Here is a 144,179-nt window from a genome sequence, read left to right on the forward strand (position 1 = left end):
AAATGCTGTATATATAACGTACTGAGAATACAGGGGGGTGTACTTACTTATGCTGAACGCTGTATATATAATGTACTGAGAATACAGGGGGGTGTACTTACTTATGCTGAGCGCTGTATATATAATGTACTGAGAATACAGGGGGGTGTACTTACTTATGCTGAGCACTGTATATATAACGTACTGAGAGTACAGGGGGTGTACTTACTTATGCTGAACGCTGTATGTATAACGTTCTGTGAATACAGGGGGTGTACTGACTTATGCTGAGCGCTGTATGTATAACGTACTGAGAATACAGGGGGGGTGTACTGACTTATGCTGAACGCTGTATGTATAATGTTCTGAGAGTACAGGGGGGTGTACTTACTTATGCTGAACGCTGTATATGCAATGTACTGAGAGTACAGGGGGTGTACTTACTTATGCTGAACGCTGTATATATAACGTACTGAGAATACAGGGGGGTGTACTTACTTATGCTGAACGCTGTATATATAACGTACTGAGAATACAGGGGGGTGTACTTACTTATGCTGAACGCTGTATATATAAGGCACTGAGAATACAGGGGGGTGTACTTACTTATGCTGAACGCTGTATATACAATGTACTGAGAGTACAGGGGGTGTACTTACTTATGCTGAACGCTGTATATACAATGTACTGAGAGTACAGGGGGGTGTACTTACTTATGCTGAACGCTGTATACACAATGTACTGAGAGTACAGGGGGATGTACTTACTTATGCTGAATGCTGTATATATAACGTACTGAGAATACAGGGGGGTGTACTTACTTATGCTGAACGCTGTATATATAACGTACTGAGAGTACAGGGGGGTGTACTTACTTATGCTGAACGCTGTATATATAATGTACTGAGAGTACAGGGGGGTGTACTTATGCTGAACGCTGTATATACAATGTACTGAGAGTACAGGGGGGTGTACTTACTTATGCTAAATGCTGTATATATAACGTACTGAGAATACAGGGGGGTGTACTTACTTATGCTGAACGCTGTATATATAATGTACTGAGAATACAGGGGGGTGTACTTACTTATGCTGAGCGCTGTATATATAATGTACTGAGAATACAGGGGGGTGTACTTACTTATGCTGAGCACTGTATATATAACGTACTGAGAGTACAGGGGGTGTACTTACTTATGCTGAACGCTGTATGTATAACGTTCTGTGAATACAGGGGGTGTACTGACTTATGCTGAGCGCTGTATGTATAACGTACTGAGAATACAGGGGGGGTGTACTGACTTATGCTGAACGCTGTATGTATAATGTACTGAGAGTACAGGGGGCTGTACTTACTTATGCTGAACGCTGTATATATAACGTACTGAGAATACAGGGGGGTGTACTTACTTATGCTGAACGCTGTATATATAACGTACTGAGAATACAGGGGGGGTGTACTGACTTATGCTGAACGCTGTATGTATAATGTACTGAGAATACAGGGGGGTGTACTTACTTATGCTGAGCGCTGTATATATAACGTACTGAGAATACAGGGGGGTGTACTTACTTATGCTGAACGCTGTATATATAACGTACTGAGAATACAGGGGGTGTACTTACTTATGCTGAACGCTGTATGTATAACGTCCTGTGAATACAGGGGGTGTACTGACTTATGCTGAACTCTGTATGTAAAATGTAATGTGAATACAGGGGTTGTACTTAGTTATGCTGAATGCTGTATATATAACGTACTGTGAATACAGGGGGTGTACTTACTTATGCTGAACGCTGTATATATAACGTACTGTGAATACAGGGGGTGTACTTACTTATGCTGAACGCTGTATATATAACGTACTGAGAATACAGGGGGGTGTACTTACTTATGCTGAACGCTGTATATACAATGTACTGTGAATACAGGGGTGTACTTACTTATGCTGAACGCTGTATATATAACGTACTGTGAATACAGGGGGTGTACTTACTTATGCTGAACGCTGTATATATAACGTACTGTGAATACAGGGGGGTGTACTTACTTATGCTGAACGCTGTATATATAACGTACTGTGAATACAGGGGAGTGTACTTACTTATGCTGAACGCTGTATATATAACGTACTGTGGATACAGGGGGTGTACTTACTTATGCTGAACGCTGTATGTATAACGTTCTGTGAATACAGGGGGTGTACTGACTTATGCTGAGCGCTGTATGTATAACGTACTGAGAATACAGGGGGGTGTACTGACTTATGCTGAACGCTGTATGTATAATGTTCTGAGAGTACAGGGGGGTGTACTTACTTATGCTGAACGCTGTATATGCAATGTACTGAGAGTACAGGGGGTGTACTTACTTATGCTGAACGCTGTATATATAACGTACTGAGAATACAGGGGGGTGTACTTACTTATGCTGAACGCTGTATATATAACGTACTGAGAATACAGGGGGGTGTACTTACTTATGCTAAACGCTGTATATATAACGCACTGAGAATACAGGGGGGTGTACTTACTTATGCTGAACGCTGTATATGCAATGTACTGAGAGTACAGGGGGTGTACTTACTTATGCTGAACGCTGTATATACAATGTACTGAGAGTACAGGGGGGTGTACTTACTTATGCTGAACGCTGTATATACAATGTACTGAGAGTATAGGGGGATGTACTTACTTATGCTGAACGCTGTATATATAACGTACTGAGAATACAGGGGGGTGTACGTACTTATGCTGAACGCTGTATATATAACGTACTGAGAGTACAGGGGGGTGTACTTACTTATGATGAACGCTGTATATATAATGTACTGAGAGTACAGGGGGGTGTACTTATGCTGAACGCTGTATATACAATGTACTGAGAGTACAGGGGGGTGTACTTATGCTAAATGCTGTATATATAACGTACTGAGAATACAGGGGGGTGTACTTACTTATGCTGAACGCTGTATATATAATGTACTGAGAATACAGGGGGGTGTACTTACTTATGCTGAGCGCTGTATATATAATGTACTGAGAATACAGGGGGGTGTACTTACTTATGCTGAGCACTGTATATATAACGTACTGAGAGTACAGGGGGTGTACTTACTTATGCTGAACGCTGTATGTATAACGTTCTGTGAATACAGGGGGTGTACTGACTTATGCTGAGCGCTGTATGTATAACGTACTGAGAATACAGGGGGGGTGTACTGACTTATGCTGAACGCTGTATGTATAATGTTCTGAGAGTACAGGGGGGTGTACTTACTTATGCTGAACGCTGTATATGCAATGTACTGAGAGTACAGGGGGTGTACTTACTTATGCTGAACGCTGTATATATAACGTACTGAGAATACAGGGGGGTGTACTTACTTATGCTGAACGCTGTATATATAACGTACTGAGAATACAGGGGGGTGTACTTACTTATGCTGAACGCTGTATATGCAATGTACTGAGAGTACAGGGGGTGTACTTACTTATGCTGAACGCTGTATATATAACGTACTGAGAATACAGGGGGGTGTACTTACTTATGCTGAACGCTGTATATATAACGTACTGAGAATACAGGGGGGTGTACTTACTTATGCTGAACGCTGTATATATAAGGCACTGAGAATACAGGGGGGTGTACTTACTTATGCTGAACGCTGTATATACAATGTACTGAGAGTACAGGGGGTGTACTTACTTATGCTGAACGCTGTATATACAATGTACTGAGAGTACAGGGGGGTGTACTTACTTATGCTGAACGCTGTATACACAATGTACTGAGAGTACAGGGGGATGTACTTATGCTGAACGCTGTATATATAACGTACTGAGAATACAGGGGGGTGTACTTACTTATGCTGAACGCTGTATATATAACGTACTGAGAGTACAGGGGGGTGTACTTACTTATGCTGAACGCTGTATATATAATGTACTGAGAGTACAGGGGGGTGTACTTATGCTGAACGCTGTATATACAATGTACTGAGAGTACAGGGGGGTGTACTTACTTATGCTAAATGCTGTATATATAACGTACTGAGAATACAGGGGGGTGTACTTACTTATGCTGAACGCTGTATATATAATGTACTGAGAATACAGGGGGGTGTACTTACTTATGCTGAGCGCTGTATATATAATGTACTGAGAATACAGGGGGGTGTACTTACTTATGCTGAGCACTGTATATATAACGTACTGAGAGTACAGGGGGTGTACTTACTTATGCTGAACGCTGTATGTATAACGTTCTGTGAATACAGGGGGTGTACTGACTTATGCTGAGCGCTGTATGTATAACGTACTGAGAATACAGGGGGGGTGTACTGACTTATGCTGAACGCTGTATGTATAATGTACTGAGAGTACAGGGGGGTGTACTTACTTATGCTGAACGCTGTATATATAACGTACTGAGAATACAGGGGGGTGTACTTACTTATGCTGAACGCTGTATATATAACGTACTGAGAATACAGGGGGTGTACTTACTTATGCTGAACGCTGTATGTATAACGTCCTGTGAATACAGGGGGTGTACTGACTTATGCTGAACTCTGTATGTAAAATGTAATGTGAATACAGGGGGTGTACTTAGTTATGCTGAATGCTGTATATATAACGTACTGTGAATACAGGGGGTGTACTTACTTATGCTGAACGCTGTATATATAACGTACTGTGAATACAGGGGGTGTACTTACTTATGCTGAACGCTGTATATATAACGTACTGAGAATACAGGGGGGTGTACTTACTTATGCTGAACGGTGTATATATAACGTACTAAGAATACAGGGGGGTGTACTTACTTATGCTGAACGCTGTATATACAATGTACTGTGAATACAGGGGTGTACTTACTTATGCTGAACGCTGTATATATAACGTACTGTGAATACAGGGGGTGTACTTACTTATGCTGAACGCTGTATATATAACGTACTGTGAATACAGGGGGGTGTACTTACTTATGCTGAACACTGTATATATAACGTTCTGTGAATACAGGGGGGTGTACTTATGCTGAACGCTGTATATATAACGTACTGTGAATACAGGGGGTGTACTTACTTATGCTGAACGCTGTATATATAACGTACTGTGAATACAGGGGGGTGTACTTACTTATGCTGAACACTGTATATATAACGTTCTGTGAATACAGGGGGGTGTACTTATGCTGAACGCTGTATATATAACGTACTGTGAATACAGGGGGTGTACTTACTGATGCTGAACGCTGTATGTATAACGTTCTGTGAATACAGGGGGTGTACTGACTTATGCTGAACGCTGTATGTATAACGTACTGAGAATACAGGGGGGTGTACTGACTTATGCTGAGCGCTGTATGTATAACGTACTGAGAATACAGGGGGGTGTACTGACTTATGCTGAACGCTGTATGTATAATGTACTGAGAGTACAGGGGGGTGTACATACTTATGCTGAACGCTGTATATATAACGTACTGAGAATACAGGGGGGTGTACTTACTTATGCTGAACGCTGTATATATAACGCACTGAGAATACAGGTGGGTGTACTTACTTATGCTGAACGCTGTATATACAATGTACTGAGAGTACAGGGGGGTGTACTTACTTATGCTGAGCACTGTATATATAACGTACTGAGAGTACAGGGGGTGTACTTACTTATGCTGAACGCTGTATGTATAACGTTCTGTGAATACAGGGGGTGTACTGACTTATGCTGAGCGCTGTATGTATAACGTACTGAGAATACAGGGGGGGTGTACTGACTTATGCTGAACGCTGTATGTATAATGTTCTGAGAGTACAGGGGGGTGTACTTACTTATGCTGAACGATGTATATGCAATGTACTGAGAGTACAGGGGGTGTACTTACTTATGCTGAACGCTGTATATATAACGTACTGAGAATACAGGGGGGTGTACTTACTTATGCTGAACGCTGTATATATAACGTACTGAGAATACAGGGGGGTGTACTTACTTATGCTGAACGCTGTATATATAACGCACTGAGAATACAGGGGGGTGTACTTACTTATGCTGAACGCTGTATATACAATGTACTGAGAGTACAGGGGGTGTACTTACTTATGCTGAACGCTGTATATACAATGTACTGAGAGTACAGGGGGGTGTACTTACTTATGCTGAACGCTGTATATACAATGTACTGAGAGTACAGGGGGATGTACTTACTTATGCTGAACGCTGTATATATAACGTACTGAGAATACAGGGGGGTGTACTTACTTATGCTGAACGCTGTATATATAACGTACTCAGAGTACAGGGGGGTGTACTTACTTATGATGAACGCTGTATATATAATGTACTGAGAGTACAGGGGGGTGTACTTATGCTGAACGCTGTATATACAATGTACTGAGAGTACAGGGGGGTGTACTTACTTATGCTAAATGCTGTATATATAACGTACTGAGAATACAGGGGGGTGTACTTACTTATGCTGAACGCTGTATATATAATGTACTGAGAATACAGGGGGGTGTACTTACTTATGCTGAGCGCTGTATATATAATGTACTGAGAATACAGGGGGGTGTACTTACTTATGCTGAGCACTGTATATATAACGTACTGAGAGTACAGGGGGTGTACTTACTTATGCTGAACGCTGTATGTATAGCGTTCTGTGAATACAGGGGGTGTACTGACTTATGCTGAGCGCTGTATGTATAACGTACTGAGAGTACAGGGGGGGTGTACTGACTTATGCTGAACGCTGTATATATAACGTACTGAGAATACAGGGGGGTGTACTTACTTATGCTGAACGCTGTATATATAACGTACTGAGAATACAGGGGGGTGTACTTACTTATGCTGAACGCTGTATATATAACGCACTGAGAATACAGGGGGGTGTACTTACTTATGCTGAACGCTGTATATACAATGTACTGAGAGTACAGGGGGTGTACTGACTTATGCTGAACTCTGTATGTAAAATGTAATGTGAATACAGGGGGTGTACTTAGTTATGCTGAATGCTGTATATATAACGTACTGTGAATACAGGGGGTGTACTTACTTATGCTGAACGCTGTATATATAACGTACTGTGAATACAGGGGGTGTACTTACTTATGCTGAACGCTGTATATATAACGTACTGAGAATACAGGGGGGTGTACTTACTTATGCTGAACGCTGTATATATAACGTACTAAGAATACAGGGGGGTGTACTTACTTATGCTGAACGCTGTATATACAATGTACTGTGAATACAGGGGTGTACTTACTTATACTGAACGCTGTATATATAACGTACTGTGAATACAGGGGGTGTACTTACTTATGCTGAACGCTGTATATATAACATACTGTGAATACAGGGGGTGTACTTACTTATGCTGAACGCTGTATATATAACGTACTGTGAATACAGGGGGGTGTACTTACTTATGCTGAACACTGTATATATAACGTTCTGTGAATACAGGGGGGTGTACTTATGCTGAACGCTGTATATATAACGTACTGTGAATACAGGGGGTGTACTTACTTATGCTGAACGCTTTATGTATAACGTTCTGTGAATACAGGGGGTGTACTGACATGCTGAACGCTGTATGTATAACGTACTGAGAATACAGGGGGGTGTACTGACTTATGCTGAGCGCTGTATGTATAACGTACTGAGAATACAGGGGGGTGTACTGACTTATGCTGAACGCTGTATGTATAATGTACTGAGAGTACAGGGGGGTGTACATACTTATGCTGGACGCTGTATATATAACGTACTGAGAATACAGGGGGGTGTACTTACTTATGCTGAACGCTGTATATATAACGCACTGAGAATACAGGGGGGTGTACTTACTTATGCTGAACGCTGTATATACAATGTACTGAGAGTAAAGGGGGGTGTACTTACTTATGCTGAGCACTGTATATATAACGTACTGAGAGTACAGGGGGTGTACTTACTTATGCTGAACGCTGTATGTATAACGTTCTGTGAATACAGGGGGTGTACTGACTTATGCTGAGCGCTGTATGTATAACGTACTGAGAATACAGGGGGGGTGTACTGACTTATGCTGAACGCTGTATTTATAATGTACTGAGAGTACAGGGGGGTGTACTTACTTATGCTGAACGCTGTATATATAACGTACTGAGAATACAGGGGGGTGTACTTACTTATGCTGAACGCTGTATATATAACGTACTGAGAATACAGGGGGTGTACTTACTTATGCTGAACGCTGTATGTATAACGTCCTGTGAATACAGGGGGTGTACTGACTTATGCTGAACTCTGTATGTAAAATGTAATGTGAATACAGGGGGTGTACTTAGTTATGCTGAATGCTGTATATATAACGTACTGTGAATACAGGGGGTGTACTTACTTATGCTGAACGCTGTATATATAACGTACTGTGAATACAGGGGGTGTACTTACTTATGCTGAACGCTGTATATATAACGTACTGAGAATACAGGGGGGTGTACTTACTTATGCTGAACGCTGTATATATAACGTACTAAGAATACAGGGGGGTGTACTTACTTATGCTGAACGCTGTATATACAATGTACTGTGAATACAGGGGTGTACTTACTTATGCTGAACGCTGTATATATAACGTACTGTGAATACAGGGGGTGTACTTACTTATGCTGAACGCTGTATATATAACATACTGTGAATACAGGGGGTGTACTTACTTATGCTGAACGCTGTATATATAACGTACTGTGAATACAGGGGGGTGTACTTACTTATGCTGAACACTGTATATATAACGTTCTGTGAATACAGGGGGGTGTACTTATGCTGAACGCTGTATATATAACGTACTGTGAATACAGGGGGTGTACTTACTTATGCTGAACGCTGTATGTATAACGTTCTGTGAATACAGGGGGTGTACTGACTTATGCTGAACGCTGTATGTATAACGTACTGAGAATACAGGGGGGTACTGACTTATGCTGAGCGCTGTATGTATAACGTACTGAGAATACAGGGGGGTGTACTGACTTATGCTGAACGCTGTATGTATAATGTACTGAGAGTACAGGGGGGTGTACTTACTTATGCTGAACGCTGTATATATAACGCACTGAGAATACAGGGGGGTGTACTTACTTATGCTGAACGCTGTATATACAATGTACTGAGAGTACAGGGGGGTGTACTTACTTATGCTGAACGCTGTATATACAATGTACTGAGAGTACAGGGGGGTGTACTTACTTATGCTGAACGCTGTATATACAATGTACTGAGAGTACAGGGGGTGTACTTACTTATGCTGAACGCTGTATATACAATGTACTGAGAGTACAGGGGGTGTACTTACTTATGCTGAACGCTGTATATATAACGTACTGAGAATACAGGGGGGTGTACTTACTTATGCTGAACGCTGTATATATAACGTACTGAGAGTACAGGGGGGTGTACTTACTTATGCTGAACGCTGTATATATAATGTACTGAGAGTACAGGGGGGTGTACTTACTTATGCTGAACGCTGTATATACAATGTACTGAGAGTACAGGGGGGTGTACTTACTTATGCTAAATGCTGTATATATAACGTACTGAGAATACAGGGGGGTGTACTTACTTATGCTGAACGCTGTATATATAATGTACTGAGAATACAGGGGGGTGTACTTACTTATGCTGAGCGCTGTATATATAATGTGCTGAGAATACAGGGGGGTGTACTTACTTATGCTGAGCGCTGTATATATAACGTACTGAGAGTACAGGGGGGTGTACTTACTTATGCTGAACGCTGTATGTATAACGTACTGAGAGTACAGGGGGTGTACTTACTTATGCTGAACTCTGTATGTATAATGTACTGAGAATACAGGGGGGTGTACTTACTTATGCTAAATGCTGCATATATAACGTACTGAGAATACAGGGGGGTGTACTTACTTATGCTGAGCGCTGTATATATAACGTACTGAGAGTACAGGGGGGTGTACTTATGCTGAACGCTGTATATATAACGTACTGAGAATACAGGGGGGTGTACTTACTTATGCTGAACGCTGTATATATAACGTACTGAGAGTACAGGGGGTGTACTTACTTATGCTGAACGCTATATGTATAATGTACTGAGAATACAGGGGGTGTACTTACTTATGGTGAACGCTGTATGTATAATGTACTGTGAATACAGGGGGTGTACTTAGTTATGCTGAACGCTGTATATATAACGTACTGTGAATACAGGGGGTGTACTTACTTATGCTGAACGCTGTATATATAACGTACTGAGAGTACAGGTGGGTTTACTTACTTATGCTGAACGTTGTATATATAACGTACTGTGAATACAGGGGGTGTACTTATGCTGAACGCTGTATATATAACGTACTGTGAATACAGGGGGGTGTACTTACTTATGCTGAACGCTGTATATATAACGTACTAAGAATACAGGGGGGTGTACTTACTTATGCTGAACGCTGTATATACAATGTACTGTGAATACAGGGGGTGTACTTACTTATGCTGAACGCTGTATATATAACGTACTGTGAATACAGGGGGTTTACTTACTTATGCTGAACGCTATATATATAACGTACTGTGAATACAGGGGGTGTACTTACTTATGCTGAACGCTGTATGTATAACGTACTGTGAATACAGGGGGTGTACTTACTTATGCTGAACGCTGTATATATAACGTACTGTGAATACAGGGGGTGTACTTACTTATGCTGAACGCTGTATATATAACGTACTGTGAATACAGGGGGTGTACTGACTTATGCTGAACTCTGTATGTAAAATGTAATGTGAATACAGGGGGTGTACTTAGTTATGCTGAATGCTGTATATATAACGTACTGTGAATACAGGGGGTGTACTTACTTATGCTGAACGCTGTATATATAACGTACTGTGAATACAGGGGGTGTACTTACTTATGCTGAACGCTGTATATATAACGTACTGAGAATACAGGGGGGTGTACTTACTTATGCTGAACGCTGTATATATAACGTACTAAGAATACAGGGGGGTGTACTTACTTATGCTGAACGCTGTATATACAATGTACTGTGAATACAGGGGTGTACTTACTTATGCTGAACGTTGTATATATAACGTACTGTGAATACAGGGGGTGTACTTACTTATGCTGAACGCTGTATATATAACATACTGTGAATACAGGGGGTGTACTTACTTATGCTGAACGCTGTATATATAACGTACTGTGAATACAGGGGGGTGTACTTACTTATCCTGAACACTGTATATATAACGTTCTGTGAATACAGGGGGGTGTACTTATGCTGAACGCTGTATATATAACGTACTGTGAATACAGGGGGTGTACTTACTTATGCTGAACGCTGTATGTATAACGTTCTGTGAATACAGGGGGTGTACTGACTTATGCTGAACGCTGTATGTATAACGTACTGAGAATACAGGGGGGTGTACTGACTTATGCTGAACGCTGTATGTATAATGTACTGAGAGTACAGGGGGGTGTACATACTTATGCTGAACGCTGTATATACAATGTACTGAGAGTACAGGGGGTGTACTTATGCTGAACGCTGTATATATAACGTACTGAGAATACAGGGGGGTGTACTTACTTATGCTGAACGCTGTATATATAACGTACTGAGAGTACAGGAGGGTGTACTTACTTATGCTGAACGCTGTATATATAATGTACTGAGAGTACAGGGGGGTGTACTTACTTATGCTGAACGCTGTATATACAATGTACTGAGAGTACAGGGGGGTGTACTTACTTATGCTAAATGCTGTATATATAACGTACTGAGAATACAGGGGGGTGTACTTACTTATGCTGAACGCTGTATATATAATGTACTGAGAATACAGGGGGGTGTACTTACTTATGCTGAGCGCTGTATATATAATGTGCTGAGAATACAGGGGGGTGTACTTACTTATGCTGAGCGCTGTATATATAACGTACTGAGAGTACAGGGGGGTGTACTTACTTATGCTGAACGCTGTATGTATAACGTACTGAGAGTACAGGGGGTGTACTTACTTATGCTGAACTCTGTATGTATAATGTACTGAGAATACAGGGGGGTGTACTTACTTATGCTAAATGCTGCATATATAACGTACTGAGAATACAGGGGGGTGTACTTACTTATGCTGAGCGCTGTATATATAACGTACTGAGAGTACAGGGGGGTGTACTTATGCTGAACGCTGTATATATAACGTACTGAGAATACAGGGGGGTGTACTTACTTATGCTGAACGCTGTATATATAACGTACTGTGAATACAGGGGGTGTACTTACTTATGCTGAACGCTATATGTATAATGTACTGAGAATACAGGGGGTGTACTTACTTATGGTGAACGCTGTATGTATAATGTACTGTGAATACAGGGGGTGTACTTAGTTATGCTGAACGCTGTATATATAACGTACTGTGAATACAGGGGGTGTACTTACTTATGCTGAACACTGTATATATAACGTACTGAGAGTACAGGTGGGTGTACTTACTTATGCTGAATGTTGTATATATAACGTACTGTGAATACAGGGGGTGTACTTATGCTGAACGCTGTATATATAACGTACTGTGAATACAGGGGGGTGTACTTATGCTGAACGCTGTATATATAACGTACTAAGAATACAGGGGGGTGTACTTACTTATGCTGAACGCTGTATATACAATGTACTGTGAATACAGGGGGTGTACTTACTTATGCTGAACGCTGTATATATAACGTACTGTGAATACAGGGGGTTTACTTACTTATGCTGAACGCTGTATATATAACGTACTGTGAATACAGGGGGTGTACTTATGCTGAACGCTGTATGTATAACGTACTGTGAATACAGGGGGTGTACTTATGCTGAACGCTGCATATATAACGTACTGTGAATACAGGGGGTGTACTTACTTATGCTGAACGCTGCATATATAACGTACTGTGAATACAGGGGGTGTACTTACTTATGCTGAACGCTGTATATATAACGTACTGAGAATACAGGGGGGTGTACTTACTTATGCTGAACGCTGTATATATAACGTACTGTGAATACAGGGGGGTGTACTTACTTATGCTGAACGCTGTATATATAACGTACTGTGAATACAGGGGGTGTACTTATGCTGAACGCTGTATGTATAACGTTCTGTGAATACAGGGGGTGTACTGACTTATGCTGAGCGCTGTATGTATAACGTACTGAGAATACAGGGGGGTGTACTGACTTATGCTGAACGCTGTATGTATAATGTACTGAGAGTACAGGGGGGTGTACTTACTTATGCTGAACGCTGTATATATAATGTACTGAGAATACAGGGGGGTGTACTTACTTATGCTGAACGCTGTATATATAACGTACTGAGAATACAGGGGGGTGTACTTACTTATGCTGAACGCTGTATGTATAACGTTCTGTGAATACAGGGGGTGTACTGACTTATGCTGAACGCTGTATATATAATGTACTGAGAATACAGGGGGGTGTACTTACTTATGCTGAGCGCTGTATATATAACGTACTGAGAATACAGGGGGGTGTACTTACTTATGCTGAACGCTGTATATATAACGTACTGAGAATACAGGGGGGTGTACTTATGCTGAACGCTGTATATATAACGTACTGAGAATACAGGGGGTGTACTTACTTATGCTGAACGCTGTATGTATAACGTCCTGTGAATACAGGGGGTGTACTGACTTATGCTGAACTCTGTATGTATAATGTACTGTGAATACAGGGGGTGTACTTAGTTATGCTGAACGCTGTATATATAACGTACTGTGAAAACAGGGGGTGTACTTACTTATGCTGAGCGCTGTATATATAACGTACTGAGAATACAGGGGGGTGTACTTACTTATGCTGAACGCTGTATATATAACGTACTAAGAATACAGGGGGGTGTACTTATGCTGAACGCTGTATATATAACGTACTGAGAATACAGGGGGTGTACTTACTTATGCTGAACGCTGTATGTATAACGTCCTGTGAATACAGGGGGTGTACTGACTTATGCTGAACTCTGTATGTATAATGTACTGTGAATACAGGGGGTGTACTTAGTTATGCTGAACGCTGTATATATAACGTACTGTGAATACAGGGGGTGTACTTACTTATGCTGAACGCTGTATATATAACGTACTGTGAATACAGGGGGTGTACTTACTTATGCTGAGCGCTGTATGTATAACGTACTGAGAATACAGGGGGGTGTACTGACTTATGCTGAACGCTGTATATATAACGCACTGAGAATACAGGGGGGTGTGCTTACTTATGCTGAACGCTGTATATATAACGTACTGTGAGTACAGGGGGTGTACTTACTTATGCTGAACGCTGTATGTATAACGTACTGTGAATACAGGGGGTGTACTTATGCTGAACGCTGCATATATAACGTACTGTGAATACAGGGGGTGTACTTACTTATGCTGAACGCTGCATATATAACGTACTGTGAATACAGGGGGTGTACTTACTTATGCTGAACGCTGTATATATAACGTACTGAGAATACAGGGGGGGTGTACTTACTTATGCTGAACGCTGTATATATAACGTACTGTGAATACAGGGGGGTGTACTTACTTATGCTGAACGCTGTATATATAACGTACTGTGAATACAGGGGGTGTACTTATGCTGAACGCTGTATGTATAACGTTCTGTGAATACAGGGGGTGTACTGACTTATGCTGAGCGCTGTATGTATAACGTACTGAGAATACAGGGGGGTGTACTGACTTATGCTGAACGCTGTATGTATAATGTACTGAGAGTACAGGGGGGTGTACTTACTTATGCTGAACGCTGTATATATAATGTACTGAGAATACAGGGGGGTGTACTTACTTATGCTGAACGCTGTATATATAACGTACTGAGAATACAGGGGGGTGTACTTACTTATGCTGAACGCTGTATGTATAACGTTCTGTGAATACAGGGGGTGTACTGACTTATGCTGAACGCTGTATATATAACGTACTGAGAATACAGGGGGGTGTACTTACTTATGCTGAACGCTGTATATATAACGTACTGAGAATACAGGGGGGTGTACTTATGCTGAACGCTGTATATATAACGTACTGAGAATACAGGGGGTGTACTTACTTATGCTGAACGCTGTATGTATAACGTCCTGTGAATACAGGGGGTGTACTGACTTATGCTGAACTCTGTATGTATAATGTACTGTGAATACAGGGGGTGTACTTAGTTATGCTGAACGCTGTATATACAATGTACTGTGAATACAGGGGGTGTACTTACTTATGCTGAACGCTGTATATATAACGTACTGTGAATACAGGGGGTTTACTTACTTATGCTGAACGCTGTATATATAACGTACTGTGAATACAGGGGGTGTACTTACTTATGCTGAACGCTGTATGTATAACGTACTGTGAATACAGGGGGTGTACTTATGCTGAACGCTGCATATATAACGTACTGTGAATACAGGGGGTGTACTTACTTATGCTGAACGCTGCATATATAACGTACTGTGAATACAGGGGGTGTACTTACTTATGCTGAACGCTGTATATATAACGTACTGAGAATACAGGGGGGTGTACTTACTTATGCTGAACGCTGTATATATAACGTACTGTGAATACAGGGGGGTGTACTTACTTATGCTGAACGCTGTATATATAACGTACTGTGAATACAGGGGGTGTACTTATGCTGAACGCTGTATGTATAACGTTCTGTGAATACAGGGGGTGTACTGACTTATGCTGAGCGCTGTATGTATAACGTACTGAGAATACAGGGGGGTGTACTGACTTATGCTGAACGCTGTATGTATAATGTACTGAGAGTACAGGGGGGTGTACTTACTTATGCTGAACGCTGTATATATAATGTACTGAGAATACAGGGGGGTGTACTTACTTATGCTGAACGCTGTATATATAACGTACTGAGAATACAGGGGGGTGTACTTACTTATGCTGAACGCTGTATGTATAACGTTCTGTGAATACAGGGGGTGTACTGACTTATGCTGAACGCTGTATATATAACGTACTGAGAATACAGGGGGGTGTACTTACTTATGCTGAGCGCTGTATATATAACGTACTGAGAATACAGGGGGGTGTACTTACTTATGCTGAACGCTGTATATATAACGTACTGAGAATACAGGGGGGTGTACTTATGCTGAACGCTGTATATATAACGTACTGAGAATACAGGGGGTGTACTTACTTATGCTGAACGCTGTATGTATAACGTCCTGTGAATACAGGGGGTGTACTGACTTATGCTGAACTCTGTATGTATAATGTACTGTGAATACAGGGGGTGTACTTAGTTATGCTGAACGCTGTATATATAACGTACTGTGAATACAGGGGGTGTACTTACTTATGCTGAGCGCTGTATATATAACGTACTGAGAATACAGGGGGGTGTACTTACTTATGCTGAACGCTGTATATATAACGTACTAAGAATACAGGGGGGTGTACTTATGCTGAACGCTGTATATATAACGTACTGAGAATACAGGGGGTGTACTTACTTATGCTGAACGCTGTATGTATAACGTCCTGTGAATACAGGGGGTGTACTGACTTATGCTGAACTCTGTATGTATAATGTACTGTGAATACAGGGGGTGTACTTAGTTATGCTGAACGCTGTATATATAACGTACTGTGAATACAGGGGGTGTACTTACTTATGCTGAACGCTGTATATATAACGTACTGTGAATACAGGGGGTGTACTTACTTATGCTGAACGCTGTATATATAACGTACTGTGAATACAGGGGGTGTACTTACTCATGCTGAACGCTGTATATATAACGTACTGTGAATACAGGGGGGTGTACTTACTTATGCTGAACGCTGTATATATAACGTACTAAGAATACAGGGGGGTGTACTTACTTATGCTGAACGCTGTATATACAATGTACTGTGAATACAGGGGGTGTACTTACTTATGCTGAACGCTGTATATATAACGTACTGTGAATACAGGGGGTATACTTACTTATGCTGAACGCTGTATATATAACGTACTGTGAATACAGGGGGTGTACTTACTTATGCTGAACGCTGTATATATAACGTACTGTGAATACAGGGGGGTGTACTTAATTATGCTGAACGCTGTATATATAACGTACTGTGAATACAGGGGGGTGTACTTACTTATGCTGAACGCTGTATATATAACGTACTGTGAATACAGGGGGTGTACTTACTTATGCTGAACGCTGTATGTATAGCGTTCTGTGAATACAGGGGGTGTACTGACTTATGCTGAGCGCTGTATGTATAACGTACTGAGAATACAGGGGGGTGTACTGACTTATGCTGAACGCTGTATATATAACGCACTGAGAATACAGGGGGGTGTGCTTACTTATGCTGAACGCTGTATATACAATGTACTGAGAGTACAGGGGGGTGTACTTACTTATGCTGAACGCTGTATATATAACATACTGAGAGTACAGGGGGGTGTACTTACTTATGCTGAACGCTGTATATATAACATACTGAGAATACAGGGGGGTGTACTTACTTATGCTGAACACTGTATATATAACGTACTGAGAGTACAGGGGGGTGTACTTACTTATGCTGAACGCTGTATATATAATGTACTGAGAGTACACGGGGGTGTACTTACTTATGCTGAACGCTGTATATACAATGTACTGAGAGTACAGGGGGGTGTACTTACTTATGCTAAATGCTGTATATATAACGTACTGAGAATACAGGGGGGTGTACTTACTTATGCTGAACGCTGTATATATAATGTATTGAGAATACAGGGGGGTGTACTTACTTATGCTGAGCGCTGTATATATAATGTACTGAGAATACAGGGGGGTGTACTTACTTATGCTGAGCGCTGTATATATAACGTACTGAGAGTACAGGGGGGTGTACTTATGCTGAACGCTGTATATATAACATACTGAGAATACAGGGGGGTGTACTTACTTATGCTGAACACTGTATATATAACGTACTGAGAGTACAGGGGGGTGTACTTACTTATGCTGAACGCTGTATATATAATGTACTGAGAGTACACGGGGGTGTACTTATGCTGAACGCTGGATATACAATGTACTGAGAGTACAGGGGGGTGTACTTACTTATGCTAAATGCTGTATATATAACGTACTGAGAATACAGGGGGGTGTACTTACTTATGCTGAACGCTGTATATACAATGTACTGTGAATACAGGGGGTGTACTTACTTATGCTGAATGCTGTATATATAACGTACTGTGAATACAGGGGGTGTACTTACTTATGCTGAACGCTGTATATATAACGTACTGTGAATACAGGGGGTGTACTTACTCATGCTGAACGCTGTATATATAACGTACTGAGAATACAGGGGGGTGTACTTACTTATGCTGAACGCTGTATATATAACGTACTGTGAATACAGGGGGGTGTACTTACTTATGCTGAACGCTGTATATATAACGTACTGTGAATACAGGGGGTGTACTTACTTATGCTAAACGCTGTACAGGGGGTGTACTGACTTATGCTGAGCGCTGTATGTATAACGTACTGAGAATACAGGGGGGTGTACTGACTTATGCTGAACGCTGTATGTATAATGTACTGGGAATACAGGGGGGTGTACTTACTTATGCTGAACGCTGTATATATAACGTACTGAGAATACAGGGGGGTGTACTTACTTATGCTGAACGCTGTATATATAACGCACTGAGAATACAGGGGGGTGTACTTACTTATGCTGAAGGCTGTATATACAATGTACTGAGAGTACAGGGGGTGTACTTACTTATGCTGAACGCTGTATATATAACGTACTGAGAATACAGGGGGTGTACTTATGCTGAACGCTGTATATATAACGTACTGAGAATACAGGGGGGTGTACTTACTTATGCTGAACGCTGTATGTATAACGTTCTGTGAATACAGGGGGTGTACTGACTTATGCTGAGCGCTGTATGTATAACGTACTGAGAATACAGGGGGGTGTACTGACTTATGCTGAACGCTGTATGTATAATGTACTGAGAGTACAGGGGGGTGTACTTACTTATGCTGAACGTTGTATATATAACGTACTGAGAATACAGGGGGGTGTACTTACTTATGCTGAACGCTGTATATATAACGCACTGAGAATACAGGGGGGTGTACTTACTTATGCTGAACGCTGTATATACAATGTACTGAGAGTACAGGGGGTGTACTTACTTATGCTGAACGCTGTATATATAACGTACTGAGAATACAGGGGGTGTACTTATGCTGAACGCTGTATATATAACGTACTGAGAATACAGGGGGGTGTACTTACTTATGCTGAACGCTGTATGTATAACGTTCTGTGAATACAGGGGGTGTACTGACTTATGCTGAGCGCTGTATGTATAACGTACTGAGAATACAGGGGGGTGTACTGACTTATGCTGAACGCTGTATGTATAATGTACTGAGAGTACAGGGGGGTGTACTTACTTATGCTGAACGTTGTATATATAACGTACTGAGAATACAGGGGGGTGTACTTACTTATGCTGAACGCTGTATATATAACGCACTGAGAATACAGGGGGGTGTACTTACTTATGCTGAACGCTGTATATACAATGTACTGGGAGTACAGGGGGGTGTACTTACTTATGCTGAACGCTGTATATACAATGTACTGAGAGTACAGGGGGGTGTACTTAGTTATGCTGAACGCTGTATATATAACGTACTGAGAGTACAGGGGGGTGTACTTATGCTGAACGCTGTATATATAACGTACTGAGAGTACAGGGGGGTGTACTTACTTATGCTGAACGCTGTATATATAACGTACTGAGAGTACAGGGGGGTGTACTTACTTATGCTGAACGCTGTATATATAATGTACTGAGAGTACAGGGGGGTGTACTTACTTATGCTGAACGCTGTATATACAATGTACTGAGAGTACAGGGGGGTGTACTTACTTATGCTAAATGCTGTATATATAACGTACTGAGAATACAGGGGGGTGTACTTACTTATGCTGAACGCTCTATATATAACGTACTGAGAGTACAGGGGGGTGTACTTACTTATGCTGAACGCTATATATATAACGTACTGAGAGTACAGGGGGGTGTACTTACTTATGCTAAATGCTGTATATATAACGTACTGAGAATACAGGGGGGTGTACTTACTTATGCTGAACGCTGTATATATAATGTACTGAGAATACAGGGGGGTGTACTTACTTATGCTGAGCGCTGTATATATAATGTACTGAGAATACAGGGGGGTGTACTTACTTATGCTGAGCGCTGTATATATAATGTACTGAGAATACAGGGGGGTGTACTTACTTATGCTGAGCGCTGTATATATAACGTACTGAGAGTACAGGGGGGTGTACTTACTTATGCTGAGCGCTGTATATATAACGTACTGAGAGTACAGGGGGGTGTACTTACTTATGCTGAACGCTGTATGTATAACGTACTGAGAGTACAGGGGGTGTACTTACTTATGCTGAACTCTGTATGTATAATGTACTGAGAATACAGAGGGTGTACTTACTTATGGTGAACGCTGTATGTATAATGTACTGTGAATACAGGGGGTGTACTTAGTTATGCTGAACGCTGTATATATAACGTACTGTGAATACAGGGGGTGTACTTACTTATGCTGAACGCTGTATATATAACGTACTGAGAGTACAGGGGGGTGTACTTATGCTGAACGCTGTATATATAACGTACTGTGAATACAGGGGGTGTACTTATGCTGAACGCTGTATATATAACGTACTGTGAATACAGGGGGGTGTACTTACTTATGCTGAACGCTGTATATATAACGTACTAAGAATACAGGGGGGTGTACTTACTTATGCTGAACGCTGTATATACAATGTACTGTGAATACAGGGGGTGTACTTACTTATGTTGAACGCTGTATATATAACGTACTGTGAATACAGGGGGTTTACTTACTTATGCTGAACGCTGTATATATAATGTACTGTGAATACAGGGGGTGTACTTACTTATGCTGAACGCTGTATGTATAACGTACTGTGAATACAGGGGGTGTACTTACTTATGCTGAACGCTGTATATATAACGTACTGTGAATACAGGGGGTGTACTTACCTATGCTGAACGCTGTATATATAACGTACTGTGAATACAGGGGGTGTACTTACTTATGCTGAACTCTGTATATATAACGTACTGAGAATACAGGGGAGTGTACTTACTTATGCTGAACGCTGTATATATAACGTACTGTGAATACAGGGGGGTGTACTTACTTATGCTGAACGCTGTATATATAACGTACTGTGAATACAGGGGGTGTACTTATGCTGAACGCTGTATGTGTAACGTTCTGTGAATACAAGGGGTGTACTGACTTATGCTGAGCGCTGTATGTATAACGTACTGAGAGTACAGGGGGGTGTACTTACTTATGCTGAACGCTGTATATATAACGTACTGAGAATACAGGGGGGTGTACTTACTTATGCTGAACGCTGTATATATAACGTACTGAGAATACAAGGGGGTGTACTTACTTATGCTGAACGCTGTATGTATAACGTTCTGTGAATACAGGGGGTGTACTGACTTATGCTGAACGCTGTATATATAACGTACTGAGAATACAGGGGGGTGTACTTACTTATACTGAGCGCTGTATATATAACGTACTGAGAATACAGGGGGGTGTACTTACTTATGCTGAACGCTGTATATATAACGTACTGAGAATACAGGGGGGTGTACTTACTTATGCTGAACGCTGTATATATAACGTACTGAGAATACAGGGGGTGTACTTACTTATGCTGAACGCTGTATGTATAACGTCCTGTGAATACAGGGTGTGTACTTAGTTATGCTGAACGCTGTATATATAACGTACTGAGAGTACAGGGGGGTGTACTTAGTTATGCTGAACGCTGTATGTTTAACGTCCTGTGAATACAGGGGGTGTACTGACTTATGCTGAACGCTGTATGTATAATGTACTGAGAGTACAGGGGGGTGTACTTAGTTATGCTGAACGCTGTATATATAACGTACTGTGAATACAGGGGGTGTACTTACTTATGCTGAACGCTGTATATATAACGTACTGTGAATACAGGGGGTGTACTTACTTATGCTGAACGCTGTATATATAACGTACTGTGAATACAGGGGGGTGTACTTACTTATGCTGAACGCTGTATATATAACGTACTTTGAATACAGGGGGTGTACTTACTTATGCTGAACGCTGTATATATAACGTACTGTGAATACAGGGGGGTGTACTTACTTATGCTGAACGCTGTATATATAACGTACTGTGAATACAGGGGGGTGTACTTACTTATGCTGAACGCTGTATATATAACGTACTGTGAATACAGGGGGTGTACTTACTTATGCTGAACGCTGTATGTATAACGTTCTGTGAATACAGGGGGGTGTACTGACTTATGCTGAACGCTGTATATATAACGCACTGAGAATACAGGGGGGTGTACTTACTTATCCTGAACGCTGTATATACAATGTACTGAGAGTACAGGGGGGTGTACTTACTTATGCTGAACGCTGTATATACAATGTACTGAGAGTACAGGGGGGTGTACTGACTTATGCTGAGCGCTGTATGTATAACGTACTGAGAATACAGGGGGGTGTACTGACTTATGCTGAACGCTGTATATATAACGCACTGAGAATACAGGGGGGTGTACTTACTTATCCTGAACGCTGTATATACAATGTACTGAGAGTACAGGGGGGTGTACTTACTTATGCTGAACGCTGTATATACAATGTACTGAGAGTACAGGGGGTGTACTTATGCTGAACGCTGTATATACAACGCACTGAGAATACAGGGGGGTGTACTTACTTATGCTGAACGCTGTATATACAATGTACTGAGAGTACAGGGGGGTGTACTTACTTATGCTGAACGCTGTATATACAATGTACTGAGAGTACAGGGGGGTGTACTTACTTATGCTGAACGCTGTATATAGAACGTACTGAGAATACAGGGGGGTGTACTTACTTATGCTGAACGCTGTATATATAACGTACTGAGAGTACAGGGGGTTGTACTTACTTATGCTGAACGCTGTATATATAATGTACTGCCTTGTACCATCAGTAAAGACCCTGAACTGCACCTCCCGTCTCTGTGATTCCTTGCCGCTCCTGCACCATTAGCACTGGGACCCTCACACCATCACTCCCATCATCTTCCACATTAGCTGCCCTGAGGCAATACTTCTCCCGTGGGGAGTTATCCCATACTCAGCTGCGCAAACAACATCAGCCTCAGCGGTCTGCAGCGCAGCGGCGGTCCCCACTGACCGCAATCCACGGGTGGCGTAGTCGGACACTTATTACAATACAAATAGACTGCCACTGGTTTGACCACCCTGGGCACGGACCGGGTCACCGCCACGGAGAACTACAACCCCCAGCGATCCGGCTCCGGGTATTCCCCCTGCACAGCAGCAGCAGCGCAGGCCCAGGGGGCGCGTCAACTTTGGCGTAGTCGGCAGGATTTCGTGCCCGCAACCACCGGGTACTGCGTGCCTGAAAAAGACTTTTTGAACTTACCTGTGGTGAAGTTTCCCGCCGTCCGGAGTCGTTTCCCGCCATCAGACGCCATCTTGGACCGTTTCCCGCCGTCTTCTGCCTTCTTCCCGCCATCCGCAGCTGCTTCCCGCCATCGGACGCCATCTTCGGGACGCCGCACAGGAAGAAGAGGGGCGTGGACGCCAAAAGCGTGCGAGATCCGAAGCTCCGCCCCACGCTGACGCCGCGCAAGGTCCTGGAAGGAAGGAAGAGCGACGCTGACGTCATCGGAGTGCGACGCCAGGTCCTCAACCCCGACGATTGACTGCGGAGCCGCGGCCTACGGAAGAAGAGCATCGCAAGGTAGGCCACGGTCCACTAGGGGGAAGGAGGATGTCGGACACCGAGGGGAGCTCCACTGCCACAGCCACCGCCAGCGCAACCGCTGCAGCAGTCATGCCATTCACCATGCCCTATATCCCGGGGGCAGCCTGGCTACCCCAGTACTCAGGGGAGTCACATACCCTAAATGACTTTAGAGAAAGACTGGATAGCCTCTTCCAGGTGTACCCCCTCACAGAAGAGCAAAAAGTGAGCATCCTGGTGGCCCAATTAATCGGGGCAGCCCAAAGGGAGGTAAAGTCCTGGCCACCTGGGAGGAAGAGGACTGTCAGAGACATACTAACCCGGCTGAAAGACACATTTGACACCCGCACCTCAGCCGAAATAAAACTAAGATTTTATGGGTGCAAACAACGGGCACATGAGAGTATAAGAGACTATGCTTTAAACCTACAAGAGGCCCTGAGAGCCATTAAGCAGGCAGACCCTGACAGCGTGGGAAATGAAGATAAGCTGTTGACTGAACAATTTATTGAGGGTCTACTGTGCAATGCCCACCGAACCCAGTTGCGGGCAATGGCCTTACAGGACCCTGACCTGGACTTTGCACAGTTCAAGGACAGAGCCATCCGGGTGCTCCGAGAACTGGCACCAGGTGGCGCTGTGACCCACAGGCGCCCTGCTATCACTTACCACCAGGAGACGGCGCCCTTGTCTGCAGGGCCTGTGGGAGCTGATGCGCAGGCTTTAAACAGTGACCCAGCTACAGACCTGCACCATCAGGTCCAAGAGCTGACTAAGAGCGTTGCCGCGCTAACCAGAACTGTGCAGTCTTTACAGGTCTCTTCTCCAGGAAAGATCCAGCTGGCATCCGGACCGGAGGACGTCCCGTGGCGCCGACTGAGGAGGACCCCACCGGCCAGAGGAAGACCCAGTGACAGATACAACGAGGACGGACGACCCATCTGCCGCCGCTGCAATCAACCCGGACATGTGGCAAGGTACTGTCATTTAAACGGGCACAACCTGGGGTAGAGGGCCAACCCCCAGGCATAAGACTATCAGGCCCATCGAACTGGCGTGATAAATACGTAGGGGGACGTCCGGTCTTGCCTGTGGTGCTGGATGGCATTCCTATGAGTGCCCTACTAGACACCGGGTCACAGGTCACCACCATCCCGTACGTGCTCTTCAAACAGTACTGGAATGACTCGGACATAACCCGCTACCCAGATGACGACCTGAGTATCATCGCCAGCAATGGTCAGCCCGTGCCGCAGGTGGGATTCAAAGAGGTGACCATTAAGATCGGTAAAGTCGAACTGGCGGCACAAGGACTGATTATAGTGGACATAGACCGTCATGAGAGTCACCCTAGAATAACCTTGGGAACTAATGTGATTGAAAATTGTCTTGCAGAGGTGATTCTCATTTTACAGCAGGTTGCCAAGAACGCCAGTTCCGGTCAGCAGCGTGTGCTCCAAAAAGAGATCCGGGCACTGATGAAGCGGCAACAGGTGGAACTATCTGGTGGTGAGATAGGTAGCGTGAGAATGTGTGACCCGTTCCCTATTGCCATGCCCCCAAAAAGTGAGATGATGATTTGGTGTCGGGCAGCTATTGGTCTAAGAGGTATAAACTACCAAGCAATGGTAGAACCCGTCTACTCAGACAGTAGGCCCACCATTTTGACAGCACGGGGGGTGGTCGATGTACGCCATGGGAGGGTGCCCGTTCGCATCATAAATATCGGGGAGAGAGAAGTACACCTGCCCCGGTATGCCACGCTAGCCAAATTGTTCACCATAAACCAGAATTCTGTACAGGCCGTGGAACCCTTGCCTCCATCTCAACCAGAGGAAGGTAACGGCTCTAAGAAACCAATGGAGGACTGGTGTCAGCAACTACATTTGGGTACTGACTCCACTCCCTCACACCAGAAACAGGGAGTCTATCGGGTGGTTCGAGAGTACGAGAGAGTGTTTAGTAAACACCCGCTAGACTTCGGGCGAGTAAAGGGGGTAGAACACCACATCCCCACGGGAGACCATCCTCCCATAAAGGAGAGATACCGACCTGTACCCCCTGCACACTACCAACACGCCAAGGGGATGCTTAGAGACATGAAGTAGGCTGGGGTAATCAGGGACAGCTGTAGCCCCTGGGCAGCTCCACTAGTCTTAGTGAAAAAGAAAGACAACACCATGAGAATGTGTGTAGACTACAGGAAGGTCAACCGTATCACACACAAAGATGCGTACCCGTTACCAAGGATAGAAGAGTCCTTAGCTGCATTAAAATCTGCTAACTTCTTCTCTACTTTGGACCTCACTAGCGGGTACTGGCAGGTTCCTGTAGCAGAGGCGGACCGGGAGAAGACCGCATTCACCACCCCGATGGGTCTCAGCGAATTTAACTGTATGCCGTTCGGGCTCTGCAACGCACCAGGAACCTTCCAACGGTTGATGGAATGCTGTCTAGGACACCAGAACTTCGAGACGGTCCTGTTATACCTGGACGATGTCATCGTCTATTCCAAGACCTACGAGGACCACCTGAAACACCTGGCAGAAGTGTTCGAAGCTCTGGCAAACTACGGCCTAAAGGTGAAACCCTCCAAGTGTCACCTCCTGAAACCAAAGGTGCAGTACCTGGGACACGTGGTGAGTGCTGACGGAGTGGCTCCCGACCCTGATAAGATCACTGTGATTAAGGACTGGCCAAGACCCTCCAGCATAAAGGAAGTGCGGCAGTTCCTCGGGTTGGTAGGCTACTACCGAAGATTCATTCCCGGTTTCACCAAAATGGCAGCCCTTCAGGTGGGAAAAGCTGGAAGAGGAGTCCTTTTGCCAGCTGAAGATGGCCCTCACGGGGGATGAAATCCTGGCATATCCAGACTACAGCCAGCCCTTTATCCTCCACACGGACGCAAGCAACATCGGGCTAGGAGCCGTACTGTCCCAGATCCAGCAAGGGAAAGAACGGGTAATCGCTTACGCCAGCCGAAAGCTACGGCCCACTGAGAGGAACCCTGAGAATTATAGCTCATTCAAGCTGGAGTTCCTGGCAGTAGTGTGGGCAGTGACCAAACGTTTCAAGCATTACCTTGCCTCCTCCAAATTCACCGTGTACACGGATAACAACCCGTTGACACACCTGGACACTGCAAGGCTCGGTGCCCTGGAACAGAGATGGATGGCCCGCCTGTCCAACTTTGAATTCACCATCAAATACCGGGCAGGACGCTCAAATGCCAACGCGGATGCCCTGTCTAGAATGCCGAACTTACCGGACGTAGGGGAAGATCCAGAAGATCTGGAAGAAGTCGAGCTCCCTGCATTCCACCGTCATGGGATTACCCTGTATTCCCACCGTGTGAAGGACAGGCGCTCTGTGACGTTCAATCCCTTGCCCCACTACAACTGGGCAGAAACGCAAGACAGTGATCCCGCAGTCCGTCTGGTGAAGGAAATGCTGACCCAAGCCGATGCCAGTCTTGACCCAGACGCTCCGGAGGAGACCAAGCAACTGTGGAAGGAGAAAAGTAAGCTGTTCCTCTACAGGGAGAAGCTGTGCCGGAGAATGGTTAACTCTCGAACACATGAGTTGACCTGGCAGGTAGTGGTCCCAAGACGAGACGCGGCTATGATTCTGGAGGCATACCACAACGGAGCGGGGCATTTCGGATGGAAGAAGCTGGAGTTCTTGTTGCGTGAACGGTTCTACTGGGTAGGCATGAGAGGAGCCATCGAGAGGTGGTGCAGAGACTGTGGCCCGTGCCACCTGAGAAGAAAGGACCGTGCCAGCCAGAAGACTCCCTTGCAGCCCATCATCACCAGACAGCCACTGGAACTGGTAGCCCTGGACCATGTGAAACTGGCTCCAAGCAGATTTGGGTATGTCTACGCCCTCACAATCGTAGATCATTACTCCCGGTTCCTGGTGGTGGTCCCGGTCAAGGACTTAACGGCTCAAACAGCAGCTAGAGCCTTCCAGCAGCACTTCTGCCGTCCACACGGGTACCCGGACCAAGTGTTGACAGACCAAGGACCAGCCTTCGAAGCGGAGGTCTTCCAGGAGTTCTGCAACCTGTATGGCTGCAAGAAGATAAGAACAACGCCCTATCACCCTCAAACCAATGGACTCTGCGAGAAGATGAACCAGGTGGTGATAGATCTGCTAAAAACACTGCCCCTGGAAGAACGCAGTCTGTGGCCTGAGAAACTGCCCGATCTGGTGGACCTGTATAACCACATCCCTGTAGGTTCCACCAACTGTACCCCGGCTTACCTAATGAGAGCAAGACCTGGTAAGCTGCCTATTGACCTGGATATGGGAGTCCTGACGCCTGAGGACACCTCGCCAGAGGCAGACTGGGATACAGAACGGCAGCAGCAGTATCGGAAAGTACAGGAGAGCGTCGAGCGAAGTCTGTCTCAAGCTAGAGAAAGGCAAGAGAAGGCTTATAACCAGTATGCTCCCGCTGTTCCCCTGGTACCTGGAGAGCAGGTCTTGAAGAGGAAGAGGCGGCTCCACAAGTTGGACGACCAGTGGGAGAAGGACCCGCACACCGTACTGCCATCAAGCCATGAGAACCCAAAAATCTGCGTAATCAGTAAGGATGGAGGAGAAACCACAGCCATTGTCTCCAGAGACCACCTGAAGAAGTGTCCCGAGCAGCTGCAAAGCCCTGAAGAAGATCAAGAAAACCCTCAACCCACAGAGGAAAGGGAAGAAATGATCAGTACCGTACTCGGAGACTTCCCCCGGTCTTGGACACAAGTAAACGGCGCTGTCGTGGTACCCGTCCTCACCTTTCTCCAGCCAGCCCCGCAAGTGCCTACAGAGGAACCGGTAGAGCTGGAAGAGCAGCCGGCCCAAGAGGCAGAAGAGTCCACACCAGCAGTACAGGAGGATCAACCCTCTGCTAGTAGTGAGCCTGCTGTGCCCCTAGTGAGCCAAAGAGTGCGCAGAAAGCTGCCCAGCTTGCCCATAACACCTCCTACACCCTGTAGTGCAGAACCAGTTAGTGAGCTCCGTAGGTCCACTAGAGTCACTAGAGGTCAGATGCCCGCTCGCTGGAGAATCTAAACCAATGCACTGTAAAGTTGACTGTTTATTGAAAAATGTTTATGGTTTATGTTTGTTGCCTGTTACTAATTATGTTTCTCAGTTACCCTGCAGATTTATTTGGACTAACAGGTTATGGACACTGGATAACCGGAACAGTTTTGTAGATAGTTGCACCTTGGTGCCTCTTGCGAAGACGGTCGCAGAAGAGAAAACCTGTCTGGCGTGGCCTACTTGCGGCCCAAAGTAGCTAGCTCTAGCCTTGCAGCCACGCCCAAGGACAACGCAAGGGGTTTGCTTTGGACAGGTCCCCTATTCTGTGCCAAGACTTCGCCTTGTTGGGTGACATGGCACCCCCTTTGTTTCATAAACTTCACCTTGGGTGATATGGACACCCGGTCACGGAAACGCCGTGACCTCTACAGACTAAAGCTTCTTGTAAATATGTTGTCTTGTTATTGTTATACCTTGTATTTATGTTTCTTCAAAAATGTGTTTAGTCCCGGAGTGCTAAAATTTACTAGGGGGTAATGCGACACCCCAGGGGTCTGGTTGCCGCAGTAATAGAGATATTATGTCTGAGAGCAAGTGGGAGGTTTCTCTGGTCAGGATCCCTAAGCATGCAACACGGTCCGCCCAGACCTGGGAGGGGAGGAATCTGCCCTTTTAAACTGGGTCTGGGGCGGGATTAGAGTAGTCAGAGTCTGGAGAGGGAAAGTGAGATCAGGAGCTCTGGAGGAGCAGTAGCTGAAGTCCAGGGGCTGGAGCTGAGCAAAGTTCGCCCTGGACGAAGACACTAAAACCGGACACAGGAGTCCGAGGCTGTGGGGACTGATATACACCCAGCAGCAGAAACCAACCGGCAGGGGATTCCAGGTCCTCTGGCCATAGAAACCCGGAGGCTCAGTCACAAAGAAGGGACCAGCGCCGCCATCCAGGAGCGGAGGCTAACAGAAGGCCCCAAGTCACCAGCCATACGGGTGAGCACCACACGGTATACTCAGGGACGTGGGCTACTTGTAACCGCTGACAGCAAGGTAGCCAGGAAGAGTGCAGATAAACGGGGAGGCCTACAACTCCACCTGGCCAGGGGAACTCCTGCTTGCTCGCAGACTGACCAGGCCCCTTATACTAGCCAGTACTCCCGGGAGGGTCTGCCTTGTACCATCAGTAAAGACCCTGAACTGCACCTCCCGTCTCTGTGATTCCTTGCCGCTCCTGCACCATTAGCACTGGGACCCTCACACCATCACTCCCATCATCTTCCACATTAGCTGCCCTGAGGCAATACTTCTCCCGTGGGCAGTCATCCCATACTCAGCTGCGCAAACAACATCAGCCTCAGCGGTCTGCAGCGCAGCGGCGGTCCCCACTGACCGCAATCCACGGGTGGCGTAGTCGGACACTTATTACAATACAAATAGACTGCCACTGGTTTGACCACCCTGGGCACGCACCGGCTCACCGCCACGGAGAACTACAACCCCCAGCGATCCGGCTCCGGGTATTCCCCCTGCACAGCAGCAGCAGCGCAGGCCCAGGGGGCGCGTCATACTTACTTATGCTGAACGCTGTATATATAATGTACTGAGAATACAGGGGGGTGTACTTACTTATGCTGAGCGCTGTATATATAATGTACTGAGAATACAGGGGGGTGTACTTACTTATGCTGAGCGCTGTATATATAACGTACTGAGAGTACAGGGGGTGTACTGACTTATGCTGAACGCTGTATGTATAACGTACTGAGAGTACAGGGGGTGTACTTATGCTGAACTCTGTATGTATAATGTACTGAGAATACAGGGGGGTGTACTTACTTATGCTAAATGCTGCATATATAACGTACTGAGATTACAGTGGGGTGTACTTACTTATGCTGAGCGCTGTATATATAACGTACTGAGAGTACAGGGGGGTGTACTTACTTATGCTGAACGCTGTATATATAACGTACTGAGAATACAGGGGGTGTACTTACTTATGCTGAACGCTGTATATATAACATACTGAGAATACAGGGGGGTGTACTTACTTATGCTGAACGCTGTATATATAACGTACTGTGAATGCAGGGGGGTGTACTTACTTATGCTGAACGCTGTATATATAACGTACTGTGAATACAGGGGGTGTACTTACTTATGCTGAACGCTGTATATACAATGTACTGTGAATACAGGGGGTGTACTTACTTATGCTGAACGCTGTATATATAACGTACTGTGAATACAGGGGGTGTACTTAGTTATGCTGAACGCTGTATATATAACATACTGTAAATACAGGGGGTGTACTTACTTATGCTGAACGCCGTATATATAACGTACTGAGAATACAGGGGGTGTACTTACTTATGTTGAACGCTGTATATATAACGTACTGAGAATACAGGGGGGTGTACTTACTTATGCTGAACGCTGTATATATAACGTACTGTGAATACAGGGGGGTGTACTTACTTATGCTGAACGCTGTATATATAACGTACTGTGAATACAGGGGGTGTACTTACTTATGCTGAACGCTGTATATACAATGTACTGTGAATACAGGGGGTGTACTTACTTATGCTGAACGCTGTATATATAACGTACTGTGAATACAGGGGGTGTACTTACTTATGCTAAACGCTGTATGTATAACGTTCTGTGAATACAGGGGGTGTACTGACTTATGCTGAACGCTGTATATATAACGTACTGAGAATACAGGGGGGTGTACTTACTTATGCTGAGCGCTGTATATATAACGTACTGAGAATACAGGGGGGTGTACTTACTTATGCTGAACGCTGTATATATAACGTACTGAGAATACAGGGGGGTGTACTTACTTATGCTGAACGCTGTATATATAACGTACTGAGAATACAGGGGGTGTACTTACTTATGCTGAACGCTGTATGTATAACGTCCTGTGAATACAGGGGGTGTACTTACTTATGCTGAACGCTGTATATATAACGTACTGTGAATACAGGGGGGTGTACTTACTTATGCTGAACGCTGTATGTATAACGTTCTGTGAATACAGGGGGTGTACTTACTTATGCTGAACGCTGTATGTATAACGTTCTGTGAATACAGGGGGGTGTACTTACTTATGCTGAACGCTGTATGTATAACGTTCTGTGAATACAGGGGGGTGTACTTACTTATGCTGAGCGCTGTTTATATAACGTACTGTGAATACAGGGGGTGTACTTACTTATGCTGAGCGCTGTATATATAACGTACTGAGAATACAGGGGGGTGTACTGACTTATGCTGAACGCTGTATGTATAACGTACTGTGAATACAGGGGGTGTACTGACTTATGCTGAGCGCTGTATGTATAACGTCCTGTGAATACAGGGGGTGTACTGACTTATGATGAGCGCTGTATGTATAACGTTCTGTGAATACAGGGGTTGTACTGACTTATGCTGAACGCTGTATATATAACCTACTGAGAGTACAGGGGTGTGTACTTACTTATGCTGAACGCTGTATATATAACGTACTGAGAATACAGGGGGGTGTACTGACTTATGCTGAACGCTGTATATATAACGTGCTGAGAATACAGGGGGGTGTACTTACTTATGCTGAACGCTGTATATATAATGTACTGAGAGTACAGGGGGGTGTACTTACTTATGCTGAGCGCTGTATGTATAACGTACTGTGAATACAGGGGGTGTACTTACTTATGCTGAGCGCTGTATATACAATGTACTGAGAGTACAGGGGGGTGTACTTACTTATGCTGAACGCTGTATATATAACGTACTGTGAATACAGGGGGTGTACTGACTTATGCTGAGCGCTGTATGTATAACGTCCTGTGAATACAGGGGGTGTACTGACTTATGCTGAGCGCTGTATGTATAACGTACTGAGAATACAGGGGGGTGTACTGACTTATGCTGAACGCTGTATGTATAACGTACTGTGAATACAGGGGGTGTACTGACTTATGCTGAGAGCTGTATGTATAACGTCCTGTGAATACAGGGGGTGTACTGACTTATGCTGAGCGCTGTATGTATAACGTACTGAGAATACAGGGGGGTGTACTGACTTATGCTGAACGCTGTATGTATAACGTACTGTGAATACAGGGGGTGTACTGACTTATGCTGAACGCTGTATGTATAACGTACTGTGAATACAGGGGGTGTACTGACTTATGCTGAGCGCTGTATGTATAACGTCCTGTGAATACAGGGGGTGTACTGACTTATGCTGAACGCTGTATGTATAACGTACTGTGAATACAGGGGGTGTACTGACTTATGCTAAGCGCTGTATGTATAACGTCCTGTGAATACAGGGGGTGTACTGACTTATGCTGAGCGCTGTATGTATAACGTACTGAGAATACAGGGGGGTGTACTGACTTATGCTGAACGCTGTATGTATAACGTACTGTGAATACAGGGGGTGTACTGACTTATGCTGAGCGCTGTATGTATAACGTCCTGTGAATACAGGGGGTGTACTGACTTATGCTGAGCGCTGTATGTATAACGTACTGAGAATACAGGGGGGTGTACTGACTTATGCTGAACGCTGTATGTATAACGTACTGTGAATACAGGGGGTGTACTGACTTATGCTGAACGCTGTATGTATAACGTACTGTGAATACAGGGGGTGTACTGACTTATGCTGAGCGCTGTATGTATAACGTCCTGTGAATACAGGGGGTGTACTGACTTATGCTGAGCGCTGTATGTATAACGTCCTGTGAATACAGGGGGTGTACTGACTTATGCTGAACGCTGTATGTATAACGTCCTGTGAATACAGGGGGTGTACTGACTTATGCTGAACGCTGTATGTATAACGTCCTGTGAATACAGGGGGTGTACTGACTTATGCTGAACGCTGTATGTATAACGTCCTGTGAATACAGGGGGTGTACTGACTTATGCTGAGCGCTGTATGTATAACGTACTGTGAATACAGGGGGTGTACTTACTTATGCTGAGCGCTGTATATATAACGTACTGAGAATACAGGGGGGTGTACTGACATGCTGAACGCTGTATGTATAACGTACTGTGAATACAGGGGGTGTACTGACTTATGCTGAGCGCTGTATGTATAACGTCCTGTGAATACAGGGGGTGTACTGACTTATGCTGAGCGCTGTATGTATAACGTACTGAGAATACAGGGGGGTGTACTGACTTATGCTGAACGCTGTATGTATAACGTACTGTGAATACAGGGGGTGTACTGACTTATGCTGAGCGCTGTATGTATAACGTCCTGTGAATACAGGGGGTGTACTGACTTATGCTGAGCGCTGTATGTTTAACGTCCTGTGAATACAGGGGGTGTACTGACTTATGCTGAACGCTGTATGTATAACGTCCTGTGAATACAGGGGGTGTACTGACTTATGCTGAGCGCTGTATGTATAACGTCCTGTGAATACAGGGGGTGTACTGACTTATGCTGAACGCTGTATGTATAACGTCCTGTGAATACAGGGGGTGTACTGACTTATGCTGAACGCTGTATGTATAACGTCCTGTGAATACAGGGAGTGTACTGACTTATGCTGAGCGCTGTATGTATAACGTACTGTGAATACAGGGGGTGTACTTACTTATGCTGAACGCTGTATGTATAACGTACTGTGAATACAGGGGGTGTACTGACTTATGCTGAGCGCTGTATGTATAACGTCCTGTGAATACAGGGGGTGTACTGACTTATGCTGAGCGCTGTATGTATAACGTACTGAGAATACAGGGGGGTGTACTTACTTATGCTGAACGCTGTATATATAACGTACTGAGAATACAGGGGGGTGTACTTACTTATGCTGAACGCTGTATATATAACGTACTGAGAATACAGGGGGTGTACTTACTTATGCTGAACGCTGTATGTATAACGTCCTGTGAATACAGGGGGTGTACTTACTTATGCTGAACGCTGTATATATAACGTACTGTGAATACAGGGGGGTGTACTTACTTATGCTGAACGCTGTATGTATAACGTTCTGTGAATACAGGGGGTGTACTTACTTATGCTGAACGCTGTATGTATAACGTTCTGTGAATACAGGGGGGTGTACTTACTTATGCTGAACGCTGTATGTATAACGTTCTGTGAATACAGGGGGGTGTACTGACTTATGCTGAACGCTGTATGTATAACGTCCTGTGAATACAGGGGGTGTACTGACTTATGCTGAGCGCTGTTTATATAACGTACTGTGAATACAGGGGGTGTACTTACTTATGCTGAGCGCTGTATATATAACGTACTGAGAATACAGGGGGGTGTACTGACTTATGCTGAACGCTGTATGTATAACGTACTGTGAATACAGGGGGTGTACTGACTTATGCTGAGCGCTGTATGTATAACGTCCTGTGAATACAGGGGGTGTACTGACTTATGATGAGCGCTGTATGTATAACGTTCTGTGAATACAGGGGTTGTACTGACTTATGCTGAACGCTGTATATATAACCTACTGAGAGTACAGGGGGGTGTACTTACTTATGCTGAACGCTGTATATATAACGTACTGAGAATACAGGGGGGTGTACTGACTTATGCTGAACGCTGTATATATAACGTGCTGAGAATACAGGGGGGTGTACTTACTTATGCTGAACGCTGTATATATAATGTACTGAGAGTACAGGGGGGTGTACTTACTTATGCTGAGCGCTGTATGTATAACGTACTGTGAATACAGGGGGTGTACTTACTTATGCTGAGCGCTGTATATACAATGTACTGAGAGTACAGGGGGGTGTACTTACTTATGCTGAACGCTGTATATATAACGTACTGTGAATACAGGGGGTGTACTGACTTATGCTGAGCGCTGTATGTATAACGTCCTGTGAATACAGGGGGTGTACTGACTTATGCTGAGCGCTGTATGTATAACGTACTGAGAATACAGGGGGGTGTACTGACTTATGCTGAACGCTGTATGTATAACGTACTGTGAATACAGGGGGTGTACTGACTTATGCTGAGCGCTGTATGTATAACGTCCTGTGAATACAGGGGGTGTACTGACTTATGCTGAGCGCTGTATGTATAACGTACTGAGAATACAGGGGGGTGTACTGACTTATGCTGAACGCTGTATGTATAACGTACTGTGAATACAGGGGGTGTACTGACTTATGCTGAACGCTGTATGTATAACGTACTGTGAATACAGGGGGTGTACTGACTTATGCTGAGCGCTGTATGTATAACGTCCTGTGAATACAGGGGGTGTACTGACTTATGCTGAGCGCTGTATGTATAACGTACTGAGAATACAGGGGGGTGTACTGACTTATGCTGAACGCTGTATGTATAACGTACTGTGAATACAGGGGGTGTACTGACTTATGCTGAGCGCTGTATGTATAACGTCCTGTGAATACAGGGGGTGTACTGACTTATGCTGAGCGCTGTATGTATAACGTACTGAGAATACAGGGGGGTGTACTGACTTATGCTGAACGCTGTATGTATAACGTACTGTGAATACAGGGGGTGTACTGACTTATGCTGAACGCTGTATGTATAACGTACTGTGAATACAGGGGGTGTACTGACTTATGCTGAGCGCTGTATGTATAACGTCCTGTGAATACAGGGGGTGTACTGACTTATGCTGAACGCTGTATGTATAACGTCCTGTGAATACAGGGGGTGTACTGACTTATGCTGAGCGCTGTATGTATAACGTCCTGTGAATACAGGGGGTGTACTGACTTATGCTGAACGCTGTATGTATAACGTCCTGTGAATACAGGGGGTGTACTGACTTATGCTGAACGCTGTATGTATAACGTCCTGTGAATACAGGGGGTGTACTGACTTATGCTGAACGCTGTATGTATAACGTCCTGTGAATACAGGGGGTGTACTGACTTATGCTGAGCGCTGTATGTATAACGTACTGTGAATACAGGGGGTGTACTTACTTATGCTGAGCGCTGTATATATAACGTACTGAGAATACAGGGGGGTGTACTGATATGCTGAACGCTGTATGTATAACGTACTGTGAATACAGGGGGTGTACTGACTTATGCTGAGCGCTGTATGTATAACGTCCTGTGAATACAGGGGGTGTACTGACTTATGCTGAGCGCTGTATGTATAACGTACTGAGAATACAGGGGGGTGTACTGACTTATGCTGAACGCTGTATGTATAACGTACTGTGAATACAGGGGGTGTACTGACTTATGCTGAGCGCTGTATGTATAACGTCCTGTGAATACAGGGGGTGTACTGACTTATGCTGAGCGCTGTATGTATAACGTCCTGTGAATACAGGGGGTGTACTGACTTATGCTGAACGCTGTATGTATAACGTCCTGTGAATACAGGGGGTGTACTGACTTATGCTGAGCGCTGTATGTATAACGTCCTGTGAATACAGGGGGTGTACTGACTTATGCTGAACGCTGTATGTATAACGTACTGTGAATACAGGGGGTGTACTGACTTATGCTGAACGCTGTATGTATAACGTCCTGTGAATACAGGGGGTGTACTGACTTATGCTGAGCGCTGTATGTATAACGTACTGTGAATACAGGGGGTGTACTTACTGATGCTGAACGCTGTATGTATAACGTACTGTGAATACAGGGGGTGTACTGACTTATGCTGAGCGCTGTATGTATAACGTCCTGTGAATACAGGGGGTGTACTGACTTATGCTGAGCGCTGTATGTATAACGTCCTGTGAATACAGGGGGTGTACTGACTTATGCTGAACGCTGTATGTATAACGTCCTGTGAATACAGGGGGTGTACTGACTTATGCTGAACGCTGTATGTATAACGTCCTGTGAATACAGGGGGTGTACTGACTTATGCTGAACGCTGTATGTATAACGTCCTGTGAATACAGGGGGTGTACTGACTTATGCTGAACGCTGTATGTATAACGTCCTGTGAATACAGGGGGTGTACTGACTTATGCTGAGCGCTGTATGTATAACGTACTGTGAATACAGGGGGTGTACTTACTTATGCTGAACGCTGTATGTATAACGTACTGTGAATACAGGGGGTGTACTGACTTATGCTGAGCGCTGTATGTATAACGTCCTGTGAATACAGGGGGTGTACTGACTTATGCTGAGCGCTGTATGTATAACGTACTGAGAATACAGGGGGGTGTACTGACTTATGCTGAACGCTGTATGTATAACGTACTGTGAATACAGGGGGTGTACTGACTTATGCTGAGCTCTGTATGTATAACGTCCTGTGAATACAGGGGGTGTACTGACTTATGCTGAGCGCTGTATGTATAACGTACTGAGAATACAGGGGGGTGTACTGACTTATGCTGAACGCTGTATGTATAACGTACTGTGAATACAGGGGGTGTACTGACTTATGCTGAGCGCTGTATGTATAACGTCCTGTGAATACAGGGGGTGTACTGACTTATGCTGAACGCTGTATGTATAACGTCCTGTGAATACAGGGGGTGTACTGACTTATGCTGAGCGCTGTATGTATAACGTCCTGTGAATACAGGGGGTGTACTGACTTATGCTGAACGCTGTATGTATAACGTCCCGTGAATACAGGGGGTGTACTGACTTATGCTGAGCGCTGTATGTATAACGTCCTGTGAATACAGGGGGTGTACTGACTTATGCTGAACGCTGTATGTATAACGTCCTGTGAATACAGGGGGTGTACTGACTTATGCTGAGCGCTGTATGTATAACGTCCTGTGAATACAGGGGGTGTACTGACTTATGCTGAACGCTGTATGTATAACGTCCTGTGAATACAGGGGGTGTACTGACTTATGCTGAACGCTGTATGTATAACGTCCTGTGAATACAGGGGGTGTACTGACTTATGCTGAGCGCTGTATGTATAACGTCCTGTGAATACAGGGGGTGTACTGACTTATGCTGAGCGCTGTATGTATAACGTACTGAGAATACAGGGGGTGTACTGACTTATGCTGAGCGCTGTATGTATAACGTACTGAGAATACAGGGGGGTGTACTGACTTATGCTGAACGCTGTATGTATAATGTCCTGTGAATACAGGGGGTGTACTGACTTATGCTGAGCGCTGTCTGTATAACGTACTGTGAATACAGGGGGTGTACTTACTTATGCCGAGCGCTGTATATATAACGTACTGAGAATACAGGGGGGTGTACTGACTTATGCTGAACGCTGTATGTATAACGTACTGTGAATACAGGGGGTGTACTGACTTATGCTGAGCGCTGTATGTATAACGTCCTGTGAATACAGGGGGTGTACTGACTTATGCTGAACGCTGTATGTATAACGTACTGTGAATACAGGGGGTGTACTGACTTATGCTGAGCGCTGTATGTATAACGTCCTGTGAATACAGGGGGTGTACTGACTTATGCTGAGCGCTGTATGTATAACGTCCTGTGAATACAGGGGGTGTACTGACTTATCCTGAGCGCTGTATGTATAACGTACTGAGAATACAGGGGGTGTACTGACTTATGCTGAGCGCTGTATGTATAACGTCCTGTGAATACAGGGGGTGTACTGACTTATGCTGAACGCTGTATGTATAACGTCCTGTGAATACAGGGGGTGTACTGACTTATGCTGAACGCTGTATGTATAACGTCCTGTGAATACAGGGGGTGTACTGACTTATGCTGAGCGCTGTATGTATAACGTCCTGTGAATACAGGGGGTGTACTGACTTATGCTGAACGCTGTATGTATAACGTCCTGTGAATACAGGGGGTGTACTGACTTATGCTGAACGCTGTATGTATAACGTCCTGTGAATACAGGGGGTGTACTGACTTATGCTGAACGCTGTATGTATAACGTCCTGTGAATACAGGGGGTGTACTGACTTATGCTGAGCGCTGTATGTATAACGTACTGTGAATACAGGGGGTGTACTTACTTATGCTGAGCGCTGTATATATAACGTACTGAGAATACAGGGGGGTGTACTGACTTATGCTGAACGCTGTATGTATAACGTACTATGAATACAGGGGGTGTACTGACTTATGCTGAGCGCTGTATGTATAACGTCCTGTGAATACAGGGGGTGTACTGACTTATGCTGAGCGCTGTATGTATAACGTACTGAGAATACAGGGGGGTGTACTGACTTATGCTGAACGCTGTATGTATAACGTACTGTGAATACAGGGGGTGTACTGACTTATGCTGAGCGCTGTATGTATAACGTCCTGTGAATACAGGGGGTGTACTGACTTATGCTGAGCGCTGTATGTATAACGTCCTGTGAATACAGGGGGTGTACTGACTTATGCTGAGCGCTGTATGTATAACGTCCTGTGAATACAGGGGGTGTACTGACTTATGCTGAACGCTGTATGTATAACGTCCTGTGAATACAGGGGGTGTACTGACTTATGCTGAGCGCTGTATGTATAACGTCCTGTGAATACAGGGGGTGTACTGACTTATGCTGAACGCTGTATGTATAACGTCCTGTGAATACAGGGGGTGTACTGACTTATGCTGAACGCTGTATGTATAACGTCCTGTGAATACAGGGGGTGTAGTGACTTATGCTGAGCGCTGTATGTATAACGTCCTGAGAATACAGGGGGTGTACTGACTTATGCTGAACGCTGTATGTATAACGTCCTGTGAATACAGGGGGTGTACTGACTTATGCTGAACGCTGTATGTATAACGTCCTGTGAATACAGGGGGTGTACTGACTTATGCTGAGCGCTGTATGTATAACGTACTGTGAATACAGGGGGTGTACTTACTTATGCTGAGCGCTGTATATATAACGTACTGAGAATACAGGGGGGTGTACTGACTTATGCTGAACGCTGTATGTATAACGTACTGTGAATACAGGGGGTGTACTGACTTATGCTGAGCGCTGTATGTATAACGTCCTGTGAATACAGGGGGTGTACTGACTTATGCTGAGCGCTGTATGTATAACGTACTGAGAATACAGGGGGGTGTACTGACTTATGCTGAACGCTGTATGTATAACGTACTGTGAATACAGGGGGTGTACTGACTTATGCTGAGCGCTGTATGTATAACGTCCTGTGAATACAGGGGGTGTACTGACTTATGCTGAGCGCTGTATGTATAACGTCCTGTGAATACAGGGGGTGTACTGACTTATGCTGAACGCTGTATGTATAACGTCCTGTGAATACAGGGGGTGTACTGACTTATGCTGAGCGCTGTATGTATAACGTCCTGTGAATACAGGGGGTGTACTGACTTATGCTGAACGCTGTATGTATAACGTCCTGTGAATACAGGGGGTGTACTGACTTATGCTGAACGCTGTATGTATAACGTCCTGTGAATACAGGGGGTGTACTGACTTATGCTGAGCGCTGTATGTATAACGTACTGTGAATACAGGGGGTGTACTTACTTATGCTGAACGCTGTATGTATAACGTACTGTGAATACAGGGGGTGTACTGACTTATGCTGAGCGCTGTATGTATAACGTCCTGTGAATACAGGGGGTGTACTGACTTATGCTGAGCGCTGTATGTATAACGTACTGAGAATACAGGGGGGTGTACTGACTTATGCTGAACGCTGTATGTATAACGTACTGTGAATACAGGGGGTGTACTGACTTATGCTGAGCGCTGTATGTATAACGTCCTGTGAATACAGGGGGTGTACTGACTTATGCTGAGCGCTGTATGTATAACGTACTGAGAATACAGGGGGGTGTACTGACTTATGCTGAACGCTGTATGTATAACGTACTGTGAATACAGGGGGTGTACTGACTTATGCCGAGCGCTGTATGTATAACGTCCTGTGAATACAGGGGGTGTACTGACTTATGCTGAACGCTGTATGTATAACGTCCTGTGAATACAGGGGGTGTACTGACTTATGCTGAGCGCTGTATGTATAACGTCCTGTGAATACAGGGGGTGTACTGACTTATGCTGAACGCTGTATGTATAACGTCCTGTGAATACAGGGGGTGTACTGACTTATGCTGAGCGCTGTATGTATAACGTCCTGTGAATACAGGGGGTGTACTGACTTATGCTGAACGCTGTATGTATAACGTCCTGTGAATACAGGGGGTGTACTGACTTATGCCGAGCGCTGTATATATAACGTACTGAGAATACAGGGGGGTGTACTGACTTATGCTGAACGCTGTATGTATAACGTACTGTGAATACAGGGGGTGTACTGACTTATGCTGAGCGCTGTATGTATAACGTCCTGTGAATACAGGGGGTGTACTGACTCATGATGAGCGCTGTATGTATAACTTTCTGTGAATACAGGGGGTGTACTGACTTATGCTGAACGCTGTATATATAACGTACTGAGAGTACAGGGGGGTGTACTTACTTATGCTGACCGCTGTATATATAACGTACTGAGAATACAGGGGGGGTGTACTGACTTATGCTGAACGCTGTATATATAACGTGCTGAGAATACAGGGGGGTGTACTTACTTATGCTGAACGCTGTATATATAATGTACTGAGAGTACAGGGGGGTGTACTGACTTATGCTGAGCGCTGTATGTATAACGTACTGTGAATACAGGGGGTGTACTTACTTATGCTGAGCGCTGTATATACAATGTACTGAGAGTACAGGGGGGTGTACTTACTTATGCTGAACGCTGTATATATAACGTACTGAGAATACAGGGGGGTGTACTTACTTATGCTGAACGCTGTATATATAACGTGCTGAGAATACAGGGGGGTGTACTTACTTATGCTGAACGCTGTATATATAATGTACTGAGAGTACAGGGGGGTGTACTGACTTATGCTGAGCGCTGTATGTATAACGTACTGTGAATACAGGGGGTGTACTTATGCTGAGCGCTGTATATATAACGTACTGAGAATACAGGGGGGTGTACTGACTTATGCTGAACGCTGTATGTATAACGTACTGTGAATACAGGGGGTGTACTTACTTATGCTGAGCGCTGTATGTATAACGTCCTGTGAATACAGGGGGTGTACTGACTTATGCTGAACGCTGTATGTATAACGTCCTGTGAATACAGGGGGTGTACTGACTTATGCTGAGCGCTGTATGTATAACGTCCTGTGAATACAGGGGGTGTACTGACTTATGCTGAACGCTGTATGTATAACGTCCTGTGAATACAGGGGGTGTACTGACTTATGCTGAACGCTGTATGTATAACGTACTGAGAGTACAGGGGGTGTACTTATGCTGAACTCTGTATGTATAATGTACTGAGAATACAGGGGGGTGTACTTACTTATGCTAAATGCTGCATATATAACGTACTGAGATTACAGTGGGGTGTACTTACTTATGCTGAGCGCTGTATATATAACGTACTGAGAGTACAGGGGGGTGTACTTACTTATGCTGAACGCTGTATATATAACGTACTGAGAATACAGGGGGTGTACTTACTTATGGTGAACGCTATATGTATAATGTACTGAGAATACAGGGGGTGTACTTACTTATGGTGAACGCTATATGTATAATGTACTGAGAATACAGGGGGTGTACTTACTTATGCTGAACGCTGTATGTATAATGTACTGTGAATACAGGGGGTGTACTTAGTTATGCTGAACGCTGTATATATAACGTACTGTGAATACAGGGGGGTGTACTTACTTATGCTGAACGCAGTATATATAACGTACTAAGAATACAGGGGGGTGTACTTACTTATGCTGAACGCTGTATATACAATGTACTGTGAATACAGGGGGTGTACTTACTTATGCTGAACGCTGTATATATAACGTATTGTGAATACAGGGGGTGTACTTACTTATGCTGAACGCTGTATATATAACGTACTGTGAATACAGGGGGTGTAGTTACTTATGCTGAACGCCGTATATATAACGTACTGAGAATACAGGGGGTGTACTTACTTATGCTGAACGCTGTATATATAACATACTGAGAATACAGGGGGGTGTACTTACTTATGCTGAACGCTGTATATATAATGTACTGTGAATACAGGGGGGTGTACTTACTTATGCTGAACGCTGTATATATAACGTACTGTGAATACAGGGGGTGTACTTACTTATGCTGAACGCTGTATATACAATGTACTGTGAATACAGGGGGTGTACTTACTTATGCTGAACGCTGTATATATAACGTACTGTAAATACAGGGGGTGTACTTACTTATGCTGAACGCCGTATATATAACGTACTGAGAATACAGGGGGTGTACTTACTTATGCTGAACGCCGTATATATAACGTACTGAGAATACAGGGGGTGTACTTACTTATGCTGAACGCTGTATATATAACGTACTGAGAATACAGGGGGGTGTACTTACTTATGCTGAACGCTGTATATATAACGTACTGAGAATACAGGGGGTGTACTGACTTATGCTGAGCGCTGTATGTATAACGTCCTGTGAATACAGGGGGTGTACTGACTTATGATGAACGCTGTATGTATAACGTCCTGTGAATACAGGGGGTGTACTGACTTATGCTGAGCGCTGTATGTATAACGTCCTGTGAATACAGGGGGTGTACTGACTTATGCTGAACGCTGTATGTATAACGTACTGAGAGTACAGGGGGTGTACTTATGCTGAACTCTGTATGTATAATGTACTGAGAATACAGGGGGGTGTACTTACTTATGCTAAATGCTGCATATATAACGTAGTGAGATTACAGTGGGGTGTACTTACTTATGCTGAGCGCTGTATATATAACGTACTGAGAGTACAGGGGGGTGTACTTACTTATGCTGAACGCTGTATATATAACGTACTGAGAATACAGGGGGTGTACTTACTTATGGTGAACGCTATATGTATAATGTACTGAGAATACAGGGGGTGTACTTACTTATGGTGAACGCTATATGTATAATGTACTGAGAATACAGGGGGTGTACTTACTTATGCTGAACGCTGTATGTATAATGTACTGTGAATACAGGGGGTGTACTTAGTTATGCTGAACGCTGTATATATAACGTACTGTGAATACAGGGGGGTGTACTTACTTATGCTGAACGCAGTATATATAACGTACTAAGAATACAGGGGGGTGTACTTACTTATGCTGAACGCTGTATATACAATGTACTGTGAATACAGGGGGTGTACTTACTTATGCTGAACGCTGTATATATAACGTATTGTGAATACAGGGGGTGTACTTACTTATGCTGAACGCTGTATATATAACGTACTGTGAATACAGGGGGTGTAGTTACTTATGCTGAACGCCGTATATATAACGTACTGAGAATACAGGGGGTGTACTTACTTATGCTGAACGCTGTATATATAACATACTGAGAATACAGGGGGTGTACTTACTTATGCTGAACGCTGTATATATAATGTCCTGTGAATACAGGGGGGTGTACTTACTTATGCTGAACGCTGTATATATAACGTACTGTGAATACAGGGGGTGTACTTACTTATGCTGAACGCTGTATATACAATGTACTGTGAATACAGGGGGTGTACTTACTTATGCTGAACGCTGTATATATAACGTACTGTAAATACAGGGGGTGTACTTACTTATGCTGAACGCCGTATATATAACGTACTGAGAATACAGGTGGTGTACTTACTTATGCTGAACGCCGTATATATAACGTACTGAGAATACAGGGGGTGTACTTACTTATGCTGAACGCTGTATATATAACGTACTGAGAATACAGGGGGGTGTACTTACTTATGCTGAACGCTGTATATATAACGTACTGTGAATACAGGGGGGTGTACTTACTTATGCTGAACGCTGTATATATAACGTACTGTGAATACAGGGGGGTGTACTTACTTATGCTGAACGCTGTATATATAACGTGCTGAGAATACAGGGGGGTGTACTTACTTATGCTGAACGCTGTATATATAATGTACTGAGAGTACAGGGGGGTGTACTGACTTATGCTGAGCGCTGTATGTATAACGTACTGTGAATACAGGGGGTGTACTTACTTATGCTGAGCGCTGTATATACAATGTACTGAGAGTACAGGGGGGTGTACTTACTTATGCTGAACGCTGTATATATAACGTGCTGAGAATACAGGGGGGTGTACTTACTTATGCTGAACGCTGTATATATAATGTACTGAGAGTACAGGGGGGTGTACTGACTTATCCTGAGCGCTGTATGTATAACGTACTGTGAATACAGGGGGTGTACTTACTTATGCTGAGCGCTGTATATATAACGTACTGAGAATACAGGGGGGTGTACTGACTTATGCTGAACGCTGTATGTATAACGTACTGTGAATACAGGGGGTGTACTGACTTATGCTGAGCGCTGTATGTATAACGTCCTGTGAATACAGGGGGTGTACTGACTTATGCTGAGCGCTGTATGTATAACGTTCTGAGAATACAGGGGGGTGTACTGACTTATGCTGAACGCTGTATGTATAACGTACTGTGAATACAGGGGGTGTACTGACTTATGCTGAGCGCTGTATGTATAACGTCCTGTGAATACAGGGGGTGTACTGACTTATGCTGAGCGCTGTATGTATAACGTACTGAGAATACAGGGGGGTGTACTGACTTATGCTGAACGCTGTATGTATAACGTACTGTGAATACAGGGGGTGTACTGACTTATGCTGAACGCTGTATGTATAACGTACTGTGAATACAGGGGGTGTACTGACTTATGCTGAGCGCTGTATGTATAACGTCCTGTGAATACAGGGGGTGTACTGACTTATGCTGAACGCTGTATGTATAACGTCCTGTGAATACAGGGGGTGTACTGACTTATGCTGAGCGCTGTATGTATAACGTCCTGTGAATACAGGGGGTGTACTGACTTATGCTGAACGCTGTATGTATAACGTCCTGTGAATACAGGGGGTGTACTGACTTATGCTGAGCGCTGTATGTATAACGTCCTGTGAATACAGGGGGTGTACTGACTTATGCTGAACGCTGTATGTATAACGTCCTGTGAATACAGGGGGTGTACTGACTTATGCTCAGCGCTGTATGTATAACGTCCTGTGAATACAGGGGGTGTACTGACTTATGCTGAACGCTGTATGTATAACGTCCTGTGAATACAGGGGGTGTACTGACTTATGCTGAACGCTGTATGTATAACGTCCTGTGAATACAGGGGGTGTACTGACTTATGCTGAGCGCTGTATGTATAACGTACTGTGAATACAGGGGGTGTACTTACTTATGCTGAGCGCTGTATATATAACGTACTGTGAATACAGGGGGTGTACTTACTTATGCTGAGCGCTGTATATATAATGTACTGAGAGTACAGGGGGGTGTACTGACTTATGCTGAGCGCTGTATGTATAACGTACTGTGAATACAGGGGGTGTACTTACTTATGCTGAGCGCTGTATATACAATGTACTGAGAGTACAGGGGGGTGTACTTACTTATGCTGAACGCTGTATATATAACGTACTGAGAATACAGGGGGGTGTACTTACTTATGCTGAACGCTGTATATATAACGTGCTGAGAATACAGGGGGGTGTACTTACTTATGCTGAACGCTGTATATATAATGTACTGAGAGTACAGGGGGGTGTACTGACTTATGCTGAGCGCTGTATGTATAACGTACTGTGAATACAGGGGGTGTACTTATGCTGAGCGCTGTATATATAACGTACTGAGAATACAGGGGGGTGTACTGACTTATGCTGAACGCTGTATGTATAACGTACTGTGAATACAGGGGGTGTACTTACTTATGCTGAGCGCTGTATGTATAGCGTCCTGTGAATACAGGGGGTGTACTGACTTATGATGAGCGCTGTATGTATAACGTTCTGTGAATACAGGGGGTGTACTGACTTATGCTGAACGCTGTATGTATAACGTCCTGTGAATACAGGGGGTGTACTGACTTATGCTGAACGCTGTATGTATAACGTCCTGTGAATACAGGGGGTGTACTGACTTATGCTGAGCGCTGTATGTATAACGTACTGTGAATACAGGGGGTGTACTTACTTATGCTGAGCGCTGTATATATAACGTACTGAGAATACAGGGGGGTGTACTGACTTATGCTGAACGCTGTATGTATAACGTACTGTGAATACAGGGGGTGTACTGACTTAAGCAGAGCGCTGTATGTATAACGTCCTGTGAATACAGGGGGTGTACTGACTTATGCTGAGCGCTGTATGTATAACGTACTGAGAATACAGGGGGGTGTACTGACTTATGCTGAACGCTGTATGTATAACGTACTGTGAATACAGGGGGTGTACTGACTTATGCTGAGCGCTGTATGTATAACGTCCTGTGAATACAGGGGGTGTACTGACTTATGCTGAGCGCTGTATGTATAACGTACTGAGAATACAGGGGGGTGTACTGACTTATGCTGAACGCTGTATGTATAACGTACTGTGAATACAGGGGGTGTACTGACTTATGCTGAACGCTGTATGTATAACGTACTGTGAATACAGGGGGTGTACTGACTTATGCTGAGCGCTGTATGTATAACGTCCTGTGAATACAGGGGGTGTACTGACTTATGCTGAACGCTGTATGTATAACGTCCTGTGAATACAGGGGGTGTACTGACTTTTATGCTGAGCGCTGTATGTATAACGTCCTGTGAATACAGGGGGTGTACTGACTTATGCTGAACGCTGTATGTATAACGTCCTGTGAATACAGGGGGTGTACTGACTTATGCTGAGCGCTGTATGTATAACGTCCTGTGAATACAGGGGGTGTACTGACTTATGCTGAACGCTGTATGTATAACGTCCTGTGAATACAGGGGGTGTACTGACTTATGCTTAACGCTGTATGTATAACGTACTGTGAATACAGGGGGTGTACTGACTTATGCTGAGCGCTGTATGTATAACGTCCTGTGAATACAGGGGGTGTACTGACTTATGCTGAACGCTGTATGTATAACGTCCTGTGAATACAGGGGGTGTACTGACTTATGCTGAGCGCTGTATGTATAACGTCCTGTGAATACAGGGGGTGTACTGACTTATGCTGAACGCTGTATGTATAACGTCCTGTGAATACAGGGGGTGTACTGACTTATGCTGAGCGCTGTATGTATAACGTCCTGTGAATACAGGGGGTGTACTGACTTATGCTGAACGCTGTATGTATAACGTCCTGTGAATACAGGGGGTGTACTGACTTATGCTCAGCGCTGTATGTATAACGTCCTGTGAATACAGGGGGTGTACTGACTTATGCTGAACGCTGTATGTATAACGTCCTGTGAATACAGGGGGTGTACTGACTTATGCTGAACGCTGTATGTATAACGTCCTGTGAATACAGGGGGTGTACTGACTTATGCTGAGCGCTGTATGTATAACGTACTGTGAATACAGGGGGTGTACTTACTTATGCTGAGCGCTGTATATATAACGTACTGTGAATACAGGGGGTGTACTTACTTATGCTGAGCGCTGTATATATAATGTACTGAGAGTACAGGGGGGTGTACTGACTTATGCTGAGCGCTGTATGTATAACGTACTGTGAATACAGGGGGTGTACTTACTTATGCTGAGCGCTGTATATACAATGTACTGAGAGTACAGGGGGGTGTACTTACTTATGCTGAACGCTGTATATATAACGTACTGAGAATACAGGGGGGTGTACTTACTTATGCTGAACGCTGTATATATAACGTGCTGAGAATACAGGGGGGTGTACTTACTTATGCTGAACGCTGTATATATAATGTACTGAGAGTACAGGGGGGTGTACTGACTTATGCTGAGCGCTGTATGTATAACGTACTGTGAATACAGGGGGTGTACTTATGCTGAGCGCTGTATATATAACGTACTGAGAATACAGGGGGGTGTACTGACTTATGCTGAACGCTGTATGTATAACGTACTGTGAATACAGGGGGTGTACTTACTTATGCTGAGCGCTGTATGTATAGCGTCCTGTGAATACAGGGGGTGTACTGACTTATGATGAGCGCTGTATGTATAACGTTCTGTGAATACAGGGGGTGTACTGACTTATGCTGAACGCTGTATGTATAACGTCCTGTGAATACAGGGGGTGTACTGACTTATGCTGAACGCTGTATGTATAACGTCCTGTGAATACAGGGGGTGTACTGACTTATGCTGAGCGCTGTATGTATAACGTACTGTGAATACAGGGGGTGTACTTACTTATGCTGAGCGCTGTATATATAACGTACTGAGAATACAGGGGGGTGTACTGACTTATGCTGAACGCTGTATGTATAACGTACTGTGAATACAGGGGGTGTACTGACTTAAGCAGAGCGCTGTATGTATAACGTCCTGTGAATACAGGGGGTGTACTGACTTATGCTGAGCGCTGTATGTATAACGTACTGAGAATACAGGGGGGTGTACTGACTTATGCTGAACGCTGTATGTATAACGTACTGTGAATACAGGGGGTGTACTGACTTATGCTGAGCGCTGTATGTATAACGTCCTGTGAATACAGGGGGTGTACTGACTTATGCTGAGCGCTGTATGTATAACGTACTGAGAATACAGGGGGGTGTACTGACTTATGCTGAACGCTGTATGTATAACGTACTGTGAATACAGGGGGTGTACTGACTTATGCTGAACGCTGTATGTATAACGTACTGTGAATACAGGGGGTGTACTGACTTATGCTGAGCGCTGTATGTATAACGTCCTGTGAATACAGGGGGTGTACTGACTTATGCTGAACGCTGTATGTATAACGTCCTGTGAATACAGGGGGTGTACTGACTTTTATGCTGAGCGCTGTATGTATAACGTCCTGTGAATACAGGGGGTGTACTGACTTATGCTGAACGCTGTATGTATAACGTCCTGTGAATACAGGGGGTGTACTGACTTATGCTGAGCGCTGTATGTATAACGTCCTGTGAATACAGGGGGTGTACTGACTTATGCTGAACGCTGTATGTATAACGTCCTGTGAATACAGGGGGTGTACTGACTTATGCTGAGCGCTGTATGTATAACGTCCTGTGAATACAGGGGGTGTACTGACTTATGCTGAACGCTGTATGTATAACGTCCTGTGAATACAGGGGGTGTACTGACTTATGCTGAACGCTGTATGTATAACGTCCTGTGAATACAGGGGGTGTACTGACTTATGCTGAGCGCTGTATGTATAACGTACTGTGAATACAGGGGGTGTACTTACTTATGCTGAGCGCTGTATATATAACGTACTGAGAATACAGGGGGGTGTACTGACTTATGCTGAACGCTGTATGTATAACGTCCTGTGAATACAGGGGGTGTACTGACTTATGCTGAGCGCTGTATGTATAACGTACTGAGAATACAGGGGGGTGTACTGACTTATGCTGAACGCTGTATGTATAACGTACTGTGAATACAGGGGGTGTACTGACTTATGCTGAACGCTGTATGTATAACGTACTGTGAATACAGGGGGTGTACTTATGCTGAACGCTGTATGTATAACGTACTGTGAATACAGGGGGTGTACTTATGCTGAACGCTGTATGTATAACGTTCTGTGAATACAGGGGGTGTACTGACTTATGCTGAACGCTGTATGTATAACGTACTGAGAATACAGGGGGTGTACTGACTTATGCTGAACGCTGTATGTATAACGTCCTGTGAATACAGGGGGTGTACTGACTTATGCTGAGCGCTGTATGTATAACGTCCTGTGAATACAGGGGGTGTACTGACTTATGCTGAACGCTGTATGTATAACGTTCTGTGAATACAGGGGGTGTACTGACTTATGCTGAAAGCTGTATGTATAACGTACTGAGAATACAGGGGGTGTACTGACTTATGCTGAACTCTGTATGTATAACGTCCTGTGAATACAGGGGGTGTACTGACTTATGCTGAACGCTGTATGTATAACGTACTGAGAATACAGGGGGTGTAGTGACTTATGCTGAGCGCTGTATGTATAACGTACTGAGAATACAGGGGGGTGTACTGACTTATGCTGAGCGCTGTATGTATAACGTACTGAGAATACAGGGGGGTGTACTGACTTATGCTGAACGCTGTATGTATAACGTACTGTGAATACAGGGGGTGTACTGACTTATGCTGAACGCTGTATGTATAACGTACTGTGAATACAGGGGGTGTACTTATGCTGAACGCTGTATGTATAACGTACTGTGAATACAGGGGGTGTACTGACTTATGCTGAACGCTGTATGTATAACGTACTGAGAATACAGGGGGTGTACTGACTTATGCTGAACGCTGTATGTATAACGTCCTGTGAATACAGGGGGTGTACTGGCTTATGCTGAACGCTGTATGTATAACGTTCTGTGAATACAGGGGGTGTACTGACTTATGCTGAACGCTGTATGTATAACGTACTGAGAATACAGGGGGTGTACTGACTTATGCTGAACGCTGTATGTATAACGTCCTGTGAATACAGGGGGTGTACTGACTTATGCTGAGCGCTGTATGTATAACGTCCTGTGAATACAGGGGGTGTACTGACTTATGCTGAACGCTGTATGTATAACGTCCTGTGAATACAGGGGGTGTACTGACTTATGCTGAACGCTGTATGTATAACGTCCTGTGAATACAGGGGGTGTACTGACTTATGCTGAGCGCTGTATGTATAACGTACTGTGAATACAGGGGGTGTACTGACTTATGCTGAGCGCTGTATGTATAACGTACTGTGAATACAGGGGGTGTACGGACTTATGCTGAGCGCTGTATGTATAACGTCCTGTGAATACAGGGGGTGTACTGACTTATGCTGAACGCTGTATGTATAACGTCCTGTGAATACAGGGGGTGTACTGACTTATGCTGAACGCTGTATGTATAACGTCCTGTGAATACAGGGGGTGTACTGACTTATGCTGAACGCTGTATGTATAACGTCCTGTGAATACAGGGGGTGTACTGACTTATGCTGAGCGCTGTATGTATAACGTACTGTGAATACAGGGGGTGTACTGACTTATGCTGAGCGCTGTATGTATAACGTACTGTGAATACAGGGGGTGTACTGACTTATGCTGAGCGCTGTATGTATAACGTCCTGTGAATACAGGGGGTATACTTATGCTGAGCGCTGTATGTATAACGTCCTGTGAATACAGGGGGTGTACTGACTTATGCTGAGCGCTGTATGTATAACGTCCTGTGAATACAGGGGGTGTACTGACTTATGCTGAGCGCTGTATGTATAACGTACTGTGAATACAGCGGGTGTACTGACTTATGCTGAGCGCTGTATTTATAACGTCCTGTGAATACAGGGGGTGTACTGACTTATGCTGAACGCTGTATGTATAACGTCCTGTGAATACAGGGGGTGTACTTATGCTGAACGCTGTATTTATAACGTCCTGTGAATACAGGGGGTGTACTGACTTATGCTGAACGCTGTATGTATAACGTCCTGTGAATACAGGGGGTATACTTATGCTGAACGCTGTATGTATAACGTCCTGTGAATACTGGGGGTGTACTGACTTATGCTGAGCGCTGTATGTATAATGTACTGATAATATAGGAGTGTACTAGTGAATGTGTCTCTCTCTTGCTCTCTCTCTTGTCCTGGACATCTTGTCGTCATGGCGCCACACTGAGCATGCTCAGTCTATCGAGGCTTCGGACCGAAACACACATCCCTTGGTTATATTATTATTTCATTTGGTGTCATAACATTAGTACATTTCTAGAAACAATTATTCCTTAATAATGTTTGCAGCCGCCCAGATCGTCTTCGAGATATAGCTGATCGATTTGGTGTGGATCATGATGCAATGCTCGACAATGTGTTATATGCCCGAGCTTATACAAGTAAGAGACAAAACATGTTTAACCCCTTCACCCCCCAACCCAGTTTTCACCTTCATGACCAGGCCAAATTTTATAATTCTGACCAGTGTCACTTTATATGGTAATAACTCTGGAACGCTTCAATATATCACAGTGATTCTGATATACACTGCTCAAAAAAATAAAGGGAGCACTCAAATAACACATCCTAGATCTGAATGAATGAAATATTCTCATTGAATACTTTGTTCTGTACAAAGTTGAATGTGCTGACAACAAAATCACACAAAAATCATCAATGGAAATCAAATGTATTAACCAATGGAGGCCTGGGTTTGGAGTCACCCCCAAAATAAATTAAAGTGGAAAAACACACTACAGGCTGATCCAACTTTGATGTAATGTCCTTAAAACCAGTCAAAATGAGGCTCAGTATTGTGTGCAGTCTCCACGTGCCTGTATGACCTCCCTACAACTCCTGGGCATGCTCCTGATGAGGTTGCGGATGGTCTCCTGTGGGATCTCCTCCAAACCTGGACTAAAGCATCCGCCAACTCCTAGACAGTCTGTGGTGCAACGTGACGTTGGTGGATGGAGTGAGACATGATGTCCCAGATGTGCTCAATCGGATTCAGGTCTGGGGAACGGGCGGGCCAGTCCATAGCTTCAATGCCTTCATCTTGCAGGACCTGCTGACACACTCCAGCCTCATGAGGTCTGGCATTGTCCTGCATTAGGAGGAACCCAGGGCCAACCGCACCAGCATATGGTCTCACAAGGGGTCTGAGGATCTCAACTCAGTACCTAATGGCAGTCAGGCTTCCTCTGGCGAGCACATGGATGGCTGTCATGTCTGTCACATGTGCTCAGTGTAAACCTGCTTTCATCTGTGAAGAGCACAGGGCGCCAGTGGCGACTTTGCCCATCCTGGTGTTCTGTGGCAAATGCAAAGCGTCCTGCACGGTGTTGGGCTGTGAGCACAACCCCCATCTGTGGACGTCAGGCCCTCATACCACCCTCATGGAGTCGGTTTTTAACAGTTTGTGCAGACACATGCACATTTCTGGCCTGCTGGAGGTCATTTTGCTGGGCTCTGGCAGTGCTCCTCCTGTTCCTCCTTGCACAAAGGCAGAGGTAGCGGTCCTGCTGCTGGGTTTTTGCCCTCCTACGGCCCCCTCCACGTCTCCTGGTGTACTAGCCTGTCTCCTGGTAGCGCCTCCAGCCTCTGGACACTACGCTGACAGACACAGCAAACCTTCTTGCCACAGCTCGCATTGATGTGCCATCCTGGATGAGCTGAACTACCTGAGCAACTTCTGTGGGTTGTTGAGTCTGTCTCATGCTACCATAGGTGTGAAAGCTCATCCAACATTCAAAGGTGACCAAAACATCAGCCAGAAAGCATTGGTACTGAGATGTGGTCTGTGGTCCCCACCTGCAGAACCACTCCTTTATTGAGGAGTGGTTCTGCAGGTGATAATTGCCAATAATTTCCATCTATTGTCTATTCCATTTGCACAACAGCATGTGAAATTGATTGTCAATCAGTTTTGCTTCCTAAGTGGACAGTTTGATTTCACAGAAGTTTGATTTACTTGGAGTTATATTCTGTTGTTTAAGTGTTCCCTTTATTTTTTTGAGCGGTGTATATGCTAGTTTTCTCGTGACAGTGTACTTCGTGATAGTGGTAAAATTTGTTCGATATGACTTGCGTTTATTTTTGAAAATATTGGAAATTTGGCGAAAATGCTGAAAATGTAGCAATTTTCAAACTTTTAATTCTTATGCCCTTAAACCAGAGTTATGTCACACAAAATAGTTAATAAATAACATTTACTACATGTCTACTTTACGTATGCATCATTTTTTAAACATAATTTTTTTGTTAAGAAGTTAGAAGGGTTAAAAGTTGATCTGCAATTTCTCATTTTTCCAACAAAATTTACAAAACCATTTTTTAGGGACCACATTTGAAGTGACATTAGGGGGCCTATATGACAGAAAATATCCAAAAGTGACACTATTCTAAAAACGGCAACCCTCAAAGTCCTCAAACCACATTCAAGAAGTTTATTAACCCTACAGGTGCTTCACAGGAATTAATGCAACGTGGAAGGAAAAAAAAAATGAACATTTTACTTTTTTTTCACAAAAATTTTCCTTTATCCTCATTTTTTTTATTTTCACAATGGTAGTAGGAGAAAGTGAACTCCAAAATTTGTTCAATTTCTCCTGAGTACGCATATACCCCATATGGGGAGGAAAACTACTGTTTGGACGCATGGCAGGGCTCAGAAGGGGAGGAGTTCCGTTTGACTTTTTGAATGCAAAAATGGCTGGTATCAGCAGTGGACGCCATCTTGCGTTTGGAGAGCCCCCAATGTGCCTAAACAGTGGAAACCTTTCACAAGTGACCCCATTTAGGAAACTAGACCCCTCAGGGAAGTTATCTAGATGGGCAGTGAGTGCCATGAACCCCGAGGTGCTTCACAAAAGTTTATAACGTTGAGCCGAGAAAATGAAAACTCATATTTTTCCCACAAAAACTTTTTTTAGCCTCAATTTTTTGATTTTCGCAAGGGTAATAGGAGAAATTGCACCAATTTGTTGAACAATTTCTCCTGAGTACGTTGATACCCCATATGTGTTGGAAAATTACTGTTTGGGTGCACGGCAGGGCTCGGAAGGGAAGGAGCACTGTTTAACTGTCACGCCAGGTATGAGTGCAACACAGAATCACTCCAGGTGTGAGTGCAACACAAGGGCGAAAGGGAGCCCAAACACTAGGGAAAGGGAGAAGTGGTGACCTCCTAAACTGTACTAGCGTCACCCTGACTTCCCCTAATGTCCCTATATAGCCTCTTTAGCTGTCGCCGATCACGTGCCTTGCCCTACTATCTCTGGCGTAAGGCTATAGCTGGAGAAGGAAGGAGATGAGCACTAGTCAACCTCTGCTAGCACTCTAAAGACAAAAGGGGAAGACAACACAGGGGAATTACAATAGCTTTAGAAGAAACTCCAACAGGGCACACGGCCTCAAGACTCCAAAGAGGACGTGATGCTACTTCAGCCAAGTTTCAAGTAGGAATGAGTATAACTGCCCACCTGGAGAGACCAGATATATATATATATATATATATATACACACCCAGGCCAGAGGGAGGTAGTCGCTGGGTCTGCAATGCAAAACGTGGAGACCTCCTACAAGCCACTTCAGGACGACTGTCTATCACCTCTGACACACCCGTGACAGTACCCCCCCATCTACGTGTGGCTTCTGGACACTCAGGTTCGGGGTTCCCAGGAAAAGAGGTGTGAAAAGAGCAAACCAATTTGGGAGCGTTCACCTCTGAAGCTGAAACCCACGTCCTCTCCACTAGACCATAGCCTTTTCAGTGCACCAAGTATTGCAGAGAACGATGTTGGAGACGAGAATCTGCTATCCTTAATCTCGAACTCCAAATTACCATCAACCATTACTGGGGGCGGTGATAGAGGTGAGGGCTCAAGGGGCTCTACGTACCTTTTGAGTAAGGACCTGTCGAACACATTGTGAATCTTAAAGGCCCGAGGAAGTTCAAGACGAAAAGCTGCTGGGTTAATGACGGCGGTAATTTTATAGTGACCAATAAACCTAGGTCCCAGCTTCCAGGAAGGAACTTTCAATCTTATATTCTACACAAAGTCATTCCATTTGGAATCCATTGCCCATCTACAGAATTCCGAACTGTATGTTTCCAATGACCGAATCCCCTGCTGAAGGCGACGTAGCTTAGACTCAGCCAAGGCGACTCGGTCAGGGTCATCAGAGATAAGGGCAAGAGCTCCAAAAAAAACCTCCACAGATTGGAGACAAACTGTCCTGCGGTAATGAAAACGCCCATGACTGAGAATCGCCCTGCAGTAGAGAGATCACAATACCAACCCGTTGCTCCTCATTACCGGAGGAGTAGGGACGAAGTTTTAAGTACAATTTGCATGCCTCCTTAAACACAAAAAAATTGTCTCTACCTCCTGAAAATCTGTCCGGGAGGGCAATCTTGGTTTCAGACTGGACAGGTCTACCAGCAGAAACCCCTACATTGGCGGCCTGTAACCGGTGATACTGCTGCTGAACCTCATGTGCAGCAGGCCTTCATGGTGGTAAAATAGCTGCTAAGAAACCACTGCTAAGGACAGGCAACAAGCAGAAGAGACTTGTTTGGGCTAAAGAACACAAGGAATGGACATTAGACCAGTGGAAATCTGTGCTTTGGTCTGATGAGTCCAAATTTGAGATCTTTGGTTCCAACCACCGTGTCTATTTGCGACGCAGAAAAGGTGAACGGATGGACTCTACATGCCTGGTTCCCACCGTGAAGCATGGAGGAGGAGGTGTGATGGTGTGGGGGTGCTTTGCTGGTGACACTGTTGGGGATTTATTCAAAATTGAAGGCATACTGAACCCGCATGGTTACCACAGCATCTTGCAGCGGCATGCTATTGCATCCGGTTGGCATTTAGTTGGACCATCATTTATTTTTCAACAGGACAATGACCCCAAACACACCTCCAGGCTGTGTAAGGGCTATTTGACCAAGAAGGAGTGGTTTGGGGTGAGCTGGACCGCAGAATGAAGGCAAAGGGTATTGGCACTGTTTGAAAAATCATGTGATGCTTTTCTAATTCGTGTAATTAACAGCACCTGTAACTTACCTGTGGCACCTAACAGGTGTTGGCAATAATTAAATCACACTTGTATTCCAGTTAACATGGATTAAAGTTGACTCAACCTCTGTCCTGTGTCATTGTGTGTACCACATTGAGCATGGAGAAAATAAAGAAGACCAAAGAACTGTCTGATGACTTGAGAAACCAAATTGTGAGGAAGCATGAGCAATCTCAAGGCTACAAGTCCATCTCCAAAGACCTGAATGTTCCTGTGTCTTCCATGCGCAGTGTCATCAAGAAGTTTAAAGCCCATGGCACTGTGGCTAACCTCCCTAGACGTTGAGGTAAAAGAAAAATTTACGAGAGATTTCAACGTAAGATTGTGCGGATGGTGGATAAAGAACCTCGACTAACATCCAAACAAGTTCAAGCTGCCCTGCAGTCCGAGGGTACAACAGTGTCAACCCGTACTATCCGTCAGCGTCTGAATGAAAAGGGACTGTATGGTAGGATACCCAGGAAGACCTCACTTCTTACCCTGAGAAATAAAAAAGCCAGGCTGGAGTTTGCCAAAACTTACCTGAGAAAGCCTAAAACGTTTTGGAAGAATGTTCTCTGGTCAGATGAAACAAAAGTAGAACTTTTTGGCAAAAAGCATCAACATAGAGTGTACAGGAAAAAAAAAGAGGCATTCAAAGAAAAAAACACGGTCCCTACAGTCAAACATGGTGGAGGTTCCCTGATGTTTTGGGGTTGCTTTGCTGCCTCTGGCACTGGACTGCTTGGCCGTGTGCATGGCATTATGAAGTCTGAAGACCACCAACAAATTTTGCAGCATAATGTAGGGCCCAGTGTGAGAAAGCTGGGTCTCCCTCAGAGGTCATAGGTCTTCCAGCAGGACAATGACCCAAAACACACTTCCAAAAGCACTATAAAATGGTTTGAGAGAAAGCACTGGAGACTTCTAAGGTGGCCAGCAATGAGTCCAGACCTGAATCCCATAGAACACCTGTGGAGAGATCTCAAAATGGCAGTTTGGAGAAGGCACCCTTCAAATATCAGGGACCTGGAGCAGTTTGCCAAAGAAGAATGGTCTACAATTCCAGCAGAGCATTGTAAGAAACTCATTGATGGTTACCGGAAGCGGTTGTTCGCAGTTATTTTGGCTAAAGGTTGCGCAACCAAGTATTAGGCTGAGGGTGCCAATACTTTTGTCTGGCCCATTTTTGGAGTTTTGTGTGAAATGATCAATGATTTGATTTTTGATTCATTCTCTTTTGTGTTTTTTCCTTGCAAGCAAATTAAATGAAGATAATAATACCAAAGAATTTGTGATTGCAATCATTTTCAGGAAGAAACGGAGTATTATTTGACAGAATTGCAGGGGTGCCAATACTTTTGGCCACCACTGTAAGACATATTTTCAGTTGTTTCACACTTTTTTGTTAAGTATATAATTCCACATGTGTTAATTCATAGTTTTGATGCCTTCAGTGTGAATGTACAATTTTCATAGTCAAGAAAATACAGAAAAATCTTTAAATGAGAAGGTGTGTCCAAATTTTTGGTCTGTACTGTATATAAAAAAAATGAAAAAGTAATCCAATAAAATAAAAATACTGTACCCATAAATAAATATTATGAAAAAAAAAACAAAACAATAAAAGTACACATATTTGGTATCACCACGTCCATAACGACCTGACCTATAAAACTGTCCCACTAGTTAACCTATTTAGTGAACATGGTAAAGAAAAAAGGAAGCAAAAAACGATGCTTTATCATACCGCCAAACAAAAAATGGAATAAAATGTAATCAAAAATACGAATGTAAATAAAAATGGTACCGCTGAAAACGTCATCTTATCCCGCAAAAAACAAGCTGCCATATAGCTCCATCAGCCAAAAAATAAAAGTTATAGCTCTCAGAATAAAGCAATGCAAAAAAATATTTTTTCTATAATATAGTTTTTATTGTATAAAAGCGTCAAAACATAAAAAACTATATAAATATGGTACCACTGTAAACTTACTGACCCGAAGAATAATGCTGCCTCATCAATTTTACCACACACGGAACGGCATCACGGTTGTGCTAGGGTTAGGGTTGTGCTAGGGTTAGGGTTGTGCTAAGGTTGTGTTGGGGTTAGGATTTTTTCAAATGTAAAGAAAAAAATGACAATATGGCGACTAGTGTTGAGTGCAAGTGCTCACTACTTGAGTTTGCATCGGGTGCTCGGGTATGCACTGAGTATCGCAGATGCTCGAGTGACATGCTCGAGTCTCCGCCCCATATGTTTCGTGGCTGTTATACAACCATAAAAAGACGCGGGGATTGCCTGCCATGCATGGGAAATCCCCGCATGTTGTTTTTTTTTGGGTGTCTAACAACCGTGAAACATGCAGGGCGGGGACTCGAGCATGTCACTCGAGCACCCGCAATACTTGGTGCATACCCGAGTACCCGATGCAAGCTCAAGTAGCGAGTATTTGCTTTCATTCATTTTATTCAATATGATGACCTAATGTTATCAAATTCTGTGTCGTACCTCTGGGTTTAAAATGTTCATTATACCCCTTGATAAAATCCTTGAATGGTCTAGTTTCCAAAATGGGGTCACTTGTGGGGGGTTTGCACTGTTTAGGCGCATCGGGGGCTCTCCAGATGCAACGTGTCGTCCGCTCTCAATTCCAGCCAATTTTGTGTTCAAAAAGTCAGTGCTCCTTCCCTTCTGAACCCTGCCGTGCGCTTAAACAATAGTTTTTCCCCACATATTGGGTATTGGCGTACTCGGGAGAAATTGCACAATAAATTATATGGTGCAATTTCTCCTGTTACCCCTATGAAAATGCAAAATTGGGGACTGAAAAACATTTTTGTGGGAAAAATGTGAAAATTTTATTTTTACGGCTGAATGTGAAGCACCTGGGGGTTCAAGGAGCTCACTACCATCTAGATAAGTTCTCTGAGGGGTCTAGTTTCCAAAATGGTGTCACTTGTGTGGGGTTTCCACTGTTTAAGCACATCAGGTGCTCCCCAAACGCGACTTGGCGTCCACTAATTATTCAATCAAATTTTACATTCAAAAAGTCAAATGGCGCTCTTTCCGAACTCTGCCGTGCGCCCAAACAGTGGTTTTCTTCCACATGTGGGGTATCGGCTTCCTCAGGAGATATTGCTCAACAAATTTTGGGGTCCATTTTTTTCCTGTTACCCTTGCAAAAGTAAAAAAATTGGGTCAAAAATAACATTTTTTTGTGAAAATTTTTTCTCCTTCCCCCATGATGGCACCATGGAGAGAAAGGGAATCCGCCCTTAAAGAACAGGAAACCTACAGATAAAAAGGGCGGTACCTCTCTCCCTCATCAGTTGGTTTCCTGTCCTTGACGGGGACCTACAGCGTTCTAAGAAGAAAGAAGAAGCATGGAATGACATACCAGCCCCGGCCAGTCTGGCTCAGGCAGTGGGGGTTCCCTGCCTCAGCTGGCACGGTGTCCTGAAGCGCCACCACTGAGGTCAGTGGGCCTCCTGGGTGGCAGGGAGACGCGGCGCAGAAGAAGGCTGAAGCCGCTGCGTTCTCTGGTGGTGTTGGGTGCCCAGGGCGGTGAGTAGGCCTGGGACTTCTGGGTCCCATTACGCAGAAGCGCGCTCGCCGAGCGCCTCCCCGTGACGCGTGCCCTGATGCACCACTGGGGAGTTGGCGTGACTGGGCGCGCGCTTGCCGGTCGCCTCACCCTGACACTAGCCGCAAGGCTGGGTGCGCACACCGGACGTGCCGCGTGCCGCGGTGCATCTCTGGGAGCGGCGCATCTGAACGCAGGCACGGGATCCCTGGACACATTGCACCCACCGCCCAACCTGGAGAATAGCAGCAGGGGGGCGTCCCCCACACTGTAGAGGTGCGCGCCCATATCCCCCAGGGGGAGGGTGCAGCACACAAAGGCCCCACGGCTGACTGATGGGAAATTCAAGCCAGGTGAGGAGGGGTGGAGCCCTATAGGGGTTTAAATACTGGGGTTAAGCACTGGGAAAGATCTTCCTTAGCACACTCTGGCACTAGCTATGAGCGAGCAGGAGCTAGAGGAGGTGCAGTCCCTGCACCCCCACTCACCTCCACCACCGCAACAAGGGAAGCGTGCCAAAGGAACCCCCAGTGACCCTTCACTCCAGCACGGCCAAGGTAACAGCGGAAGCGGGCGTACCGGCAGGTCTTCGCAACGCGGCAAGGACTCCAGTGGGGCATCAACCTCAAGGAAAAACCCATCTACAGGAACGAGTTCCTCTCCAAATCCGGCACTCCCTCTTACAGCAGGATGGTAAGTGATCTTTGTGAAAGCTCACTTTACAATTTGGGCCCCTTCTTTTTCCTCTCTCATCAGGGCAGGAAGAGTACGGGCAAGTCCAAACACACATGGGAGAAGAGACTATACAGCTCTTGTATTGAACAGACAATTTGCGAGGAGACCCCTAAGTTTGCCTCAGAGCTCAGATCCTTGATTAAATCCCAGGTAGAAAATACTTTCAAGTCCCTGCAGAAGGGGGGGGGGTGGGAAACGGGAGAAAACCCGCAATCTGTCCCCGGTATCAGGATCTAGCAGTTTGGATGGAGAGGGGGTAGACACAGATTCGTCCTTCTTATCTTTATCCTCATCATCTTCCGGGGGTGGAGGGGGACGTAGCTGTTTTCCTATAGAGGCTACAGACAATTTAATTAAAGCAGTTAGGTCCACCATGGGGTTGGTAGATCCTCGCCCCAAGAGATCGGTCCAGGACATGATGTTCAGTGGCCTTGAACAAAAGAAAAGAAGATCTTTCCCTCTCAATGATAAAGTCCACTCCCTGATTAAAAGAGAATGGAAAAAGACGGAAAGAAAGGGCCTGTTGTCCCCAAAGAGGAAATACCCCTTTGAGGACCCGGTATGTTCATTCTGGGGAAAAGCAGCAAAATTAGATGTGGCAAAAGCTAAAGCCTCTAAAAAATTTTCCCTGCCGTTTGAGGACATGGAGGTACTAAAAGACCCAATGGATAAGGAGGCCGCAGGGGGAGGGTTAAAACCCGCAGTTGCAGACACATATACAGCCAGATCATTAATGGTCTGGCTAGACCAACTAGAGGCACAACTTAAAAACAAAACATCCAGGGATAACTTATTAGGCTCCATCCCAGTAATGAAGGGCGCAGCAGCATTTTTGGCTGATGCGTCAGCTGACTCTTTTAGGCTGGCAGCCAGAGCAGCGGGCTTCTCTAATGCAGCCAGATGGGCCCGATGGCTTAAATGCCACCAAACAAAATTAAAGCTGTGTTCCATTCCTTGCGAGGGTGAGTTCCTATTTGGACCTACTCCCTACTCTTGATGATATTCTCAACAAGGCTGGGGATAACAAGAAACGTTTCCCTGTCCTCTCCAGTACTTCATACAGGGAAGCCCTTTCGGAGCAGAAAATTTATACGCTGGAAACCCCCCAAAGACCAGGATAGGTAGGAGGATAGGAAGAAAAAAACTAAAGGATTTATGTTTAACAGACCCCCCCCCCCCCAGTGACAACAGAAAACCCACCCAATAAGGGTCAGACTTCTTCTTTTCCTCCCAGCCTGGGAAAAGATATCAAACAGCTCTTGGATTTTAGACCTGATAAAAACAGGTCTAAAATTTCAGTTTCACTCCATTCCCAGACCAAACTTTGTCATAACCCCCAAGAGGTCATCAGAAGTAGAAAAATCAGCACTAGAACAAGAAATCCTAGGTCTAATAGAAAGAGCCGTCCTTCAAGAAGTCTCTGCCCAGGAGAAAGACGAAGAATTCTACTCCCCTCTGTTCCTAAGGAAAAAACTGGACGGGACTTTCAGAACAATTGTAAACCTGAAGAAATTGAACACATTTCTGAAGGTTCAAACCTTCAAGATGGAGTCAAAATCGTCAGTAAAACTGTTATTCCCAGGCTGTTTTATGGCTATACTGGATCTGAAGGACGCCTATTATCACGTCCCCATACACAGAAATTACCTGAAATTCCTAAGGGTAGCAATATCGATAAAGGGAATAGTCAAACACTACCAGTATACGGCCCTCCCATTCGGTCTAGCTATAGCCCCAAGGGTTTTCACAAAAATAGTGGCGGAGGTAATGGCCCATCTAAGGGAGCAAAACATTCTGATTACCCCTTACCTGGATGATTTGCTGAGGCAACTCTTTCAATCATTGCAAGGACCAACTGGCAAGGGTCATAGATTCCTTGACGAATTTAGGCTGGCTTCTCAACCTAAAAAAGTCCAAGTTGGAGCTGGACCAAGTACAAGAGTATCTAGGCATTTTATTAGATTCGAGGAATCAGGAGTGACGTCTCCCGGCAGGGAATATTCAGAAAATGATAGCTCGGATATCTCAAGTAAAGGACCACCCCTCTATGACTCTGCGAAAAGCAATGTCCCTTCTAGGTTCCATGACAGCCTGTATTCCGGGGGTCCGTTGGGCCCAGGTACCTACCAGGGACTTACAGTGGGAAATCTTGGGGGCAGAGAAATCGCTAAAAGGGCACTTAGAAGGTCAGCTAACTTTGTCATCAATAACCTTAGTCTCCCTAAGATGGTGGGTGGAGGTGGACAATTTAACCCAAGGCGTTCCATGGACAATCTCAGTCTCGCAGGTTCTGACTACAGATGCAAGCCCCAGGGGGTGGGGGGCTCACCTAAACGACCAGATAGCTCAAGGGGTCAGGACAAAGGGCTTAAAAGGTGTATCCTCCAACATGAAGGAACTTCTAGCAGTAAAATTCACCCTCTCAAAATTTCTAAACACTCTACAGGGACACCATGTAAGAGTGTTCTCGGACAACAGGGTAGTAGTAGTAGTAAATCACCAGGAGGGGACCCAGTCCCATTCTCTACTACAAGTAACAAAATCCATCCTCCAGTTAGCCGAGAACAATTTGGGGTCTCTGTCAGCACTCCACATAAAAGGAACAGAAAATCTCACAGCAGACTTCCTGAGCCGAACCCAGCTGAAACAGGGCAAATGGGAGCTGAATCAGTTAGTGTTCAACTAACTCACGAAAATGTGTGGATACCCTTTCATAGACCTATTCGCCAACTGGCAGAACAAAAAAGTAGACCTATTCTGCTCAATAAACACCAAGGGGAACCCAGCAGCACTAGATGCATTTACAATCCCATGGAAGCACCAGCTAGCCTATGCCTTTCCCCTGATCGCACTTATTCCGGAAGTTCTGAGGAAAGTCAGGGAAGACAGGGAAAACGTAATTTTGATAGCCCCCTTCTGGCCAAAGAGGCCCTGGTTTTCCTGGCTGAGGATAATGTCCACCTCCGACCACTGGGTTCTTCCGGAAATCCCGGATCTCCTTTTCCAGGGACCGGTCCTCTATCCTCAGGTAGCAAATCTACACATGACAGCCTGGATTTTGAGAGGGCGCTCTTAAGGGATAGAGGTTTTTCCCCAAATTTGATCTCCACTCTACCACAGAGTAGGAAACCCGTAACTACCAGACTTTACGGTAAAACCAGGAAAAAATTCCTCTTATATTCAGGTTCTAAGGTACAAGGAGAAGTCCCCATTGCTTCCATCTTAGAGTTCCTACAAAGGGGGTTAGAACGGGGTCTGGTCACAAGCACACTCAAAGTTCAAGTTGCGGAATTAGGAGCCCTATACAACTGCGACCTGGCCAGAAATAGGTGGATATCTAGATTCATCAAGGCATCATCCAGTTCTAGGCCCATCCCCTCCCGGAATACTCCTCCTTGGGACTTAAACTTAGTCCTTACAACCCTAACGAAACATCCCTTCAAACCTTTAGCGGATGCATCTCTAAAAACCCTATCTCTTAAGACGTCACTCTTAGTAGCTTTCACATCGGCACGAAGAGTTAGCGACATACAAGTTCATCAGCATGGCTCCCCTTCATGCAAATCCCAGAGGACAGGGTGACACTTAGGACTGACCCAGCATACCTTCCTAAGGTGGAATCACACTTTCATAGATCGCACGGGAGAGTAGGAAGGATAAGGCTCTCTTTTGTGTGCTTCCAGGGACCTCTGAAGGGGCAAAAAGCTTCCAAGGGCACACTGGCAAGATGGATAAGAGACGCCATCTCCCTGGCATACTCGTCAAGCGGGGAAACCGGGCCGGAGAATCTAAAAGCTCACTCGACAAGGGCAGTAGCAGCCTCCTGGGTGGGAAAAGCCGGTGCTTCAATAGAACAGATATGTAGAGCTGCAACCTGGTCTTCCCCCTCTACATTCTTCCAAAGGCGGTGAAGGTAGAGATATACGTCCACGCCGCTGAAAAATCCTCAAATCAGGAACATATAATAAAATCCTTGTTTATTGGTAAATGCCTACGCGTTTCTGGGTGTTCCACACCCCTTCATCAGGGCACCAACAGATATATCAATGCATGCACTGAAACACTCCATTTATATACAGACATAAAGTGAAAAAAAAAAAAAGTTGTGTTCAAAAAGGAAGAGCAGAAAAAAAACAAAAAAAAAACAACATAACCTTTGCACCTGAGGCCGTGTGCAAAAACCTTCAACAAAACTTTATCAATGAGTGTCACCAATATAAAAAGTGAGTATAAAAAACATGTATTAAGACACGTATTACAAATAATGTAGTGTAGAGATGTATAAATAATCAATATACAGAATAGTCAAATGTATCAGTCAAATGGAGTAAATACATGAAAGGAATATTACTTACTAATAAGTAAGCGTTCACATTAGGTAAGAACAATATAAATATATATATAACATTAAAATCTCTAATGAGAATACGCCCATCAGCTGTCGTTCCATAAAGGGAGATGGAAAACGAAGGAACAAAATAAAAATAAATATAAAAAGTACCCCCATGTAGAAAATAGCCCGTAATAACCTCTGTCAACGGAGGTAGTGAATCACCTGACGTGCGGTGGCGTAGAAGGAGTGAGGTGTGTCTACCTGTTTGTGTATCTCCTTTATCTGTGCCACAGCCTGTGCACTACATCGAGGTGTTTTCTTTAGGTCCTATTACTACACATTAGTCTCTATGTCACTACATGATATATGTCAGATAACCTGTTCCTTGTACCATTCCTCCGTTGATAGAGGTTATTACGGGCTATTTTCTACATGGGGGTACTATTTATTTTTATTTTGTTCCTTCGTTTTCCATCTCCCTTTATGGAACGACAGCTGGATTGCGGTCACGGTGTACCGCCGCTGCGAGGCAGACCGCTGAGGCTGGTGTTGTGTGCGCAGCAGAGAATGGGACAACTCCCCACGGAAGGAGTATAGCCTCAGCGCAGTGAGTGTGGATGATGGGAGTGATGGTGCACGGGTGTAGCGTCTGTCTGCACTCTTCCTGGCTACCTTGCTGTAAGCGAGTGGAAGTAGCCCACGTCCCTGAGCGTACCGTGTAGTGCTCACCCGTATGGCTGGTGACTTGGGGCCTTCTGATAGCCTCTGCTCCTCGATGGCGGTGCTGGTCCCATGCTCGTGACTGAGCCTCCGGGCTTCTATGGCCAGAGGACCTGGAATCCCCTGCCGGCTGGTTTCTGCTGCTGGACTTAGAGATCCTCACAGCCTCGGACTCCGTTGTCCGGTAGTAGTGTCTTCAGCCAGGACGAGCTATATCTGCTTCCAGTCCCTGGCACTCAGCACCTGCTCCTACAGAGTTCCTAGCTGTTGCTTTCCCTGTGTCTGCAACTTCACTCTCTACTCTCTCTGGAGCTTCACTTTCTCCTCTAACCCCGCCCGAGATCCAGTTTATATAGGGCAGGTTCCTCCCCTATCTGGTCTGGGACAGGAGGTGTTGCATGTTCAAGGGCTCCTGACCAGGGAACCTCCCACTTGCTCTCAGACGTGATATTTCTATCACTGTGGCAACCAGACCCCTCTGGTGCCACATTCCCCCCTAGTGAAATTTAGTACTCCGGGACTAAACACATTTTTGAAACATAATATAACAGGGTATAAACAATAATACAACAACATATGTACAAGAAGTTTAGTCTTTAGAGGCCACGGCGCGTCCGTGACCGGGTGTCCATGTCACCCAACGAGGTGAAGTCTTGAACGGTGTGGGGACCTGTCCAAAGCAAACCCAAAATGTTGGCCCTGGGCGTGGCTGCAAGGTGAAGCGAACTACTTTGGACCACATGGGGCCACGCCAGACAGGTTTTTCTTCCGTGGCCGTCTTCGCAAGAGGCACCAAGTGCAACTATTTACAATGTAGTTCCGGTTATTCAGCGTCCATAACCTGACAGTCCAAATAAACCTGCAGGGTAACTAGAGGAACATAATTAATAAACAGGCAACGAAAACATAAACCATTTTCAGCATTTGCAATTTACAGGTTAATCCACATTCTAGATTCTCCAGCGAGCGGGCATCTGTCCTCTAGTGCTCCTGGTGGAACTACGTAACCCACTATCTGGCTCTGCACTACAGGGTGTAGGAAGTGTTGCGGGTAGGCCTGGCAGCTTCCTGCGTACTCTTTGGCTTACTAAGATTCTCCTGAGCTGCTGGTATGGATTCTTCTGCCTCCTGGGCCGGCTGCTCTTCCGACACTCCCTGTTCTTCTGTAGGCCCTTGAGGGGCTGGCTGGAGAAAGGTGAGGACAGGTACCACGACTGCGCTGTTGATCTGAATCCAGGACCGGGCAAAGTCTCCGAGTACGGTACTGATCATTTCTTCCCTTTCCTCTGCGGGTTGAGAGTTCTCTTGATCTTCGTCAGTGCTTTGCAACTGCTCGGGACACTTTTTCAGGTGGTCTCTGGAGACAATGGCCGTGGTTTCTCCTCCATCCTTACTGATTATACAGATTTTTGGATTCTCATGGCGTGAAGGCAGTACGGTGTACGGTTCTTTCTCCCACTAATCATCCAACTTATGGAGCCGCCTCTTTCTCTTCAAGACCTGCTCTCCAGGTACCAGGGGAACAGCGGAAGCATGCTGGTTATAAGTCTTCTCTTGCCTTTCTCTTGCTTGAGACAGACTTCGCTCGACGCTCTCTTGAACTTTCCGGTACTACTGCTGCCGTTCTGTATCCCAGTCTGCCTCTGGCGAGGTGTCCTCTGGTGTCAGGACTCCCATATCCAGGTCAATAGGCAGCTTACCAGGTCTTGCTCTCATTAGGTAAGCCAGGGTACAGTTGGTGGAACTTACTGGGATGTGGTTATACAGGTCCACCAGATCAGGCAGTTTCCCAGGCCACAGATTACGTTCTTCCAGGGGCAACGTTTTTAGCAAGTCTATCACCACCTGGTTCATTTTTTCACATAGTCCGTTGGTCTGAGGGTGATAGGGCGTTGTTCTTATCTTCCTGCAGCCATACAGGTTGCAGAACTCCTGGAAGACCTCCGCTTCGAAGGCTGGTCCTTGGTCCGTCAACACTTGCTCCGGATACCCGTGTGGATGGCAGAAGTGCAGCTGGAAGACTCTGGCTGCTGTTTGAGCTGTCAAGTCTTTGACAGGGACCACCACCAGGAACCGGGAGTAGTGATCTACGATGGTGAGGGCGTAGATGTACCCAGATCTGCTCGGAGCCAGTTTCACATGGTCCAGAGCTACCAGCTCCAGTGGCTGCCTGGTGATGTTGGGCTGCAGAGGAGTCTTCTGGCTGGCACGGTCCTTCCTTGTTAGGTTGCATGGGCCACAGTCTCTGCACCATCTCTCGATGGCTCCTCTCATGCCTACCTAGAAGAACCGTCCACGCAACAGGAACTCCAGCTTCTTCCATCCGAAGTGCCCTGCCCCGTCGTGGTATGCCTCCAGAACCATAGCCGCGTCTCGTCGGACAACTACCTGCTAGGTCAGCTCATGTGTTCGGGAGTTGACCACTCTCCGGCACAGCTTCTCTTTGTAAAGAAACAGCTTACTTTTCTCTTTCCACAGTTGCTTGGTCTCCTCCGGAGCGTCTGGGTCAAGGCGGGCATCAGCCTGTGTCAGCATTTCCTTCACCAGACGGACTGCGATGTCACTGTCTTGCGTTTCCGCCCAGCCGTAGTGGGGTAAGGGATTGAACGTAGCAGAGCGCCTGTCCCTTACACGGTGGGAATACTGGGTAATCCCATGATGGTGGAACGCCGGGAGTTCGATCTCTTCTAGTTCTTCTGGATCTTCTCCTCTGTCCAGTAAGTTTGGCATCCTGGACAGGGCATCCGCGTTGGCATTTGAGCGTCCCGCCCGGTATTTGATGTTGAATTCATAGTTGGACAGGCGGGCCATCTATCTCTGCTCCAGGGCACCAAGTTTTGCAGTGTCCAGGTGTGTCAACGGGTTGTTATCCGTGTACACGGTGAACTTGGAAGAGGCAAGGTAATGCTTGAAACGTTCGGTCACTGCCCACACCACTGCCAGGAACTCTAGCTTGAAGGAGCTATAATTCTCAGGGTTCCTTTCTGTGGGCCTTAGTTTCCGTCTGGCGTAAGCGATTACCCGTTCTCTCCCCTGCTGAATCTGGGACAGTATGGCTCCTAGCCCGATGTTGCTTGCCTCCGTGTGGAGGATAAAGGGCTGGCCGTAGTCAGGGTATGCCAGGACTTCATCCCCCATGAGGGCCATCTTCAGCTGGCGGAAGGACTCCTCTTCCAGCTTTTCCTACCTGAAGGGTGGCTTCTGGGTTTTGGCCTTCCTGGACTGGCCTATCAGGAGGTCCTGCATAGGAGCTGCCATTCTGGTGAAACCGGGAATGAATCTTCGGTAGTAGCCTACCAACCCGAGGAACTGCCGCACTTCCTTTACGCTGGAGGGTCTTGGCCAGTCCTTAATCACGGTGATCTTATCGGGGTCGGGAGCCACTCCGTCAGCACTCACCACGTGTCCCAGATACTGTACTTTTGGTTTCAGTAGATGGGACTTGTAGGGTTTCACCTTTAGGCCGTAGCTTGCCAGGACGTCAAACACTTCTGCCAGGTGTTTCAGATGGTCCTCGTAGGTCTTGCAATAAACGATGACATCGTCCAGGTATAACAGGACCGTCTCGAAATTCCGGTGTCCCAGACAGCATTCCATCAACCTCTGGAAGGTCCCCGGTGCGTTGCAGAGCCCGAACGGCATACAGTTGAATTCACTGAGACCCATCGGGGTGGTAAACGCGGTCTTCTCCTTGTCCGCCTCTGCTACAGGAACCTGCCAGTACCCGCTAGTAAGATCCAAAGTGGAGAAGAAGTTAGCAGATTTTAATGCAGCTAAAGATTCTTCTATCCTAGGTAACGGGTACGCATCTTTGTGTGTGATTCGGTTGACCTTTCTGTAGTCTACACACATTCTCATGGTGTTGTCTTTCTTTTTCACTAGAACTAGTGGAGCTGCCCAGGGGCTACAGCTGTCCCGGATTACCCCAGCCTCCTTCATGTCTCGCAACATCCCCTTTGCATGCTGATAGCGTGCAGGGGGTACAGGTCGGTATCTTTCTTTTATGGGTGGATGGTCTCCTGTGGGGATGTGATGTTCTACCCCCTTTACTCGCCCGAAGTCTAGCGGGTGTTTACTAAAGACTCTTTCGTACTCCTGAACCACCCGGTAGACTCCCTGTTTTTGGTGTGAGGGAGTGGAGTCAGTACCCAAATGCAGCTGCTGACACCAGTCCTCCATATGTTTCTTAGAGCCGTTACCTTCCTCTGATTGAGACGGAAGCAAGAGTTCTACGGCCTTTACAGAATTTTGGTTTATGGTGAACAATTTGGCTAGCGTGGCATACCGGGGCAGGTATACTTCTCTCTCCCCGATATTTAAGATGCGGACAGGCACCCTCCCATGGCGTACATTGACCACCCCCCGTGCTGTCAAAATGGTGGGCCTACTGTCCGAGTAGACGGGTTCGACCATTGCTTGGTAGTCTCTACCTCTTAGACCAATAGCTGCCCGCCACGATATCATCATCTCACTTTTCGGGGGCATGGCAATAGGGAACGGGTCACACATTCTCATGCTACCAATCTCACCACCAGATAGTTCCACCTGTTGCCGTTTCATCAACGCCCGGATCTCCTTTTGTAGGACACGCTGCTGGCTGGAACTGGCGTTCATGGCAACCTGCTGTAAAATGAGAATTATCTCTGCAAGACAATTTTCAATCACGTTAGTACCCAAGGTTATTTTAGGGTGACTCTCACGACGGTCAATGTCCACAATAATCAGTCCTTGTGCCGCCAGTTCAACTTTACCGATTTTAATGGTCACCTCTTTGAATCCCACCTGCGGCATGGGCTGACCATTGCTGGCGATGATACTCAGGTCGTCATCTGGGTAGCGGGTTATGCCCGAGTCATTCCAGTACCGCTTAAAGAGCACATAAGGGATGGTAGTCACCTGTGACCCGGTGTCTAGTAGGGCAATCATAAGAATGCCATCCAGTACCACAGGCAAGACTGGACGTCCCCCTACGTATTTATCACGCCAGTTCGATGGGCCTGATGATCTTATACCTGGGGGTTGGCCCTCTGCCCCAGGTTGTGCCCATTTAAATGACAGTACCTTGCCATATGTCCTGGTTCATTGCAGCGGGGGCTGATGGGTTGCCCGTCCTCGTTGTATTGGTCGCTGGGTCTTCCTCTGGACGATGGGATCCTCCTCTGTCGGCGCCACGGGACGTCCTCCGGTCCGGATGCCAGCTGAATCTTTCCTGGAGGAGAGACCTGTAAAGACTGCACAGTTCTGGTTAGCGCGGCAACGCTTTTGGTTAGCTCTTGGACCTGATGGTGCAGGTCTGTAGCCGGGTTGTTGTCCAAAGCCTGCGCATCAGCTCCCACAGGCCCTGCAGACAAGGGCGCTGCCTCCTTGGGATAAGTGATAGCGGGGCGCCTTTGGGTTACAGTGCCACCCGGTGCCGGTTCTCGGAGCACCCGGATGGCTCTGTCCTTGAACTGTGCAAAATCTAAATCAGGGTCCTGTAGGGCCATTGCCTGCAACTGGGTTTGGTGGACATTGGACAGTAGACCCTCTATGAATTGTTCAGTCAACAGCTTATGTTCATTCCGCACGCTGTCAGGGTCTGCCTGCTTAATGGCTCTCAGGGCCTCCTGCAAGTTCAAAGCATAGTCCCTTATACTTTCTTGTGCCCGTTGCTTGCACCCGTAAAATCTTAGTTTAAACTCTGCTGAGGTGCGGGTATCAAAAGTGTCCTTTAGACGGGCCAGTATTTCTCTGACAGTCCCCTTCTCCCGTGGTGGCCAGGACTTAACCTCCCTTTGGGCTGCTCCGATTAACTGGCCCACCAAGATGCTCACTTTTTGCTCTTCTGTTAGGGGGTATACTTGGAAGAGGCTTTCCTTAAAGTCACTTAGGGTGTGTGACTCCCCTGAGTACTGGGGTAGCCATGCCGCTCCGGAGATATATGGCATCGTGAACGGCATCACTGCGGCAGCAGCCGCGCTGGCGGTGGGAGCTCCCTCCATTCCTGGTATCTTCCGCCCCCCTAGTTAACCGTGGCCTACCTCTTGTTGCTCTTCCTCCGTCGGCCGCGGCTCCGCAAGTGATCGTCGGGGTTGAGGACCTTGCGTCGCGTGCTGATGACGTCGGCGTCCGCTGTGCTCCTTCCAGGACCTTGTGCAGCGTCCGTGCGTAAGGCGGGGCTTCAGCTCTCGCGCGCTTTCGTTGTCCACGCCCCTCTTCTTCCCGCGCGGCATCCCGAAGATGGCGCCTAATGGCGGGAAAACGGCTGCGGATGGCGGGAAACTTCACCACGGCAGGTATGACAGTCTTTTGAAGGCACGCAGTACCCGGTGGTTGCGGGCACAAAATCCTGCCGACTACGCCAAAGTTGATGCGCCCCCTGGGCCGTGTGTGCACGCATGGGGGTTACCCGGAGCTGGGTCTCTAGGGTTTGTAGTCTCCGTGGCGGCGACCCGGTCCCGTGGCTCAGCGTGGTCAAACCAGTGGCAGTCTTTTATATGTTTTAGGTTAATGTCCGACTACGCCACCCGTGGATTGCGGTCAGAGTGTACCGCCGCTGCGAGGCAGACCGCTGAGGCTGGTGTTGTGTGTGCAGCAGAGAATGGGACAACTCCCCACGGGAGGAGTATAGCCTCAGGGCAGTGAGTGTGGATGACGGGAGTGATGGTGCACGGGTGTAGCTGGAACGACTCAGAGTCTTTGCAGTGCAGTACAGGGTCTTTACTGATGATGATAAGGCGTACCCTCCCGGGAGTACTGGCTAGCATAAGAGGCCGGGTCAGTCTGTGAACAAACAGGAGTTCCCCTGGCCAGGTGGAGTTGTAGGCCTCCCCGTCTGTCTGCACTCTTCCTGCCTACCTTGCTGTAAGCGAGTGGAAGTAGCCCACGTCCCTGAGCGTACCGTGTAGTGCTCACCCGTATGGCTGGTGACTTGGGGCCTTCTGATATCCTCCGCTCCTCGATGGCGGTGCTGGTCCCTTGCTCGTGACTGAGCCTCCGGGCTTCTATGGCCAGAGGACCTGGAATCCCCTGCCAGCTGGTTTCTGCTGCTGGACTTAGAGATCCTCACAGCCTCGGACTCCGTTGTCCGGTAGTTGTGTCTTCAGCCAGGACGAGCTATATCTGCTTCCAGTCCCTGGCACTCAGTTCCTGCTCCTACAGAGTTCCTAGCTGTTGCTTTCCCTGTGTCTGCAACTTCACTCTCTACTCTCTCTGGAGCTTCACTTTCTCCTCTAACCCCGCCCCAGATCCAGTTTATATATGGCAGATTCCTCCCCTATCTGGTCTGGGACAGGAGGTGTTGCATGTTCAAGGGCTCCTGACCAGGGAACCTCCCACTTGCTCTCAGACGTGATATTTTTATCACTGTGGCAACCAGACCCCTGGGGTGCCACAGAAGATGGAGAACAAAATTTCTCCATCCTCTCCATTATCAGTGCTCGGAAATCGGACTGCATCCATAACAAGGAAAGGTAGAGGGCACCACCATAAATAAAGTCGGGATCTACTTATCACATACCCAGTGCAGAACATGGAAAAAGCTAAGAAAAAGAAGGTATGCAAAGACAAGGATCACCTGACTAAAATATATATTTATTTATTAAATGACACCCAAGGCCAAAACAAAGACATATTAAAAAACACTTAAAAAGTAAAAATGGCCATAACAGTATAACAAAGCAAAAAACAACACCTGTTCACACCTATTTCTTGTTTTGGAAGTGCCGTCAGTTTTTTCTGTTTCTATGTATAAACTTTGACTGAGCACTCCGCTTCTATGTCACAGGCGATTTTAATTGCAGCAGGATGTTATTATCCCGCACACAAGCAGACATAGTCACTTAGAGATGAGTTTACATTGATAGGGTCCTGGTATTTTTGAGAAACGCCTTACCGTGGCTACCAGGTACACATGAATTGGCCAATTTATGCACTAAGATTTCTCACTTATTTCTATTTTCCCAAAGCAGTAATGCTATTCATATTTCTTATATTTCATGTTTGTATACTTAGCTTCCCAGTGTGCTGCTTTGTTTGTTAATTAATAACAGTATAACGGACCACAACACTATAGTGTTGAAGTCTAATCCACCCGTCTGTAAGATGGTACATAAGGTACCAATGATCAGTAAGCCAAATGTTATGGCCATTTGTGCTTTTTTTTAAGTATTTTTAATATGTCTTTGTTCTGGCTTGTGTGTCATTTAATAAATAAATATATATTTTAGTCAGGTTATCCTTGTCTTTGTACACCTTCTTTTTGCTTGTTTTTTCCATAATCGGACTGCATCCGAATCAGATATCATTTCAGTGTAGTCTGATGGTTTCCATGCACTCATTGCCTTGCAGCGCCAAGTGTGATCCAAATATCGCTTCAAACTTGGACAAGCTGCAATTTTTTTCCTCGGACCAAGCAAAAAATTGGACCTGTGTGCGGCCTCATAGACTAACATTGGTCCGAGTGCAACCTGATGTTTTGTTGGATCGCGCTCAGACAGTGGTGTCAGCGATCCCTAAGCCATTCATGCAGAGATTAAAGTATGCTGTTGGTTGAACTGTTGTTTAACAAACTGTTGTAATACCAACAGTGCCATATACATCTTAGTCCATATTGCCCATTCAACTTGGCCATATATATATATGTTCAGTGACAATGGGCACAAAACAAAAATTATTAATGAAAATATTCTTTCAACAAAAGGTCTTTTATGAATGATTGATCTTTCATTGAACAAAAGATCTTCTTCCAACTTTCAGCCTAAGGCTATTTGGTCAGTATTCGGTCAGTATGTTTTGTCAGGAGTGGGAGCCAAAACCAGGAGTGGGTGATAAATGCGGAATTGGTGACTTGTTTCTGTCATACCTTTTCTCTGATTGTTCTTCACCTGGTTTTGGCTCCCACTCCTGAGAAAAAATACTGACCAATTACTGATAGTGGGGCCATGGGCTAATAAACAGAACTGACTTCATTTCAAATGATGATACTCTTTGTTTGTTTGGTTAAAACAATAGTTCGTTCTTCCGTATTTTCCTGAGGAATGTCCGTTTTGGTTGAAAGAATTAATTTTCATTGACTTTAAAGCGAATATGTCACCAGATTTTTGACACCACACCTGAGAGCAGCAAAATGTACAATAGAGCGAGCCAAAGACCGTTTCCAGCGATGTGTCCCTTACATGGCTGCTTGCCGTAGTTTTGATAATCTTCTACAGATAACAGTGATTTTATCACTAGAGGACTAGTAAACTTGCTGTCATGTAGTCCGCCATATTCAGGATCTCTGTATAACCCCGCCCTACCACTGATTGCTAGCTTTCTGCCTATGCACAGTTTACACGGAAAGCTGCCAATCAGTGGTGTGAGCGGATTATACAGAGCTCAGCATTCAGGTAACTGGTAGATCTGCAGCAGATAAAACTGTGATTTTAGCAAAATTGCACCATGCAATCCAATAAGTGACGCATCGTTACAATCAGGGTCTCTGCCTCTACATCATGCTGCTCTGACAGATTCCCGTTAAAGCGAATATGGCAGCAGGATTTACCCCTATTTACTGATTACAGAGCTGCATTTGTCATTTCACACTAATTTCTAGCGACCCCAATGTTTAGGCAAGTTCTTAGCACAATCAGAAAATCACTTTATTATTATTGTGGTGCTAGATATTATAATTAGCTGGACTAGTCTAAGAGGCATGCACTTAGGCCCCTATTCATCATTGTTAAAGGGAATCTGTCACCCCCTGGGACCTATCGGACCTCTAATATGGGCATACAGGTGATAGAAATGTAAATCTATTGTCACGCCAGGTGTGGGAAAGACTTAGTGCAACACTGAGGGAAGAGGGAAAGGGAGCCCAGACACTAGGGAAAGGGGGAAGTGGAGACCTCCTAGTCTAGTCTAGTGTCACCTTGTCTCAACTACCATCCCTATATTGCCTCTACAGCAATTGCTGCACACATGCCTCGCCCTGTCTTTCCCTGGCTTATGGCTAAGGTTAGGGATGGGAGGAGATGAGCACTAGTCGATCTCAGCTAAACACTATAGAAAACAAGGGTAGACAAACAGTGGGGATTGCTTAGCTTTATACGACTCCAAATGTGCACACGGACTCAAGCTTCAGAGAGGACGAAGCACTGCTCCTGCCAAAACCTCACAAGTAGAAATGAATATAGCCGACACCTCCCTCTCAGACACACCAGGTATATATACACCCAGGCCAGGAGCTAATTAGCAAGAGGGAGGTACTGCAACTGCAGGGCGACTGTCTGTCACTTCTGATACACCCGTGACATCTATACATACCTGTATGGCCCATATTAGAGGTCTGCTTGTTTTGAAATATCTTTTTATGAAATTTGTTTTCCTATGCTTGGCATCCGGGGGACGCCAAGAATTCCCTGCATACTTACTTGGAGACGCCAAGAAATCCCCACCTACCTACTTAATTTACATATTCCCCCCTCCTCTGCCATCCCGTGCATGTCACAGGGCCCTGTGATGTGCAGTCTAAGTCTGCATATCCCCCGCATGCGCAATGCGCCTATAACGTAAGGCGTATTTTTTTTTCTCTCGGCCCTATTTTACACTGCTGGGTTCTAGTGCACAGTTTACTTACAATGGTAAAGTATACACTAAAAAGGTAAAAGACAGAATTTAACTGAATCCTTCAACAGATTGAATGCTCATAATGCAAAATAAATGGCAACGAATTTTCAACCATGTCAGACTATTAAGCAATTTCTATATCCACCGCTCACATTTTCACCATTTTTCTGTTACAATATATATTAATTTGAGACCATGCATTGCCATTTTTTACAGTATGCATTTTTTTTTTGACACTTCACAGACTGTAGAAGTGAAATCCTATGTTTTGAATATTTAACTTCTAGTTTTTGAAAATAAAAAGAAGTTATTTTTAACTTATTTAAAGGCTATGCTAACTTTGTCAGTAATGTTCAGGCTATGATCAATTTCTGATCTTGATTTCAGATTATTGATTCAATAATGGCTCTCTTCCGAGTGGATTTTAGTGGGCGTGGAGAGTTGGCTGAAGACAGCAGAAACTAGCTCAGATGCTGTCTAGGCTTCAGAAAATTTCAGAAGGTGAGTTTCCTAAATTAATAACATTTTGTTATTTTAAAAGACAGCAATCACTTCAACAAGCACCTTGCCAAATACTGTCTGCTTTTGTATACAGGATTTATAAGCAAATACTCATACATATGGTGGTATCATGTCACAAGGCAAAATTGATAACTATGTGGCTTGGTGAACAAAACATTGAAATTTTGGATAATTGACCAGGAAACTTCCCAGATCTCAATCACGTTGAGTTGGACTGTGGTCAAGCAAAAAATGGGTGGACAAACAAAAACACCAAAATCGTGATAAAGCACTGATTAGACAAAAATGGGCTGTCATCAGTCAGGATTTGGCCCAGAAAATGATATCCAGCTACCAGAGTGAAGGGCAGATATCTTTAAAAATAACGATCAACCCTGTAAATTTTATGCGTTTGCATAAACTTGATGTATTTGTCAATAAAAGTTAAAAATGTATAAAATGCTGATAATTGTACGTCAGTAACCATAGAAATATCCAACTAAAAGATCTAAAAACACCAGAATTTGTCAGTCTTAAACATTTGGCCGCAACTTTATTTTCATGTGGCACCTGTAACAGCTTATTCTGCAGCCCATTCTTTAAAGCGATTCTGTCAGCACCGAATGACTGTTCAAACCAAGTACAGGCTCTCAGTGCTTCACGGCGGGGCCAATCATTTAAATACACCTTCTCACCTGTTTGGTTTTCATCTATAGGCTGGTCTTCTTTGGCTCTATGAAGGCTGAGCTGTCAATCAAAGAAGAGGGGGACATACAGGGGCAGATACAGGGAAAAACAAGCAGATGGAAGGTGTACAAGTATTTAAATGATTAGCCCCGCCGTAATGCACCGAGCGGCGGGACTTAGTTTGAACAGTCATTCTGTGCTGTCCGTTCAAGGTCTCATGCAGACAAGAATATTATATAAACATGTGCTATCCAAGCTAAAATTGGCACACGTACATAAAAAACGGACACAGAGAGGGCATATGGATGACAATATGGATGAAAATTGGACGATTTTTCCTATGCTTTTTTAAACTCTGGTTAAGGGCTCGCTCACATGAACGTATAACACGGCCGAGTGCTAGCCGATGTTTTATTACTTGGACCAATGTTATACTGTGGGGCAGTGCACTCAGATGTCATCCGAGTACAGTCCTACATCCGTGGCCACAAACAATGGAGAGGATGGAGAAATTACGTTCTCCATCTTCTCCACCCCTGTGATCCGATTCTCGCATGGGAGATAATCGCATTACACTTAGATTACACTCTCCTGAGTACACCGATACCTCATATGTGGAGGAAAACTACTTTTGAGGCACAGTGCAAAGCCCAGAAGGGAAGAAGCGCCATGTTGGAGTTCAGATTTTGCTGGAATGGTTTGAGGGTGCCATGTCACATTGACTGAGCCCCTGAGGTGTCAGAACAGCGGAAACACTCCATAATTGATGTCATTTTACAAACTACATCTCTCAATGAATTCATCTAGGGGGTGCAGTGAGCATGTTGACACCACATGTGCCTCACAGAAATTTATATCATTGGGTGGTGAAGGATGAAAAATTACATTTTTACCGCTGAACTGTTTTAGCCCCAAATTTTTAATTTTTATAAGGGCTAATAGGAAAAAATGGACATCTCAGTTTGTTGTGCAATTTCTCCTGAGTATGCGAATACCTTACATGTAATCGGGAATTTGAGGCACAGTACAAAACGAAGAAGGGAATGAGTGCCATAATTTAGTGCAGATTTTACTGCCATGATTTTTAGGTGCCATGACCCACTGGGAAAGTGGACTTTGAGGGGGCCTACATATTGGAAATTCCCCAAAAGTGATACCATTTTAAAAACCGCACCCCTCAAATACTTTAAAACTGTTGTCAGGAAATTTTTTAACCCTTCAGTTGCTACACAGAAATTAATGCAAAGTGAAAAAAAAAATTCAATTAAATTTTACCACTAAAATCTTGCTTTAGCCCCAAATTTCTCACTTTTGCAAGAGGTAACACCAAAAAGTAGACCCTACAGTTTGTTACCCACTTTCTTACGAATGCGTCGATTCCACACATGTAGTCAAAAAGTTCTGTTTGGACAAACGGCAGAGCTCGGAGTGGAAGGAGCAATATTTGAATTTTGGAACACAAATTTGGCTGAAAGTGATGGTGGGCACCATGTCGAATTTGCAGGGCTCCTAAGGTGCCTAAACAGCAGAAATCCCCAGATAACTGATCCCATTTTGGAAACTACACCCTCAAGCATTTTATCTAGGGGTATAGTGAGAATTTTTAACCTACAGGTACGACACAGAATTTGATAACATTAGGTGATCATATTGAAAAAGTTAATTTTTTTCACAACAATCTTGCTTTAGCCCAAAATTTCTCACTTTTGCAAGAGGTAACACCAAAAAATGGACCCTACAGTTAGTTACCCATTTTCTTATGAGCGTGGCGATACCCCATATGTACAGGTGCATCTCACTAAATTAGAATATCGTCAAAAAGTTAATTTATTTCAGTTCTTCAATACAAAAAGTGAAACTCATATTATATAGTCATTACAAACAGAGTGATCTATTTCAAGTGTTCATTTGTATTAATGTTGATGATTATGGCTTACAGCCAATGAAAACACAAAAGTCATTATCTCAGTAAATTAGAATACTTTATAACAGTTTGAAAAATGTTTTTAAAATCCAAAATGTTGGCCTACTGAAATGTATGTTCAGTAAATGCACTCAATACTTGGTCAGGGCTCCTTTTGCATCAATTACTGTATCAATGCGGCGTGGCATGGAGGGGATCAGCCTGTGGCACTGCTGAGGTGTTATGGAAGCCCGGGTTGCTTTCATAGCAGCCTTCAGCTCGTCTGCATTGTTGGGTCTGGTGTCTCTCATCTTCTTCTTGACAATACCCCATAGACTCTCTATGGGGTTAAGGTCAGGCAAGTTTGCTGGCCAATCAAGCACAGTGATACTGTTGTTTTTAAACCAGGTATTGGTACTTTTGGCAGTGTGGACAGGTGCCAAGTCTTGCTGGAGAATGACATTTCCATCTCCAAAAGCTTGTCGGCAGGGAGAAGCATGAAGTGCTCTAAAATTTCCTGGTAGACGGCTGCACCGACTCTGGTCTTGATAAAACACAGTGGACCTACACCAGCAGATGACATGGCTCCCCAAAACATCACTGATTGTGGAAACTTCACACTAGACCTCAAGCAGCTTTGATTGTGGCCTCTCCACTCTTCCTCCAGACTCTGGGACCTTGATTTCCAAATGAAATGCAAAATTTACTTTGCATTTACTTAGTGTCAATGACTGCCTTCTGGACATCTGTCAAGTCAGCAGTCTTCTCCATGATTGTGGAGCCTATTGAAACAGACTAAGGGACCTTTTTAAATGCTTAGGAAGCCTTTGCAGGTGTTTTTTGTTAATCTAATTTACTGAGTTAATGACTTTTGTGTTTTCATTGGCTGTAAGCCATAATCATCAACATTAACACAAATGAACACTTGAAATAGATCACTCTGTTTGTAATAACTCTATATAATATATGAGTTTCACTTTTTGTATTGAAGAACTGAAATAAATTAACTTTTTGATGATGTTCTAATTTAGTGAGATGCACCTGCAGTCAAAAAGTTCTGTTTAGACAAACAGTAGGGCTCAGATCGGAAGGAGCAATATTTGAATTTTGGAGCACAAATTAGCTGAAATAAATTGCGGGTGACATGTCACATTTGCAGGGCCTCTGAGGTGCCCAAACAGCAGAAGCCTCCCACAATTGACCCTATTTTGGAAACTGCACCCACAAGGATAGGGTCCATCACAGTGATCAAATGGAACCAATAGGAAAAATTCCTCCTGTTGCCATGTGACGGCCGACAGGTAACGTCATCTTTTTTCTGGAAAACGAGACGGAGGGCCAGGGGATGGATCAGCAGGACCCAAGGAATGGCGGAGGTAGCGGGGAGGTGTTTGGGGACATCATTTCTCTCTCCTCTGACATGTATATCATGTCAGAAGAGAGATAAATTATTTTAATAGCGGGCACACTTTTTTTTTTTTACTTGATCGCCGTTTTTCATTGAATAACAGCGATCACGTGATTGGGGACTGGAAAATATGACCCTGATCATGTTCTCCCCAGGTAGCTGAGACCCTGGAGATTTTTGGACTCTGGGGGGTGCTATAGACCTATTCCCGATTGCCGTTTTAAAACGGCAATGAAGGAATAAGGCCCCTAAGCGGCCGCTGTTTTAATGTGTATCGGCGGTCGTTAAGGGGTTAAAGCACTGCTTTACAGCTTCCGTGCATATATTTTGTTATGTACATGAGAACAAATCCAATTTGATTCTACAATGAAATAACTTTTCTAATTGTGCCATTTATTTCTTTAGAGTACAATGTTGCTGTATTTATTACAAATCAGATGACTGCTGATCCAGGGGCCACAATGACGTAAGTTACAATTCAAGTTTGTATGGTAGAAATCACAAATTTTACAGTCACATCACTTTGATATGATCTATATCACATCATGTCACATTCAGGGAGAAAAATAAAATGGAGACACCAATATTGGTTTCCAAAAATGATGAAGAAAGGAATCCAGTAGGCAATGTGGTTTGTCCTGATGAAGAAGTCTGTGAACTTTGAAATGCGTTGATAATTAAAAAACACAATTCTCTACACGTTGCCTCTTGGATTCCTTTCTTCATCATTTTTGGAAACCAATATTGGTGTCTTCGGAGCAGAAAAGATCTATTCTCCTTTTTATCATTCTCTCTGAATGCTTCCTTGGATCTGCAGCAGTAGTTTTCTGAACTTTTTATGGTGTTGTGGACCCACAACCTTCCTTGGTGAGCACATCTCTGCATCTACTGTTCTCCCATTCTCTATCCTTGTAAGACCCTATTTTGCGCTATTGTCGTCCAGCTTTCCTATTGGACATCATATCACATGGCATTCCCACTGATCAGCTGTTATTTGCTCTAGTGGCCACATGAATTAAACACATGTAATAATGCTGCTGGACATATTCATCAAGATTAAGAGTCCACTGCCAGGTATTGCAGAGGAGGTTCTATTCAAAAGACCCAGCATCAGCTGCTACACATTGATTGGAGCTGCACTTTGTTGCTCTGTTCCATGTGCTTACATCTGGCAGCCAACACAGCAAATAACCTATCGGTGGGAGCCCCAGGTATCAGCCACCACCGATATCATATTTATGACCTATCCTTCCGATAGGTCATCAATATGATATAACCAGACAACACCTTTACACCTGTCATGTCCAAGGATTTCAGATATGGCAAAAAAGGCAATGTTTTTTAAATCATCTTTGCATGTGGCTGTTTATCCTTTATTTGCACCAAATTTGCTCTTTCTCCAATTTTTACTCAATTCCTCCACTTGAGTGAGAATTGCAACTTTTTAAAAACTTCTCCATCCACAAATCAAAAGTGGAAAGAGCAGCATAAAATATATAATTATAACCTCAATTTGACTGAAAAGACTCAATGTCAGGGTATTTACCGTCATCAGTGCAAAATAGGAGTACTGGTTGGCTAGGCAAAAGGGCTTTGTCAGGGAGTCCAAGAAGTATAATTTCTGTTTGTGAAGAGAGCCAAATTGGTGAATGTAAACCCGTAAGACATGCATATTGGATGGATGTAACCCTAATTATCATAAACCTATAAATATACTGAACATTATGAAGTTACTACATAGTGTGTTCCAATCTGAAAACAGAAAAAAGCATGCAGGGTATATATACAGTACATCTGTATATTACCATATGGGGACCAGTATTTTATACGTATCGCCACAGCAACAGGGGTAATTTTGTTGCAATTGTGGCATCCTATTAAAGTACTATCGAGTTCAAGTGAGTGCTTTAGGATGACCCATTATTTCACAAATATTTGTAAGGCCTCACTCAGATATTCATAAATCACGTCTTGTGTTCTATCTGTGTTTCATACCTTTCAAAAACCATGGTGTGGTTAAGAGATGGGCTAATTTTTTTGAGTGGAATTGAGTTCTACTTGAATTTTACAAAAATCCGTATTTTCCAGAATGTGGATTTTTTGTAATTCCCTCTTTGCAAACTAAGCAAAATTCAGTCTGATGACCGCCATTTTACTGAACTGGAGTGGGCTAGAATAAGGTTACAAACAATAAATTAAACAATGCTCACCTTGCCGGCCACCTCTACTACTTGCTCATACCCGTATGGTCCTTGGTGCATTTTCTTACCACCGATGTGTGCTGAAACCCCAGGCATCTTCACGCTAGGCCGAGATTTCTGGTTTTGACAAGGCCTGGTATGACACTGCGCATGCGTGAGGATGTCCTTGACCTAGTCTCAGCCAGAAGTCCCTGTCCAGAGTGCATGTCGTAATGTCACGACGTACACTGCGACTTTAGGACCTGCATTCTAGACCGTGACTTCCAGCCCCGACTAGGCAAAGCAGATATCTGCACACGCATGTTATAAGGTTATGATGTGCAACATCTACATCTTACGTTTACTATGCCCTGGGGATCTTTCCAGACCCTAAAGCATAATAAGAGACATTCAATTAATGCAGAATACAGCATGCAAAAACAATCGTAGCATGCTGCTATTGACTCGCCCCCTGGGCCGTGGGGCACGCGGAACCGGGCGATAGGGAGACGCTGGGAGTAGTAGTGGTGACCCGGTCCCGCGGCTCAGGGTGGTCAGACCAATGGTAGTCTGCTAAGTGCTTCAGATAATGTCCGACTACGCCACCCGTGGATTGTGGTTATTAGGAACCGCCGCTGCAAGGCAGTCCTCTGGGGCTGATGATGGGTGCAGCTGAGGTGATGTGACTCCCCACGGGAAGAGTGCAGCCCCAGGGCAGTGTAGTGGATGTTGGGAGTGATGGTAGTGCGGGTCCCGGTGCTGATAGTGCTGGAGGCGCGAAGGAGCACACAGACAACAAGTTACAGTCCAGGGTCTTTACTCACAGTTCGTTTGTTCCAGGTCACTTCGGCCAGCAGTGACCGCCCGAGCCGTGCTGCGTCCACCAGGTGAGGGGCTCGGTCAACTCCCAGGCAGTTCAGGAGCATGGCACAGGACCCCCTTTTATCCTTTCTCTGGCCTGCCTCACCAGTGACCCACTTTTGTCCAGCTGCCGCGGACCTGTGCGGTTAAACGTGGGTCCCGTCCTCCGCTGTCCTATATGGTGCCTTCCTAGCAGGTTTGATGAGGTGTCGCACCAATATATGATCATGACGACCGGTCTTTGGCTGAGGGTTGTTTCTCCTCCACCAACTTGGGATCCGGTACCCTTAATCTGCCTGACCCTGCACCCTGGATTCTCGTGGGTTCTTAGGGTCCCTTCCACCTTCTTGTTCCTGAGCCCTTCTGTTTCTCTGTCTCTCCTTCTTTGCAGTTCCTTTCTGTTTCTGTTCCTTTGTCTTGGAGCTGAGATGAGCCAGAATCTCAGCTCCCCTTCACCTCCTCCTCGGCCTCTTCTCCAGGCCCACCTCTCCTTCTCCTCTCAGGCCCCGGCCTCTTGCCTAGGCCTGCCTCTGGAGCAGCACTCAGCCTGAGCTGCTGCTCCCTGTCTTCTCCTCTCCACAGAACTGAACCTAGATCTCAGGTGGTGCCCACCTTTTATACCTCCCTCTAGCCATGAGCCCAGGTGACCAGCAACCAATGGGCTCCCTCCTACGCTCAGGAACCGCCCCCTATCTGCCCCTACAGCACTGGGTGTTCCACCCCTCCCTCCCCACTCCAGCAGGGACATGGTCGGTCATGCCTGCACTTCTGTCTAGTGGGAGCACCGTTGAGCTGTCCCTCGGAAATGGGGTGTGTGTGCTGCATGCAGCTAACTGAGCCCTGGTCCACACTCCATCCTTACCTGGGAGTGGAATATCACACCTCCGGTCTGAGGTGCAATACCCCTGTAGCGGCCGCACCCTCGGGGCGCTACATTCCCCCCTGGTAAAGCACAGCACGCCCTCGGGCTGGAAAAGAGCAAAAACAGTTGATTACAGGACATGCAAAGACTTTTTCAATAACTTTTTACATTAGAAACAGACATTACGGTTCAACTCCCTTTATGGGACACACTTTTCTTTTCACTAGACATTATAGAAAACTTTTTCAATACTTCCGGAACTCTTTTGTATAAAACATTATAGAAAACTTTCACATGACTATTTAGCAGCATATAAAACCTTTTCACATAAAACATTTTTTTAAGTAAAGCACATTCTTGGATCCTGGCGGCGGTGCAACTTGCGACCAGGTGTTCTTTCTTTTTAAAGGTGCAACAGTCCATTTTAACTTTGAGGTAGACGTTGCGGTTCTTGTATAAAACCAGTAGGGGGGCGCTTTAAGAAGCGCAACTATATACATGGGATTGGCCGTTCCCAGTCCTCGGCCAGTTTTGGGAAGGGAAATGGCTGCTCACAGTCCTCAGCCTGGTAGGGGATGTAGGGGATAACTTTCACACAGTCCTATATCAGTCCCAACAGGGACCACACGCAATTTGAAACAGTCCCACACAGTTCCTTTGCACCCTTACGGGTAACTATTTATAATGCCACTTGACCGTTCACTAGTAACGGTGTCTTCGTGACACTCCTTCTTCCTCCTCATACGGATCTTCAGGCCCGTCCGGGCCCTCCTGGTACTCAACGTCCGAGTAGTGCTGTTCCTCCTCCTCTACTACTCGGCGGACGTGTAGGGCGTACCACCCCTTCACGCCTTGGTGTCGGGTGTAAGACACCACGTCGCCTGGGAATAGATCCCGCCCACGATGGCCTTCCGGTAGGTGACTCTCCACATCTCTCCTTGTCACAAACACGTCACTGCTGGTCTCGGGGTCTCGGATGAAACCGCAGCCATGTTCCATGTGAAATTTCACGACAGTCCCGGTGACTCGGGGACCGCGGGCAGCTCGGGGATCTCGTCGGGCCTTCATCTTCTGCTCCGCACTTTGGGCCTGCAGCTTCTCCTGTTTCATGTGCCGCTCCCGCTGCTCCCTCTCGAACACCTCCAGCTGTTGGCGGCAGTACTCCCGTCGACGGGCGGAGTACGGGGGCGCTAGGCCTTGTGACCGGGCCTGCGATTGTGGTCTGCTGATCACGCCCGGGGTCAGAGGGCACGGCGTGGGGCGGGGCTCGCTGGTGGTGTCGATGGCCTGGGAACCGGTTGGTAGCGGTGGAGGCACGGTGTCGATGGCGGGTTCAGGTACGTTGGGCTCCGCAACAGGGTGCAGGGGCAGGTCGGCGGACCCAGGGTTCGGGGTAGGGGCGTCTCCGTTACCTGCCTCTGCTGTCGCGGCCTCCTCCGCGGCGTCGTCCTCGGCCTCCGCTCTGCTTTCACTGCCCTCGGTGGCTGGTGTGCCGCTGGATGTCGACGGCGCCTCCTGCTGCAGGATCACGGCCCGCCGGGCCACTTCCTTCTTCCATCCGGCGATCACGTCCTGCTGCGCCCGGACCATCCTCCGGTCCAGCTCCTCCAGCGCAGCCCACACATACTCGGGGTCTTCCTTGGGGAGGTGTGCTAGCAGCTCCGTGAAGCTGCATGGGGATTCGGCCTGCAGCAGGCCACGCGCCAGGGCGCTGGAGCTGGTTCCTGTCTCTATCTTTGGGTGTGGCCTGGCCAGACTGATCCAGACTGCGTCCTGCCCAACAGTTTTCTTCTCTCTCCGCCCCCAGAGGGGGTGGTCCTGGGGCATTCTGCTGACAATCACTTTCAGGGGCAGCCCCCCCATGTTGATGGACATCTCCACTGCTGCATTCATGGCTGGTGGGGGCGGGCTCCTTCTTTGGCGCCATTCTGGGACCTGGCCCACGATGGGAGGTGGCTTCCTGCTGTCTTTTGGTGCACACATAATGGCGTCCGCTCTGCCAGGGCGGGAAAAACGGATGAAGATGGAGGGAAATGGTCCAAGATGGCGTCTGATGGCGGGAATCGGCTCCGGATGGCGGGAAACGACTCCGGACGGCGGGAAATTTCTTTTTAAGGTACATGTGCAATTTTCTTCAGGCACGCAATACCCGCTTGTGGCGGGTTGGTAATGATCCTGCCCACTACGCCAAAGCTGACTCGCCCCCTGGGCCGTGGGGCACGCGGAACCGGGCGATAGGGAGACGCTGGGAGTAGTAGTGGTGACCCGGTCCCGCGGCTCAGGGTGGTCAGACCAATGGTAGTCTGCTAAGTGCTTCAGATAATGTCCGACTACGCCACCCGTGGATTGCGGTTATTAGGAACCGCCGCTGCAAGGCAGTCCTCTGGGGCTGATGATGGGTGCAGCTGAGGTGATGTGACTCCCCACGGGAAGAGTGCAGCCCCAGGGCAGTGTAGTGGATGTTGGGAGTGATGGTAGTGCGGGTCCCGGTGCTGATAGTGCTGGAGGCGCGAAGGAGCACACAGACAACAAGTTACAGTCCAGGGTCTTTACTCACAGTTCGTTTGTTCCAGGTCACTTCGGCCAGCAGTGACCGCCCGAGCCGTGCTGCGTCCACCAGGTGAGGGGCTCGGTCAACTCCCAGGCAGTTCAGGAGCATGGCACAGGACCCCCTTTTATCCTTTCTCTGGCCTGCCTCACCAGTGACCTACTTTTGTCCAGCTGCCGCGGACCTGTGCGGTTAAACGTGGGTCCCGTCCTCCGCTGTCCTATATGGTGCCTTCCTAGCAGGTTTGATGAGGTGTCGCACCAATATATGATCACGACGATCGGTCTTTGGCTGAGGGTTGTTTCTCCTCCACCAACTTGGGATCCGGTACCCTTAATCTGCCTGACCCTGCACCCTGGATTCTCGTGGGTTCTTAGGGTCCCTTCCACCTTCTTGTTCCTGAGCCCTTCTGTTTCTCTGTCTCTCCTTCTTTGCAGTTCCTTTCTGTTTCTGTTCCTTTGTCTTGGAGCTGAGATGAGCCAGAATCTCAGCTCCCCTTCACCTCCTCCTCGGCCTCTTCTCCAGGCCCACCTCTCCTTCTCCTCTCAGGCCCCGGCCTCTTCCCTAGGCCTGCCTCTGGAGAAGCACTCAGCCTGAGCTGCTGCTCCCTGTCTTCTCCTCTCCACAGAACTGAACATAGATCTCAGATGGTGCCCACCTTTTATACCTCCCTCTAGCCATGAGCCCAGGTGACCAGCAACCAATGGGCTCCCTCCTACGCTCAGGAACCGCCCCCTATCTGCCCCTACAGCACTGGGTGTTCCACCCCTCCCTCCCCACTCCAGCAGGGACATGGTCGGTCGTGCCTGCACTTCTGTCTAGTGGGAGCACCGTTGAGCTGTCCCTCGGAAATGGGGTGTGTGTGCTGCATGCAGCTAACTGAGCCCTGGTCCACACTCCATCCTTACCTGGGAGTGGAATATCACACCTCCGGTCTGAGGTGCAATACCCCTGTAGCGGCCGAACCCTCGGGGCGCTACACTATTGCATCCGTGAATCGGATCACACACACCCATATAAGCCTATGGATGCATGTGAAACATCGCACTGCACTTAGATATCACCCGAGTGCAGTGCGATTCCTGCAGACGCCGGCAATGGAGGAGATGGAGAAATTAATTTCTCGGTCTCCTCCGCAGCTGTGCTGCGATCTTCTCATGCGAGAGGATTGAAGCACCGAGCACGGACTGTCGGATCCCACTTGCAGCCGAGCAGGAGCATATCCCGCTTGCGTCTCCGGCCTAAGAAATAATCTAGTGCATGCTGTGATTTTTTTCATGTACATATTTTGTCAGTGAAAAAAAAACGCTCATCTGAGCAGCCAATTGAATAACATTTGGCCATAGTGCTATCCATGTACCGTTCATTTTAACACAGACAGTACTCATACCGAAAATACGCTCATGTGAACCTACCCTGACAATGACCAAACACTGATGAAATTCAAACTGCTTTGCAAACTAGAAAAAGCACTGATGTTTGAAAGAGGCCTAAAGAAACTTGTGACAATGGGACTGAATGAAAACCCTGAATTTATTATTTAAGAGGTGTGTTCCAATACTTTTGCCTATATAGTATATTTCAGCACAATAAACTGTGCAAGTATGTAAACATTTTTGGGGGTATTTATCATAAGTTTTTTTTTAAGTTAGTATTGTTTATGGCTGCATTTGAACAAAATTTATCAATGTCATACTATGTTTTATGAATGTGGAACATCTTAAGATATTAAAACTTTTGTCTACAAATGTCACTCCTGTGTTTATGCCACCCCATTACTGGAGTGAGTTTGACACTTTTCTATTAAAATTTTTAGAAAATCACAATTCATACATTTGGCTAAGCTCTCATTTGCATAGATATTTTTAACGTGCTGAAGGGCGGCAGCTGTGGGCAGAGCACTCGTCTGTGGCACCCTGGCACATTACATGAAAGTGGAGGTCCTGGCGGGGTGTGTGGACTTGTGCTGTGTGGACATTACTTCCGTTCAGGCCGCATGTGACCTATGTTGCTGGTTTACCAGGACAAGATGTTTCACAATTCAGTGAGGGAGACCACCATTAAAAAATAAACTGTTTACTGTTCAACAACTTGATGATGATTATATACAAGGGACAGCAGGTACAAAGCCGTATGAACGTTTCCTTTGCAACTTGAAGCATTTTCCACAGTTTACTTCGTCAGTAGTTTACTTCAGGGATCTCTATGTCGACTGTTTTTCCCTACTTCACAACCCAGCTTCGACACTACAGTCCTGATCAACAAGTGTCATCTACTTGTTCTGCGGTTCCGCATCCTCTTTCCACTACTGGCGCCCTGAAACTCCTGCTGGGAACCCTTCACTAGTCCCACATACTAAGTCCTGCTTAGGCCCGTTACCTTCCAGCATTATAAGCTTGGGGTCTCGTGGCTAGGCTTCCTCTCCTAGGACCCGTCTCTGGAAGGCTACTCTGTCTCTTAGTCTCTTGTCATTCAGATTTCGCTATCCCTTCTCTTCAGTCTCCTCTCATTTAGGGTCACCCCAGAATGCAGCTCTGTTCACCCTGGACCTTCATCCCCGCTCACTATCCACTCCAGGCCCTATCTAACTCTCTGTTAGGAAGTTCTCCACTGTCTTCCCAGATAGTCCCTCCCATTCTGGGTTAGTCACAAACATTAACTCTAACTGTTCCGATTGTCAAACTACAAATATCTAACACACATCATAATTCACATTACTTATCATTAATACTTATTACATTTTACATGACATCTCACATTACACCATATAACACATTTCACAACATTGAAACTTCAAGGGGAAAAGTGGGCAGCATGTCCATATCCTTAAATAACCACACTCACTTTTGAATAGTTGTGGGAGCATTGTAGAATGAGATAAAGTTGCAATTTTTTTGTGCAAAAATTTGGTGTAAAACGCTTCAAAAATTTTCCACATTGTATATATTCCTCCAGATGCTCATAACTATTTGCAAATGTATGAGATGCATACATTACATTATGGGCTGTGCCCATTACATCAACTGCAATGAACAAATTCTCTGATTGTCCATCAGTTGTATGTGTAAAAGATAAAGTGGCTGTTCCAGGAATAATAATTAGATACATGGAGGGGCGCAATGACTGCGGTCGCCGCTGCGACCGGGCCTGGCAGGTGAGGGCCAAGGTCCGCAAACGCCAGCAAAATCTTCAGCTGGATGTGCGTCCTATACTACTATGGATGTCTATGGGGGTGCATTATACTACTATGAATGACTATGGGAGTGCATTATACTACTATAGATGTCTATGGGGTGCATTATACTACTATGGATGTCTATGGGGTGCATTATACTACTATGGATGTGTATAGGGTGCATTATACTACTATGGATGTCTATGTGGGTGCATTATACTACTATGGATGTCTGTGGGGGTGCATTATACTACTATGGATGTCTATGGGGGTGCATTATACAACTATGGATGTTTATGGGGTACATTATACTAATATAGATGTCTATGGGGGTGCATTATACTACAGTTGATGCCTATGGGATGCATTATACTACTATAGATGTCTGTGGGGTGCATTAGACTACTATGGATGTCTATGGGGGGTGCATTATACTGCTATAGATGTCTATGGGGTGCATTATACTACAGTCGATGCCTATGGGATGTATTATACTACTATAGATGTCTATGGGGTACATTAGACTACTATGGATTTATATGGGGTGCATTATACTGCTAAAGATATCTATGGGGTGCATTATACTACTATGGATGTCTCTGGGGGTGTGTTATACTACTATGCATGTCTATGTGGTGCATTATACTACTATGGATGTCTGTGGGGGTGCATTATACTACTATGGATGTCTATGGGGGTGCATTATACAACTATGGATGTTTATGGGGTACATTATACTAATATAGATGTCTATGGGGGTGCATTATACTACAGTTGATGCCTATGGGATGCATTATACTACTATAGATGTCTGTGGGGTGCATTAGACTACTATGGATGTCTATGGGGGGTGCATTATACTGCTATAGATGTCTATGGGGTGCATTATACTACAGTCGATGCCTATGGGATGTATTATACTACTATAGATGTCTATGGGGTACATTAGACTACTATGGATTTATATGGGGTGCATTATACTGCTAAAGATATCTATGGGGTGCATTATACTACTATGGATGTCTCTGGGGGTGTGTTATACTACTATGCATGTCTATGTGGTGCATTATACTACTATGGATGTCTGTGGGGTGCATTATACTACTACGGATGTGTCTATGGGGTGCATTATACTACCATAGATGTGTCTATGGGGTGCATTATACTACTATGGATGTCTATGGGGGTGCATTATACTACTGTTGATGTCTATGGGGTGCATTATACTACTATTGTTGACTATGGGGGTGCATTATACTTTATGGATGACTATGAGCTGTGCATTATACTTTATGGAGGACTATGAGCTGTGCAGTATATTATATGGAGAACTATGGAGACTGCGTTTATACTTCTTCTTTGGAGCCACATGACTTCTATGTACGCCCCTGGTGAGTACAGTATAATGGTTTATTTTCTTCTATACATTAAAGAACAGCGGCAGAACGGGAAGCATATGTACCAGGATGGGGGATATACAGTATATCATGATGGTGCCAAGGATAAGAGACATCTATACCAGGATGGGGGCAGGGGGCCGGTCCAAATTTTGCACTGGGGCCCATCAGACTATAGCTACGACACTGGATACATGCTTGATACATGGTCCAATGATTTCTTTGGAAAAGATGTCACTAGATTTTTAGTTTTGGTTCTTTATTCCTCTTAGATCTTTTGGAATCTTCTGTGTCTAATCCGTTGTCACCCCCATGCTATGTACAATATGTGCATGATATCCTATGAAATATTATACAAGTTGTCACTGGGTCCTACTCCGGTATCACACAATCAGCAGAGCCAGAGATGAGTGAACAGTCGCAAGAACCTTTATTACATGCAAACCGAAAGGGCCATAAACAATCCACCACACAGAGGATAAAATACTCCAGGAACATGGATACAGTCCAGTAATGGGATAAATGCCCCGGGAGATGAGAGTCAAGCAATCCAGCAGACGGAGGATGAAATAGTCTAGATACGTTTCCATATAGACTCCTCCAGCAGTATTTCCAGGGCAATCCGGGTTTCTCCAAGTCTCTCCGGAGTGCTGGCCTTCACATCAGCGTCCCACAAAGGACCTATCTTGCTGGTTTCTCTCCCCAGAAGGATAGAAAATTCCTCTTCATACCCACATTTGTGTTTCAAGTCATCATCCACAGGTCAGGGGGGAGATGGCAGGGGCTCACCTCTCATTGTTTGAATATTTAATCAACCTGCATAGTTTGTCCTCCTCTGCTCTGCAGGTCAACAAGCCACAGGGTCCCATACAATGGTCAATCAACATATCAAACATCGATTGTTCAATGATCCTACGTCCCTGTTTTGCTAAGATAGCAGACAATACCCTGTAGGAGCTGATATAAGAGGCAAACAGCAGCCATTCAAAAATATCAAGAGTAAACTTTGAAAACTCATAAGACGACAGTCTTTAGACGTCTGGATAATTAAGATTAAATGCTGTGTAGTCACCTTAGAGGGAATACACAGAATGATACAGAGCAACAAGACAACACTCCGAAATTCAGTAAAAATATGAACATAGACAGAATGATACCCCACACACCATATCACACCATCACAAACACTATAAAGACCATGATCACGGTTTGAAATGGAAATATACATAATAATGGTTTAATATATAAGATGATTGTTTATATTTAGTTTTCAAAAACCTCTTTTTCTCTAGCTTTCAAGCAGATCCCAAAAAGCCCATTGGAGGCCATATACTTGCACATGCTTCAACAACAAGAATCAGCTTAAGAAAAGAAAGAGGCGAGCTGCGTATTGGTAAAATTTATGACAGGTGATGACAAAGATGTCCACATTGCTTTTTTTCCATCTATGTGCTCTAATGGAGCATATGAATAGGGGTTGTCCAAGGGCTCATTTAGATGTCACGTTTTCTCATACGAGTGCTATATTTTTCATGTGCGGATTAAATGTGTTTTTACTGCGTTTCTACTGCAGAAATGCACTAAAAGCAAATATGCAATTTTTATCTGTGGATTTTCTGCATCTCATTCAACTTTACGGGTTAAAACAGCAGTTAAAACATATATTTACCGCAATTGAAATGAACATGCTACGGAATTCAAAAACACACCACAGGTTCATTTCTACAGTGTTAAATATCAGCACAGCGGGCATGAGATTTGCATAAAACACATCCACTTTGCTGTTTCTGTAATGTGCTGCATTTTTGTGTGTGAAAATAGCGCAACAAATTCTCACTGTGGGAAACTTAGCCTAAGCATCCACTCACATCTGATTACATATGGGAACCATATTCTCTGTCAGATCCTTTGTACAATTGGATACCACTGGTGCGTGGCAACCTTTTAAACAATAATGTCTTAAGCAGACAGTCTATTTAAACTAATCTGAAATTAGTAACATTTGGCAGATTCTATGAGATTCTGTACACCCCGGTCAGGAAAAAATGGCATGTTTCATCCCCCTCAAGATGAGAATATCTTTCACCATATAGAGCATATATGTTATTGCACAGAGGACTCGCTGTATGTGACGCGCCCCTGGGCCTGTGTCGCGCTGCGTTGCGCATGCGGGAGCTTACCCGGAGCCGGATCTCTTGAGGGTTGTAGTCTCATGGCGGTGATCCGGTCCGTGCCCAGGGAGTCAGACTAAGTGGCGCTGTATTAGCGGTAGATGTTGGACGACTACGCCACCCGTTGAGTACAGCTAAGGAGCTGCTGCTGCAGGGCAGACCGCTGAGGCCGGTGGTAGGATTGTGCAGCGTGATAGTATAACCCCCAACGGGAGGGGTATGGCCTCAGGGCAGCCGACGTGGATGATGGGGGTAGCAGGAACCACTCAGAGACGGTACGGTGTAGTTCAGGGTCTTTACTGGTGACAACGATAGACCCTCCCGGAGTACTGGCTAGCGATTGGGGCCTGGTCAGTCCTTGAGCAGATGGGATCTCCCCTGGCCAGGCGGAGTTGTAGGCCTCCCAAACTAACGATACTCTTCTGGCTACCTTGCTAGAAGCGGGTATAAGTAGCCCACGTCCCTGAGTGTACCGTGTGGTGCTCACCCGTATGGCCGGTGACTCGGGGCCTTCTAGTAGCTTCCGCTCCACGACGGCGGTGCTGGTCCCACGCGTGTGACCGTGCCTTCGGGTTTCTGGGCCAGAGGACCTGCAATCCCCTGCCGGTCGGTTTCTGCTGCTGGATAGGAGTTAGTCCCCACAGCCTCGGACTCCGGGTCCGGTGATAACTTCTCAGTCAGGGCGAGCTCTGCAGCTGCCAGCCCCTGACTCCTTGTAGCACTGCTCCCACAGAGCTCCTGATGTTCTTTCCTATATCTGCTTCTCTTCTCTGTCTCTACTTCTTCTCTACTCACTAACCCTGCCTCAGCCCTAGGTTTATATAGGGGAAGTTCTTCCCCTCCCAGGACTGGGCAGGAGGTGTGGCATGCACAGGATCCCTGACCAAGAGACCTCCCACCTGCTCTCAGACATAACATTGCCGTTACTGTGGAAACCAGACCCCTGGGGTGCCACATTCCCCCCTAGTGAAATTTAGTACTCCGGGACTAAACATATTTTTAGAAAAACATAACAAGGTATAAACAATAATAATACAATAAGAAAAACACATAAAGATGGTTACGGCGTGTCCGCAACCGGGTGCAGTCTTTGAAGAAAAGCAAGGTGTCCATTTCACCAAAACAGGGAGACGTAACCAGGTAGGGGTCTGTCCTGCCCCGAGTCCTTAACAGTCTTTAGTCCGTCCTGGGTTACGCTCCAACTATACATAAAGGATTCCCGGTAAATCCACCAAGGACTCCTATAAATAACTAGAAACACATAATTATACACAAGCAACAAGAAAAACAGGTAACCACAAATAAAACAATTTATACACTTCAAATCCTCCAACGTGCGGGTAACTGGCCTCTAGTGGCCCTAGTGGACCTACGGAGCTGACTGTCTAGCCCTGAACTACAGGGTGTAGGAGCTGTCAAGGGTAAACTGGGCAGCTGTCTACCGGCTCTTTGACTCACTAGGGGTACGGCAGGCTCACTGTAGTGCCGGCGTCCCTGCCCTCTGCTAGGCAGGGACGCTGCTCCCCTCACCGCTCTGCCCCGTGCCCGGCGTCCCTCTCCCGCTCTGCTGTCAGCGCGCGCTCCTTCCTGGCGTCCTCCTCCCGCTCTGCTCTCAGCGCGCGCTCCTTCCCGGCCCCTGTGCTCTTAAAGGGGCCGCGCGCGTCGTCCTAAGGAGTCCCCGGCCAATGGCCGGAGGACTTCATCATATATAAGGCACCTCCTCCAAAATGGAGGTGCCTGAGCAATGTTGTTTGCACCTGTGTCTCACCTGTGCTTCAGCCCTCAGGTCCCGTTGCCAGTTACCTGCCAGTTACCTGTCAGATTCCTGCCTGATTACTTGCTACCTGTCTGCTAGTCTGAGGTCCGACGGTCTGCCTTACTACTCCTGTCAGTCTGTCTAATGACCAGCCTGCCCGCTCACCTGGGAGCGCTTCTCCGCTACCTGCCTGCTTGCCTGCCCGGAGGCTCCGCTGTCACGTGCTGTGACCACCAGCTATTCCAGAGACTCTTGCCCGCTCACCTGGGAGCGCACATCAGCTACCTGCCTGCCTGCCTGAGGTCCGACGGTCTGCCTACCAACTCCTGTCAGTCTGTCTATGGACCAGCTTGCCCGCTCACCTGGGAGCGCACATCTGCTATCTGCCTGCTAGCCTACCTGGAGGCTCCGCCGTCACGTGCTGTGACCACCTGCCTGTCCAGTGACTCCTGCCCGCTCACCTGGGAGCGCTCATCTGCTACCTGTCTGTCTGCCTACCCGGAGGCTCTGCCGTCACGTGCTGTGACCACCCGCCTGTCCAGAGACTTCTGCCCGCTCACCTTGGAGCGCTCATCTGTCGCCTGTCCGCTGGTCTTCCTGGAGGCTCCGCCGTCACATGCTGTGACCACCCGTTCATCCAGAGACTCTCGCCTGCTCACCTGGGAGCTCTCGTCTATCTTCAGCCGCCACAGGTCGTACCAACCCTATACCTAGAGACTGCCCCGGTCACTTGCCGTGACCTCCAGCCCCGTTCACTCAGAGACTGTCCCGTTCACTCAGAGACTGTCCCGTTCACTCAGAGACTGTCCAGGTCACCTCCTGTGACTGCCTGCCTGGTCGCCACCCGCTCCCTTACAAGGACCGCCCCCTTGTATTGTAGCCCAGAGGTTCCGCCTCCCAGACCCGTTACAGTTTGCTCGGGCCATGGAACCCGGTGGCACCCAAGCTCCCTCGCTCTCGGACCTGTGTCATGAACTGTCCCGTCAAAGGTCCCAACAGGAGTCCATCCTGGGTCACCTGCGGAATGTCAATACTCGCCTGGATACTCTGACTGCTCCACCGACAACCTCCGCCAGTGCCATGTCTCGCAATCCGGCAGCTCCGCTGCCCACTAATACCATGGTATCCTACCCCGGACCCCGGCTTTCTGCACCTCCTCGCTTCGGAGGCGACTCCGTCCAGGCTCGGGGCTTCATAAATCAGTGCACCCTGCACTTTGAACTATTGTCCCACCAGTTTAACTCCGACCGAGCCAAAATTGCATTCATCATGTCCCATCTCACCGGGGAGGCTCTGGCCTGGCTAAATCCTCTATGGGAGAGAGGAGACCCCCTGGTGTCCAACTTGCCTGCTTTTCTCACGGCTTTCTGGAAAGTCTTCGACGAACCCGGACGGAAGACCTCATCCGCATCATCATTGCTACGCCTCCATCAGGAAAGCCTCACCGTGGGCCAATATGCCATACGGTTCCGTACCCTTGCCTCGGAGCTGGCCTGGGATAACGACGCTCTGGTTTCCGTCTTCTGGGAGGGTCTGTCCGGCCGTATTAAAGATGAACTTGCCGGTCGGGACATTCCTACCACTCTCGATGACTTAATAACTCTTGCCACCCGGATTGACCTACGGTTCCAGGAGCGTGCCAGAGAGGTCACCCGTGAGAGGAGGTTACTACGTCTAGCTCCTACTTTTCAGAAACCCGTCACTCCTTCTGTCTCTAACCAGGTACACCCTCCTGAGCCTATGCAGGTCGACCAGACCAAGATGGTCAAGACCCGTCAGGACTTACGCCGTGCCGAGGGGACCTGCTTCTACTGTGGCAGTAAGGAGCACCGGATCCGTGCCTGCCCGGAGAGGTCGGGAAACGCCTGTGTCTAGGTTCGCTCAGAGAGGTCCACCTAGACAAGAATAAATCCTCTCCATCCCTGCTGTTGTCAGTTTCAATCGTCTACGGGGAGAACCGTTATTTCGAACTAGCCCAACTGGACTCTGGAGCAGCCGGGAATCTTATTTCACAGTCCCTGGTAGAGAAATACCGCATCCCCACCAAACCTCTGGCTGTACCCTTGTCTGTGGCTGCCGTGGATGGGGGGCTCTTACCACGCCCCATCCAACTCATCACCGAATCCATTACTCTGCAGGTGGGAATGCTGCATTCTGAAAGTATCTCCTTTCATGTTCTGCCTGGACTCTCTCACGCCCTCTTGCTAGGTCTGCCTTGGCTCCAGAAACATGCACCCGTGCTTGACTGGCAGACCGGAGAAGTCCTTCGCTGGGGACAAGACTGTCATAAGACCTGCCTGGTCCCCGTCCATCCCGTCCGTCCCTCTCCTACCCCAGCTAATCTACCTGGACTTCCGATTCCTTATTGGTCTTATGCTGATGTCTTTAATAAAAAGGAGGCAGAGACATTACCCCCTCATAGACCATACGACTGTCCCATCGACCTGTTACCCGGTACTACTCCTCCCCGTGGGCGTATTTATCCTTTATCCGCTGCTGAGACCCGGTCGATGTCCGAATATATTGAGGAGAATCTGGCCAGGGGATCCATCCGGAAATCTACCTCCCCGGCGGGAGCAGGCTTCTTTTTCGTCAAAAAGAAGGACGGCTCTCTCCGTCCCTGTATAGACTATAGAGGCCTAAACCAGATCACGGTGAAGAATAAGTACCCCCTTCCGCTCATTCCAGAATTATTTGATCGTCTGAGGGGGGCTAGAATCTTCACCAAACTAGACCTCCGTGGGGCGTACAACCTGGTTCGTATCCGTCAGGGGGATGAATGGAAGACGGCATTCAACACCCGGGACGGCCACTATGAATACCTGGTAATGCCCTTTGGTCTCTGTAACGCTCCTGCCGTCTTTCAAGAGTTGGTCAATGACATCTTCCGGGACCTTCTCTACTCCTGCGTAGTGGTGTACCTGGACGACATCTTGGTCTTCTCTCCGGATCTCCAGACTCACCGGAGGGACGTTCGTCAGGTCCTGCTCAGGCTCAGGCAGAATCACCTCTTCGGTAAATACGAGAAGTGCCTCTTTGAGCAGACCTCGCTTCCGTTTTTGGGCTACATTATTTCTCAGACCGGCCTACGAATGGATCCAGAGAAACTGTCTGCCATCGAGAAATGGCCCCGACCGGAGGGGTTGAAAGCCATTCAGCGGTTCCTGGGCTTCGCCAACTACTACCGCCTCTTCATACCACACTTCTCTTCCCGGACTGCCCCAATTTCCGCGCTCACCCGTAAGGGTACTAATCCCAAACAGTGGCCGCCCGAAGCAGAAGAAGCCTTTCTTTCCTTTAAACAGGCCTTCTCTTCCGCCCCGGTGCTGCATCGCCCGGACGGCAACAAGCAGTTCTTCCTGGAAGTGGACGCCTCCTCCTCTGGAGCTGGAGCGGTACTTACTCAAAAATCTTCTTCCGGGAGGATGGTAACTTGCGGCTTCTTCTCTAAACTCTTCTCCTCCTCAGAGCGCAATTATTCCATAGGAGATCGAGAGTTATTGGCCATCAAACTGGCATTGGAGGAGTGGCGTTACCTGCTTGAGGGGGCTCTTCACCCGGTAATAATTTACACTGACCACAAAAACTTGGCTTACCTCCAGCATGCCCAGAGACTTAACCTGCGCCAAGCCCGGTGGTCCTTGTTTTTTGCTCGTTTTGATTTTGTCCTTCATTTTCGCCCGGCTGACAAAAACGTCAAGGCGGACGCCTTGTCTCGATCCTTTCTGGTATCTGATCTCGAGGAAGATCCGAAACACATCATCGATCCCGCCAGAGTAATGCAGGTGGCTCCCGTGAGTCTAAATCGTCTCCCTCCCGAAAAGACGTTCGTATCAGTACCTGATCGGGAGAAGATCCTTCACTGGGGTCACTCGTCTAAACTGGCTGGCCACGCTGGTCAGAAGAAGACCCTCCAGCTTATTTCCCGTCACTACTGGTGGCCTACCCTGCACAAGGATGTAATAGACTTTGTTTCTGCCTGTGTGTCCTGCGCCCGCAACAAGGTTCCGAGACATCTGCCAGCCGGTCGCCTCCTTCCGCTCCCAGTACCTGCTGCCCCCTGGCAGCATATTGCAATGGACTTCATAACTGACCTCCCACTCTCTGCCGGTTGTACGGTCATTTGGGTGGTCGCTGACCGCTTCTCCAAGATGGCTCATTTCGTTCCCCTACCAGGCCTCCCGTCTGCACCCGAGCTAGCTAGAGACTTTATTCGTCACATCTTCCGTCTTCATGGCCTGCCCCTCCACATCGTGTCGGATCGTGGGGTACAGTTCACCTCACGCTTCTGGAGAGCCACTTGTAAACTACTAGACGTCACCCTGGACTTCTCTTCCGCTTACCACCCACAGTCCAATGGTCAAGTGGAGCGGATCAATCAGAACCTGACCAGTTACCTCCGGCACTTCGTTAATGCCCACCATTCTGACTGGGTGGATCTCCTACCATGGGCCGAGTTCTCTTACAATAATCACGAGAGCGAATCCTCCTCCAAATCCCCGTTTTTTGTAGTCTTTGGTCAGCATCCTCGGATTCCTTTTCCTGTCTCCACCTCGGTGGACAACCCGGCTGCGGAATCTCTCGTTAGCAAATTTTCCTCCATTTGGGAGAGTACCCGATCCGCACTCCTTCAGTCGTCCGAACGGATGAAAAGACACGCTGACAAAAAACGCCTGGATCCTCCTCAATTTCGTCCAGGAGATAAGGTCTGGCTCTCATCTAAATATGTTCGACTCAAGATACCTTCTTACAAGTTAGGGCCTCGGTTCATCGGACCTCTGGAGGTCACCAGTCAGATCAACCCGGTGGCCTATAAATTGAAACTCCCGGCCAACTTACGGATCCCTAACTCCTTCCATGTATCTCTCCTCAAACCTGTGGTACTTAACTCTTTTTCCAAGTCTACAGGTACGCCTCCTGCTCCGGTTTCCGCTGAGGACGAGTTTGAGGTAGAGAACATTCTTGCCACCAAAAGGGTAAGAGGAAAGACCTTTTTTCTGGTAGATTGGAAGGGGTTTGGTCCTGAGGAGAGAACGTGGGAGCCCCGGGAGAACATCCATGCCCCTCTCATCCTAGCTAAATTTCTGTCTGGCCTAAAAAAGGGGGGGCCTAAAGGGGGGGGTACTGTAGTGCCGGCGTCCCTGCCCTCTGCTAGGCAGGGACGCTGCTCCCCTCACCGCTCTGCCCCGTGCCCGGCGTCCCTCTCCCGCTCTGCTGTCAGCGCGCGCTCCTTCCCGGCGTCCTCCTCCCGCTCTGCTCTCAGCGCGCGCTCCTTCCCGGCCCCTGTGCTTAGGGCGCGCGCGCGCTCCCCTCCTCTTAAAGGGGCCGCGCGCGTCGTCCTAAGGAGTCCCCGGCCAATGGCCGGAGGACTTCATCATATATAAGGCACCTCCTCCAAAATGGAGGTGCCTGAGCAATGTTGTTTGCACCTGTGTCTCACCTGTGCTTCAGCCCTCAGGTCCCGTTGCCAGTTACCTGCCAGTTACCTGTCAGATTCCTGCCTGATTACTTGCTACTTGTCTGCTAGTCTGAGGTCCGACGGTCTGCCTTACTACTCCTGTCAGTCTGTCTAAGGACCAGCCTGCCCGCTCACCTGGGAGCGCTTCTCCGCTACCTGCCTGCTTGCCTGCCCGGAGGCTCCGCTGTCACGTGCTGTGACCACCAGCTATTCCAGAGACTCTTGCCCGCTCACCTGGGAGCGCACATCAGCTACCTGCCTGCCTGCCTGAGGTCCGACGGTCTGCCTACCAACTCCTGTCAGTCTGTCTATGGACCAGCTTGCCCGCTCACCTGGGAGCGCACATCTGCTATCTGCCTGCTAGCCTACCTGGAGGCTCCGCCGTCACGTGCTGTGACCACCTGCCTGTCCAGTGACTCCTGCCCGCTCACCTGGGAGCGCTCATCTGCTACCTGTCTGTCTGCCTACCCGGAGGCTCTGCCGTCACGTGCTGTGACCACCCGCCTGTCCAGAGACTTCTGCCCGCTCACCTTGGAGCGCTCATCTGTCGCCTGTCCGCTGGTCTTCCTGGAGGCTCCGCCGTCACATGCTGTGACCACCCGTTCATCCAGAGACTCTCGCCTGCTCACCTGGGAGCTCTCGTCTATCTTCAGCCGCCACAGGTCGTACCAACCCTATACCTAGAGACTGCCCCGGTCACTTGCCGTGACCTCCAGCCCCGTTCACTCAGAGACTGTCCCGTTCACTCAGAGACTGTCCCGTTCACTCAGAGACTGTCCAGGTCACCTCCTGTGACTGCCTGCCTGGTCGCCACCCGCTCCCTTACAAGGACCGCCCCCTTGTATTGTAGCCCAGAGGTTCCGCCTCCCAGACCCGTTACACTCACTATAAGCAGAGGGTTGATCCTCCTGTTCTGCTTGTGTGGAGTCTTCTGCCTCCTGGACCGGCTGCTCTTCCAGCTCTTCCTGTTGCTCCATAGGCACTTGGGATGCTGGTTGGAGGAACGTGAGGACGGGTACCACAACTGCACCATTGACTTGAGTCCAGGACCGAGGGAAGTCTCCGAGCACAGTACTAACCATATCTTCCCTTTCCTCTACGGGTCGATGGTCTTCTTGTTCCTCTTCAGGGTTCCGTAGCTGTTCAGGACACTTCTTCAGGTGATCCCGGGATACAATGGCTATGGTCTCCCCTCCGTCTTTACTGATGGTACTGACCTTCGGGTTCTCGTGGCTTGAGGGCAGTACGGTGTACGGGTCCTTCTCCCACTGGTCGTCCAACTTGTGGAGCCGTCTTTTCCTCTTCAAGACCTGCTGTCCGGGTACCAGGGGAACAGCGGGAGCATACTGGTTGTAAGTTTTCTCTTGTCTTTCCCTAGCCTGACAGAGACTTCGCTCCACGCTCTCCTGTACTTTCCGGTACTGCTGCTGCCTCTCTGTGTCCCAGTCTGCTTCTGGTGAAGTGTCCTCGGGAGTCAGGACTCCCATTTCCAGGTCAACAGGTAACTTACCAGGTCTCGCCCTCATTAGGTAAGCCGGGGTACAGTTGGTGGAACCTACCAGGATGTGGTTGTATAGGTCCACTAGATCGGGCAGCTTCTCAGGCCACAGACTGCGTTCTTCCAGGGGCAACGTTTTCAGGAGATCCATTACCACCTGGTTCATTTTCTCACAAAGTCCATTAGTTTGCGGATGATAGGGTGTCGTCCTTATCTTCCGGCAGCCATACAGATTGCAGAATTCCCGGAAGACCTCCGCTTCAAAGGCAGGTCCCTGGTCCGTCAACACTTGGTCCGGGTACCCGTGTGGACGGCAGAAGTGCTGCTGGAAGGCTCTAGCTGCTGTTTGAGCCGTTAAGTCCTTAACGGGGACGACAACAACCAAGAACCGGGAGCAATGATCCACAATGGTTAACGCGTAGACGTAGCCACTTCTGCTTGGGGTCAGTTTTACATGATCCAAGGCTACCAGTTCCAACGGCTGCCGGGTGACGATGGACTGCAGGGGAGTCTTCTGGCTGGCACGGTCCTTCCTTCTTAGGTTGCACGGGCCACAGTCTCTGCACCACCTCTCGATGGTTACCCTCATGCCTACCCAGTGGAACCGCCCACGCAGCAGGAACTCCAGCTTCTTCCATCCGAAGTGTCCAGCCCCGTCGTGGTATGATTCCATCACCATGGCTGCGTCTCTCCGTGGCACCACTACTTGCCAGATTAGTTCATGCGTCCGGGAGTTAACCATTCTGCGGCACAACTTCCCCTTGTAAAGGAACAGTCGACTCTTCTCAGCCCACAGTTGCTTGGCTTCCTCCGGAGCGTCTGGGTCAAGGCGAGCCTCTGGCCGAGTCAGCATCTCCTTCACCAGCCGGACGGCAGGGTCACTGTCTTGCGTTTCCTCCCAGTTGTAGTGAGGCAAGGGGTTAAACGTAGCGGCTTGCTTACTCCTTACCCGATGGGAATACTGGATAGTCCCATGACGGTGGAACGCGGGGAGTTCGACTTCTTCCAGTCCCTCTGGATCTTCTCCTACGTCCGGTAGGTTTGGCATCCTGGACAGGGCGTCCGCGTTGGTATTGGAGCGTCCTGCCCGGTATTTGATTGTGAACTCGTAGTTGGACAGACGGGCCATCCATCTCTGCTCTAGGGCACCGAGTCTTGCAGTGTCCAGGTGTGTCAACGGGTTGTTATCCGTGTACACGGTGAACCGGGAAGAAGCGAGGTAGTGCTTAAAGTGTTCGGTGACTGCCCACACCACTGCCAGGAACTCTAGCTTAAATGAGCTATAATTCTCAGGGTTTCTTTCGGTGGGTCGCAGTTTTCGGCTGGCGTAAGCGATTACTCGTTCTTTCCCCTGCTGGATCTGGGACAGCACGGCTCCTAGCCCGATGTTACTTGCGTCGGTGTAGAGGATAAAGGACTGGCTGTAATCAGGGTACGCCAGGATTTCATCCCCCGTGAGGGCCATCTTCAGCTGGCGGAAGGACTCTTCTTCTAACTTCTCCCATCTGAAGGGTGGCTTCTGGTTCTTGGCCTTCCGGTACTGGCCTATCAGGAGGTCCTGCATAGGAGCTGCCTTTTTGGTGAAACCGGGGATGAATCTGCGGTAATAGCCTACCAACCCGAGGAACTGCCGCACTTCCTTTAAACTGGAGGGACTTGGCCATTCCTTAATTGCGGTGATCTTATCAGGGTCGGGAGCCACTCCATCAGCGCTCACCACGTGTCCCAGGTACTGCACCTTTGGTTTCAGGAGGTGACACTTGGAGGGTTTCACCTTTAGGCCGTAGCTTGCCAGAGCTTCGAACACTTCCGCCAGGTGTTTCAGGTGGTCCTCATACGTCTTGGAATATACGATGACATCGTCCAGGTACAACAGGACCGTCTCAAAGTTTCTGTGGCCCAGACAACACTCCATTAATCGTTGGAAGGTTCCTGGTGCATTGCAGAGTCCGAACGGCATGCAGGTAAACTCGCTAAGTCCCATCGGGGTGGTGAATGCGGTCTTCTCCCGGTCCGCCTCTGCTACAGGAACCTGCCAGTACCCACTAGTGAGATCCAAGGTAGAGAAGAAGTTAGCAGATCTTAAAGCAGCCAAAGACTCCTCTATCCTTGGTAAGGGGTACGCATCCTTGTGTGTGATACGGTTGATTTTCCGGTAATCTACACACATCCTCATGGTGTTGTCTTTCTTTTTGACTAAGACTAGTGGAGCTGCCCAGGGGCTACAGCTATCCCTGATCACCCCAGCCTCCTTCATGTCTCTAAGCATCCCCTTGGCGTGTTGGTAGTGTGCAGGGGGTACGGGTCGATACCTCTCTTTTATGGGAGGATGGTCTCCCGTGGGGATGTGGTGTTCTACCCCCTTGACTCGCCCGAAGTCTAACGGGTGTTTACTAAACACTCTCTCGTACTCTTGCACCACCCGATAGACTCCCTGTTTCTGGTGTGAGGGAGTGGAGTCAGTACCCAAATGTAGTTGCTGACACCAGTCCTCCATTGTTTTCTGAGAGCCGTTACCTTCCTCCGGGGAAGATGGAGGCAAGGGTTCTACGGACTGTATGGAATCTTGATTGATGGTATACAATTTGGCTAGCGTGGCATACCGGGGCAGGTACACTTCCCTCTTCCCGATATTTATTATGCGAACGGGCACCCTCCCATGGCGTACATTGACCACCCCCCGTGCTGTCAAAATGGTGGGCCTACTGTCTGAGTAAACTGGTTCTACCATTGCCTGGTAATCTCTACCTCTCAGACCAATAGCTGCCCGGCACCAAATCATCATTTCACTTTTCGGGGGCATGGCAATAGGGAAAGGGTCACACATTCGCACGCTACCAATCTCACCACCGGAGAGTTCTAGCTGTTGCCGTCGCATCAGTGCCCGGATCTCTTTCTGGAGCACTCGCTGCTGGCCGGAGCTGGCGTTCTTGGCAACCTGCTGTAAAAGGAAAATCACCTCTGCAAGACAATTTTCAATTACATTAGTTCCTAGAGTTATCTTTGGGTGACTCTCGTGTTTGTCAATGTCTACAATGATCAGTCCCTGTGCTGCCAGTTCGACTCTACCGATTTTAATGGTCACCTCTTTAAATCCAATCTGTGGCACGGGCTGACCATTGCTGGCGATGATACTCAAGTCGTCGTCAGGGTAGCGGGTGATATCCGAGTCATTCCAGTACTGCTTGAAGAGCACGTACGGGATGGTGGTGACCTGTGACCCGGTGTCCAGTAGGGCACTCATAGGAATGCCATCCAGTACCACGGGTAAGACTGGACGTCCTCCCACATATTTGTCGCGCCAGTTCGATGGGCCTGGTGATCTTTTTCCTGGGGGTTGGCCCTCTACCCCAGGTTGTGCCCGTTTAAAGGACAGTACCTTGCCATATGTCCGGGTTGATTGCAGCGGCGGCAGATGGGTCGTCCGTCCTCGTTGTATCGGTTGCTGGGTCTTCCTCTGGCCGGTGGGGTCCTCCTTGGTCGACGCCACGGGATGTCCTCCGGTCCGGATGCCAGCTGGATCTTCCCTGGAGTGGAAACCTGTAAAGACTGCACAGTTCGGGTTAGCGCAGCAACGCTTTTAGCTAGCTCTTGGACCTGATGGTGCAGGTCTGGAGCCGGGTCATTGTTCAAAGCCTGCGCATCAGCTCCCACAGGCCCTGCCGACAAGGGCGCCGCCTCCTGGTGGTAAGTGGTAGTGGGGCGTCTGGGGGTCACAACGCCACCTGGTGCCGGTTCTCGAAGCACCCGGATGGCTCTGTCCTTGAACTGTGCAAATCCCAGATGAGGGTCCTGTAAGGCCATTGCCCGCAACTGGGTTCGGTGAGCATTGCAATATAAACCCTCTATAAATTGTTCAGTCAACAGCCTGTCCTCGTCTCCCACGCCGTCAGGGTCGGTCTGCTTAATGGCTCTCAGGGCCTCTTGTAGGTTCAGGGCATAGTCCCTTATACTCTCATGTGCCCGCTGTTTGCACCCGTAGAATCTAAGCTTGATCTCGGCTGAGGTGCGGGTATCAAAGGTGTCCCTCAGCCGGGTTAGTATCCCTGCGACAGTCCTCCCCCCAGGTGGCCAGGACTTTACCTCCCTTTGGGCTGCTCCGGTTAATTGGGCCACCAGGATGCTCACTTTTTGCTCCTCTGTGAGGGGGTACACCTGGAAGAGGCTATCCAGCTTTTCTCTAAAGTCATGCAGGGTATGTGACTCCCCTGAGTACTGGGCTAGCCAGGCTGCCCCTGGGATATAGGGCATGGTGAAAGGCATGACCGCAACAGCGGTGGCGCTGGCGGGGGTTGAAGCGGTGAAGCTTTCCTCCGTATCCGACATCCTTCTCCCCCCTAGTGGACCGTGGCCTACCTTGCGATGATCCTCTTCCGTAGGCCGCGGCTCCGCAGTGGATCGTCAGGGTTGAGGACCTTCCGTCGCGCTCCTGTGACGTCGGCGTCTGCTGGGCTCCTTCCAGGACCTTACGCAACGTCCGGACGTGAGGCGGGGCTTCAGTTCTCGCACGCTTTCGGAGTCCACGCCCCTCTTCTTCCCGCGCGGCGTCCTCAAGATGGCGTCCAATGGCGGGAAAACTCCACGTATGGCGGGAAGAAGGCCGAAGATGGCGCCGGATGGCGGGAAAACTCCACCGATGGCGGGAAGGAAGCCGAAGATGGCGCCGGATGGCGGGAATCTTCACCACAGGTAAGTTTGAACAGTCTTTTTCAGGCACGCAGTACCCGGTGGTTGCGGGCACGAAATCCTGCCGACTACGCCAAAAGTTGACGCGCCCCTGGGCCTGTGTCGCGCTGCGTTGCGCATGCGGGAGCTTACCCGGAGCCGGATCTCTTGAGGGTTGTAGTCTCGTGGCGGTGATCCGGTCCGTGCCCAGGGAGTCAGACTAAGTGGCGCTGTATTAGCGGTAGATGTTGGACGACTACGCCACCCGTTGAGTACAGCTAAGGAGCTGCTGCTGCAGGGCAGACCGCTGAGGCTGGGGGTAGGATTGTTCAGCGTGATAGTATAACCCTCAACGGGAGGGGTATGGCCTCAGGGCAGCCGACGTGGATGATGGGGGTAGCAGGAACCACTCAGAGACGGTACGGTGTAGTTCAGGGTCTTTACTGGTGACAACGATAGTCCCTCCCGGAGTACTGGCTAGCGATTGGGGCCTAGTCAGTCCTTGAGCAGATGGGATCTCCCCTGGCCAGGCGGAGTTGTAGGCCTCCCAAACTAACGATACTCTTCTGGCTACCTTGCTAGAAGCGGGTATAAGTAGCCCACGTCCCTGAGTGTACCGTGTGGTGCTCACCCGTATGGCCGGTGACTCGGGGCCTTCTAGTAGCTTCCGCTCCACGACGGCGGTGCTGGTCCCACGCGTGTGACCGTGCCTTCGGGTTTCTGGGCCAGAGGACCTGCAATCCCCTGCCGGTCGGTTTCTGCTGCTGGATAGGAGTTAGTCCCCACAGCCTCGGACTCCGGGTCCGGTGATAACTTCTCAGTCAGGGCGAGCTCTGCACCTGCCAGCCCCTGACTCCTTGTAGCACTGCTCCCACAGAGCTCCTGATGTTCTTTCCTATATCTGCTTCTCTTCTCTGTCTCTACTTCTTCTCTACTCACTAACCCTGCCTCAGCCCTAGGTTTATATAGGGGAAGTTCTTCCCCTCCCAGGACTGGGCAGGAGGTGTGGCATGCACAGGATCCCTGACCAAGAGACCTCCCACCTGCTCTCAGACATAACATTGCCGTTACTGTGGAAACCAGACCCCTGGGGTGCCACATATGCCCGAGGCATAGCCCATAAAGGTTGTTTCCAATATAACAAAAGTGATAGCTTATTGCTTTGATATGCCTTCACTTTGTAACACCTAAATAACACCTAAAAGTAAGGTTCAATGACATAATCTATTACCACTGGAAATCAGTCTCATATTGTTCATATGAGTTTATATATTTTAGATCCAGCTTCAATAAATTAGCATAATGCTGCTCTAAAACCTAACTTTTGTCAATTTAAAACATTAAAAATGTGCATTCTCCTTTCAGTGATATATACAAATGCATATTCAATATTTGGTAACCCTCTTTTAATATGTCAACCACACACTGTATCATCTCTCATTGGAAAGGTGATAAATTGGCTTGGAGAATGTTTCTTTACATTTTTGAGATATCTATTGAGCATACTGTCTTAACCAATATAGATCTCAGTGTCTGATAAGCCTGTAACTAATATTAAAGTGGTTGTCCACTACTAGTGACGGCACCGTTTCAGCAGTTTTGGCACTGGCTCTCCAAGGGGCTCATGTGACATTGCTGTCACGCAATCCTTGTGGCCATTCAGCGCTGGCTTCACTCTCCTTCTCCTACGGACGTAATTGACATCCTGAGGAAGTGAGAGCTGCAACTGGTCTCTCACTTCCTCCGGATGTCTTGATTTGTGTACTTAATTAGTTGTGTACTTAATTAGTAGCATGACTCTTAAGGGAATACTGTATATTTAGGAATATGCCCATTAATTTTATTACACAATATAACCATATTTTAGAAGTGATTACCATATCTACAGTTAATACACTACATAGATGACATTACTGATTCTGCCAGTCTAACGGAATCCTGAAAGCTGAGGTCAATCAATGGTCACTGATTGGTCACGTGAAATAACTGTCATGGTACAGTCAGCAAATGCAGCGATTGCAGCTATCCCAGGAACGGAGCAGTTGCAGGAGATAAGTAATATTTTCATTTTATGATCGGCTGTGCAGCTATTATAAAGGGATTATCTCTGTGCTTAGTTGCAGGAGGCAGTTCGCTGCTGTAGATTGACAGATTGTCTATCTGTTGCCTCTGGTCTGAATTGAGCATCCTCTCATGCAGCTATCACAAGCAGTTTTGTCTTTGCAACATGGGAAAAGAGCAAGTTCACTGAGCCTGGTTGGATCCAGCGAAACGGTCATTTTCATAGCTGCACGAGGAGGCTATAAAGCATACATATATGTGTGCTTCTTACCTAGGTAACAGGCCACACCAAGACTGCAGGGTAGTCGGGAACCTAGGCAATGAGCTGTACACGATAGAAAAAAAATCTCTGCGTTCTTGAGAACAGAAAATAATTGTAATAAAAAGTAAATAGCAATATTGCTTGTTTTTACTACCACATTGCAATTGTAGCCACATACAGTAAAAACGTGAGACAACCTCTTTAAGAATGCGTTGTCCAGTAGTGGACAACCCTTTTAAGAAAGTGTGCACAACAGTCATCCCAAAAATTTAAAGAGACATTCCCCAATATTGAAAGGAGGAAGTATACGATCTACCAAACAAATTGATCACCTTCTCAATTAAAAATAATGTTTAACTTGTATAGCCGGCATAAGCCGCTGAGCCCAGTGAATGGCTATAGCAGCTACATGCGCTTGTACTCACGCCACCGCTACAGTCTGTAAACAATCACTGGGAGCAGCGTCTGAGAGCCATCACTAGAGCAGGGGCCAGTAAGTGGACCTCATTGAAGCCTAATGGATAAAAAATATTAACAGAAAACCCATTTTACTTTGACAAGTATGTTAAATCCTAAAATGAAAAATTAGAAGATATCAGTAAAAAATATTTCCTTTTTTCTGTTGACAGCCCTGAAATGCCAGAAAATGAAGCCACATTTGCAATCACTGCTGGTGGTATTAACGATGCAAAGGAGTGATACCTGATTTATACAAACTATTTAAAAAGGTTTAATATCTACTTGCAGTTTTCTAGTAATTTGATTATATAACTACTGCAGAAATGTTTTAACATATTTTTATTAATTGGTTCAATGGTTTAATTTACAAAAAAGGTTGGTCGTTTAAAGTAATTGTTTTATGTGTGTATTTATGCATATTTATTTATATGCTGACCATAGAAGTATTGTACCTTATAGTTAAACAATCTCTGTAGGATAACACAGGTTTCTTATATATGCAGAAGATATGGTGGTGCTCTGCATCAAATTGCTGTTTCAAGAAAAGATAAAAACCAAGATGGCTCTTGGCAAAAGTAAAATCTCTTTCTTAATACAAAAGGCTTAAAATAGCAGTACTTGCTGTTTAGAGATTTGTAAGCATTGTGGATTAATAAATAAGAAAATATTTTATTTTTGACAAGTGACACATCTTTTGTTATCTCTTGTTGGATTATTAATGTGTAGGTTTGCCTGTATAGATGACTTCTATAGACTCAAAACAGTGATAATATTCAAGAATTAAACAATTCAAAAAATTTTATTTTCATGCTTGATTGCTGTTCATCTTCAAAGAAATAAATAAGCCAAGTTTTACAGGCAGAAGATGCTTCAGGGAATTCTGGTTTCTTTTTTCACCAAGCGTCTTGCGTGTAGTTTTTTCAGTCATTTCCTGTGCGTTTTTTTCTGATGGTTCTGGCCACTGACATGTTTTCCCATGGTTTTTGTGACATCTTTTGTACTGTCGTTTTCCGGTTGTTTTTTTCACTCCATTGAATAATGAAGAAACCGCTAGTGTTTTTTTAAAGCAAAAACAATGTCAAAATGCTTCAAAAAATGTCCGGGCATCGCTTTACTTTTTACATTGATTTGTGTTGTATAGTACAGTGTGGCTTCCGAACAGAAAAAGGCAGAAGAATGGACATGTCACTTAATTGCTTGGCAGTTTTAGAAACCTGAAACGGTTAAAACATGAACATATGCATGTGGCACCCCAGGGGTCTAGTTTCCCACAGTAATGTAATGTTATGTCTGAGAGCAGGTGGGAGGTCCTTTGGTCAGGGATCCTGTGCATGCCACACCTCCTGCCCAGTCTTGGGAGGGGAAGACCTTCCCCTATATAAACCCGGGGCTGAAGCAGGGTTAGTCAGTCAAGGAGAGTAGAGACAAGAAACAGTCACAGGAAGAAACAGCAGAAGCTCAGTGGGAGCAATACTACTACAAGTCAGGGGCTGGCAGCTGCAGAGCTCGCCCTGACTGAGAAGCTTTCTTACCGGACCCGGCGTCCGAGGCTGTGGGGACTAACTCTTACCCAGCAGCAGAAGCCGACCGGCAGGGGATTTCAGGTCCTCAGGCCCAGAAACCCGAAGGCACGGTCACACGCGTGGGACCAGCGCCGCCATCGTGGAGCGGAAGCCATTAGAAGGCCCCGAGTCACTGGCCATACGGGTGAGCACCACACGGTACACTCAGGGACGTGGGCTACTTATATCCGCTTCTAGCAAGGTAGCCAGAAGAGTACAGTCAGTTTGGGAGGCCTACAACTCCGCCTGGCCAGGGGAGATCCCATCTGCTCAAGGACTGACCAGGCCCCGTTCGCTAGCAAGTACTCCGGGAGGGTCTATCGTTGTTACCAGTAAAGACCCTGAATTACACCGCACCGTCTCTGAGTGGTTCCTGCTACCCTCATCTTCCACGTCGGCTGCCCTGAGGCCATACCCCTCCCGTTGGGGGTTATACTATCACGCTGCACAATTCTACACCGGCCTCAGCGGTCTGCCCTGCAGCGGCAGCTCCATAGCTGCAAATCAACGGGTGGCGTAGTCGACACTCAAATAACATCTATCAAGACTGCCACACACTGAGTTGACTCCCTGGGCACGGACCGGGTCCCCGCCACTCGGAGACTACAACCCTCATCTGATCCGGTTCCGGGTAAGCCCCCGTGCGCGAGACGCTGCGCGACACAGCAGGCCCAGGGGCGCGTCATGCACAGCAAGTTCTTTTCAAACACATATGTTCATTGTTTTGAGTATTTTGTGACATGTTTTTCAGGCAGTCGATTGCAGTGTAATAAATTCTAATTTCAATGTTCAAACACTATGAGAGAGAGAGAGCGGTTGCCATGATCATATCGAAACCCCAATTTTAAGATATAACTTTTATTGATCTTGTTAAAAAAAGGTCTCAAGACCATAAAAAGACACACAAAACAGTATACACAAAACCACAATAATTTGTGATGACAAAACCTAATTCTTACTGATGTCCTACACTTCCCCTGGACTCTCCCTGCGTACCAGCGGAGGTTGGCACCCTAAGGGGGGAACGTTGTGGCGCCCCTGCTCCTCGGCGGTTCACCCTGTGGTCCCTCACCAAGTCCCTATCTATATATACCGTGAGGAAACCTAGCACTATACAGAGTCCAATCTCAAATACTAAGGGAAAGTGCAGGTACGATAAGGTTAGATCACAAAATATAAACAAGGATATATAAAGATGTATGGGTAACTCCAACAAAGATCACATGTCTCTGGACAAGGTTTATTTTTTGAAAAAAAACTCTTAGCCCAATAAAAAATACAAAATAGGCCAAATCTTAGTAAAGTGCAGTGTGTTTATATAGACATCTGTTAGTACAAATTAGCGCACATAGGACCTACACCCATATGATTTAGGTGCTGAGATTTAATATGCAACACATGATAGTATTCTTGATAAATAAAAGGAATTGTACTTATCCAAAGAGATTGTGTCCCTGGTCATAGATATTCCCCTATCACCTCATTGCCTCGACGCGTTTCGCCAAACACTGGCTTATCAGGAGGACCAAAAGATAATGGATGTGTGGATATCAGAAAGAGCGGTTGCCACCTCTCACCACTGCTCTGGATGTAGCAGAGTCGGGGATAGTTGTGGAACCTCCTTATTATGGATTTACGGTGGACCCTTGTAGATTACTTTTATTTTTGCTAATAAATGGGTAAAGGAGGGTAATTGTGCTTTTTACAATTAAAGGACTGTTCTCTGTGTTCGTGTTTATTTCTTTTTCTGACTGATACCTCTCAATTATTAGCCCCTGGGCTTGAGGTCAGCTGACATTACACAGCTGAAATCAACCCCAAAACCATTACCCTGATTGCCCACGCACCAGGGCAATTGGGAAAAGCCGAGGCTAAGCGCCAGAATTGGTGCGTCTAATGGATGCGCCATTTCTGGGGTGGCTGAGGGCTGGTGCTATGAGTCTGGGAAAGGGCCAATATCCATGGGCTCTTCCCAGCCTATTAATATCAGCCCGCAGCTGTCTGCTTAGCCTTTGCTGGTTATTAAAAATAGGGGGAACCCCACATTTTTTTTCTTTTATTTATTCTCTGCTAAATAGAAGTACAGAAACCTATGCACGCAAAACACCGATTATATATCTCACTGACATATATTTATCCTATCTATCCATTCACACTGATATGTACTTGCCACACAGACCTCACTGGTACTGGTTTTTCCTGTACCAGAATCACCAGGACGTGTGAATGGGGCCTAACTCTGTTTACTCATTATACCATACTACAGGAGACTGGTAAGGCTTAGAACCCACATACAGAAACTCACCATGTCTGTGCTAGATTTTTAGAACCCACAATAGAGTGCAATCTAAGCTCCACACTCTAATTTTCTGATACACTTTGGCCATGCTCTTTTCCTATAACTATATATCTGCTCCTTTCTTGCAAAACCAAACTCCCAGAATCCTGAAGAAGTTTGGTTTCATAGTAAATGGGAAGGGAATAGAGGAAGACAAGTGCCACTTCCTAAAGAGTATAGCCTCTGACTATAGTTGACCTATGCTTGTGAAGCCCAGAAGAATCCTTTGCAGGTATGGACAAGTGCACGCACCAAATGGCGTTTAGTGCAGAATACAATTATGTATCTCATGTACAGTGATCACATGACATTCTGGTGTTTTGATATGATGAGCCCTTTGATCTATTCATTCTTAAAATGACCAGATTTTTAGCCATTAACCTGTACTGTAATAAAAATCTAAAGATACAATAGGTTAAACTAAGAATAAGTAGCTTCCAAGAGCGATGGGGTTAGTAATGGGGGTGTCTGACTTACACCTCTCGATTACTAACCCCTGGGCTTGATGTTGGCAGACATTACACAGCTGACATCAGCCCCAAAACCATTAACCCGATTGCCAAAGCACCAGGGCAATCTGGAAGAGCCTAGGCTAAGCGGAAGAATTCTTTATTTACAAATTGCCATAAGGCAAATAAGCCCTAACTAAAGGTTCTGTGATTATTTAAAAGGTAATCTTTATTATTTATTTATCACATGATCAACTTATGTGCAATATTAAAAAACAAGTTTGTGTTGGTCCTTGAAACAATTTCCAAATACTGAGTTAGAGCTTTAGATAATACTTCCAATACCAGTGAAATGGGGAGACTCACAGCCAGAGAGCGAGAGAGATATTGTTGGTGTGGGATAACTCCTAATGGACAAATGTCTCACAGAGATTTGGCTCTAGGCTGTTTCTAGTAGTTGGTCTATCCCTCAATAGCAATCTCATTCATACTGACTTTTGATCTTATACAGTTCCTCAACCAGTACAAAGTAGCTAGTGACATAAATAATCTGGCCAAGTAACAACTGGCTGGTCATTAGTTTCCCCTATTCTATGTAGCTCACTGTGATTATGGTAACACAAAGCAACTCAGTAAATGGTGTGGCCACGGACCAACGCCTCATTGAATAGTATGGACCAACTCTCAAACATTGCTAATAAAAATTATCAGCTGCCTCCCCAACTAGTTTAGCCATCACTGGCTTCATCAGGGAGTTGAGGCTACAATGAAAAGTGGGTGGAACCCTAGGGTTTATAAAACATAGGTTAGTGATGTCATACAGGTCCTGTGAAGGAAATCATCCTTAAATCTAATAACATTGGTAGACCCACATGTCAATCACTAAACAGAACCTAATAGGTTCTCCAAAGTTATAAGGAGGTTACTGACCTGTCCAAGGCCTTTGTCAGTTCACCATCAGCACCAATGGTTAAAATCTTCCAGGTCAAGCTTGTCAATAATAGTTTATTCATCCTTTTGGCGCCAAAATTATCAGGGCCAATGGTAGAGCCCTTCCAAGTTGAACAGCGTGGTGTTTAAGGACCTTCCCGGTCACATGGTATTAATCGCACATGCGCATTTGCGCTCTGATCACAAAGTCTCAGAAAGTACCTGCCATTTACTAGCCACAGTCATATTGCACAATTGTGAAGGACCTGCAGTGTCACATGATCTTATTCGCCGCACCTTATTGGCAGATAGATATTACATCACAAAAGGAACTTTTGGTCACCATTATCTATGCTATAGTGATATAGGCACCCACAGGCCTCCGTACTGAGTGCACGCCGCTTACCATGTGACAGCGCGTCACCCTGCCACTCTCGCGCACTTTCAAGCGAAAGCGCGCCTTCTCACCCTCTCTCTCTCTCCCACTCTGCCTACCCGGAAGCACGCGAGTTGCGGCGGTCACCGGCCGGGACTCCGCTCTCGCTCCGGGCCCCATCACCTCCTGACATCACCGCGGGACTGCAGACTGTAAGTAACCTCGGGCCTCGGCCCCCACCACCTGCTACCACACGAAACTGCCTGGAATAGATACCCTAACCACCGCTATTCTATCCTTGGCAGACTCACAGACTACGCGGTCTGCCCTATACTCACCTTGCAACCATAGCCTCCTGCTACATCACAGCATCGTGATAGCATTATCTGACTACCCAGCCAGAGACCCCTGCTATATCAACCCTGCAACCAGAACCTTCTGCTGCACCAGAACACTTTATGGCAGGACCCATCACTGCCTGACCGACTGACCACCCAGTCAGAGCCTCTTACTGTACCCATTTGGCATCCAGGACCAGAGCCTCCTACTATAGAACTATTGCTGCATAAATAATACATCCAGAGCCTCCTGCTGCACCTTCCGTACGACCGGAACACCTGATGCACCTGTCCTCTTATGCCAGCAATATATGAAATAAGGTAAATAACAAGGTTAACAAACATAGAAGCTGCAGACTAATCCTACTATACCTCAAACCCTAACCCTCCCTAAATTTTCAAACAGGACAAAGGGTACAACATAGACACCACGTCGCCAGTACCGCCAGAAGCACCTTGCTGCTCCTCTCCTACAGGGACAGGGACAAGCCAGAGGCACCTGCTGCATCTCTAAAAAGGACAAATATAATTATTAAACCTAAAATAGAATAAGTCTACCTTAGGGTAAGTCCTAACCCTATCGTATCACCCGAAAACCGAGTACCTACAACATTAAACCTATTACTTCTGCGACCCTAGGACCTCGAGCCCTTTTTCAAAAAACCATCCCGGACCAGTCCATCTCCTTAGTTGGCTCCCTGTGGATCACGGTCCAAGAAACACATCCGCACGTCTCTGTTCTTGTTACCCACTGATTGCCACAACAACAGCAGGTAAAGTACAACTCCCACTAGTAACCTTTAGTCAATTACTCCTAAGTTCTAACTTACTTTTCCTGCACCTCAGCTATCTACCATCATCTCCTACTGACACTAGAGTCCATCGTCGAAAGGCCTTCAAGGTTGCCACAAGGAGATACAGACCGATCATAACAGGTAACCCATACCAAAACCAACCTACCAAGAATAGATACCCTAAGTACCGTATTACCATACGGTACTACTATACCCTAACACGGTTCCTCTTCCACCTGGTCCACCCTTCTGCCTCCCAAGTATCGACTACCTCAAGACCCAATGGGAAGCCGTTTTATCAATTAATCTAGAACCATATTTATTTATTTATATTTATTTACTCATTTTTACCAATTCCTTATATTGTCTATTTTAGCCTTTTAGAAAAAATCTTTTTAAGCACCTGTATCAATAAAGTACATTTTAGTTATTTATTCTCCCGAAGTCCTTCATTCACTACCGCTAGCGTGAATTTTAAACCATAGGTTATTTTATCTAGTATATCTACTACGGACACTTAGTGGTTCCCTGTCCAAAAATTCGCTGCCTTTGATAGTGAGTAGCCTAATAGCGCCTCCAACACCTACAACTCTTTAATCCTCATAAACTTCCCTACTATTTCTTATTTTTGTTAGTACTTTTATATTATTAACATCATTGAATGATTTAAACATTATCATAATGAATTTTAATTAATTTTAATTACAGTTAGAAATCGTCACACCCTGTCCATTTTATATATGAAAATCCAGCATTGTAGTTATCAAATAACAGGAACTAACCTTCACAATTACATTAATAAATTAATCATGATTAAATTATGGTCCCATAATTAATAATGCACGTTTTTTACTTTTAATATTTTTAATATATATTTAACGTACATTAAATTAGGCAGGTTCATAATTAGTAATAAGCGTATATCAACTTAATGGTGGTTCTTAAATAAAACAGAGAAATTTCCTCTACTTATCAATAAAGGCTGTATAAGAGAAGCCTTCATTAAGTCCAATGGTGCTTCTAGAATTTAGGCGAAAGATACATTTAGATTCCTCTTGGAGGAGCAACCTATCCAAGTTGCTTCCTCGTGGACCCAGGGTCATTTGTCTAATTCGTCAGAAACATAAATTAAGGGGGTCTGTATGATGTTTGGATCTCATATGTAATGATAGAGGTGTGTCCACTTTTGTATTTATGGTACTAATATGTTTAGATATCCTTTGTCTAAACTCTTGGATCGCCTTGCCCACGTATAATTTTGAACAGGGGCATTTTGCTACATAAATTATTCCTCTCGATTTGCAATTAATCTTATCTTTAATAGCAATCTTCCGACCATCATATGGATTAACAAATTCTTTAATGCTAGGTAAGTACTTGCAAAACGTACAGGAATTACATGGATAAGAGCCTGTTTGTGATTTATGGAGCCAATTGGACTTTGGTTGAGATTTAATATCTGGTGTAAAATGGCTATGCACTAGTTGTTCACGTAGATTTGGGCCTCTACGGTAAGTTACTGATGGTATTGTGCCAATAACCTCCTTCAAGTCTGTATCCGCTCTAAGAATCGGCCAGAATTTCTTAAGGATATATTCACCGCTTCTGTCGCTTGCCTATCAAATGTGCCGATAAATCTAATTAACAGGTTCTCTTTTTCTCTCCTTGATCTAATAGGGTGTCTCTATCAGTTGCTTTTACTCTATTGAATGCTTTGTATAAAATTTTTTAGGATATCCCCTTTCTGTAAAGCGCTTAAAGAGATTACAACATTCTCTACCGAAAATGTTGTTATCCGAACAGTTCCAGCGAGCTCTCAGATTCTGTCCTATTGATATCCCTGCCTTGAGGGGCAGGGGGTGCCAGCTATTCCAGTAAAGGAAACTGTTTGTGGTCGTGGGTTTCCTGAAAATTTCGGTATGGCTATAGATATCATCATTGTAGCCTCAACCCCCTGATGAAGCCATTGATGGCAAAACTAGTTGGGGAGGCAGCAATGTTTGAGAGTTTGTCCATAGCAACACAAACTTGTGTTTTTAATATTGCACATAAGTTGCTAAGGTGACAAATAAATAATAAAGATTACCTTTTAATAATCACAGAACCTTTAGTTAGGGCTTATTTGCCCTATGGCAATTTGTAAATACAGAATCAATACCATACGCTGGTAACTAGTAATATTTAGTAAAGGCTAAGCAGATAGCTGTGAGCTGATATTAATAGTCTGGGAAGCTCCATGGTTATTGGCCCCTTCCTAGACTATTAAGACCAGCTCACAGCTGTGTTGTTTCCCTTAGCTGGTTATTAAAAATAAGGGTGACCTCAATCTATTTTTTTTTTTCATTTCTTTTTATTTATTAGCTAAATACATGTACAATAAAATACACACACAAAGCACTGATCATACAGTAGGGAAAATAAGTATTTGATACACTGCCAATTTTGCAAGTTTTCCCACCTACATAGAATGGAGAGGTCTGTAATTTTTATCGTAGGTACATTTCAACTGTGATAGACCTGTATTAATTGCACCTGTTTGAACCCGTTAACTGTATAAAAGACACCTGTCCACACAATCAATCACACAATCAAAGAGCTGTCTAAGGACACCAACGACAAAATTGTAGACCTGTACTGACTTATTGATGAAGTAATTGATGCAAAAGGAGCCCCGACCAAGTATTGAGTGCATTTACTGAACATACAGTACATTTCAGTAGGCCAACATTACGGATTTTAAAAACATTTTTCAATCTGTTGTTATAAAGTATTCTAATTTACTGAGATAATGACTTTTGTGTTTTCATTGGCTGTAAGCCATAATCATTGACATTATCAGAAATAAACTGTCACGGGTGTGTAAGAGGTGACAGACAGTCGCCCTGCAATGGTTTGCAGGAGATCTCCACGTTTGGCAATGCAGACAGCTGCCTAGATAGGAGGCTGTGTTTAGGACCCAGCGACAACCTCCCTTTAGTCTGGGTGTATATATACCTAGTGTGTCTAGGTGGGCATCGCCGGTTATATTCATTTCTGCTTTGAACTTGGCTGAAGCAGCATCACGTCCTCTCTGGAGTCTTGAGGCCATGTGTCCTGTTGAAGTTCTTCTAAAGCTGAGTTGTTGTTCCGCTATGTTATCTTTCCCTTTTCTCTTTAGAGTGCTAGTGGAGGTTGACTAGTGCTCATCTCCTTCCACCCCCAGCTATAGCCTTATGCCAGGGATAGTAGGGTGAGGCACGTGATCAGCGACAGCTGAGGAGGCTGTATAGGGACGTTAGGGGGAGACAGGGTGATGCTAGTCCAGATTAGGAGGTCACCTCTTCCCCCTTTCCCTAGTGTCTGGGCTCCCTTTCCCTTTCCCCTCTGTGTTGCACTCACACCTGGCGTGACTCTCTGTGTTGCACTCACACCTGGTGTGACATAAACACTTGAAATAGATCACTCTGTTTGTAATGACTCTTTGTAATATATGAGTTTCACTTTTTGTATTAAAGAACTGAAATAAATTAACTTTTTGATGATATTCTAATTTAGTGAGATGCACCTGTACATACTGAGGTGTTACTCCCTGGCTGCGCTTGTATTAATAAAACACAGTAAAGGGGGACATTTATTAAAACTGGTGAAAGTAAGAGTGAAGCAGTGACCCATAGTAATCAGGAATCAGCCCTGACGAGTACCTGCACTTTACACCTTTGTCTACAAGAATTGGTATTGCTGCACCTACAGAATAACAACCTGAACTATCAAATTTATACATTATTTCTCCTGCACAAATAATTCTTCAAAAAACTCAAAAAGTGTACCAAAGAGGCATTTCTTTTTTCATCCCGTCCTTCAAAAACAGAGTTAACAAACTTATACAGATTAAAAATGAACCAAAAAGTCTGATGTGTCCCAAAATGCTACCAATGAAAAGTACATAAAATGTATCCACACATTACATGTACCCTGTGCTCTTAAGGAGTTAAAGGTAAAATACTTATCCATTCAGATATAAAATAAATCTAGTACTAGCACATGATGGTGAATGGTCCTGTTTATTGCTGGTAAATGTCCTCTTAGGTTCCTCTCGGCCACTAGTGGTTGGTGTGAGCTCCGCCGAGGGCAGAATACGACAAGCTGCCATTCTCTTGTTGTGTTTATCCATTGGCACTCAGGAGAGGAAAAACCCCCTGTGGGGGAAACCTCTAGGGAACCATGGCCTAAGGATAAGTGCCCTTCCCTGGGAGCACTAGGCAGCATGTCATCTAGAAGCGCTGGTCCACGGTCATTTTATTGACTCCTGGTAGGATTTTCTTGGTCTCCAGCTTCTTCTTGTATTCGGACACTGCAGATCGCCATAATCCAGCAAAACCCCCAGCCCGGATTACAGCAGGGAGGAGGAATGGGTATGGCTGCACGTTACACTGCAAGTCACGGCCCTCAGGATACTCCTAGTGGTGATGGTGGAATATCAACCAGTGAACAGTGGTTTTCAGAGCTGTTCACTTCCAGCGTTTTATTCTCCTCCTGAGATTGTGGAAAGCGTTCTTCACAATACTGCCAAATGTTCTGCCAGGAGAGATAATAGGTTAGAAACAATTCTTATATCCCAATAAGACATATAAAATGGGGTTATCCCAATAGTAAAACGCCTCCAGGTTTTTCCTGTGGGCCAATCAGCAGACTGTAAGCAGCAGTCAGTAAGAGGTTTCCCACACTACACTCTGCTGACAGATTCAAAGGATAAGAGAGTAGCCTTGAAAAGCTCCCTAATTCCTGTCCCATTTACACTGACTCACCTGCGATGGGGTATTACAGGTTTTGGTATCTGTTTTATGACCTTCCATCCGTCACTGGCAAATGTGAATCCACAGAAGAGTTTTTGATCTGTTTCGGCCATTGGTGGTTTAATGGCTTCACTGAAGGACAGGACATCTTTCATTATATTTGATGTCATCACTGGTGGCTGCGGAAAGAAAATACAAGAACCAGTGGTCATAAAGAAGACACACAATAGAGATGTACAGCTGCCACCATCTTCTCTGGGTGATATACGTACAGGTGGTAGTTGGAATGGTGGACACGATCCAGCCCCCTCTATATCTGTCCAGTTGATCTCCATGAAGAAGGGATGATCCCTGATGTTGTCCACAGCTACTTGCCGACTCTCTGGTGACTTATCCAAGAGCTGGAAACAAATAATGAAGAATTCAGTCTCCAGTTGATTTCCATTTGCATTGTTGTGTTTTTCGTTATATTTACCCCTTTTATTACTTAGATGTGTATTTATACTCACCCCCTCTATGATGGCTTTGATATGGGGGTCTAGTCCTTTTGGAAAGGCAGGATCATCATTGATCAGTGCCTTTATGGTGGTGTCATACACTACACCTATATAAAATGGATATCTGCCAGTAGCCATCTCATATATCACCACACCAGCAGAGAACCAGTCCACTGCCGTGTTGTAGGGCTTCTCTAGAAGAATCTGTGAAGACATGAAGACAATAAGAATTTTATCCAGACACCAGAAGACATGGAGATGTCCTGCCTTGTACTCAATGATAAGCCAGGGATGTGTAGATGCTTCCTTACCTCAGGAGCCATGTATAAAAGACTCCCGACCTGATCTGAAGCCTTCGCATCGCCAAAGATGTTCATCACGGCCAGACCGAAATCAGCAATCTTCAAGTGACCGTTGCTGTCTAGTAAGATGTTCTCTGGTTTTATGTCTCTGATAGAGGAAAGAGTTTATAAAATATCATAATTATTAGATTAGCCGGGATGAGGACCCAATGATGGCCTGAGACACTAAGTGTCTACAGGGAGCATGAGGATAAGGGTATGGGAGGATTTATATCCGTTTTACACAGAGTAAGACTGCACTTACCTGTGTATGATGCCTCTGGAGTGGAGAAACTGCAGCCCACAGATTATCTCAGCTGCAATAAATCTGATGGGAAAAAAATAGAAAATCATCAACAACCAACATTTCATCCACTAAACTAAGAGACTAATGACTTAAAGCCAGATGTTCCTGACAACCATCATCTTCATCTAATACATCCATATTCTGTCTTACCTGGTGGTTGGAATGGTAAATGGGGCATTTGTTGCCATGAGGTCTCTAAGGTCTCCTCCACTGAGATATTCCATGACATAGAAGACGTAGTCCTGTGATAAAACAGAGGCGATAATAGGGGTTATTGCCATATTCTAGATATGCGGCACTGGTTATAATCTTACAATACATGTAATACTATGGTAGTGACCTAGAACATTGCACACAGATTGGCACATAGACTGACATTCATAGAACACATAGAAGACTCAGAGCTGTTGGATTATGACCTTCTTACCTGGGACTGGAAGGTGGCAAAAGCCCGAGTAATGAATGGACTATTCCTAGTCATCTCCAGGACCTGTCGCTCTATCAGAACGTTGTCTCCTAAGTTCTCAAGTAAGAGCCTCTTCTTCACCATCTTCACTGCCAGTTGTTGTTGGCAGGCCTGGTGTGTGGCCAACATGACCTGTAGGATAGAGAACATTAGAAATGGAGGAAAGGCCTGTTCTGCCACGAGACGTGATGAGAAGATGAGGCAGTGATGTTCCTAGAGTCATATTACATACATGATGATGACGTCACAGCAATTCCGAATACTTACTTTACCATATCCACCCTCTCCAATCATTTTATGGAAGGTGAAGCTCTCCAGTCCAGTCACAATGATGGAGGATTCAGCTGGGGTTGTCCCTGGTAGAGAGAGGAGAAATAAGATGTAACATTCCTATATAGTGCAATGTGGCCTCCAATAAGAATTACAACATATAGGGGTAGAACAATATTAAAGGGTATCAAATAGAAAAGGCACCAAAATCATAATAAGCGGGATCTTCCAAATGTGGACAATCCTGGCAATGGCTACTGTGGGGAATATTGGCTTTCGGTGTCTTAGATCTGAACTCACCTGACAGCTGCTCAGTGTCAGTAATGGGGGACACACTGGATCCATCGTCAGTTTTGTCCCCCATTGCTACTCCCCTTTTCCTCTTGTTCATGATACTCTCCTGTATTGGGCTTCCAGGTCTTTTTGAAGCCTTGATAATGCTTTGGTTGGCGCCATTTTTTTCACTCTCATGTGTTTCTGCTCTCCTCTTTTTTGGCACCTCATCTATTCTCACTCCCTTTCTCTTCCTCCAAATCTCCATATTCAGCGCCATAGATGTCTGTTTGGGCTGAAGAAGGTCCTGTTCACCTCAGTAGCTCTCCAGGATGGCCCTTGGAACTGCTCCTCTAACAAGCCTTCTATTATATGGTCTTATATTTTATACAAAACCAAAATTTGCCAAGCGCAAGTAAAAGTTGCCTTCACCCACCAAGTGATGAAGACATGTGAACAATATTCAGGCTGCAGTGACATTTTGATGACTATTCCATGACATCACAAAGTCAATTGTGACATCATCATACTCTAAAGGTCATATGACATGACAGAGGGACCAAAGCCAAAGGTCATGTGACATCACAGAGGGACCAGTGACATCATCAGCCTAGCTGAGAGACATGTGCTCTTCAACAGTTATAAAGTCTCTGTCATTTATCAGTGTTTGTTTTGTAAAAAAATAAACTTTTTCTATACATGAAATTTATTTGATATTTTTTTATTGTTTTTTTTATTGTTTATTTTTTTGCTCCATTTATCAATCACATTAAATAATCTAAATGATTTAAAGACTTGATTAATACAGTAAAACATCTGTAACGGAAGCTCTTTGTTGCCCATATCAACCAATCATGGAGCAGCTGTAATTTTAGCAGAGCAATTGAAAGTGTAACTGTTATTTCAGTAGAACTTGCAGCAGAATGTCTTTGTCTGCTTTTAGCTCCTCCTCTGTCTCCATAGAACTATGTGAGCACTAACTGTCATCTCCTATCTTAGTAATGTGAAAATCTGTACACACTGGACCCTGGTTTATCAAGAACTTTTTGCCAGAAATGTCACAAATTTTTAGTGCAACTCAGAGTTGCACAAATGTTTTGCAACTTAAGGGCGTTTTATACCTGCAGTACATTTCTGGAGGAGGCGCAGACCAATTGTAAGATGCGCAAATTCATTAAGATGAATTTTTTTTTTTACAAATTCAATGTTTATTGAAATATTTTAATATTTTTTATCACAAGCCTAAAATGAATATCAAAGGAAGTCATGCACTATTAAAAAAGAAATAATATAACAAATATAATACAATAGGGATATAGGAAAGATATTACATCAACATCAACATTTTGCTGAGCTGCTCATTCTTCTAAGTGGGTGAGATTGGACCAGAGCGACTTATAGGTAAATGAAATATGAATATGAATACGTCCCGGATTACAAGACAAGAGAAATCAATTTGGGGCAAGACAGTATGCATCTGATTCATGGAGTTCAATCCAATCTCTCCATTTCACACAATATTTGTCAACATCGGCAGGTGATTGAGCAACTAGATGTTCCATCATATCAAGAAGTGAAATCTCAGAGAACCACTCCTCCAGGGTGGATCAGGGTCTGCTCTTCCAGTGGCGAGGGATACAATTTTTGGCTGCCTGTATAATGTTACCTATCACAGATCTTTTATATTTGAAGTTTATTGATAACATTAGAAGAAATAGTGCCTCAGATGAATTAGGGACGGTTAGGCCAGTTATCCTCTTGATAACAAGGACCACTTGTATCCAAAAATTCTTTATTGTTGGACACTCCCACCAAATGTGCGTCATCGTCCCCTCTCCCACTCCACACCTCCAACATCTGGCGACAATGAATGAAATACCGAGCATGCCAAAATATTCGGCGAGCATCCGAGCGAGCTCGCCAAAAGGGTTAATGAGGCATGCTCGCTCATCACTAATCTCTACTGATTTTTTCCAGTAGGGGTTTAAAGTTGAGCTTGAATTATTGGGAGAGATCTCTATCAATTTGAATTTCCAGATATTTTATTCTCTGAGTTGGCCAGGCAAAGGAAAAATTAGATTGGATAAACGCCTGTGTATCTTTGGAAAAGGAAACGTTTACGCTTCAGATTTGGATGTATTGACCATAAAATTCGACCTGGTGCCCAAGTGATCTATTTCAGCCATAACTGAGGGAATGGATGTGTGCAGTTGAGTAATATATAGCAGAACATCGTCCGCGAACGCCTTGCATTTGTATTCTGTCTGCCCTATGGTGATTCCTTTAATATCAGGGTTTTCATGGATTGATGATAATAGATGATCCATCACAAAAATGTATAAGAGGGGGGAAAAGGGAGCATCCCTGTCTTGTTCCATTAGTCATTACGGGTGGCGACGATATAGTTCCATTTATTTTTAATCTGGCAGATTGGTTACAGTAGAGGGCCAATATCTTAGCTATAATAAGATTTCCAATGTTAATTTTTTTTAAGAGAGTAATATATGGCATGCCAAGATACCCTGACAAACGCTTTTCAGTGTCTAGTGAAAGTATTAATAAGGGGGTGTTCTGAGTCTGGGCGTAAGGAATAATGTTGATAGTCTTTAAAGTTTTGTCGTGAACCTCCCTTCCGGGGAGTAACCACACCTGATCCAAGTGTATATTTTTAGCTAGCAGAGCCTGTAACCTATTCACCAGCATTTGCTGGGAACCGGCCTTTTGGACTAGTTACCTGAGCAGCATGGTCCCTGGATGGCTTTTAAATTTATTGTATATTTCCTCTAAAACACTGCAGCGTTTTAGATGAAAACATACCTGGCTAAAATGATGAAACCAACAACATCTGCAAAGGAGTTTGTATGTTCTCTCCATGTTTGTGTGGGTTTCCTCCGGACACTATGGTTTCTTTCCACACTCCAAAGAAATAGTGAAAGCCAATTTAAATTGTGACCCTCAATGGGAACAGTGATGGGGATGTCTGTAAAGTGCTGTGGAATTAATGGCACCATATAAGTGAGTAAAATAGACTGATTCATATTGCCTGTGGTTTGGGGCAGCATGAATCAACTGTCAGGTTCACTTTAAGGCTAATTGATGTATTGTTGCTGCCCTTAACATCAAGCATGGTGGGTCTGCTGGGGGACGTCAGTCCCTTTGTGTGTTTCTCACTGTGGCTATATGTCATGAGATGGTATCAGAGCCCAAATATACAGTTAGGACCATATATATTTGGACAGAGACAACATTTTTCTAATTTTGGTTCTAGACATTACCACAATGAATTTTAAACAAAACAATTCAGATGCAGTTGAAGTTCAGAGTTTCAGCTTTCATTTGAGGGTATCCACATTAAAATTGGATGAAGGGTTTAGGAGTTTCAGCTCCTTAACATGTGCCACCCTGTTTTTAAAGGGACCAAAAGTAATTGGACAGATTAAATAATTGTAAATAATATGTTCATTTCTAGTACTTGGTTGAAAACCCTTTGTTGGCAATGACTGCCTGAAGTATTGAACTCATGGACATCACCAGATGCTGTGTTTCCTCCTTTTGATGCTCTGCCAGGCCTTCACTGCGGTGGTTTTCAGTTGCTGTTTGTTTGTGGGCCTTTCTGTCTGAAGTTTAGTCTTTAACAAGTGAAATGCATGCTCAATTGGGTTGAGATCAGGTGACTGACTTGGCCATTCAAGAATATTCCACTTCTGTGCTTTAATAAACTCCTGGGTTGCTTTGGCTTTATGTTTTGGGTCATTGTCCATCTGTAGAATGAAATGACGACCAATCAGTTTGGCTGCATTTGGCTGGATCTGAGCACACAGTATGGCTCTGAATACATCAGAATTCATTTGGCTGCTTCTGTCCTGTGTCACATCATCAATAAACACTAGTGACCCAGTGCCACTGACAGCCATGCATGCCCAAGCCATCACACTGCCTCCGCCGTGTTTTACAGATGATGTGGTATGCTTTGGATCATGAGCTGTACCACGCCTTCGCCATACTTTTCTCTTTCCATCATTCTGGTAGAGGTTGATCTTGGTTTCATCTGTCCAAAGAATGTTCTTCCAGACCTGTGCTGGCTTTTTTAGATGTTTTTTAGCAAAGTCCAGTCTAGCCTTTTTCTTCTTAATGCTTATGAGTGGCTTGCACCGTGCAGTGAACCCTCCGTATTTACTTTCATGCAGTCTTCTCTTTATGGTAGATTTGGATATTGATACGCCTACCTCCTGGAGAGTGTTGTTCACTTGGTTGGCTGTTGTGAAGGGGTTTCTCTTCACCATGGAGATGATTCTGCGATCATCCACCACTGTTGTCTTCCGTGGGCGCCCAGGTCTTTTTGCATTGATGAGTTCACCAGTGCTTTCTTTCTTTCTCAGGATGTACCAAACTGTAGATTTTGCCACTCCTAATATTGTAGCAATTTCTCAGAGGTTTTTTTTCTGTTTTTGCAGCTTAAGGATGGCTTGTTTCACCTGCATGGAGAGCTCCTTTGACCGCATGTTTACTTTACAGCAAAACCTTCCAAATGCAAGCACCACATCTCAAATCAACTCCAGGTCTTTTATCTGCTTAATTGAGAATGACATAACGAAGGGATTGCCCATACCTGTCCATGAGAGAACGTGCTCAGATAACTTGTTATCCCTGCACGCTCGGGTGTTATCCGAGTATCTTGTAGTGCTCGGATAATATGTTCGAGTCCCTGCGGCTGCATGTTTTGTTTTTGTCTGTTAGACAACCACAACACTTAACAAACAGGCAATCCCGCATGTGTTGTATCTGTCTAAAAGCAGATACAACATTATATGTATAGACCCTATAGGGCCTGAACAGTTGTGCACTTAGCTTAATGGCATCTTCTTTCGACGCTTTTTCTCCTCCTTTGGTCATTCAGGGATTCGTCAGGGAATTCCTTCAATCAGGACAAGAAAAGGAGACCATAAGCCGAACTGCAATGAGGATAACAGCTCACAGGTCCAGGCAATATGCCCCACATAGCCCCCTACATACAATATGAGCCTCCACACAGCCCTCCATATACAGTATGAACCCACACACAGCCCCCTACATACAGTATGAGCCCCCACACAGCCCCTTACATACAATATGAGCCCCCACACAGCCCCCCCATATACAGTAGGAGCCCACACACAGCCGCCTACATACAGTATGAGCCCCCATAGCCCTGTACATACAGTAGGAGCCCACACACAGCCCCCTACATACAGTATAGGCCCCCCATAGCCCTGTACATATAGTAGGAGCCCACACACAGCCCGCTACATACAGTATGAGCCCCCCATAGCGCTTTACATACAGTATGAGTCCACACACAGCCCCTACATACAGTATGAGTCCACACACAGCCCCCTACATACAATATGAGCCCCCACACATCCCTCCATATACAGTATGAGCTCCCACATAACTCTCTTTATACAGTATAAATCCACACAAAGTCCCCTACATACAATGACACCACAGTCCCCCAATATACAGTATGAGCCTCCAACATAGCCCCCTACATACAGTATGAGCTCCTTACATACACTATGACACCACACAGTCCCCCAATATACAGTATGAGCCTCCACATAGCCTCCTATATACAGTATGAGATTCCACACACAGCACCCAATATACAGTATGAGCCCTCACATAGCTAGCAATATGCAGTATGAGCCCCTACATAGCCACAGTAAGAACTCTTGCACAGCCCCATAGATACAGTATGAGCGCACACATATCTCCCTTTATACAGTATGAAACCACACAAAGTCCCCTACATACAATGACACCACAGTCCAATATACAGTATGAGCCCCCTACATTCAACATGAACCCCCACACAGCCATGCACATACAGTATGAGTCCTCACATAGCTCCCAATATATGGTATGAGCCCCACATAGCTCTTTGCAGCCCCCAAACCCACAGGATAACATTAATCTGTAGCCCCCAAGATAATATACTATGCAGCCACTAGCAGCCCCCAAGGTCACATACCCTGTGCCCCTTCCCCCATGGTCACATACCATGTGGCCACCACCATGGTCACATACCCTGCTGCCCCCCATGGTCCCATACCCTGCAGCCCTCCCCCCATGGTCCCATACCCTGCTGCCCCCCATGGTGCCATACCCTGCAGCCCTCCCATGGTCATATACCCTGCTGCCCCCCATTGTCACATACCCTGCAACCCCCCCATGGTCACATACCCTGCTTCCCCCCATGGTCCCATACCCTGCTGCCCTCCCCCCATGGTCCAATACCCTGCAGTCCTCTCTTGGTCACATACCCTGCAGCCCCCCCCCCATGATCCCATACCCTGCAGCCCTCCCTTGGTCACATACCCTGCTGCCCCCCATGGTCCCATACCCTGCTGCCCCCCATGGTCACATACCCTGCAGGACCCCCATGGTCACATACAATGCAGCCCTCCCATGGTCATATACCATGCTGCCCCCTCATGGTCACATAACTTGCGCCTCCCCCCATGGTCACATACCCTGTAGCCCCCCCTATGGTCATATGTCTTATGGTCCCCCCCATGATCACATACCCTGCAGCCCACAGTGTGACATGCCCAATTCACTCTCACAGAACAGGAAGCAGTTATTTGCTTCTTACTGTCACCAGGAGCTGTCAGCAGGAGGAAACAGGAAGAAAGGCAGCACTGAACACAAGAGGAGCAGGGGGTGGAGCCAGCACCACAGGGGAATCCCAGGGGCTCCGTGCGTGAGTACAGCAAACGTGGGCACGCAGAGTGTGCTGCGTGTACGTGTCTGCTGCATTGTCCTGTAGGCGGCGCACCTAATATTATAATGAGGGCAGTCTGGCCATGGGCCCCATCGGAGCTCCGGGCCCCAGGCTGTAGCACAGATTGCCCTCATTATAATCCGCCTATGCATAGAACATATCAGTCCACTTTATGAGCATGAGGTGAACTTTAGTGTTGTATTTGTTCAAATATATGTACAATAGATAGCAGGTACACAATGCATTATTCACATCTACATTTAGCAGAGGCTTTATGATTACAAGTGTTATGGTTAATTTTTTTATATGTAGATTCATTATTTATTTAGGAAAACAATCTATTCTATATGCAGTGGTGGCCAAAAGTATTGGCACACCTACAATTCTGCCAGATAATACTCAGTTTCTTCCTGAAAATGATTGCAATTACAAATTCTTTGGTATTATTATCTTCATTTAATTTGTCTTCAATGAAAAAACACAAAAAGAATTGTCCTAAAGCCAAATTGGATACAATTCCACACCAAACCTAAAAAAGGGGGTGGACAAAAGTATTGGCACTGTTTGAAAAATCATGTGATGCTTCTCTAATTCGTGTAATTAATAGCACCTGTAACTTACCTGTGGCACCTAACAGGTGTTGGCAATAACTAAATCACACTTGCAGCCAGTTATCATGGATTAAAGTTGACTCAACCTCTGTTCTGTGTCCTTGTGTGTACCACATTGAGCATGAAAAAAGAAAGAAGACCAAAGAACTGTCTGAGGACTTGAGAAACCAAATTATGAGGAAGCATGAGCAATCTCAAGGCTACAAGTCCATCTCCAAAGACCTGAATGTTCCTGTGTCTTCCGTGCGCAGTGTCATCAAGAAGTTTAAAGCCCATGACACTGTGGCTAACCTCCCTAGATGTGGACGGAAAAGAAAAATTGACGAGAGATTTCAACGCAAGATTGTGCGGATGGTGGATAAAGAACCTCGACTAACATCCAAACTAGTTCAAGCTGCCCTGCAGTCCAAGGGTACAACAGTGTCAACCCGTACTCTCCCGTACTCCTTTGGAAGTGCATTGAGGTGAAGGGTACATTGCTGGAAAAGGAAGAAAAAAAAAAAAAAAAACTCTTTAAATCTCTTAGTTTGCGAGTGTGAACGAGCTGCGTGTGTCCGGAGCGTAAGTGCGAACGAAAGTAAGTGTGTGACTTGTTTTTCAGTGAAGAGGTATTTGGGAATCCTGCAGAAAATACCTGTGTGAATTGCGGTGAGTGCTGCATTGTGACCTGCTGAGTGCTTTTCTACCTGTTTAGATTTATTGGGCTTTTTAAAACCTATTTTCTCACTACAGTTTTAGTTTCTTAGTTTACTACCTGTGTATTTAAGGGTTAACTACATTGCACTAAAATCCTGAGGTGTAGATTTACTCACAAGGGGTTAATTAAGGGGAAGGGGTCATAATTAAGGGTTTATAAGGGGCAGCTGGTTGGACATCAAGTCCTTTGGAAGTGCATTGAGGTGAAGGGTACATTGCTGGAAAAGGAAGAAAAAAAAAAAAAAACTCTTTAAATCTCTTAGTTTGCGAGTGTGAACGAGCTGCGTGTGTCCGGAGCGTAAGTGCGAACGAAAGTAAGTGTGTGACTTGTTTTTCAGTGACTTTGGATTCAGGGAGTTTGGAAGGGAGGACTTAGGACTGAATTGCTGACTGTATTTCATTCTTTCTTTACTTTACTTTTTACTTAATTAATCCACCTGACCTACTTATCTGATTCCCCCGTCCATACTTGACACTTAACTGATCCCCCGCCGATATCTAATTGATACACTTGCACATCCCTGATCGATCCCCGTCCATACACCTATATATAAATAATTGTGTTTTGCACTTGTATATATATACTGACCGTATCCCCATATTTAGAATGGCGTCCATTTTGGCCGGAGCCGTGCAGTGTACATCTTGCGCAATGTATGCATTCCGTGAGCAACCGCTCGAGGATCCATACTGCTGCGAGAGATGTGAGCATATCGTGCACTTGGAAGCCCAAATTCTGGATCTAAGTGCTCAGATAGCGGTACTGAGGAGCATCGACAACATGGAACGGAGTTTGCTGCTCACCGAGCAGACACTCAATGGGTCAATACTGGGGGTGGAGCATAGAGGGGAAGTGCAGGCTGAACAGGCAGGGAGCTGGATAACAGTTAGGAGGGATAGAGGGAAGAAGTATAGGAAGGCTGGTTCAGAACCGGCATTATTGGAGCACGACAGATCCTCTGACCGCCGGGGGAGTGTATGCTCCAGTAATGAGGGGGAGGGGGGAAGTGTAGGGCAGGCAAGACAGGTTCTGGTAGTGGGTGACTCTATTATTAGGGGGACAGACAGGGCAATCTGTCACAAAGACCGGGATCGCCGAACGGTGTGCTGCCTCCCTGGCGCTCGAGTCCGGCACATCGCGGATCGGGTTGACAGGTTACTGGGTGGGGCTGGCGAAGACCCAGCGGTCATGGTCCACATCGGCACCAATGACAAAGTGAGTGGTAGATGGAGGGTCCTTAAAAATGATTTCAGGGACCTAGGTAGGAAGCTTAGGGCAAGGACCTCCAAGGTAGTTTTCTCAGAAATACTACCAATCCCGCGAGCCACACAGGAGCGCCAACGGGAAGTTAGGGAGGTGAATAAGTGGCTAAAGAGTTGGTGCAAGGCAGAAGGGTTTGGGTTCATGGAGAACTGGGCCGACTTCGCGGTCGGCTACAGGCTCTACCGTAGGGACGGGCTGCACCTCAATGGGGAGGGTGCAGCGGTGCTGGGGAAGAAGATGGCTAATAGGTTGGAGGAGTTTTTAAACTAGAGACGGGGGGGGGGAAACCAAGGAAATAGGTGGGATGTGAGGCAAGCAAGGGGGAAGTGAATATAATGAGGGTGGAGAGGGGGGTGGGGATAGTACAGTTAGATCGTTAGAGAAGAATAGGATGCTAAATAACCCCAAAGTTTTATCTTGCATGCTGACCAACGCAAGAAGCCTGACCAATAAGGCGGGTGAGCTGCAGGCGCTTATATCGGAGGAGAGGTATGACATCGTAGGTATAACAGAGACTTGGCTAGACGATAGCTACGACTGGGCGGTAAATTTATTAGATTATAGTTTATTTAGAAGGGACCGGAAACAGGGGAAAGGCGGAGGAGTCTGCTTATATGTAAAGTCATGTCTAAAACCCAGACTAAGGGAAGATATAGGAGAGGGAGAAGAGGGGGTCGAGTCCATGTGGGTAGAGATAGAGGGAACTAAAAATAATAATAAAATATTACTGGGGGTCTGCTATAAGCCACCAAATATAACAGAGGAGAATGAGAATCTGCTATTAGGACAAATAGACAAAGTAGCAAAACATAATGAAGTGATTGTAATGGGGGATTTCAACTACCCGGATATTGACTGGGAAACAGAAACCTGTAGATCTCAGAAAGGAAAAAGGTTCTTGACAAATATTAAGGATAATTATCTCTCCCAACTAGTGCAGGAACCAACGAGAGGGAAGGCCGTGTTGGACTTAATATTGACTAATAGGCCTGATAGAATAACTGAGGTACAGATAGGGGGGCACCTAGGTAATAGCGACCATAATATTATCGACTTCAAAATGCCCTTCAGTAGGGTTATCAATAAGGGAACAACAAAAACATTAAACTTTAGGAGGGCGAAGTTTGATCAGCTGAAAGAAAGCCTTCAACTTATTGACTGGGACAAAGTTCTTAATCAATGGAATACGAATAGTAAATGGGAAACCTTCAAAAGAATTCTGAATACTCAGTGCGAGAGGTATATACCGTATGGGAATAAAAGGGCCAGAAATAAGAGGAAGCCAATATGGTTGAACAAGAACGTAAAAGGGGCGTTAAATAGCAAAAAAGAGGCATTCAAGAGATTAAAACAGGAAAACAGTAAGGAGGCACTAATGTGTTACAAGGAAAAAACGAGAACCTGTAAAAAACAAATAAAAATAGCGAAGGAGGAAACAGAGAAACGTATTGCTAGGGAAAGTAGATCAAATCCCAAACTGTTCTTTACGTATATAAATAGTAAAAGGATTAAATCGGATAATATTGGACCGATAAAAAGTGAGGAAGGCAAAATCATAGAGAAAGATGAGGATAAAGCTAATCTATTAAATAATTTTTTTTCGACAACTTTCACAAAGGAAATCGAACTAACAGGAGAAATGAGAAGTGACAAACTTAATCCTCCACTAAGTATGACAAATCTAACCCAAGCTGGGGTACAGAAACGCCTCAGTAGCATTAAAATAAACAAATCACCAGGACCTGATGGCATACACCCACGGGTACTAAGGGAACTAAGTAATGTGATAGACAGACCGTTATATCTTATATTTAAGGACTCTATTGAGACTGGGTCTGTGGCACTTGATTGGCGACAGGCGAATGTAGTGCCAATATTCAAAAAGGGAGCGAAAAGTGACGCCGGAAACTATCGGCCGGTGAGTCTGACGTCCGTTGTGGGCAAAATTTTTGAAAGCTTCTTTAAAGAGGCAATTACGGAGCATCTTGATGCTAATAATCTTTTAATCCCGAACCAACATGGATTCATGAGGAATCGCTCCTGCCAAACAAACCTGATTGACTTCTACGAGGAGGTTAGCTCTCGAGTAGATCAGGGGGAACCAGTGGATGTCGTGTATCTCGACTTATCAAAAGCGTTCGATAGCGTGCTACATAATAGGTTGGTATACAAAATGAGAATGATGGGGCTGGGGGAAAATGTCTGCAAGTGGGTAGCTAACTGGCTAAAGGATAGAAGGCAGAGGGTGGTTATAAATGGAATATACTCGGATTGGGTAAGCGTCACTAGTGGGGTACCACAGGGGTCTGTACTAGGCCCAATGTTATTTAATATCTTTATTAACGACATAGTCAACGGGATAAATAGTAAAATATCAATATTTGCAGATGACATAAAGTTATGTAAAACAATTAATACAAAAGAGGACAGTGCAGACCTACAGAGGGATTTGGATAAGCTGGGTAGGTGGAGCATTAAATGGCAAATGAGGTTTAACGAGGAGAAATGTAAGGTCATATATATGGGAAGGAAAAATGGAAGTCACCAGTACTCACTGAATGAGAAATCATTGGGGAATTCAGAGATGGAGAAGGACTTGGGCATCTTGATTGATAGCAAACTAAATTGGAGTGCCCAAAGTCAGGCCGCTGCTGTAAGGGCAAACAGGGTAATGGGATGTATCAGAAGAGGTATAGCTGCAAAGGATGAGAACATTGTTCTTCCACTGTACAAAGCACTGGTCAGACCACACTTGGAATACTGTGCTCAGTTATGGGCCCCAATATATAGAAAGGATATAAATGAGCTTGAAAAGGTACAAAGGAGGGCAACAAAATTAATAAAGGGAATGGAGGGACTGCAATACCCAGAGAGGTTGGCAAAACTAGGACTATTCAGCCTGGAAAAGAGAAGGTTGAGGGGGGACATAATAAATGTGTACAAATATGTTAGGGGACAGTATAGAGATCTTGCCCGGGATTTGTTCAAAAGGAGGGATATTACGGTAACAAGAGGGCACTCACTAAGACTGGAAGAGAAAAGGTTTCAGCACCAGCATAGGAAGGGGTTCTTTACGGTAAGAGCAGTGAGAATATGGAATTCACTGAGTGAGGAGACGGTAATGTCGGATTCACTACACCAGTTCAAGCGGGGACTGGATGCATTTCTAGATACCAGGCAGATTTCAGCATATACTTAAAAATAAAATAAAATAGTAGGTTGATACAGGGATTTATTCTGACTGCTGGTTTCAGAGTCGGGAGGGAATTTTTCCTCAGGTGAAGATTGGCCAAATCATTTGGGGTTTTTGCCCTCCTCTGGATCAACTTTAGCAATTACAGAACTAACAGGTCGAACTTGATGGACGCAAGTCTTTATTCGGCTTTACAAACTATGTTTACAAACTATGTTACTATCCGTCGGTGTCTGAATGAAAAGGGACTGTATGGTAGGATACCCAGGAAGACCCTACTTCTTACCCCGAGACATAAAAAAGCCAGGCTGGAGTTTGCCAAAACTTACCTGAGAAAGCCTAAAACGTTTTGGAAGAATGTTCTCTGGTCAGATGAGACAAAAGTAGAGCTTTTTGGCAAAAAGCATCGACATAGAGTGTACAGGAAAAAAAAAGAGGCATTCAAACAAAAGAACACGGTCCCTACAGTCAAACATGGCGGAGGTTCCCTGATGTTTTGGGGTTGCTTTGCTGCCTCTGGCACTGGACTGCTTGACTGTGTGCATGGCATTATGAAGTCTGAAGACTACCAAGAAATTTTGCAGCATAATGTAGGGCCCAGTGTGAGAAAGCTGGGTCTCCCTCAGAGGTCATGGGTCTTCCAGCAGGACAATGACCCAAAACACACTTCCAAAAGCACTATAAAATGGTTTGAGAGAAAGCACTGGAGACTTCTAAGGTGGCCAGCAATGAGTCCAGACCTGAATCCCATAGAACACCTGTGGAGAGATCTCAAAATGGCAGTTTGGAGAAGGCACCCTTCAAATATCAGGGACCTGGAGCAGTTTGCCAAAGAAGAATGGTCTACAATTCCAGCGGAGCATTGTAAGAAACTCATTGATGGTTACCGGAAGCGGTTGTTCGCAGTTATTTTGGCTAAAGGTTGTGCAACCAAGTATTAGGCTGAGGGTGCCAATACTTTTGTCTAGCCCATTTTTGGAGTTTTGTGTGAAATGATCAATGATTTGATTTTTGCTTCATTCTCTTTTGTGTTTTTTCCTTGCAAGCAAATCAAATGAAGATAATGATAAGAAAGAATTTGTGATTGCAATCATTTTCAGGAAGATACTGAGTATTATCTGATAGAATTGCAGGGGTGCCAAAACTTTTGGCCACCACTGTAGTCTTTGCTTAAGACTTGCATCATGGAATGTCTGACTAAGATACTGGTTTGCTGTGAATTCCCTGACAAGAAGGTTTTACGTTGGGCCAAGGGAAGCGTGTTATCACTGATTGTCTATTTTGTTTTCCTGTTCAGTTGTATGCAAGAATTGTAGTTTCCTTTTTGTCTAGCTAATAAATGTGGTGAGTCTTAGTTGCCACACAGAAGACTCTACCTGCTGACAATGCATTCGCATGTATTTTGTCTCTCTCCCTTCATCGATGAAGTATTTTAATTTGAATCTCACTGGCAATGTGAAGACCCTTTGCTGTCTATTCCAAAGTTCTCCTTAATAACAAAGAGGGTCTCCATAACACAAGTTACGTCAATAAGCTTGCAAGGCATCCTTCCCTAAAGGGAACCTGTCATGTCATTTGTATAATTTAAACTGTCCCAGGTCACAATTAGTGATGCAATGTGCATCACTAACATGCTTTTTCCATGAAAATCTCTGCTGTACTCATTTGCCAAAACCACTATATACTTATAACTTACTTGCTCATTCAGTCATAGGGGTGTTCTTTCCTGTATTCAGTCATGGTAGTCGCCGCCTACTCAAATTTGCATTCTGTCCGAGTGTTTGCGGCGGCTTTCAAATTCCACGCTTGCGCAGTTTTCAGTATTATCCAGCTTGTGCAGTGTGTGTGTGTGTGACATCCGCGCTTGCACAATGTGCAGGTTTAAGCCGCGATTGCGCGTTGTCCAGGGGGTCCAGTACAGCCCAGCATCCACCGCTCACTTTCCCAATGAATGCAGAGGAGAGGGAAAGCGCGCGGTGGATGCTGGGATTTGACGTGCTGTGAAACCCTGCCCACAGCCCATCAATCAGCGGGGAGCGCGTCACTGAGTCACGCCCGGCTGCAGCCATTACTAGACATGACATCAGCGGATGCCAGAGCCAGCTGAAGCCGAGTCACGTGATGCCTGGTGAGCGGTCAGCAATAGTGCAGCTCACAGGCAAGACGCACAGCAGAAGGTATTTACCAAAAAACGTATTTCTACTGTTTAAATATATTGGAGTATTCTCCATAGTAGTGGATAATCTCTTTAATTAAAACTCCCATGTCCGGTCTGCATGTTGCCTCTTCAGCCCACTTTTCTAGCTGTCTAGGTTACATCTTGTAATATTTTACCTTTAGGCAATAATAATAATCTTTGTTTTTATATAGTACCAACATATTCTGCAGCGCTTTACATACATTAACATCACTGTCCCCATTGGGGCTCACAATCTAAATTCCCTATCAGTATGTCCCCACGAAAACACGGGGAGAACATACAAACTCCTTGCAGATGCCAACCTTGCTTTATTGATAAGTTTAGAAGAAATAGTGCCTCAAGTGAATTAGGGACGGTTAGGCCAGTTATCCTCTTGGGAAGAAGGACCACTTGTATCCAAAAATTCTTTATTGTTGGACACTCCCACCAAATGTGCGTCATCGTCCCCTCTCCCACTCCACACCTCCAACATCTGGCGACAATGAATGAAATACCTTGCACGCCAAAATACAGCACGCCGAAAGGGTTAATGAGGCATACTCGCTCATCACTAATCTCTATTGATTTTTTCCAGTAGGAGTTTAAAGTTGAGCTTGAATTATTGGGAGAGATCTCTATGAACTTGAATTCCCAGATATTTTATTCCGTGATTTGGCCAGGCAAAGGAAAAATTAGATTGGATAAACGCCTGTGTATCACTGGAAAAGGAAACGTTTACGCTTCAGATTTGGATGTATTGACCATAAAATTCGACCAGGTGCCAAAGTGATCTATTTCAGCCATAACTGAGGGAATGGATGTGTGCGGTTGGGTAATATATAGCAGAACATCGTCCGCGAACACCATGCATTTGTATTCTGTCTGCCCTATGGTGATTCCTTTAATATGAGGGCTTTCATGGAGTAACCACACCTGATGCAAGTATATATTTTTAGCTAGCAGAGCCTGTAACCTATTCACCAGCATTTTAGCATATATTTGCAACAGCAAATTTAGAGGGAGCTTCTGTATGCCAATTCTATTAGTTTGTTAGCTTCTTGTTGAGCTGCTACTAGATCTCAAAGTATTGCCGAGGAACGGGCACGTTGGGCCAGCTCAAGGGATTCTACTTTACGGAGAGCGAGGTTAGGATCATGTGACCTATCGAAGTCGATCGCAGCATTGCGGGGGCAAGGGAAGGTGATCGCAATACTCACCTCCTCTCCCGGCCTCCTGCACTGTCTGCCGCTGCTTCCCGGATGTTGCCATGACAACCCGATGTCGTCATGACAACATCCGGATCACCAGACACCAGGAAGATATTTTGGTCATGCGCAGTGCATGACCAAAGTATCTTCTGCATCTGCAGCGCTGACAGCCTGTATAGCACAGGGATGGTGCTCCATCCCTATGCTTTGCAGGCGATCAGAATAAAAAAGTGAAAGTCCCATAGTGGGACAAAGTATAAAGTAAAAAAAGTATCAGAAAGTGAAAAAAAAAAAAAAATTGGAAAAATATAAAAAAATAAAATAAAAAAAATAATCCACCAAATAATGTACCCATCAATAAATATTATTATGAAAAAAAAAAACAAAAAAACCCCAATAAAAGTACACATATTTGGTATCGCCACGTCCTGAACGACCTGACCTATAAAATTGTCCCACTAGTTAACCCCTTCAGTGAACACGGTAAAAAAATAAATAAAAAACAAAGCAAAAACAATGCTTTATCAACATACCACCAAACAAAAAATGGAATAACACGCGATCAAAAAAACTAATATAAATAAAAATGGTACCGCTGAAAACGTCATCTTGTCCTGCAAAAAACAAGCTGCCATACAGCTCCATCAGCCAAAAAATAAAAAAGTTCTAGCTCTCAGAATAAAGCGATGCAAAAAAATATTTTTTCTCTAAAATAGCTTTTATTGTGTAAAAGCGCCTAAACATAGAAAAATGATATAAATGTGGTATCGCTGTAAACGTACTGACCCGAAAAATGAAGCTACAGTGCCGGCAAAAAAAATCTTCACATTTGTGCAGTAAAAAAAAAACTTTACGTGTAAAATCCGCATCATGATTTCACTTCTTAAAAGTGCACACAATGAAGGATATAATCAAAAACTATATAATAGCAAAACTGGCTTAGTAAAATGTAAATATCAATACTAATTAATTAAAATACTAATTGTAACGAAATAGCCACAATAAAACACTTGAACGTTAAGATTTTGTGGTTTAGTTGAATTTGTAAAGATTTTTTTTGCCGGCACTGTACCTTATCAATTTTACCACATGCGGAACAGCATAAAAATTTAAAAAAAAAAAACAATTCCTGAATTGTTGGTTTTTGTTTACTCTGCCTACCAAAAATCAGAATAGAAAGCGATCAAAAAATGTCACGTGCCTGAAAATGGCACCAATAAAAATGTCAACTCATCCCGCAAAAAACAAGCCATCAATTGCACCTGTTTGAACCCGTTAACTGTATAAAAGACACCTGTCCACACAATCAATCACACAATCAAAGAGCTGTCTAAGGACACCAACGACAAAATTGTAGACCTCTACTGACTTATTGATGAAGTAATTGATGCAAAAGGAGCCCCGACCAAGTATTGAGTGCATTTACTGAACATACAGTACATTTCAGTAGGCCAACACTACGGATTTTAAAAACATTTTTCAATCTCTTGTTATAAAGTATTCTAATTTACTGAGATAATGACTTTTGTGTTTTCATTGGCTGTAAGCCATAATCATTGACATTATCAGAAATAAACTGTCACGGGTGTGTAAGAGGTGACAGACAGTCGCCCTGCAATGGTTTGCAGGAGATCTCCATGTTTGGCAATGCAGACAGCTGCCTAGATAGGAGGCTGTGTTTAGGACCCAGCGACAACCTCCCTTTAGTCTGGGTGTATATATACCTGATGTGTCTAGGTGGGCGTCGCCGGTTATATTCATTTCTGCTTTGAACTTGGCTGAAGCAGCATCACGTCCTCTCTGGAGTCTTGAGGCCGTGTGTCCTGTTGGAGTTCTTCTAAAGCTGAGTTGTTGTTCCGCTATGTTGTCTTCCCCTTTTCTCTTTAGAGTGCTAGTGGAGGTTGACTAGTGCTCATCTCCTTCCACCCCCAGCTATAGCCTTACGCCAGGGATAGTAGGGTGAGGCACGTGATCAGCGACAGCTGAGGAGGCTGTATAGGTGTAATGCAGGTACCGGAATGCAACGCACAGAGACACAAGGCGAGAACAGTCAGAGATGTTTGTAAACAGTTTTATACAACAGGTATACTGAAACAAGGGATTAGCAGCAAGGGTAATGAACAGTGGTTTGAAATATCAGAAAAATACGAAATTTCTCAA

The 144,179-nt window shown here is 45.6% G+C and overlaps 1 pseudogene; it reads left to right on the forward strand.

Annotated features, from left to right (window-relative positions):
• The first annotated feature begins 44,723 nt into the window (after positions 1-44,723).
• Positions 44,724-112,632, forward strand: LOC141157733 (meiotic recombination protein DMC1/LIM15 homolog; annotated as a pseudogene).
• The last annotated feature ends 31,547 nt before the right edge of the window (positions 112,633-144,179 follow it).

The sequence above is a fragment of the Phyllobates terribilis genome, unplaced genomic scaffold (assembly GCF_046119375.1).
Source record: "Phyllobates terribilis strain yellow unplaced genomic scaffold, ASM4611937v1 Scaffold_8__6_contigs__length_399053987, whole genome shotgun sequence".
Lineage (NCBI taxonomy): Eukaryota > Metazoa > Chordata > Amphibia > Anura > Dendrobatidae > Phyllobates > Phyllobates terribilis.